General features: G+C 41.0%; 1 protein-coding gene across 3 annotated transcripts; it reads left to right on the plus strand.

The window, feature by feature from the left end:
• Window positions 1-32648: 32648 nt before the first annotated feature.
• On the plus strand, window positions 32649-106948 carry IGF1 (insulin like growth factor 1). 3 transcript variants are annotated; one of them, XM_070046472.1, is made up of 5 exons: window positions 32649-32826; window positions 37372-37528; window positions 86793-86974; window positions 88460-88511; window positions 101850-106948. In XM_070046472.1, exons 1-5 carry the CDS (start codon window positions 32764-32766, stop codon window positions 101873-101875), a joined length of 480 nt encoding a protein of 159 aa, XP_069902573.1. In that variant the 5' UTR covers window positions 32649-32763; the 3' UTR covers window positions 101876-106948. The 3 variants fall into 3 exon arrangements, with proteins under 3 accessions (XP_069902573.1, XP_030712098.1, XP_030712097.1); XM_030856238.3 differs by lacking the exon at window positions 88460-88511; XM_030856237.3 differs by lacking the exon at window positions 101850-106948 and having other exon boundaries at window positions 88460-88920.
• Window positions 106949-144179: the final 37231 nt, after the last annotated feature.

The raw sequence follows: 144179 nt of genomic DNA on the forward strand, positions 1-144179 counted from the left end.
CTCAAGCTTGGGCCTGTTTCATGCTCAATTGCACACCGTGACAGCTCAGGATACCAGGCGGCTGCAGGGAATTTGGGTTTTTTGTGGGTTTTTTTGCATTCTCTAAAACATGTATAATACTCAGAGCATCTCAGAAAACTAAACTCAACATACCAAAACATGATAGATATATTTTAAACTTTGTATTAAGTATTTAATGTTCATAAAAGGAAAGGAACAGTATAATGAACCCCCATATTACCCATCACTCAACTTCAACAATTACATGCATTTTCTCAGTCCTGTTTCCTCTCTGTCTTCCAGGGTTTCTCTTTGTTTTGTTTTACTAGATTGCTTCAAAGCAAATCCCAGTCATCATATTGTTCACCTGTAACTACTCCAGCATTTGTCCTTAACACCTGAGGACTTATTTTGTTGTGGTAAAATAAAAATAACTTAACACTGACTGTTTTAACCATTCTTAAGTGTATAGTTCAGTGGCTTTAAGTACATTCACATTGTTTTGCAACCATCACCACCATCCATTCTAGAACTCTTTTCACCGTCCTCAGTTGAAACTCTGTCACCCGTTAAACAATAACTCCTCAACTGCTCTTTCCCCAGCTTGTGGCAACCTCCATTCTACTTTCTGTCTCCAGGAATTTGACTATACTAGGTACCTAGAGTAAGCAGAGTCATACAATATTTGTCCTTTTATGTGTCTGACTTCTTTCACTTAGCAGAATGTCTTCAAAGTTCATCCATATTGCAGCATGGAATGACTGAGTACTTTCTCCTGCAGCAAAATCCGATACTATTTTCATCCTTAACAAAATTAATATGATATTAATATGGTAAGTTTCCTTTAATCTAACAGTGCCCTCTCACCCAAAACCTAGCACTTTTTTTGCCTTTTACATTTCATCGTCCTGAACTTAGCAAGGGAGACTGGGAAACGTTGTGTTTTTACTGGGCAGCTAAAAGACCTAGCACTTTTTTGTGCCATTCATTTGTCAGCTAAAGAAACCAGGTCATTTGTCCTGTAGAACTGCCCACATTCAATTTGGCTGGTTGTATACTTGTTCCCTGGGGAGTATTTAACATGCTCCTCCATTCCATTATGAAAGCAGGTAAGTAGAAGGAGAAGCTTAACCAGACCAGTGTCCAGTTTTTTAGCAAGATGGCTTCATGGGGAGTGTAACACACATCCCATTGTGCCATTCGTGAGGCCAGTAATGTCTGACTGTTCTTCTCTTGGTGATGTTAAGGTCGCTCAGCTGATGTCACCCAATCCTTCCATCCAACTGCTGCGTGATAGGATTTCAACACTGAATGAAGCCACTCTGAGTTTATGACCCCTATCCAGCTTTTCTCATTTGTTCGAAGGAAGAAACAGGACCAAGGAATTTAATGATTTGTTCAACATCATTTGTTTGTCAACCATTATTTATCAAGCTCCCACTCCTGGGACAACCCAAGTCTCTTTGCATGTAAAATTTCATCCCTCCTCCCCATGTTTCCACATGACTCAGTTTTTCAAGAACTGGGTAGCTATGAAAGTTGCCTAGAGCAGACCACAAGCCTCAGGAGGGCAGGGATCTTCTCTATTTATTCTCCACTGAACTCCCTGGACAGAGCACAGTTCCTGGCACAAAACAGGCAGCTGATAAATATTTGTTATATGAAAGAAAGAATGAGTGAATGAAATGAATGCTTAATTAGTGTAATCGAAAGATGCATGTACTTTTTGGGCACTTTTCCAAACATATGTTTCTCTATCTCCTTTCCATATATACCTCTTCATAAAAGAATGCCCAAATAGTTCTGTTTAGATTCTGTGCAGGATTCCATCCCAATATGGATCTTAGATATTTGTAAAGAGCAGTGATATTTTGCCAAGTGCCTCTTCTGGGATATCTCACAAGGAGCTGAGGAATGGCTTTGATTTCCCCAAAAAGCTTTGAAGTCTCTTACCTGGATGCTCTGTTGCCCCTCTGTAATTTCCAGACAGCAGCCAGGGTGAAATTTTTCAAGTGAAATTCTGATCATGCCATTCCACCACGAAAAACCCTCCAATGTTCTTCCATTGTGCTTAAAATACAGCCCAAACTCCTAGCAGGAACCCTCAAGTTCCTGCCCATCCCACCTCATGGCCATCTCTCCAGCCTCATCTCTTAGCTTCCCTCCTTCCACACTGGCCTCCTTTCATCCCACTGACCCCAGAACCTGCAGCCCAGTCCCGCCCAAGGCCCTTGCACCTGCTCCTTCTTCTGCCTGGCCTGCTCCTTCACAGCTCTTCATAAGGGTGGCATATCTTCACCCTTCAGCTCTCTGATCAACTGCCCTGGGACAACCCTATTTAAAAATGGGCCTCCTCTGGTTACACTCCATTCCAGCAACCTGGGTATTTGCTTCATATCACTGTCACCATCTATAGTTATCTCTTTTGTTTATGTGTTCCGCTCATTTATTATCCCTGTTCTCCATTAGAGTAGAAGCTCCATGAAGACAAATAATTTACTTATCTTATTCAACAACTAGCACAGTGCTTGGAACAGAAAGTGAGCTCAATAACTATTTCTTGGGTGAATGAATTAAGGTAAACCGTTAAAAGCTTTTGAATGCAGAATGCCTGAATCCTCGATCTGCCTGCCTGCTCCGCTACCCTGGTCATCACCCCAAGTCCCAGCTAAGCCTTCTGACACGCTACAGCTCAACTTGGCCCCAGACTCTAGGAAAGGTTGAAAGAGCCCTGATTTGCTTAGACCTCACATCAAATTCCTGTAATGTTAGGCCTGCCTCCGCCTTGGGCCTGAGGTCTAACCCCCAAGGTTATGGTTTATTCTTGGACCTAAATATTCATATTATTTCTCAGGTCATACATAGACTCTGCCTTGTTCTCCCTGCTTCTCGGTCTGCCTTATTCCTACCCGCTCTCCTGCCACCTTAGGAGTTAGGGTCCTGGTCCTCAACCCAGGCCCTATGCCGCGGCCATGCTGCTGCTGCTGAGCTCGGAGCAGGATTGCTTCTGGATCTATCGCCGTGTCTCCCATCAAAGCCTTTCCCATCCCTCTCCCCACGAACCTTGTCCAAAGCAGCCAACACCCAGATGACGGGTTGTGTTAAAGGTTGCTACAACAAGAGCAAAAGCAAAATGGGTCTGCCCCTCCTCCAATGGAAGCAGGGAAGGGTATCCCCAAGACCTTGAAAAAGAAGGGAAGGTGGGTCTGTTGCTCACATAAACACTTCAAATGGAAAGAAATGTCAGCATTTTAGATCTGAACTGTTAAGTTGAACCACATGAAATCGCCAGTTTGCTACCTACCAAACATAGAAGGTTTATGTCACTCAGCCCACACCTCCTGGCTTGCTTCTCCCATCCAGACATGGCACACAAAGCTATTGTCAGCTGTCCTGAACTAATCTGGAGTGAAGAAAATATGGGCCATAATGAAAGGGTGAAGTCTGGGACCAAACTCTACGGAAGAGAAAGCCTTCCCTGTCCCTTTGCTATTGCTTAGGACACTTGAAACCAAGGATAACAAGGAAATAATGGTCATTTGCTCGCTCCCTCAGCACAAATGCATTCTAGTCCTACTGTACACTTAGCTTTCTCATTGATAAAATGGGTCTAAAAAATATACCCACACCAGGGCTTCCCTGGTGGCGCAGTGGTTGAGAGTCCGCCTGCCGATGCAGGGGAAACGGGTTTGTGCCCCAGTCCGGGAAGATCCCACATGCTTCGGAGTGGCTGGGCCTGTGAGCCATGGCCGCTGAGCCTGTGCATCCGGAGCCTGTGCTCCGCAACAGGAGAGGCCACAACAGTGAGAGGCCCGCGTACCGCAAAAACAAACAAACAAACAAACAAAAAAAACACACACCATACTTTCAGGATGAAATAATTTGATCCACAGGGCAGGTGCACTCACTATGAGCAACTTCCCTTCAGTCCTGCTTTTCTCATAAATGCTTTATTTATTGTCACACTTGACTAGGACAAGTGTTTCCTCGGAGCAGCTATGGCCTCTGGTTTAAATTGGTTTGTTCAGGTTGGAGCAGACACATATTAAGTGGGATAAAAGTCTGGGGTAAGGTTCATAGACACCAGGTTAAGAATTCCTGATGTATGTTTAGATGCTTCAATACTCGGTGGATGACTCTGACCCCAAATGATCAATGTCTCTGTTTGCTTTCTTGTTCTATTTTCGGATGCTGTGTAAACACACCAGTATCAAAGAACAATGTCAGAGTTCTGCTGTCACACTGGACTTTGCCACTGCCCAAAGCCCTTGGCCAGTGTTATCACTGATCGTGACTAATTGCTGGCAAAGTTGCAAGGGGTCCCTCTCATATCCTGCCTGGGGAAGTGTAAATTGAGAAAACCTTTTGGAAGACAATTTGACAGTCCAATTAAAAACCCAGAAATGTATATAACTTGTATATTAGAAATTCATCATTAAGAATATCTGGTGAGAAAGTAACTCGTTAGATGTTTGTTTATAAAAACTTGAGGGGGGACCCTCAATATCCAATCATAGTTTTAATTAAATCAAGGATGACTAAGAATGCAATTGGGACATCAGAAATCTCATGATAAAGTGAGAAAGTGTAATCCATTGCTAAGTGAATAAAGCTGATTATAAAACAACTCAGTACAGGGTTTATCATCTTTTACCAAATACACCAGAAGTTTAACAGTGGTTACGTCTATATGGAAGGATTATTGGTGATTTTTGTCATTCTCTGTGCTTTTCTATATTTTCCAAATTTCCTGCAATCTATGTAAAGTACTTACAATACTTTCAAAATTAGAGGGTTGTGGGAGGGATGCATCTTTTTGTTTCTAAGCAGTTAATTCAAAAAAAAAAAAAAAACTCTTTAAATAGCACTTTACCACAGGGGTACAGAGCAGAGGGCAGGGACTTCTGAGAATGATGGAGACACAAATGGCCATTGTTATATCGTGGTTATGAAAAATTTAAGAACCAGCCTTGTTGCGGTTTCCATGTTCTGTATTAGTACATGCATAAAGGATGTTGCAGTGAGTTTTCCAGGCTACATGGAAAAACTTGCCTTGACCAGTTGCATTCAACTCAGTGAAGAGTACAATGGAATATCAGGGCAGAAAGCAATCTTAGAAATCAATTTGTTTTACTTCATTTCCTAGATGAGGCATCCAAGCTCAGAGGAGCCCAGTGACTTGTTTAGGCTGCAGAGCTAGTCATGTCCTTATATATGGCCCTGTGTAGCAAGCAGATTGGGGTTCATATGATGAATGGGGGAAGATTATCACAGATTAGAAAGACTCTCCACAAAAGTATCCATTCGGAATAAGGTGGGGTATGTAAGACAGTAACAAGACAAGATGAAAACTGTGCTCGCCAGCATTCCACTCACACAGTGTTTGTTTCAAGGAATGTTATGAAAAGCTTACTTGGACTAGAAACTGAGGCCTTGGGGCCATGAAATGGTTGGTGCCAAGGCTTCAGGAAGGGAGGCAGAACCCCTCTGCACAAGAAGAGAGAATTGTATTTGTTCCTTAGAAAGGGAAGGATGGGGAAAGAGGAAAGAGACGAGAAATGTTGGTCATGAAATGGTGAGTAGATGGTTTTCTGTGAGGTCCGTGACACAGCTGAGGTCTGTATCCAAGTTGGGGCAACAAGTAGGCTGACTTGTCCCAACTCATCCTAGTTTGCTTGAGACTTTCTCAGTTTTAGCAGTGATGGTCCATTGTTCCAGGAACCCCTCAGTCTTGGGCAAACCAGGGTAGTTAATCACCTTAGGGCAACATGTGCAATTATGGGAGTTGGAGACCTCATCTGACTTCAGGTTACAAAATACATTTTTACAAATCCAAGAGACTGTCGAATTTTGTAAAACATTGTCAAGTTTTGTAACAGGGTAAATGAGCAAAATGGGAAAGAAAACATCTCTTCCCACACCCAAAGAATCTATAATTTTTCAAAAGCCACTTGCTAGGCTGTAACAGCGCTTTAAATTATTTATGAATGTGAGAACCTTCATTAGAAAGCTTCTCTCTTGCCTGAAGACCAAGGATTAAATTCCTGCCCTGCCAATTGTGCAACTCACCAAACCTCTGTGATATATGTAGAAATCACATCTCTTGTAAATAAAACCCAACTTCCATATGTAAAAATGGAGATATGTTTGTTGTAATACTTCAAAGTACTGAAGTTTAAATGAGCACTTCTTTTCCATTTTTTGGACCCTCTGCAAATGCGCTAATATTGAAGACAGAAGAAAGGTGAAGGTAAAGGCTCAACATCATAGTTTTGGGCTAGAAGCTGTCCCTAGCCCCATGGAAGCTGCCAAGTTCTCCCCCAAGTTTTCTCTTTTCCTGACCAGACTAAGACAAGTGTTTTATTTTTAGCAGGTACCTATATATTTAACTACTTCCTCAGGTAATTCTATGTATAGCCAGGGTCAAGAACCTTGAGTATAGAATATGTGTGGCGCAACGAGTCCCCGACTGGGTGGTTCTGAGGCAAGTGGAATGCAGCCTGCACTTTGGAAAATGTTGCTGTTATGGTTAAGAGCACAGGTCTAAAGCCAGGAAGACCTGCGCTGGGATTCCAGCTCTGCCCCTATGTAATCATACAGATTCCTTAACCTGAGTTCTCACTGCCTTGGGCATAAATTGGGAACGAAAATAGACCCTTCCCGTCAGATGAGAGGAGAGAATGTAAAATGTTTAGAAGCACGGAACGTGGTATACAGTGAATAGTAAAAGATGGTCATTCCTTCTAATTAGTCACTTAATCCTCTGTGAGCCTCGGCATCCGCACCCATAGAATGGAGTGCACCCGAGATCACCTCTAAGGTGCCTCTCAGTTCCAGCTCTCTATGATTGAGTACGATGTGAAGCAGGCACTGGCAAACTTCTTCTCTAATGGAACAAAGAGCGAATATTTTAGTCTTTACAGGCCATATGGTCTCTGTTGCATTAGACTCTCCGTTTATAATGTGAAAGCAGCCATAGTTACTACCTAAATGGATGAGTGTGGCTGTGGTCCAATAAAACTTTATCAACAAAAACAGACGGTGGGCCAGATCAACCTTGGGCTGTAGTTTGCAGCATCCTGATGTAAGAGATAAAAGGAGCAGGTAAGCTCCCTGCACTCTGTGCTAGTCAGAACTGTAGTATTGTGTCTTCTCCAGGCACTACACTTTTAGAAAATACTAAGGCTCAGAGCAGTTACAGAATATGCCTTAGGTAGGTTAGATTTTTCAAACTGGCCACAACAGTGTCTCCCATTATACTCGCCCTTTGTACAATGAGACTTTGACACTCTTCTCATCAAGAGGTGGGGCCCACATCTCCTAACTTTAACTCTGGGCAAAAGTTGGACTATGGCACAGTGACGCTATGTGATTTTTGAGAAAAAAAAGTAATAAAATGATACAGCTTCCACCTGCTTCTCTTGGGACACTTGTCTTTGTAACCTAGACACTATGTTGTGAGGAAGCCCAAGTCACCCTGTGGAGAGGCCCATGTGGAGAGAAACTGGCAGTCAGCACTGAATTGCAAGCTGTGTGAATAAGCCATCCTGGAAGTGAATCATCAATACTAGATGAGCCACCCCAACTGGGAAGAGTAGAGATGAAACGTTCCTGCTGAGCGCTGACCAGGCTGAAGATTCATGAATCAAATAAATGATCGGTTTTACTTTAAGACACAAGTTTGTGATGGTATGTTATGGATCAATAGATCAAGAAAGTTTGGTACGGAGAATGGAAAAAAAATGTGTGCATGTGTATGTATATATGTACACACATATATACATACACACACACATATATAAGTACATACATATATACGTATATATAAAGTCAGTGCCATATGTGTACATGGCACTGACTTTAGGATTGGACAGTGGGCAGAAACCTAGAGGGTCTTGAAGGGAGTGTTAGTGAACGCCTAAAGAGTCTCAGGAGGCATCAGAAAGAAAAGTGAATAAAATGTTGTACTGAAGCTGGAGGAAAGAGTTTCCATGTTAAGTAGTGGCAGAAAATCTGACAAGTCAGTCACCTGGGTTAGCATGGCCCGTAGGAAATGTACCTAGTGAATCTGATGATTCAGCTAAGGAGATTTCCAAAAAGACTATTGGAAGAGTCCCCTTGCTTCTTCTGACTACCTATGATAAAATGTGAGAGGAGAGAGACAAGCCAAAGAATAAACTGTTGCGTACAAGTGAGCCAGAGTTGGCAGAGTTTGAAAAATAAAACCATTTCTCACTCCTGGCCTTTCTAAGATTTTTAAATCTATAAATGGTTTCAAGGCAAAGATAGTTGAATAAAGGGTGTGACTATAAATCCCTTTGTCTTCAGAAATATTTAAGGTGGTACCTCAGAGACACTTTCAGATAAAAGAACTACCAAGGATATGAGCTGCATCTCACAGATCCTCCCATTAAATGATAGGGCTTCCAAGAATCTTAAGGGCAATGTACTTCAGAAGACTTACAGGGGGCCAAAGATTAAGAGTCTGTCTAACATAGGTTTGTAGGTATAACTTTTGTCTAATGGGTAAACATCAATACGATTCATGGAAAACCCACAATATATTTATGATAATTTTTTCTGGCGGAAGCACTGCTGATTTGGGCTAAAGGGGACAGCAACTATACAAACTTAAAAGAGACCTTTGGACTGGGATATGGACTAAGAAAATTACTCAACTACAAACATGGGCTACAGTTTATGGAAGATAAAGGATAATTTGGAAGATAGAACCAAGAGTCAGATGGTAGAACCAAGTGCTGTGGAGAACCATTCCAGGGAGTGTGAACCATAATCAAGGAACTAAGAATATGTGTCTGGCCGGATTCCAGAATTATTGTGGCCCCAAACAGTTTTGTGTTTCTTGTTTTTCTCTCTCTTTGAATAGAAATGTCTATGAGGTTATTCAATGCCTGTCTCAAATTATATATTGGGTATGAGGCGAGCAAATAACTTGCTTTGGTCATAGATCTTCAGAATGGTACTCAAATGGCTATACCCAAATGCCATAATGGGATAAAACTAGGATTCTGGGAAAGGAGTAAGAGTATATTTTGCATAAAGGATGAATATGAATCATTGTGCCCAAAGCGTAGATTATGCAAGACTGTATTTTCTAAAAATAGCCATAAGGATAGCTCCAATCTCACATGGTTTTTTTTTTTTTACAATGTAGCACTGACATCCTCTATCAAAATGTGATGACCTGTGACTTCTGAGGCTAGGTCATAAAGGTGATACAGATTCTGCCTAGTTATCTTGAAATGCTTATCCTTGGAATCCAGGCACCATGCTGTAAGGAAGTCCAAGCTCACTGGCGGAGAGGTCATTGCTGAAATTGCCGGTCATGTAAGTGAGCCATCTTGGAAGTGGATCTTCCAACCTTAGATGAGCCATCCCAGCCAACGCCATATAGAGCAGAAATGAGCTGTCCTCACTGAACCTTACTCACATTGCAGATTTGTGCTATAAAAAAATGACTGTTGCTTTTGAAGCCATTAAATTTGGGGTTGTTTGTCACATAGCAACAGATAACTGGAACACTTAGCAAATGGTGGAGCTCACATTTGAACACAAATATGGATTTGCAGTTGGTACAGAGTGCTGCACTGCCCAGATCCCCCTTCAGGACTAATAGGCATATTCACTCTAATGCTGGGAGTGTTTCCCACCAACAGCTCTCAGCTCTCAGGCTTCTACAGTAATTGGCCTTGGCTGAAAATAGCCATCTTCCCCAAGGTCACGACTCCATCCAGGGGCAGCCTGCATCCAACATCTGGTTGGTACAAGGATATAAAACCTCAGCCTCCTCACCCCAACTTGGGTCAACTCCAAAAACCCACCCCAGCTTCAGAACTCTCTACAGGGTCATCTAAGGCCCTGTTGCTGCTGCACCACAGCCCAACTTCTCTCTTTTCCCCATCCGCTTCTTTCACTTCCTCCACAGATGCTGATCCCAAGAGACCTCCCCCAAAACTTCTTACACACAAATCTCCATTTCAGAATCTTCTTGGGGAACCCAACCTGCAACACTATTCTTAACTATCATTAAAATAGTAAGAGTAGAATGAGATGTCTACAGAGGTGGTAAGCTCGAAGCATTTAAGTATAGGCACTTGAAGGGAATAGGGTAGAAGAAATTAGTCTATGAAAACAACTTTTACTGAATGCCTACTGCATGGAAGAATAAATTTAAGGGACTGTCTTTATCTAGAAACGTTTACCATATAATAAAGGATATAGATAAGGAAATACGAAATTACAATACAGTGTAATAATTACTATAGTAGAGAAGAATTCTAACAGGGCCATGGGAACCCAAAGGGCTGGGAAAGGTGTCTTTGAGCTTGAAAATACAGAACAAGAGCAGCATATAAATATCCACAGGCACTGCCAAAAATACAAACAGATGAGAAACGGTAGGTGATATAGCTAGAAAAGCTGGCAAGACCTGGACCACGAGAGACTAAGTACCCTGGTTAGTGGAATGCATTTTACCTTATAGGAAACATGGAAGGCTTTCAAGAAATGCATCATCAAGGTTATATCCACATTCTAGAAAGATCACTATGGCCACATCTTGGTAGATGGTATTAAAAGTAGCAAGACTGGAGACATGGAGAACATTTAGGATTTGCTGTTGCAATGATCCTGATGAGAAATTATGATCTTTTCTATTATTATTCAATGGCACCAACTAAGAGAAATGGGAATTCTGTACCTCTCCCCCAACTGCCTGCCAAAGATTAAACCATCTAATCTGGGCAGTCTGTACTGATTACATTGAGCAATTAGATGATTAATCCTCTTCTCCCCGAGAAGCTGAGAAAGCAGAAGAAGCATCAGCAGTTCACCAGTTTCATAAGGGCAAATTAGTTCCTCTATCCCCCAGCACTCCAGAAAAAGCACCAGTTCCTCAAAATGAAGATCTATGTTAATTAGATATTTCTGTGACATGCCACTACCCAGCCAAATGTTGAGACATTCTGGGTGCCCCTACAGAGTGGCTTCCCTGCCCAAGAGTGTCATGACCACTTGAAAGACTTTCCCCAAGAATGACAACATTTCTGCTGGCAATGTATTATCAAGAACATCTAGTCTAGTTTGTGCCAGAACTTATTTGTTGTTTGTGTTTTTCTTAAAAAACATTCATCAGCCACCATATCTTTGGTTCACAGGAAAGCAGAGACCTGTGGAAAACGCAACAGAAAAAGAACCCTGGAGTAGGTCACTTTCCTGATTGTCTTGGAATGGAATCATCCCAACACTAGGGCATCTAAGAGCCCCAGCAAACTGCTGGAATCCTTTTAGATTCAATACCCTTGGGATTAGAAGGTGGGAATGGAGGTAGGAGAAGAAGTTTCTATTTTGTTTTATTAACTATATCTACACTCACATACAAACACAACTACAATTCACTTAAATTTTAATTTCTTAAAATACATTCTACATGAACATATTTAAAAATTAGACAGTACAACAGATTATGGCAGAAAACAATTGTATGTTTCCCTTTCACCTTGTCTGCCTTTTCTCTCATTCCCAGTTTCCATGCCAGAGGAATCACTGGTTCCAATTTCTTCTGTATCCTCCCAGTGATGCTCTATGCACATGTAACTATATATACTACATGGACGCACATCTCAAACTACTTGCCTCAAATCTTTGCCTCGGGGTGACTTCTAAGGAAACTCAGTTGAAAGGTACCCTCCACAAAAGTTGGGATAATTTGCACTTCCACCAACAATTCTGTTCTCTGTCCCCACCTCAATTCCATCTCTACCCCAACTCACCACCAGTTTTATTGTTTATTCATTCATTTACTCATCTGTTCATTCATTCAGTAGATACTTGTTGAGCATTTTCTATGTCAGGCCCGCCCCTAGATACAAGATAGAGCCCTGGAGAGCAGACATACCATCTCCATCACCTGCACACCTTCTCCTTTAAATTGACACCTAAACATCTTTTTTTTAAAATGTAGGTCCAATATTCTTCCACAATTGGAGCAAAAGCATTTAAAATGCATAATCTTGACAAAGCAACACATGAAATGAGAGCTTCCAACAAACTGTACCGGGCAACAGGAAGAGTGATGATCAAATCCTTTCCAGGCTTGCTAGGGGATGGGGTTGAAGAGAACAGGAGATGTCAGACCCTTGAATAAGGTCAAGGGGACCTAGGACAGAAGATATTTTTCAGAGATTTCATGTGTTGATCTAGACAAGGGTCTGGTCCAGGACAAAAAGAAGCTATGTACAGAGCAATTTTGTCATAAGGCTACAAATGTTCTGCTTTCATGATTTATGGACATGTTTTTGTTTTTCAGACTGCCTGTTTTCATAGTAAAGTGCTTTATTCCCAGAGCACAAATTAATGGAGGTATTATTGTTTATAAAAGAACAAGGAAAGTCACCCCTATCCTGGATGAATGCCACAGTCTGCCTTGTCTGCTCCTAAACCAGGGCTGCCAAGCTTTGCTGGGAATTCCCTCTATTCTATAATCATGGACTCCAACCACAGCTGGGCCCTTGATGCTCTGAATAAAACTTGCACTTATCCATGGTCAACTTTTTCACATTCTTCTCAGCAGCTCTTTCAAACTTTCTCCTTTCTCTTTAAACCCCCTGTTCTTCTACTTTTCCCCTTGCTCTAAGCACATTAACCTCTTTTCTAATTTAAGTGGAAAAGCAGGCAATCCAAACATGGGCTCCTGCCTCCACATCTGCTTCCATCCTCTTTTCTCAGTTATTGGCCTCTCCACCCGAGGACCTCAACTCTTTTCTCTGGTCCCCTCCAACTCATTACTCTAGGGCTTACCACCTGTATCTTCAGCTTCTCCAGGCTTCATTACAACCTTTTGTCTTCAGCAAATAAACATGACCAAATCTCTCCCATCTTTAAATAAAAAGCCTTCCCCTGTCACTCCCTCTAGCTGGCTCCTTCTCTCATTTCTTTGATAATTTAATGCCTTGAAAATATTATCTACCTCACTGCCTCCACTTCTCCCAATCATTTCTAATTCTCTGCATCTTCTTGTGCCCGCCATAACACAGACACAGACACTGTTCTCCTTTCCCCTCTTCAAATCTTGCCTTATTCAAAACCTCTATAGCAGTGTTTCTCAAAGCTGGTCCCTAGACCAGCCAAAAAAAAAAAAAAATTACCTGGGAACTTGTTAAAGACTTAAACTCTTGGGCCCCACCCAAACTTACTGAATTGAAACTCTGGGTTGGGGTTCAGCCATCCGTGCTTTAGCAAGCCCTCCAGGTGACTCTCGTGTACATGCTGAGGTTTGAGCTCAATACTGCTAACCTCTCCTCTTCCTTTTCAAAATTCTTTCTTTATTTGGTTTCTGTGAACTTGATATTGCTGGTTCTGCTTTTGCATTTTAAGCTGTTTCTTTTTAGTCTCCTTCTCCTGGTCATCCATAAATACGGTATTCTCAGTGCTCTATTCTCACACTATCTCTTCTGTCCATGTGATGTCATCTATTTACAACACTTCAGTTACAACCTGTATTCATCAGGACTTTTGGTTATAAATGGCAGAAAATGCAATTCAACTTAGGTGAAGGTGAACAAAATTAAACAAAAGATAGAATTTATTGGCTCAATGTTACATGCTTGTCTTGATCCAGGATCTTAAATAATGTCATCAGGATTTGGTCTCATTCTTTTTGTCTCTCAGCACTGCATTGAGACTGGAAACAAAACCTCTGAGCTGGTTTTGTTTCCAGTCCAGCTTCTTCTGTGAAGCCCCTTGAAGTTCCAAAAGTACATGCTCACAGTTCTAGGGCCATGGTGGTTTATGTGCCCATTCTAAACCAATCGTTGTCCCCAATAAAGTAGAATATGATGGTTTTCTTAAGCTTTAGGCACATCACCAGCCCTAAAGAGAGAAGTCAGGCCAACCTTAACCAAATTGACACTGATTTGTTTAACATACATTGAACACCTATTACTTGCCAAGTGCTGTTCTTGGTTCTGGGAATGCAACAGTGAACAACAGAGTCAAAGTGCCTAGGCTCATGGAGTTTATATTCCAGAGGCGGATATAGGCAGTAAGCAAATAAAACAAACCAATAAACAAAGATAAGCATAGGAAGATAAAAGACATGAAGAGTGATGAGGCTGCTGGGGCAGGACACGGGTAACTTCTCAGAGAATATCAGAATGTTGTTAACAGAAGGATTAACATATTCTAGGCAGACAAAAACAATAGATACAATACCTAGGTCTACATCTTTAACCGTTATATCCAATTACCTATTGACCCTGTCACTCAATAAGGAAATTGAAATGTTCCAAACTGAAATTAGCCTATTCCCTATTTTTAACCTCCTACTCAGTTTTATTTTAATTGATTTTTCTTTTTAAATAAATAATTTTTAAACTAATAGAGTTCAATATCTTCTCTCCACCCCCTTGTATTGGAGATAATAAACAGTAAAGGGTAGTAGGCTAGAAGCCACAAAAATAGGAGTAGAGAGAAGCTACAAAGACCATTTTTGAGAAGTCTGAGGTAGGAAGCTTGTGGAAAGACAGTTAAGGTAGAAAGATATGAGTGACCTTCTTAAGAAGTCCCCTCCAATACCCCAATGAAGCATCTGAGTAAAATTCTTAAATTTAAAATGACTTCATTTGTCTATTGTTTCTAGCTTCTACCCAGCGGTTCATGATATAAGCAAAGCTGGTTATCCAATTGCCCAAGCTCAGTTTCACTCCCCAAATCATGCCAATACTGCCTCCTAAATGTTTCTGGAGAGCATCCTCTGACCTACATGTCTGTGACCACTTCCTTAGCCCACAAGTCAATCATCTCTTTTCTGAATCTCTCATCCAAATTCTACCCAGTCTTCTTGCTTGTAGTCTTGTCCCATCCCCCAATATTCTCCACATTATTTCTGGAAGTGTCATGGATTTCCAAGCAGTTCTGGAGGTTGACTTTATGTTTGTGGTCAAAAATCTAAGTGAGCCCTCTCACCTGATTTTGTGTTTTCTTCAGCCACATTCAGCTGTCCAGGTGCAGGCATGGAGTTGACAGAGGTTCAGAGTTGGGGCTTTGTCTGACAAGTACGATGGGAGGATAGATGGATGAGGTATAGGAACACAAGAGGATGGATTATAGTGGTGAGTCATGGAAACTAAGTTGAGTAAAAAGGGAAGCAAAGGCATGAGGAGACAATAGATAGGAAAATATGGTAGAATCAAAGGACTGGAGATCCCAATGGGGCAAAGAATGGTTAGAGTAAAAGTACGAAAATAAGTGAGCTGGAAAGATAGAAGATGGTTTGCAGGGAGTGGGGTATGTGGAATGAAGATTTTGGAGATAATTCTTTTTTTTCTTCCCTGAGAAGATGTTTATCTAGCATATTCTGAAATCAGTGGAAAATGAACTGAACTTGGTTTAAGGTTTAACCACACTTAGGCACTGGGCTTTTCGTGTGATAATATTTAATAACCTAAGTAAGGGGCAAAAACCACAAATGACTGCCAAACCAGGACTTGAATCCTGGATCCTCAGATTGAAAGTCTACTGTTCTATGGACGGAGCTATCCAGGCTAGAAGACATTCAGTTAACAATGACTAAGGTATGAACATGGGGAGTGATAGCTGGAGTGGAGGAACAGATGACCGGATGTAAGGAAGTCAAGGAGTTCAGAGGTCACGTTGTCAAATAGCCTGTCCATATGGACGCTGACCTCAAGAATGGTGCAAGAAAAATGGTGGAAAGAAAGTCAATAATATAGACAATAAATCTTCAGCAAATGAAAGGGAATGATCAGGAAGACAATGGGTAACAGCAAGGAGGTGGGAAAGAAGGTGGCATATTCTGACAGCTTGTACTTCAAAGGAGCTGGAAGTGCAGTAGCTTAGGGAAGAGAGAGCAAAAATAATAAAGTAGTCACAGGGACACCCATCCATCAACTCCAGACCCGGTTGTGCGTGAAATGCAAGAAGAAAAAGGAAAAAAGTCACAAGAGAAGGCTGGGAAAAATCACTGTCCTGGAGAGGCAGATGAGTTTCTGTTAGAGCAAAAAGGGGAAGCAAAGAAGATGAAGAAATGGGAGATTTTGCTGATGACATGTCATGAGTTCCAGAGGACACAGCAGAAAAGTTTGCAGAAGGGGTACAGAGAGTAAGTCACATTGAGGGATGGGCAGAGCAGTACAGAGAGTCCCCATGGTGACATGTGACCTGTAAAGAGGGATCAAAAGCATAAAGAAGTTAGTCCATGTGGTCTTTTAGAAGAAAGTTAGGGACTTCCCTGGTGGCGCACTGATTAAGAATCCGCCTGCCAATGCAGGGGACACGGGTTCGAGCCCTGGTCCAGGAAGATCCCACATGCCTCGGAGCAACTAAGCCCGTGCACCACAGCTACTGAGCCTGCGATCTAGAGCCCTCGAGCCACAACTACTGAGCCCGCGTGCCGCAACTACTGAAGCCCACGCGCCTAGAGCCCATGCTCTGCAACGAGAAGCCACTGCAGTGAGAAGCACGTGCAACGCAACAAAGAGTAGCCTCCGCTCACCGCAACTAAAGAAAAGCCCGTGCGCAGCAAGGAAGACCCAAGGCAGCCAAAAATAAATAGATAAATTTTTTTTTTTAAAAGAAGAAAGTTAGTAACCAGCTCTGACTGTAGCCTCCTTTCTAAGACTTGTCTCTGAAGCAGTTTTCAGGGATGACTTAGGAAGTGTTGGAAAGCAACATGTCCTTGAGAAAAAGTATGAGAACCTCCATTAGTCTTATATGGAACCCCAAAGCAATTCCTATTAAGCTCTGGGTAAACCGGAACCTTTCCAGGGGCTGTTTGTGTCTTTAAGGGAAGATGTTGTCCAGTCTAGCAGATGGAGGACAGGGATTTTGAGCCCCTACACTTTGCCTCCTCTGACCCACCTCTATGTACGCTCCCCACTTCACCTCAGCTAATCGTCTAGAGAGTTCATATGGCAGAACAAAGATTATAGCTGCACCTTTCCCATCATTAATCACTAAAATCAGATAAATACTAATATTTGATGTCATGTCTCTCGAAATCACAGCAGGTAAATATGACAGGAAGATCAATGTGACCACTTGTAGTTTGAATAGAATGTTAAAATCAGAAATTCTTCTGGGTTGAACCTTTAAATTTTGGTTTCCACTATGGACTGATGACAGGGGTGATAAATTTCATAGTAGGTGAAACTTCCTAAGGGCTTTGCAATCATTCATGTGAGTTGAATTATTTCTCAAGGCTTAAATAAATTTAGGACTACCTAAAATCAGTTTGAAAGAGGTCACGTTAATTTTGACCCAAATTTTCTACTAAGGAGAGGCCATCAGACAGTTCTGTATGCAGATAACACACGACAGGTTCCAAATTGAAGAACTTTATAGGCCAGACGTTTATACTAAATATATACAAACATCCTTGTACTAATAACGTCTACTCTATTAGCACTTTTTGTGTGCTCAATCTGTGAGGTAGGTATTAATATCTCAATTTTATAGGTAAGTAGTTTCCTAGAGAATGAATAATTTGTCCAAGGTCACACACAGTCAGTGATGCTGTTGGGATTTCCATCCCAGTCTGTCACATCCTAGGATTGTAGATAGGGACATTCAGGGAGAATGAGTAACTTGCCCAAGGTCATAGAACTATTTGGTGATACTCCTGGGATTTAAACCCAGGTTTTGTCTCAATTTCTGTGACACTTACTTTGGGGGACAGTTATTTACTCTTTCTCACATGATGCTTCTATTTCCCCATCTGGACCATCTTGAAGCTTGGCCTATCCATCCAAAAATCTGTTTCTAAACTTCCTTTCTTTTAGTGTCGTCCCTCTTTTCTGAGGCACACAAATCTAGAAGAAATGCTTTTCCCAAGCAGGTGCCCATCTATGTGTCCAAGAAGCCATTCTGTTTACCACGTGCCTTTTCTACAAAGTGCCACATTAGAGAACATATGTAGCAAAAATACACATTTTTTCCTTCTTGTTCTCTTGCCCAGTTGGGATCACTGTACCCATTATTCTGTATACTATCCCTCATCAGATCTCCCATTCTCCATTTCAATGAGATATCAAATGAATAGGCAGTTGGACCTGAGATGGCCTCTAGGGTCCCCTCCAATTCTAAAGTTCCATGAGTCTATCAATACTGTACTTCTGATTCTTGTCTTGAAACATGGTCCATTAAGCACTAGTAGCAGATATGTATTTTTGTTGGCACTCCCCTATCCCCCCCAGCAAAAATATGCACAGTGATTATTTTAAATGTTGGATTTGCATTTCTGTAGCTTCTTCTGTGATGTCAAGTAACAAGGTTTGATCGTGAAGAGGGAAGATGGTCATGGTTTTCTGTATTTGCCATCCAAAATTCCAGTACCCAGTAGTAAGAGGAAAAGGTGACCCTGATTGCCTTTATCTTTGATGCTGGGGATAGATATGTATTTATCAGATAGTTCACGTTCATCTAGATGTCTACAGATCAACTGTTTTAGAAACTGTCTTGGCAATTTACCAGTTGACCTTTGTCTATTGCTGTTTCTGACTTTCCATGATTTTTCTCAAGTAGCTCTCCACCTACATCTAACAATTTTGGTGCAGTTCTACAAGATAACTTATTCCCTGCCAATAGGCTAAAATTATCATAGTTATAATTCAGTTTTGTGGGTAGCAGTACCTAATTCACAAATGATTTGTGTTCTCAATGTGCATCCACTCCAAGAAATCAGAGCTGCATGAAGAATTGAGGCTCAGGGGCATTAATCCACCTGCTAGACTATTGGCTGTGACGTCTCACAGTACACAAGTGCTTGCTTTTATCCCAAGTCTCTTTTTACTGTACCTAATTTTAAGTGGTGCCTTCTTTTTTTCCGAAAGAAAACATTTTATTTGTATCCAGTTGGAACCAGACCCTTAGGAATCCTCAGTACTAATAAACTGTGATTTTCCTTGCTCTCCATAACAATACTTTTTATTTATTTATACAGCAGGTTCTTATTACTAATCTATTTTATACATATTAGTGTATATATGTCAATCCCAATCTCCCCCTTCGTCCCACCACCCCGTAACAATAATTAAAAAAAAAATAAGTTAAGTGGGGAAAAGTTCAACAAAATAATGCTTGTGGTAAAAGGAGGGAGAGAAACGAGGTGGCAGCTACATGGGGAAGTAGAATCAAAATGGGAGAAGGGCCAGAATATTTATGTGCTGATGAGAACGATGCAGGAGAGAGAGAGCTGAGAATACAGGAGGGGGGGAAGAATTTCTGGAGTGAGGTCCTTGATAGGAGAGAGGGGACACAAGTGGCGGTTGGCCTCAACTAGGAGCATGGACCTTTATGTCTACTAATAGGAAAGAAAACAGTATGTGACAAAAAAAATGAGTGAGTAGGTGAGTATTATGGGGAGAGCTTGCAGAAAGTCTCTTACGGTTGTTTCTATCTCTGATGAAACAAGAAGTAAGGTCTTCAACTAAGAGTGAGGATGGTGGTAAAGGTGGTAGAGAATTGGGGCAAGAAGAGAAGATCTGAAAGAGTTATCTACAAAAGGAGGTGAGTGAACAGACAAGGGAAATGGAGTATGATTGTCAGGCAAGGTCAAGGGCCCATTCTCCGCTCTCTGCCCACCATAGCAATACACATGTAACAATAATCATATAATTTGGAAATTGATCATGTGCTTAATTTAACACTTCATAACTATATCATATTTGACTTTGTGTGTGTGTGTTTAGTCTCTAAAGCAAGACAGCAAATTTCTCAAGGTCATAGATCATGTCTTGCATTTCTCTGTGTCCTTATAGCGACTCCCAAGGGAGCTGGACACATAGCAGAGGTTCCGTGAATACTCACTGCATTCAGTTAGAACCGGATCTGCTACCTGTCTAGAATCAGAAACTGCCGTGGTATAGCAGAGCTTACAAGCCTGATGCCAGCACAGAAAGTGAATGTGCTTCAGGACTGTTGATTTGGAGCTCCTTGACCTTTTTAACTTGGAGATTTGGGCTTGGGGTGGGGGAGGGGTGGGGGGAGGGCGGGCGGGGCGGGGGGCAGGTCATAGGCTAGGAGGGCACCGACTGAGATACAAATATCCACACTGGAGAGTCGTCTGCTCTGTGTAGACTTAAGACCACAGAGGTCACTTTGGAAGACTTGCTTGTGTTGATCATAATGTTGCCAGGCAGGCATGGTGAAAGCTTATCCAGCCCAAGGCAACTATAGTAAAATCTTTATCTGTAGCATTTAGATGAGTTAACTGAGATTTATTCTTAATCCATTTGCTTCCTCATTTTTCAAGAACATGTGGATATTTGTTTCCTACCTCTGTGCTTTCAATTTATGGAAACTACAATTTTAATGTGGAGAAGATTTGATTCGGCTTATAACGCTAAGCTTGTTCTGCCAGCTAAGAGGTTTGAAGCAACTTGAGATTTTAGTTTTTATTATTGCTTCTTTAAACCATGATGGCTATATCAGGTAATTTTTACATGCTCATTTTTTTTTTAAAGAATGACCTCTAGATTCTTATATTTCTAGTCTTATTTCAACATTAAATGTACTACCATCTCTCAAGTCAACCTACATTAAAAAAAGTTACTTAGGGCTCATGTTATTTGGTTAAAGCCCACAGTTAGTAGCCACAACACTCTTACCCTTTGTGTTTCTAGGAGGCCTTTTTTCAAAGTGGGTCAAGGCCACAATTAATTAATGCAGGTACTGGGTAGAAGAACACAGGTAGAAGAACGTAGGTTGTATTTCTAGTTCTTAGCATGTTGCCTATTATGCTCAGCAGCTATTTTATGAATGAAGGAATAAATATATGAATAAAAATCTACATATGTACATCAGTGCCTACAAGAGGAGAAGGCATGAACAAAGTGATATGCGAGTTGACGAGGATGACACATCATTTCTAGCTGGTGCAGGAATGGAGGGGTGAAGAGAGAGCAGGAGGGCTGAGGAAGGGCAGGTGGAAAACGTGCTGAAATTTTCAACCCAAAGAGCTGGGGTTGAGGTGGGGGGCGAAGATACTTCATCAGGAACTAAAGGGTCAAACGGGGCAAAGCATGTCGACAGTGTGGTAAGTAGTCCCAATTTGGCCAGAGGGGCCAATTAAGTTATGTGACGAGGTACATTTGTTTGAAAAGATCAGTTCAAGCTGAATTATAAAGGGCTTGGGAATTGTACTGGTTCCACAATAACTTCAACCAAAAAGTTGGTGTGATTCAGTACACTACCGTCCAGGATAAAGAACACTGTGAAGCAGAAAGCTACAGTCTAAAGGTCTAAACACTTTTTAAGAGGGTCAGTAGAGGTTGCTTGGAACTAATTCCTTTTGGAGGAGATACTGAAATGTAAGCAACTCGACGAATAAAAGCATCTTTTTCTGATTGTGCAGGACATTGAATGGTCTGATTTTACAAAGGTCAGTTACTCAGTGATCCATTCGAGCTGATATACAGCTGCATTTACGTTCTGTGCCCTAGACCTTTCCGGCAAAGGTTGTTTGACAGTAGAAATGAGCATAGCGCTGTGAGGCTTCAACAACGAAAGAAAGACCTCAGATGGAAAGGTCCTATAGTATTGCCTCGGCTTGCTCTTTTTCTTTTTCTCTTTCTTTCTTTCCACTCGTTTTCACATGTTTGTTTTGTTTTGCACACATACACTTACCTAACTGGAACTGTAGGATTTAGCATTATAATTCCAAGTGTTTCAGATTTCAAGTGTGTCTCTGTCTCAATTACTAAAATCAGGCTTCCTGGGCAAGGAGAAAGCCTCCACTCTGCTCCCAGCGAATGATTGGGACATAATGAACATCTGGAATGTATACTCGGCTTCTTTACATGATTACTGATAGACCCAATCCCATCGCATTCTTCCAGGACTATAAAAACGTGTTAACATGGTTACATCACACACTTCAGCTGGTTTGTATAAGGCATGATTTTGCCACATGATATTTACTTAAGAAAGTAAATAATAGTCCCATTCAAAGTGATGCTGTAGCTCAGGGCACCCGTGTCAGCCCAGCCCTGGCATTTCCTGCCCATTTTCTGGACTTAACCAAATTGCTTGACACTGAGCTGTGTAAACTTACTTTCCAGTCAGCAGAGTTTAGTAGTTCCAAGAGAATGATGTTTTTTGTAGTTCGGGGTGACCCCAGCTTTAGTGTGGGTACTTGGACTGCCCCAACTGATGAGTTGCGTCTTTTCGTCATGTGTTTCGGAAATGGTTTCCCTCCACAAAGAAAGTCCCTCTTGTGTAGGATAACACAGCCCTGGGCTTGGCATGCTCAGGACATGGTTGCTGTGAAATTTTTCAAAAGGGCTCAATGAAGATCCTGTGGAATTGTTATTTATAAACCGTAAAAATGCAGATTTATCACCACTGATGCTAACTGCTGATGATTGCTATTGTCTGGTTATTCCTGACTGCACTTATTGTCTGTTCTCGGTTCTTCTCTCCCACTGCAAAGATTCCTTTCATTCCCCAGGGTTTCGGGGTTTACGTTTTGTCTGTTTTGTGTCTGGGTCCTGCGAGTTGGCTGGGTTTGGATCACAAGAGTCCCCTGTCCCATTGAGGCTGTCCATAGGGGCAACACCTGGCTAATTGTCTGTAGTTTGAAAACCTTTGCTTTATCTGCAAAATCCACAAAAGTTACTGGGTCAGAAGAGTCCAGATATTGGAAGACTTGACCTAGATAGCCCCTTGGGAAAAACAGATGTCCTTACTTAGCCGTCCCAAACTGTCTCCAAACTTCGCAAATGCTACTGGGTGTCTCTTGCTCTCCAAAGCAGAGAAGCTAGCCAGTCCAGGATGTGGGATTGCTACCTTGATGGGAACTCAAGCTAGGGAGGAGCCTGCCAGTTGGATTGACAGTGCTCTAGCCCCAGCAAGATCCAAATTTTAAATCACTGTTTTCCTTGTGAAGAATCAGGGATGTAAAGCCAGAGAGCAGTTGATTAAAAGGAAATAGTTCAGCTAAGATTCAATAACCAGGGAAAGAAGGGGGTACACACACACACACACACACACATACACACAAAGAATAACTGGGAGCAAAAGGCTAAAATACAAGTCAGTGAGAATACAATCTGGTCAAACCATCCTATCTTGAATTGCAGGAAAGTCAGTAAGACTTTAGGAACTGTCCCTAATCCATCATAAGCTCCATTTGGGACTTGCCAGACAGGAAAAGCAATAGCTTTCTGAGAACCCCCAAGTTGCACCAATTCTAAGGCAGGTTGAGAGGGATTTGCTATGTCATCTATTCCACAACAATCTGTAGATTCTTCCCTAATCTAAGGAAGTATAGACACTAAAGACTGAGTTTGCACTAGCCTCTAGGACGCTAAGAAGTACAGCATAAACTGTCATTGAGTGGGAAATGTTAAGGCCTTTATGCCTCAACAGAACAGTTTATTTATTTATTTTTAAAATTTTTTATTGGAATATAGTTGACTTAAAATGTTGTGTTAGTTTCTGCTGTACAGCAAAGTGAATCAGCTATACATATACATATATCCACTCTTTTTAAAATCCTTCTCCCATATAGGTCATTACAGAGTACTGAGAAGAGTTCCCTGTGCTATACAGTAGGTCATTATTAGTTAACTATTTTATATATAGTAGTGTGTATATGTCAGTCCCAATCTCCCAATTTACCCTTCCCTTCCCCCCGGTAACCATAAGTTTGTTTTCTACACCTATGACTCTATTTCTGTTTTGTAAATAAGTTAATTTGTACCATTTTTTTCGATTCCACATATAAGCGATATCATATGATATTGGTCTTTCTCTGTCTGACTTGCTTCACTCAGTATGACAATCTCTAGGTCCATCCATGTTGCTGCAAATGACATTATTTCATTCTTTTTTATGGCTGAGTAGTATTCCATCATATATATGTGCCACATCTTCTTTATCCATTTATCTGTCAGTGGACACTTAGGTTGCTTCCATGTCTCGGCTATTGTAAATAGTGCTGCAATGAACATTGGGGTGCATGTATCTTTTTGAATTATGGTTTTCTCTGGATACATGCCCAGGAGTGGAATTGCAGGATCATATGGTGGTGCTATTTTTAGTTTTTTAAGGAACCTCCATACCGTTCTCCATAATGGATTCAGTTGACAAATGTTTGCCAGTGTGAGTTGCTTTACTTCAGTTGCCCACAGGGAAAGCTCCAGGAAGACTACACCCTAGAAAGTCTATCCTCTGTTCTTACTGTAATTAGAAGAGTATAAGTGGCTTTCAGTATGAGGCAGGCCTTGCCTGAGCTCCTGGCTTGTACATCTTGTTTCTGGAGAGTAATTGTCTCTGCCGCTTTGGTTGCTTGTTTTGTTTTATTAGAAGCAACATGATATAGAGAAAAATCTGCAGGGACTTGGTTTCCTCTCTGTGTATTCTGAGGCAGTAGCTAAGGCTAGAAGTGGTGGGAATGAGGACCAGTAAACATAATCTCTCATTGTTAGTTTCCCCTAAAATGCTCCAAACATGGCTGTAACCAGACTCCAGCCTAAGTGTTCATCTCTGAACTTTTCAGACTGGCTATTTTGGAAAAGGCTATTACAATTATTCTAAACTCATGTTTAGAATTAATTATTCCTTTACTGAGTACCAGTAAAAGTCCAACATTGTACTGGGGGGAATGTAGGGGTAGTAAGAGATCATCCGTCTACCAAAGATGCGTAAACCACGTAGTGGCGTGTGTTAGACCAACCTGAACTTGAATCCTGGCTCTGTCATTTACTAGCCATCGGACGTCATTTAACTTTTCCTGGCTCGATTTTCTCTTCATTCATCTAACAAATATTTTTGAGAATCTGGTATGTTCCTAAAACAGCACCAGGCACTTTGAAACAAAAGTGGAAGTAAAGTATCTATTTCATTAAGGTATGTGAGAATTAAGTGAGATAATTAAAATAATATGAAATAAAGAATTGAATATAATATATACTCAATAATGTTCGTGGTTATTATCATTATTAATTAACAAATATTTATTGAGAACCTATTAAAAACCAATCACTAGGCGGGGGCCAGGGATGGACAGGTGAACAGTAATAGGCTATGAAGAAGCCATGACGGGCATTAGCAAGAGAGAAGACTGCTGAGGAACGGAGGGTTTTGAGTGACAGGAGAGGACTTAGATGTGACCAAGGAACTCTCGGGAGGTGTAACATGAACATGGCGTTTGAAGAAGAGGATTCCAGCAACCAGAGTTGGCTAGATTGCCATGAGGGAAAACTGGTTAGAAGCCCATCCAATAACCCAGGAATTCATCAATCCAATCTAGAACAACACTGAGCAAATTGAGAGGAAGAGACTGAACTTCAAAGGCATGATAAAGGAAGGAGGGGATAATGAGGGTGAGGTGTGATGAGTGAGTGCATAGAAATGTCACGTGAACAAGCCTAGACTGAGACAGGAAGCATACAGCCTCAAGCTGTGAAGAATAAAGTGACATATAGGTATAAGCTACATTTTCAGTCAATACTGAGTACAGAGAACACTATTCAATGATGTTTTCAACAACTGTTAACTATAAAAGTAATACCTGCTGAAAGTAAATAATAATAATATCTAGAAAGTGCAGAAAAGTATTGAGAAGAAAGTTAAAATCACTTGTCATCCTGCTACCCAGAGGGTCACAGGACCCCCATTAATCCAGGCATAGAGTCAGTCTCTGGGGACAGAAGCATATGGGACATCTCTCTCTCCATTTTGCCAAAGGGCAGGACATCACCCTACCCCAAACACTACCTTATGCCTGAAACTTCTTCCCATTGATCAAAACTGCAATTTTTAAAATAAGGGAATGAACACACTTTTTATCTGGAGAAATTAAGCACAGATGTTTACATGTCTGATTGTGTGCATACATTTGAGTGGTATGAGTGTGGCTGTGTGTGTGTGTCATATGCACACTTGTTCTCCTTAGTGGAAGGAAAAAAAATGAAGCACTGTTTACCCTCTTGTCACCAATGAACAGAATTTTCATAAAATATTAATGATATTGTCAAGGCAAGTGTGCTGTGGCTTCCATTTGGCAACGACCAAGGAACATAAGTTCAGGAGCCAAAGTTTAACGTATGAGAGGAAAACAGAATTGGGAAATGTAATCCATTAACTTGAGTTTCCTTTCGTGAGGGAGGACCAGTGAGTGCACCTTTTGAGAACCACTAGTGTGGTTATATGTGTCAACCTGGCTACGCCACAGTACCCAGATATGTGGTCAAACTTTCTAGATGTTTCTGAGAAGGTATTTTTTAGGTGAGATTAACATTTAAATCAGTAGACTTTGAGTAAAGCAGATCTCCCTCCATAAAGAAGGTGGGCCTCATCCAGTCAGTCGAGTCACTTAACAGGAAAAGACTGGTCTCCCTGGAAGAAGAGGGAATTCTGCCAGCATAGCGTCTTTGGACTCAAATTGCAGTTCTTTCCTGAGTCTCCAGCCTACCGGCCTACTCCTCAGATTTTGGACTTGCTAAACCTCCACAATTACATGAGCCAACTCCTTAAAGCATATTGATCAAGAGAGGGATTAACATATACCCACTACTATATATAAAACAGATCATCAACAAGGACCTACTGCATAGCACAGGGAACTCTACTCAGTATTCTGCAGTAACCTATATGGGAAAAGAATCTGAAAAAGAATGGATATATGTATATGTATAACTGAATCCCTTTGCTGTACACCTGAAACTAACACAACAGTGTAAATCAACTATGCTCCGATATAAATTTAAAAAATTTATTTAATTTTTAAATAGAAATTAAATTTAAAAAAAAGAGAGAGAGGAGACAGATAGGCAATAGATCCTGTTTGTTCCATTGTTCTGGAGAACTCTGACTAATACAACTGAGTTTAAATAGTTATTCTGAGCTCTGAAAGAAGCTGAGGCCTTTACCAAGGTGTTGTAAAAAGGAGCAGAGTGTGTGTTTCCACGGCACACCTTCATTCCACCCTCAAGGGACTATGTTGGGCATAGGATGAGGTACAGTCTCCAAGGATATATGCTTCCCAAACGGATCATTACCAAGGGTTCCCCTAGATTCTGTTTCTCCTCCTCAGTTGATTACTCAAACTTCTGTTTATGCAGGGAACCCTCACAGGAAGCAATCTGAAATGTTTCTTAGCAGCCACCTTCAAGTAAAGAATCGAGGCTGGAGGCTATGTGCCCTGCTCTCAAAGAGCACAATAGAACTGCCTCAGTTGACCCACAGGAAGCATGGGATGTTCTGATGAACCAGTTTTTCCAGAAAGTTCAGGGCTCACCAGAAATAAGATCTTTTTGCTTCAACCCTTATTGTGGAAAATCTTTATCAAGCGTAATCATTTCGTTTTTCCATTAAAATTTACTTAACGAAGTATAAACACTACAATTAAATCTTTCAAAATGGAATCTCTGGCAAGATCATTGCGTGATCAATCTCCACCTCCGTTCTTCTTACCCAGCACTACTCAGATTGGCCTAGGTTATAATGTAACCCAGGTCTGCTGTTGCACATTTACCTTGAGGCACTATGCCATTCCCAGAATTAATCACTGATTCAGTTACATACAAATCTTTGTTTACAAGAGAATCGTGAGGGAATTAGACTGTTCTCCGGTCTTACAGCTCTGTGAAGGCTACTGATGGGGAAAGGAGAGACTAAAGGGCCTCCACAGTGCAGGAGTCTGAGAGCATGGCTGCAGCATTATCTCCCACATCACAACACTGGGAACCTCTTCATTCCCATAGAATTTTGTCCATGCTGTTCCCTCTGCCTGGTTAGCCTTTACTGGCTTTAAAGAGAATTAAAAATGGAATCCCTTCCACTCCTACATGATTCTTTAATGCCATGTCTTTGACCATCAGTGTTAAAGCCCAAATTTTGAACACTGATGTGGAAGAAACAGTGTAGAACGGACAGGGGGACTGAATTTGAGCTTGGTTTGCAAGCACCTCAATTTGTTACATTAAAACAAGTCACTTTTCTATCCACCACTCCCTCACCCCTCATTTTTCTTATTTATAAAATGAAGAAGCTGGTCATTTCACTCTCAGAGAGTTTATTATCTTTTTTATGTGAAATAGTTTACCTTTATCGTCATTTATTTTCCAGACTTTGATTCAACCAACAAAATGTTTGGAGCCCATATCAAGGTAAGCCCTGGGAGTAGAGCCGTGGAGACGCCATCCCTGCTCTCGTAAAGTTTATCATCTTCCTTTCTCCCCTTAGTACTCTTCCCTTTTTTAAAACTAGAGTGAATTAAATACCTAGCTTATTTGTTTCAAAAGATAAGTGCAATTTAAAGTATATTTGAATCCCGAGCTTTGCAGAACTCCCCACACCTCCCAAATTCCACACATCAACGGTGAAGATTGCGGTGGCAGTTTCCCCGACGGCCACTAGAGGGCGCGCACATTTTTCGATTCCGAAAGAAAGCGTTCTTTGGGTACTTGCCCCTGACATTCGGAATTGGTGTCTCTTTCCTCACTTTCTTTTCAACTTGGGGCAATTGTGGTGAGCCCTTAGGCTCTCTCACTCCACCACGCCATCCTCGCCCCATGCAGTGACTCCTCATCTGCCATTACGAAGAATTCTTTTGCTACCCAAACCACAAAAGTTTTGCTTCTGACTGTTCTCAGCATTTGCCCTTTTGACATTTTAGAAGAAATAAGATCCGAGTTTGATGTTGAAAAGAAAGCATTGATTTCTTTAGTGGGAGGATTTCTTCTCCCTATTACTGTTTTCCCTAGCTGTGGGGAAAAAGCGCCTCTAAGGATTTAAAGCAGCTCCTTTGAGCTAAAGTTCTTTCTGAGGACTAACAGAGCTGCTTCTGAGCAGATCTTTTGGAGCTGACATTGGTCCCCTTGTTAAGCAGCCTGTTGTATTTTTGAGGCCCAGCCTTTTCCTCTGAGTTTTACATTCTGAATTGACCAGACCTTGATCTCAGACATTGGAGAATACACTCCCAGACCAACCCTCCTCACAAACCGTGAGCCAGGAGACAGGCCCAGTAGTTTACCCCAAGTTCTTTGTCTGGTGGGTGGCCCCAAAGCCTTAAACCTCACCCGTTATTTGGTTCCAAAGTCCTCTTACCCCCAGATATCCATCCTAAGCTTTTCGTAGGAGTCAGCACTGACATTAATGAAATAAATTGTAAGTCTGCCCCACTGCACATGGATATGAGATGAGCTTTTGAATGAGCAACTCTGCAGTTGACATGGGGAGGACTGGGAATGTGGCTCGAGCAAAAAGAGTGGGGGGGGGGGGGGCTTACCTGGTGGCGCAGTGGTTGAGAGTCCGCCTGCCGATGCAGGGGACACGGGTTCGTGCCCCGGTCCGGGAAGATCCCACATGCCGCGGAGCGGCTGGGCCCGTGAGCCATGGCCGCTGAGCCTGCGCGTCCGGAGCCTGTGCTCCGCAACGGGAGAGGCCACAACAGTGAGAGGCCCGCGTACTGCAAAAAAAAAAGAAAAAAGTGGGGGACAGGGTCTTGCCCACCCCTTTCTGTGAATCTCAATCAGCCTGCTCTTTAAGGAGATGAACGACTTTTTTTTTTTTTAAGAAAGGTGTCAGAAGTCTTCTGAGACTGCAGCTTTATGCAAATACGCTACTCAAGAAGAAGGCTTTAGGGGAGAGTTATTTATATCCCTCAGGCATTACACATGCAAGAGGTGAAACTGTGAATCTCTGCATTTCCAGGAGTGGTTGTTCTCATGATGAGCACATCCTTGCTACTTTGGTGGCACACAACTCCCATATCTACCTGTCAGGTTGTTCCAGGCAGGAGACTACATAATCATTCAGTCATTTTAGAATGACCCTGTATGTTTCTCTCCAATGGGGCTTCTTGACCTGAACTTTTCCTAGGGATTAGATTTACTACCACCTTGGACCCTCTAGTAATAGGTGCATCCAACTCTTTTTCTTCTAAACAGGTGCAGGATTCAGTCATTAAAAAGTCATTGTGTGGCACATTTATTGCCCTTTGGCTTTCATGTTGACTCCTGGAATTAGCCAAGAAAACGGCCATTTCCCTAGGAATTATTGCTCTGTTGCTGGCTCACCCTACCCAGAAATCTAGACCATTCTCCATATTGAAGTATACAGTAATCACTTCAGGAAATTGCTTTCCCTGTTGGAAACTGAGAGCTCACATCGGAATGTTTCCACAGCACAGCTGATGATAATTACGACTCACTGAAATTTCAGTTTTCTTTGATTGTGACATAAAAACTGGGACATAAATTAAAACCCAATTATCCTTTAAGGGTAATTGGGGTTATAAAACCAAGAGACTGTGAATCAGTGTGTCGATAGTGCAGGAGCCCACTGTCGGACGGAACGGTACATTCTGTCTCCCGAAGCAGCCTTTTACATGAAATGGTTGGGGATAAGGTGATCTGTTCACACGGCATGCCAAAAGAGCCCATCAAACTGGGGTACAGCCTTGGAGAGGGCAGTGAGCTCCTAGGACATCTTGGAACGATTAAAACAAGGGAAAACTGCAATGGGAAAGTCACGGCCTTTACCTGTGAAGGTGCCCAGCGGTGGACCCAGGCACCCAGCACCAAGACTCAGCGGGTACCTGACTCTGCACACGTGGAAATGGCAGGTCTTTCTACATGTGAGACAATCTACGTTATCAAAGTCCATGAGAGGAAGTTGGACTTTTTTTTTTTTTTCCACGAAGGATGTGATCTGCCAAAGCTGTGGGGGAAAAAAAACAGATCTTCGGTAAATCAGGTCCTAAGTTAAATGTGTGAAGGGGGGATAATTAAAGGAAGTCTTGGATTATTTTAGAAGTACAGGAATTGCCCACACACCTACAGGTGCCTCCCCGGCCACCTCTTGATGATGCATATTTGTAGACTCTTCAGGTCAAATCGCATCCACTGAAACTTCCCAACTTTGCACCCCAGAGCCTCTCATGACACACCCCTCCTCCCCCATCCTGGATTCTCAACAGGGTTTCACTTCCCTGTCTTTCCAGAGAAAGTGTGCACTTTTCGTATTTTTAAAAGAGCACATACCCTCCATATGACAGCAGTTTTCCTCTCTGTCTCTGCCACTTAGCTGAAAGCCCCTGTGGGGCCTTGACCGTGACGCATGTAGCTGGGCACACAGTAGGCACTCACTAACTGATGCTGAATATACTGCACCATTAAAATGGCATCACTCCGAACGTCTAACTTGTCTTTCTCGAAGGTAAACACTGCCACAAGTTATGAATCACAGAGAAGCCTTGAGCAAACTCAACCCCCTTTCAAAACCAATTGGGTTTTCCTTCGAGGGCACTCACCTCTGCAAACAACTTCCTGGCCACAGGACAACATAAAGACCCAGACAAGGGTTTCCAGCAGACCTCTGTTTTGAGTCGATGCGTCAATATCGCTGGGTCTCCTGAGAATCACAAGAGAGAGAGGCAAGGTCCAGACTATTTCCACCGTCCCTGGGGAACCATGCCCCGACAGACCTCTAGGGAAAGTGGGATGTCTGACCTGGGCTTTTGCAACCTTATTTCATAATCTACTTTCTTATCTCCTACTTCGCAAAACCGAAGAGAAATTGGTGCAAACTATATCGACAAAAGATCAGAACTTGATTCTCAATGGCAAAGGCAAGTATACATTATAAATAGCAAAACAGCTGGCTTGGACCATGTTGCCGGCCACTCATCCAGTTGAGAGATTTGAATGACATCATAACCCTTGAGAGGGTATTGCTAGCCAGCTGGTGTTATTTAGAATACACAAAAACTGGAGAAATAAAATGCACTCACGTGCGCACGCGCGCACACACACACACACACACACACTCAGGTTCAAGTTATGCAGAAAAATATGAACGACAGGAAAATCATTTTCCCCTCAGGTGCCCTTCCCCTGGGGTGAGGCTGGGGGTGATAAGCAGCAGAGTAGAGGAAGGAAGAAAAAGATTTTGTTTTATTATTTCAGTTGGCTTTACAGCTCAGCAAAATCTTTGCCCTGTCGTGGGCAGAAAGCATTAGACAGTGTCCTAAAGGGAGCCAACTGCAAAGCTGCCCGCCCCTTTCCAGGTTCTAGGAAATGAGATCATTCCCCTCACTTGGCAACTAGGACGAGGGGTCATCCCAGCGCTGTCTTCCAATCTAGTTTACCCCAGTCATTTGAGGGTTAAAATTGTAGGGTATGTTTGAGATGGTCTTTTTTTCATTTCTTTTTTTTTTTTTTTTAATTTTGCGTTGGCTCTGGAATATAAAATTGCTTGCCCATCCTCCAAGTGTATTCCTTTCATACTGGTAAGGTGTATTAGCAGATGTGTGTGTCTTCCTGCCCAGTAGAAAGTTAATCAGAGGACAGCACTGGTATTTTAATGTCTGCTCACCCTGTCACTAACACGCATTCTTTTAAGGGAAAAAATGCTTCTGTGCTCTAGTTTTAAAATGCAAAGGTATGATGTTATTTGTCACCATGCCCAAAAAAGTCCTTACTCGATAACTTTGCCAGAAGAGGGAGAGAGAGAGAAGGCAAGCGTTCCCCCAGCTGTTTCCTGTCTACAGTGTCTGTGTTTTGTAGATAAATGTGAGGATTTTCTCTAAATCCCTCTTCTGTTTGCTAAATCTCACTGTCACTGCTAAATTCAGAGCAGATAGAGCCTGCGCAATGGAATAAAGTCCTCAAAATTGAAATGTGACATTGCTCTCAACATCTCCCATCTCCCTGGATTTCTTTCTGCCTCATTATTCCTGCTAACCAATTCATTTCCAGACTTTGCACTTCAGAAGCAATGGGAAAAATCAGCAGTCTTCCAACCCAATTATTTAAGTGCTGCTTTTGTGATTTCTTGAAGGTAAATATTTCTTACTCTTTGAAGTCATTGGGGAATTTTCTTTAAACTGTGTACTGTTTGCTTCTGCTTAGAGATGTTCTTCACTTTAGAATTTTCATTGTTTCGGCACTGGGAGTTATTTATAAATTGCTGAATATGCAATTCTGTGGGATCTGAAAAAATAGCTCCGGGAGATAAATGCCTTTGCACAGATATCTGTATGAGTAAAAACTATTGCTAGGTACTTATGCTAAATCCTCCACTTCTGCAGGGCTTGAGTGGTGTCATTATAGAAGATTCCTTTAAATCCTGTCTATGGTTAAGGGCTATAGAGCATGGATATGAACTTTTGGATTTTTTTTTGCAGGTGCAGATGTTTTATTTTTAAGACCATGTTCGTGTGTATGTAGGACTGTGTGTGTATGTATCTGTGTGTGTGTAACTTGTCAGGACTTTTATTACAAGGCATGCCACATATAAAGAGTTACATTTTAAATGATATTAAAGCTTTAAATGTGATCTTTGGAGCGAAGGTCCCGGAACTCTCTGCACTTACGCCCAGAGAGTCAAAGTTAGAGTGAAGTTTACTTTGCTCTTCTGAAAAAGAACTCCTTAAGAACTCTTGCTGACCTTGCACATTCGTATAATTTAAACAAATGCATACTGTATATGGAAAGCGGAAACTTTCTAGCAACTGCTATTCCAAGTTTTTTCTTTTGAAGAGGATTCTCAGGGGCGAAGTTTGGACTTGGGGTTTTGTGTTGTAAAACTCTGATTTTATACTCGGTGTTGTAAAGTCTCTTTAGGTAAATTTGGCTGGCGTTGTCAATGCACTGACTTCTCGTTTCCAATCACTGGCCCTAGTTCAAGTTTCCATTCTCAGCAAAATTATATCTCTCAAGACTTGTGTTTTTCCAATTTGCAAGCACTTTTAAGCCGCTGTCACTGGCTCCCCGATGCAATTGCCTGAGGGCTCAATTCATAAAACGTCCCTACCACTTAGTACGGTAATCATTTGCTGCTTTCAAATACTCCACCACTAGGACTTTTCTTAGTCAAGTAAGTGGCTTAGGAGTTAAGGATACATCCTTGTCAGGCACCTGATTCTGCTGCACTTGAGATGCCAAGATGCATGCCGGCTACCTTGCTTTTAAAAGAAATGAAGTCAGTATACACATATGCTATGTGGTCTGATAGCTGGGGGCTTTGTCTCCCTGCTTAGATGATCTTAAAAGAGGCTGTGGAGTGTTATCTCTGCATTAACTACAAGTTTGGAAAACTCCAAATGAACTTTCCATGTTGTGTATGCTGAACTGTTCAGAAGTAGAGCTAGCCGTAAGTTGTTGCTTTTTCCTGTACTTGGAGCAGGAAGTGGTTTGAGGGAGCTACGTGGTCTTTCAAACGTAATTCAATGAGTAAAGGTGTCTGCCAGGCAGAACGAGCAAGCTGATCGTACTCTGAGTCTCAAGATATTTCCAAGTGTTTGAATCAGAAGGAAGAGGGCACAGGAGAGGACTGAAGCTTGGGTCACTGTCCGGGGCGGCTACTATAGGCACACAGTGGAAATTGGTGGCTTGATTTGGAGGAAAAGATTGACTTGAATCCCAGCCGTGCAATTTGTTCATTGTCGGAATGGACAAAAGGCAGTTTACCCAGGCTCATAGCATACCTGCCTGGGTGTCCAAATGTAACTAGATGCTTTCACAAACCCCACCCACAAAGCAGCACATGCTTTTAAGTCCTCAGTTTATTCACATCAGTCTCATAATACCCACCCTGACCTGCTGTAAAAGATCTGGAACAAACAAAAATGGTTACACCTACAGTGAGTATTTTCTTATGACTATTGCCCTCAAATTTTGCGGGGCATTTTTATCGTAGCCCAAACATCTGGAATCAATTGATATTCCATTTATTTAAGATAAAAAGAAAGGTCTTTTAAATTTTGGATTTGTGAATGATTTTTGGGAAAGAGTGCTCTGCAAGTTTTTTCTCTTTTCTCTTCTCTTTCTCCTTCTTCCTTCCTTTCTCTCTCTCAGATCTTTCCTTTCTCTCTCTTCATTTCTTTTGTGTTTGGAAAAATAAAAGGCCCAGGAAATGATGAACACATGGGGCCACTTGTTTCGAACTTTTAACTCCTAAGCCAGTTCCTTATTGTTTTCTTTCCGGGGAACATAATGTGATAAATTCTCTGGTTCTCTGTGGCTGTACTGGACTGTTCCCTGAACTAAAGGCGAATGCACTAGAGGTTCTATCTTGTCCTAGAACTGTAAGTGCTGGTATTTATCTTAGAACATAACTCAGCAAAAAAAAAAAAAAAAAAAAAAAAAAAAAAAAAAAAAAAGAAAAAGAAAAAGAAAGAAAGAAAGAAAAAGAAAGGAAAAATCTGTAAAAAATAAATCTTAAATTCTTAAATGCTAGAGATTTTTATGTATTGCTGGGTTTAAATGTGTCATATGAAATAAATAACTACTAAAATATAATTTTGACCTCTAATGAAGTTCTCAATTCACTAAGGCTATAAGCTGAGTACCTTTTCCCCTGGATTTCACGAGAACTGAAGAACTTGAAGGCATCTACAGCTGCAGGTGCTTGGCCTTAAGCATCACTATTAAATCAACAGAGAAGGAGGGATGGAGAAATAGGATTGGCAAAATAACATACATTCTAGAACTGACCCATTGCCAGAGTGTGGGGTATGTTCAGTAAGATCAGTTATGAATTTTCTCTTTTGAAAAGGGCAAGGAAGTCCAGTGGGGTTAGACTGGCTGAGATTTCCACTGGAAATATTGAAAGGGAAAACTCCCACCAATTATTATTTTATACATAAGAAAGATAAGGATAGGATGACTTGTTTCTAGCCGTCTCCGTGGCTTTGGCTACATGGGGGTGGAGGGTTTCCATGAACAGGTCCTATGGAGAAAATGGAAGAAATGTTCCATCAAGCTTTCACCTCCTCTTCTATTTTATGTCCATTATTTATGAGGATTTGCAAATAGAGGAGGCTTTTCATCTTCCACAGTTTTACAAGCATTAACTAAATATTTACATTGTGTTAACAAGAGTCAGGGGTTTAGGGGTTTTTTTTCTCAATTGCTGAGCTGAAAGTCTGGCCACAAAAATGGAAATCTTAATTACAATGATGGAGCAAACTTTGCCACTGATGTAGACAGCCATTAAGTTAAGAGTCCATGGAGGGCAAGGAAGGTGGTTGGAAAATAAATGACTGAGTCTGTTTCTCCAAAAGTGATGGAGTTAAATGGACCTGCCATGACTGGGAGGTTCAGAAAAGCCTCTTTTCATAATGATAGCTTCCAGCTTAACTACATGACCTTTTGATAGGGTCCCTCGCTTAACATCCTGTCACTGACTCCGCTGATGCTGCTGAGAGCGAATGCATCTGAGGGGGTGAAGCTACTCACCTTGGGAGGCTTCCTAGAAGAAACCATATCTTGGTGCCACAAGTAGCAATATGGAAAAACTTAATGCTCACCTTCGCATTGTTTCTACTGCTGAGAGTGAGGATGGAGACCTGAGCCACAGGAATCCTGCTTCTGGCGGGGCTGCCATTTGGATGTCTATCATTTGCTAAGTCAAGCCAACCAGGGGTTCCTGCTATAAGATGGTTACAGTGACACATAAGTCCCTCCAAGAGATGAATTCCTGTGACTTAAAAAAAAAAAAAGGCTTTTGCAGGTTTTGAGCCCAGTGCCCTGTTCATGGAGGGCACAGTCCACATGTGTGTTGATCTGATATTAAGCTTACACGAGGGGCTTTAGAATAAAGAAGGCGTGGGGTCTACTTAGCATAAGCCAATTTCCTTCCTAAATTTCCTCACATTTTTCCCGTTCCTGATTTTATACTTCTACTTGTAGTTATTAACTGCTGATCTTCCCCAGGTAAGAAATCCCAGTCTCTCTTTCTCTGCCTGTGTTTCTCTCTGTCTCTGTCTCTCTCTCAAGTGAAAAAAAAAAAAAAAACTGTGATGATATATAGTATTTTCACAAGTTCTTTTTCAGCTGCAGTAAATTCTCTTTAATCAGTAGCTGGGGAATGATGTTCTGGTTAATTTAATATTCTGGTCGATAATGAATGCACATGCTATCTGTGGATGGCCAATCTTGAGAGAACTTAAATGAATAAAACATATTTGGCCCCAGATCTGGACTGAGCACAATTTAACCTTTGATGATTCCAAAGGTTTACCAGGATCTCTGAGCGGTGTGGGATCCCACTGCAATAATAGCATCTTTCACGTTCACATAGTAAATGTTTCTAGATATTTTATCTCACTGAATTGTAATAGGAACCCATAGAGAAGGGGTTCAGGAAGGACTTCCCCAAGGTTCCTCAGTAGCAAGAGGATTAAACTCAGGTTGCTTGATGCCAAGACCCGCTCAGCCCTCACTGCCCTGCGGTCACTCACACACCTTGTTGCCCTTCGGAGCGGGTAGTTTTGATGAATGACAGGAATGGAGAGCTGAGGGTAAAGGCGCCCCTGCCTCACCCCCGTCTCCTGGCAAGGACCCAGGAGGAAGCATGACCCTCCTTCTGCTTCTTCGGCAGGTGAAGATGCACATCACGTCCTCCTCGCATCTCTTCTACGTGGCCGTGTTCTTGCTTACCTTCACCAGCTCTGCCACGGCTGGACCCGAGACCCTCTGTGGGGCTGAGCTGGTGGACGCCCTTCAGTTCGTGTGCGGAGACAGGGGCTTTTATTTCAGTAAGTAGCCTCCTTCTCACTGCTCTGTGGATTTACAACCGCAGGGAGTATGTGAAGAACTGAATGACTGCCCACGGCTGGCAGCCGTCCTCAGCCTCCGAGATTCCTCACCTTAAAGCGAGCCTAGTGTTTCAGTGGGGCTGTGGCACGTTTTGCAGATTTCAGATGGAATTTTCCTCCTTAGCAGTTTGTCTTTTAACGACTTCCCACTGAGCTTTCCTGCAACTATGCTGCTCTACCCTCACTCTTCCATTCCTTCCAGTGGAAAGGTGTGACAAAATGGCCCTGGAGGATTAAGGTTTCAGTTTTTGAGATCTGTGAGTGCACGTAGCCACATATGTGAACGTGTAGGGCTGTTTTAAGCGCTAGGTTATTTGGAGGAAACTAGGAAGGTGGACTTGGGCAAAGAATGGAGGGGCCCTTCCCAGATGTCTCCATGCCATATGAAATCACCAGGAACACACAGAAGGTGAACCTTGCTGAAAGGCACGTTTGCAAATACACAGGCTCTCACTCAATACAAACTGAAATGTTGAATTAATTCGCCCTCCATTCAAACTGACCTTGAGTCTCTGTTATTGCCTTCCTTTGACATCGCTCTTCTCTGGGGCTCTCCAGTGATGTCTCCATCTGGAAAAGGGTTTCTGACAAGTGCAAGGTCACTTATCCCATAAGTAGGTCTCAGGTGATTAAACAGTCAATAAAAAGTAGACAGCCAAGTCCACGCTTGCAAATAAATAATAAACACCAACAAGAGTCTGTGCTACCTGAGGGAACAGATTATTTAAAGAACCTACCTCAGAGGCATCTGTCTCATTGTATACTACAGGACACTGATGGGAAGCCAGATGCTCCTTCTGTGTAATTCTTTGGAAGTTTAGAGAGTTTCAGGAAACTGACTCTCAGGTCCTCAGGACCATGAATCATTCTTAGAGGTTCATATCGCTTAAGTGTAGACAGCTTACCTCAGTTACCCACCAGGCTTTGAATAGCTCCTGTGATGACTCACAAACTTCAAGTCTCTCTCATCTTCTTCCCAGGAAGGGGTGTGTGTGTGTGTGTGTGTGTGTGTGTGTGTGTGTGTGTGTGTGTGTGTGAGACTGGAAGGAGGGGTCTGTGTGTAGCAGTCCGGGATGAGTACGGAGCATGGGAAGGAAGAGGCTGATAGGCGTGTTGATGGTCTGTACTCATTGTAGATTTGGTGACAAATAGCTTTTCAACAACTAGTGACAGAAAGTGAGAAGTGCTTTCTACTCTTTGAATGGGCAAATTCCCACTCTCTGTTTCCAGCCAATGCTTTGAGTGAATTCATTTATTTTTCTGGCAATAAAGCGATTCTATCCCATTCTCTGTTGCTATGCAGATGAAAGCCTTCATTGGGTGAGTGCTTTTCAAATAGCAGGCTTGTTTTACCTTCAGAATATCTTGAGGAAGGCAAATGTGTCACATCAACGTCACCCAACGATGGGCTGTCATTATTCTTTACTTTTCTACTACTGATCCCCATTTTAAAAGATGGATAAGTGTTTCTCACTTATTATGCCCAAGAGGATTTTTTTGTCTTGATAATCCATTTGTGCCATTTCCTTTTACCCAGTTCACTAAGTGATTGCCAAGCCCCCAAGTGTCTTGTGTTATGTGCCAGGTTGAATTGTGATGTTCAGTGTGACATGCTCCAGGATTTCCATGCACAGTGCATGGAAACTGGATCTTTTATGACTGTGATGCTTGCATTAAATGATTGAAAATGAGAATGGAAAGAAATAACTTGGTCCCAAGTAACCATATGATACTTATATATGTTCACACAGATAGTTAAGAGTATTGGACAACTGTGATGGAAACTGATTTCAACGCACTGAAAGGCGTTCTGTTACTCCAAGGATCAAAGTTTAGCAAATGTGTTTTAATTCCATTTTAGTAACTTGAAAGGGGAAGGTTCTACACGGCAACTCTTAATGTTTAGAGTATGACTTTGGATAGAAAGTGGTTTTATAAATTGTGTTTTATTATTATTGAGAGTCTAGGTTTCATAAGTTCTGCCTTATAGAACTCCATGACTTAATGTAAATTATTTGTCTGACATAAACCCTCATGCACCAAAGTATTCTTATTAACTTTCTAGTCAACCGGACTAGCCTTTTTGCCCAAGAGAAGTTAACCCCTTTAAATTCTTTAATTCAAAACATTGCTGGAGCATCTGCTATGTGTAAGACACAGTACAAGCATGAATGAGATACCTAGAAATGAATGAGAGATTAACTTTGCCTTCAAGGAACTCACAGTCTAGTTGGGAGATTAAAAAAAATAAGTATCAATATTAGCAAGCGTCATAGAGAAAACTCATCATGGAAGAATAGATTATAGTCCTTTCTGCTTTTCCTGAATCCTTTTTCCCAGTTTTTGAAATCACCTAACCCGGATCTGCCCTCTCAATGGGCTCCTTGATACCAAAGGCCATATTTATTTACCATTGAATCCCAGTATCGAGCTCAATGCCTGGCTGATATAGCTGCAGCTCTAATTTGATTGCTGGACTGGCAGGACTGAACTGAACGGAATCCAGCTGAATGGGATGGCATGACTTGTTTGGGACCTTAGTCTTCAGAATCATCAAGAATGAGGTTCGTCAGGCACTTTGGACAATTCTCACCTCATATTTACCCACCTATCTGATAAAACTTTATCTTTTCTCAACTGAATACAGTGTATACTAACAATGACTTAGAGGCGGCATTTTGGTCCTCCCCAAGCTACGCTGATGGTCTGTTTTGTGTCTGAGCCAATTATTCTTACAGGCATTAACTGTTGTCAACAAATTTTATTGAGTTTCCTTTTTGTCCCCTGAGATTTACTGTGTGTGGAGAAGTCAGCTCTAAGCATTTACAGCCTTTGAAATACTTTTTAGAGGAAAGCAGTCTTCCCTACCTCTGTCCTCTGCCAATCGACTCTTATTATATTTTTTACCCTTGTTTTCAAAGTTTTATTGCGGCTGTGTGTTTCGTTTTAAGACACTTCAAATCCATTTTGAATGTATGGATTTTTTTCATAGTGGAAGGGGGTTTCTGATCTTAGTTTGAAACACAAACATCTAAAAGAAAATTGCCTCCATATCTATCTTTTTTATTGGGCTGGAACATTTAACAAGGAGAGTTTTTAACCCTATTAGAGACAGAACTGTTCTGAATAATATTTTTTTTGTAATGCTTAATTTGCATAGATTGACCCAGTGTTGTAAATGAGTTCCTATTTCTCTACAAGCCCAAGTTCCACTAGAGCACAGCGGAAGCCACCTTCCGGATTATTTGTTTTGTGAACATCTTCCCAGCATAAGTGAAATAGTTCCTCTATAATAATGCAGCTTCCCCAGACATTTTATGCAATGATGTTTGCAAAGAAGAGCTAACTACTGATTCTTCCCTATGTATCATAGCAAGAGAGCATATCAACCAGTTTCATACTTTCATAGTCTTGGGAGAAAAATGGTGGCATAATGGAGCTGGCGCACTGGGAAAGAGCTAGCTATTATCTTACCAGATTGATGGAACCCTCATAGAGAGCAGCTTGTTATAACCTCGCTGTGCATGGAACAAAGCAAGAGGAAAAGAGCTTCAAGTGAAATAGGAGAAGCTAAGCTTGCCATAGATATAATTTTTGACAGTCACGGTGATTAACCATTTTAACATGTGCTTTAGAGGCTTGTGGAATTTCTCTCCTTGAAGATACTTTAAAAAATGACGGACAACCAACCACCTTGGATGGTTTCAATTAAGAGCAACCAAAAGAAAGCGAGTTTCTGGGGTCCTTTTTAGTTTTAAGAGTCTATAAACAGTCCCTTAAATAAACTGTATATGCTTTACCTCGGCGGTCTGGGAAAAAGGAGAAGTAAATCAATTAGAAAGGAAAGTTGGATGCCCTTTTGGCTATTCCAGATTTATAGCTTTTGTAAAACATACCTCTAATGCATAGTTATTAAGAACAGGTCTGAGTAAATGAATGGCATTCTTCATGTGTTAGAACATACTGTTTTATGAAGAGTTTAAGTAAAACTTTGCAATGAATTTCATTGTTATTGATTGCAACAACCTTCCTAGATCGAAGTTATTATTATTAACTCAAGCTTCTTTCATTTGAAATATAGTGCTCAGAAAACTACTCCCAGACCTGTCATTCATTAGCTGTATGACTTTGGCAGGCATTTAAACTTCCTGAGCCAAAATGTCCTTGTCTATAAAACAAGGGGATTTTGTTAAAGTAAATGACCTCTTCTAACTTTAACAGACTCATAGTCTAGGTTGTAATTAACAAGGATTTGGTGCTATTCAAGAAAGGAGAACCTTGGATTTAAACAGTGACCGAAGAACATTTAGACTCCTTTATCTTCTCCACATAGTTTCTTTTCCTCCCCAAAGATAGGAGATCCCACCTACTTAAAGAAAGAGGAGCCAGCTTCTTTGTTTTATTTTGTTGTAAGCTGGGTTCCAACCTCCCGGGGATGAAATAGAAGCTCAGACATGACCAAATACACGCAAGTCATCTGGCCAAAGGAGCACACACCTCATGAAAACAGATTGCCATTTTTCCTTACTAGGAAAGACGAGCTGACAGTTTTCATCTTTACATTTTCTCACTCTCCTGGACGTGAGGATGGTAAGTAGGTCATTTTTTAGCTGCCCTTTATTAAATTAGAGGGGGCAGATTAGAATCTATAGGCTTCTAAATCTTGAGGAGAAGCCTTTTCCAAGCCTATTGAGACTGCCTTTCCATTAAAGGAGAGTGCACCACTGGGGACACCCAAAGACACACTCACCCACCATTAGCATTGCTGTCAGTGGGGCTGGATTTGAGCTGCACCATGTGCATTCCTTGGCTTGGCACCCCTTAGACAGCCAGCCGTGCACTTGTATGACAGCTGGTCAAGCTTTTCGCTTTGAAACTAACTGGAACATGTGGGATTTGACCTTGGCCCTGGCCTCATTAGCACCACTAAGCTAATAGGCCACAGATATTCTTAAAGAAAAACAATGAGTTTTTTTATTGACCCTAAGTGCTTTGCTACTATTTAAAAATGCCCAAGGGGACCAGTCTGGGCAACCAAGGGACTGCTACGAAAGTGATGATTTCTGTGCAAATTCAGAAAATAATTTGCATTTTCCTGACATTGTAATGCTCTTTGAGACCATGTTCTCCCTGATGGATAATTACAAGAAGCAGGAGAGGGAAGGATTCAAGACCAAGCATGGTCTCTGTTGCAAAGAATCCAGGGTTTGAATCCCAGCTCTGAAACTTACTTGGTGGGTGGCACTGAGCAAGTAACTTAACCTCTTTTTTCCTCAATTTGCTCATCTATAAAACGGGGCCTACCTCATGAAACTGGTTAATATATTAGAACATATTAAATTAGAATTCTGCCTGGCACATAGTAACCATCATAAACACATTAGCAATTATATTTATTTACTCTCTTCTGGGATCATTTGCAGAGTCTATTGCAAAGGTAGAGGTATCTGGGCAGCCCAATTCATTATAAACTCATTTCTCTCTACAGGGGCAGCTGATAAAACCTGTTGCTAGTAGTAGCAGTTACATAGTAGTTTCAGTAACACAAAGGATGCCTTATGTTTGACTAGTATATTCACTTTTTCAAAATCCAGCTGTATCAGCTCTCTCCCTTTGTCTTTACTCCAGTCTTAGACGGCAAGAATTATTGCTTAATCGGACAAATGAGAAATGTGAGACACTGAGATTTTGTGACTTACCTCGTTGGATGGATCCAGAACCAAAGTCAAGGTCTCTTGTCTCCAAGAAGCATGTTCATCTGGCCATTCACATTGTTTAAAGGTCCAAAGTGTTATAGCACAGGGAGATGCTTCCCCAAATCCCAGGCTTCTCTAAGAGATCAAGAGCAAGAACCCCTCAGTTCAGGGTGAATTCTGAACACTTCTTTGAAAGGAGGCTTGAGGGAGACATCCATGTAATGACGCTACATTTTACCTTCTAGAAAAACTTAGAAAATACTAATAGAATTTCCTCAGGGTGCACAAGAAAAGCTTCTTTGAGTAGAGGCTGCTGCTGTTCAAGACCCTTCACAGACTGGGCTGCCCTCAGACAGAACACTGCAGCTCACCTGTGAGGAGGAGGTTATGCCTGTGGTCTGTGGGACCCTCTCCTCTGGCCAACTTCAAGTTTTCTTCTTTCTCTGCCAGTAAACCTCAAGTGCTTTAATTCTAGCATCTATGAGTTCTGCTGGTTTTTCTCAAAGACCTACTGAAGAAAGGCTGTTTATTGGACCAAGGATCGTTCTCCAGGTGCTATAAGAGAGGTGGTAAAGGAGAGGTGGTCACAAGGCACCAGAGGCCTGAGAGTGAGCCAGGCAGGAAGAGTCTTCCCCAACTTGGCCATGAAAGGAGCTGTGGGAGCAGCCAGGGGTTTGGATGGGAGGCTCCCATCTGTGCAGGTGCCCCTCAACCAGTTGCTTGAAGACCAATGGTATCAGAAGTTCTCAGATCTTCAGTGGTTGGCAGGGGCATATCTCCATTTTGGATCCAAAAGATAGTGTTGGTGTTCTCCAAACCCTCTGGGCCTCCATATACCTAGTCCAGACATAACGCACCATGCCAGCATTCCTCAGGACCTCTGTAAAGAGCCGACCTCATCCCTCTAGCAGACTTTCTTCTGATTTCACAGCCCATACCAAAGAATTAGACACACTGCAAACAGGCACGAGATCTCTCCCAAGGAGATTTCTCATTGTTCTCAATAATGGGCTACAAAGCCTTTCCTCTTCTATGCAGCCAGAGTCTTTGACAACCAGAGTAGCAAAAAAATTGTTTCTGCACTGAGCTGTTGCCCTGGCAGAGCTCCATCCTACACCTCTCCATGAAACATCAGCAAAAGCTCTTACATCACAAAGAATTACTTTTGGTTGCCTGGAAAGTTCAAATCCCCAGGCCTTATTAGCTGTTAGACTAAGGAGATGACAGCAGAGCATTTCACTTGTCTTTATCTATATGCGAGATCATGTTTAAAACATAGCAAAGAGCTGTTATTTGACATGCGATTCCTTAACTGCAGCAAGTCGTATGCCTATTTAATGCATTGTTTAGTCTCACATTGGCTAAAGCCACTTAAAGAAGCACTTGGCAAACTCTGGCTCTTCATTCTTGGCATAGCTGCCCCTCTTACTTTTTCACTGAACCTTAAATACCAAGAAAAACCGTTCGCTTACTTTACATCTGGCATGTTGCTCTATGCAATTGGCCAGAACTTTTGCACGTGGCCCTCTGCATTTGTCCTAAGGTAATTAATGGCTTTGCAATATTTGATCAGCAACAGCATGGACACAAAGAGAAGTTGTGCAACCAGCAGAGACCACACGGTCTTTTAAATGAAAACCTTTTGCATTAAATGATCAGGCATTCTGTGGGGATAAGGGTTTCCATGCCCCCCCCCCAAACAGCAACAATAACAACAACAACAACAAAAATGGGCAAGCTGAAGCCCCTGGGAAGACACCCAAGAAGCTGATTCTTGATTAAGTATACATCTCTCTAATAAAACTACCTAATTGTTGAAAGGAAGTAAAATTGAAGATTGTTGTAAGCTTGGAAGCCCTGGAAAAATAACCTAGTCAAACATCAAGAGCGAAACTGAGAGAGAAGGGACATGTCCAAGGCCATGCTTCTAATTAGTGGCAGAAGTAGGAGATACTCTTGATTCTGTTTCCTGATTCCATGTGGTGCTCCACCTTGAGCTTCAATGGACCGTGCCTATGTCTAAGTTACCTGGTAAATTGAAATGATCAGGAGAGGCCTCCAGTCATGCTCATCCAAATGAACGTAGATCTTGGTGGTGCTCTCATTCCGATAAAGTCACCTGAGACTGAAGCTGACACCGTTGTTCCCCTGCTGTAGAAATTTGTACAAACTAAGGGGATTCCCTGCCCGCTTCCCATACAATGCGCTAGGCCTTTCCATATGCTTTGGGCATTGCAAGTCCACTTCAGGTCATGATTTAGACTATTATTGTATGTTATGTTATTCTGACTCTTTGGTCATTCTCTCCAATGTCAACTTGGGTAGAACTGCTTTGGAATGACTTAGCAAAGCTGTGCTCCTGGAAAATCTGAAACAGCCTGACGAGTCGTTGGATCAGCTTTTTTACTGGAGATTTCTCTGACAGCCCTAAGCCAAAAGAAATTTACACCTGATTTTTTTGCAGATGTCCAAGCAAATACTCTGTGAATCTCCTCAGATTTTCCTCTTTCACCTGTGGTCTTTTTGAGGTAGTAGAGAGGCTGTTGGAAGTCGCTTTTAAACTTTGAGAATCTATTAGTCATGGAGTCAATTCTGTGAGTATTTCTGGGAAGATGGTCCTACCTCTGTGCCATTTACCTTGATGAAATGGGTCTTTCGTCAGAGGCGAGTGATGAAGGAAGTCTGTACTGAGCCAACGCACATGCAATCAGCTCCTGATTATCTGTGAAACTGGGGAAAGGAACACCAAGGGTGAGAATTCTGGGTTCCGCTGATTTGGGGACACTGTACATTTCAGCCTCCTCATTCCTCCTTCCTCCCTGCCCCCAGCACCAGTCCTTTTGTGAGACCAAGTGGCATGTTTTAAAATTCTACTTTATTCTTCTATTCACGCCTCATGTCCCCCAGCAGTGCCATTGGCATTGGGACTTCTCAACCTCAGCACTATTGACATTTTAGGCCAGATAATTTTTTGGTGGGGGAGAAGGACTGTCCTGTGTATTGTAAAATATTTGGCTTCTACCTTCTAGAGGCCAGTAGTCCCCTCCTCCCAGTGTGACAATCAAAAACATCTCCAGACATTGCCAAATTCCCCTGGGGAGTGGGGTGCAAAATCACGCTTCATTGAGAACTACTGGACTCCAGAAGAAAAGCAGCTAGAGAGATGGGAAAGCCATGAGTGAAGGTGACACACAAACTAATTATCAGTCACTGGTTAATGGGGTCTATGGTCCATTGCCCAGAGTAAAGCAATGAGAAGAGTTACTAGGGTTTTGAAGCCTTCTCTATGAAAAGAAAAAGCTCTTCCTCTAGGCCATCAAAAAAGGTGTTTGTGGGCCCTCCCTTTCATCTGATAGCTGTGGAACTCATTTATTTTAGTAACAGCAGTAAGGGAAGGCAGACATGATGTAGAGCAAAGCTGTGTGCTTAGAAGTTGGATTGTGACCACCTGGAACAAATGAAAAACAAAAACAAAAAAAAGCTGGTTCTCTCTGACCTCAGTATTTGCGGCTGTTCCCTTCTTGGTCATATAATAAATCAGCTCTCAATTCAGAGTGAAAAAGCCTGGTCAGAGGAAAGGGCCACAGTTTTTCTTTTCCCTTCTTGTGTCTTTCCTATCTGAGTATCATCACAGTCATTTTATTGTCTATAAACAGTCCCACCAGAAAGTAGAAAGAGAAGATCAATGAAGTTATTAGCTTGGAAATCGGAGGTTCCACATTTGGGCCTCGCCCAGCTCCCTCAACAGCTCTATGACCTTGGAGAAGCCACTTAATTTCCTTGGGTCTTACATTCCTCATCCGTAAAGTAGGAATACAAGTATTACACCTCAAGGGTTTGTTAAGGCTCAACTATAGAGGGGCTTGGAAACTGAAAGGGCAACCAAATGTGGCTATTAGTGGACTGAATTGAATACTCACCCTGCCTTGCCCCTCTAATCACCATCCACAAATAGTTCAGTGGTTTGACTTCAACTTTTAGTGACATTGAACCATTAGTTCAATGGTTCTGCAATAATTTTAATCTAGAAAAGCTACTTTGGCAGTGTATCTTCTGAACCTTATTAACTAAAAATAAAAGAATGCTGGTATCTTCTATTCACCTATCACTTTGCATTTAGACCACCCAAGAGTCTATTAATGGATCTTCAGAATGCTTACTCAGTATTACTGTTTATGTCCTCATTGGAGGAAGCAGAAAATAGATGGGACCTATCACTTTACCACAATGAGCTTGCTTAAAGAGTTAGTTTCCACACAGTGGTGAGATAGTCACTGAGGTTATCACACATAAGCAAAAGATTTCCATTCTCCCAAGTCAGCTATTGGTGATTTTTGCTTACCCTCAAAAAAGCAGTGTTCAGCAGAGGGAATGTACTCGCTAATCAGAAAAGTCTCTTTGTACTCTCAGGTTGCCCATCTAAACTGCTTCCTTAATCACAGCCTGACTTAGGGGAATTGAATTTTTTTGTTTGAGCATGGCCTTAATGAAATCAAAATTGTGAGTTTCATCACCATATGCACCCATGACCATGTGGTTCTTCTATCCCACAGGCTTCACATCCAACGGCTCCCAGAGATACATTTGACATAGAAACCACAATCAAATACCAGTTACTGCCACCATGAATTTTCATCCTCTCTCTTTTGAGCTCTTTCAGAAAAACAGAGACTAAGTTTTAAAAGTTGTTTTCTGTCCTCCACAGCATCCAGTGTTGGGCACTTAATAAAACTTCTTGACTTGATGTTAAAAAAGGCATTCCAAAAGCTATCTCCTTCTACTGGTCCCCAGGATATCCCATGACTATCCATTTGCTACTGCTACCGTTGTGGATCTGAGATTGAAGGTATAGAAGAAAAATGTCTATTTGAGGTGTCATCCCTTGGGACTCCTTCACTGTGGCCCCAGTGAAAACTTATCCTAGATCAACAATAAGCTAATTCTAGTCAACAGGGAGTCTTCAAGAGCTATTACACGAGCCCACACAATAGATTTCACCTATGAAAATGGTTTTGAGAACAGAACCTCCACTCAATTCCTCTCTTATTTCATCTGAGGCACTCACACTAAAAGGAAAAGTGGTAGGCAAGGGAAGGTACATAACAAATGGTACATCCCTGGTAAATAAGCCCCAAGGTAGGTATAACAACCAGAGCACCAGCCCTCAGAGAACACAGGTAGTTTCTATTTGCCAAAGTAAAATTGAAGAATTGGAGAGCTAGAAAGAACCATATAGAGCAATATGGTCCAGTGTTCTCCCTTCCCAGATGAGGGAAGCGTAGTCCAGAGAAAAACATGATGTGCGTGAGGTCACAAAGCATGCTGGTGGGAAAGCCAGGACCGTAATTCAGTCACCTCACCCTCTGTCTAGGGCTCTTTGCATAGCAGGACATTTTAAACTTAACCTTGATAAACTCATAGGAAGGTAGCATAGCAACCACAGTCCATAAACTCAAAGTGAACAGCTATGTCATATTCTTCTGGTGTCATGCATCGGAACAGTCTTTGAAAATTTAAGCCCTTAACCGTTCATAAGAACTTTTTTTCCATTCCAATTTTTATCACCCATTCGATAATTTCATCAAGTCTCTTTATCCCAAATCTGACCAACCTGACGGCAGGACTGTAGATCTTCATAGACTCTAGTAGTTTGATGGTTTGGAGATTTAAAACAAAGAAGGAAAGGACTAATTCCTTTTAGAGGCCATTTTAATTTAAAGTCATGTCAGCTGGTTGACCGCTTGATGCGTTTTGTATTGCTTGTTAACTCAAGAAGCTACCCAAAACAAAAGATATTGTCGATGCATTATTTCTGTCTCTAAACATTCCTGACTGACTAGTCTTCCATGAAGGCCTTCCATGAAGAAGCTTAAATTTTCCTACGTATTTTGAGTTTTATGTTTCTTTCCATTAAAGTTTCCAGCCGTTCATAGACATATTTAGTTTGGCAGAAGGTAGTGGTGACTCATAGAATGAAGAAATTTGAAAGCAAAGCTACTGAAAATGGATCTAATTTCTTTTTGGGGTAATTTGGGAGCGAGCGATTGATAATTTGTCTAATTTTTCCTGGTTTCATCAGCTGCCATACTGCCAAATATTTGTTCCATATGGATGCTTTGTTATTCCTGAAACATGTAACAAATTTCAGCTGCAACTATATCAAATTTGGTCAAAGGGTAAGACTATTGTTGGCTCATTTTCTCATTGTTTTTGGCTGGACACCCTCAATCAATGGCTATTGAGTGAAAAAGCAGGATCATATTGAAACCATTTTCAGCATGTTCCTTCCTATGGATCCAACCATTTCACTCTGAGTTTGTCAAGCACAGCAAATGTTCCTTATTAAAGGGATGATTATGTTTTCGGCATAGACGCCACTGCCAGCTAATTGCATTCACCTTATAATTCCACTCAATTTGGTATAGAGGAGATGTTTTTGGCTCTCCAAAGATTCCCTCTTCTCTGATCCTTGCCTCTCACTATGGAACAGATATTCAGGGATAGATTCTGAGAAGATCAATGACATACACCTACGGTAGGCACTGTTTCAGGTTTACTTTAAGATAGACAGCCTGTGGGCCCTGAGACATAAGAATCATAAGACTTGTAAAAGGTATTAATGCCACAAATCTGGCTGGCATTTCTGTAGATTACTAAGTGCTTTGCATGCAATTATGGAGCGCTCCCTTACCAGAGAAATCAGACGAGGATTCAGTAACATTGCACAAAACCACCATCATATGTAAGTTATAGACACTGAAGGACTTACTTCTGGCTGGTTCTGAAGTAGACACTGATCATTTAGCTTCAAGGTCATTCAGTGGGTAATTGGTTTCAATCAATAAAAATGATTTCAATGCTCCCCCATAAAAAAAATTAGCAATAATAAAGAACAGAGAGGGGCTTCCCTGGTGGCGCAGTGGTTGAGAGTCCACCTGCCGATGCAGGGGATGCAGGTTCGTGCCCCGGTCCGGGAAGATCCCACAAGCCGCGGAGCGGCTGGCCCCGTGAGCCATGGCCGCTGAGCCTGCGCGTCTGGAGCCTGTGCTCCACAACGGGAGAGGCCACAACAGTGAGAGGCCTGCGTACCGCAAAAAAAAAAAAAAAAAGAACAGAGAAGTCTATCTCTTAGAAGAAGCCAGATTTTACTGAAGGCCAGGAAAGTGTTTTGTGGCAAGAAATAATCTCTTATTAATAATGGGAAAATTGGATTTGATTAACAAACGTTACAAGGGACACCCATCAATGTCACATAGTAAAAATCCAGGTTAGTGTAGATGGATCTAGAGCCCTGCTACTCAAAGCCAGCTGAGAGCTTGTTAGAAATGCAGAATCAGGGGCCCTACTCTCAACTAATTAAAACAAAACCTGCATTTTAACAGATACCCAGGAGATTTGCATGCACATGAGGGTTTGAGGAGCCCTGGTCTAGGGAATCGCAGGAGATAGCAGGTACCTGCTGATCGGTGTCTCTCATCTGTTAACAGAGAGAACGCAAAACAGTCAGAGCTGAACTTTCACTAAAGATTTGAAAAATGGTGTTGGGGCCAAACCTGCTTGTGGTCATTAACAATATATATGCTGATTCGACAGTATCAAATCCTGATTCTCTCAAGTTGGTGGAGTTTTTCCTCAGAGGAAGTATAGAACTGCTCCAAGCATAACCCCATGGCCTGACCTTCTGTGAACTGGAAATTGGAACTCCTAATTGCTGTGGCTGCAGTTTCCAAACCCATCACTGGGGCCAGGAACTGAGATCCAGGCCTTAAGATCTTGCCAGTTTCTTTTTCAATAGTTACATTTTTCAAGAACAGCCAAGCAAGAGTCCTTAAAAAAATTATTTCTAATTGCATTGAGTGGAGAAATGCGCATTTTACTCATATCAAATTGCTTCCTTTGTCATCCTCAGCCAGGTTCTAGTATTATTTCTTATAACTCTGAGTTGATTAGTTCCATTAGGACTCCTATTGGGATTTAAGAGAAATGGTTTTAAACTAAGAAAAAGTGGGTTTCTGTCACCTACTGGAACGTAAAGGGTAAACTTTAAATCTGCTTTTCAGAGACATCTGGTTCCCCAGTTGATAGCCTTCACTAGAGCCCATTCTAGAACTGGGTGATTTCCCCAGGCTGAACCCATTAAAGAAGGTCTGGTCATTTGAAAGACATGGCTTCCTCAGAAAGACATTATCCTATAGCAGGGTAGGTAGAAGTGAGAGAAGGCCAGTTTGTAACTTCTCTTCTTTGAATGACACTAGAAAAAAAGGGGGGATTTGAACTGGGGAGTTAGGGAATCTCAGATTTACTCAGAGCTCTTCCACTAAATAACTTGGTAAACTGGGTGATTAGTCTCATGAGTCTCCAAACCTGTTTCCATTGGAACAATGACATTAAGATGAACTAAGATGTTCCACTTCCAAAATGGGATTATTGGGGTCTGTTTTCACAATTTTCCAGGGGCGGGGGAGGGGAATAAGCCATAGATAGAGTTTTCATATTTTTTTCACATACATTTTTCTTAAACTTTAAGTACTTGCCACCTCTTAATTGTATTCAACTCAAAGATAAGGTAGTATTGGACTTAGCTCACAATATATATTGAATTTGTTTAGACTTAATCCACTGCATTTTAATACAATACCCCTGACTCTTTGGCACTCTACCCATTGACAGAATGTTGACAAGATAATTTCTAAGACCTTTCCAGAACTAACATTTATTGTTGTTTCATGGAAATCTCTAAAACCCTTTAAGAAATCTAACTGGATGTGGAGCTTAATGTATGTTTCTTTTCTTTATTAGCATTTTTCTTTCATTACTTTTGTTCAGTGCTTTAGTAAAATATACGGAAGTAAAATTATAGCACCAACTAACCAATTTAATTGTAACATTATCGGCTAGTCATGTGCTCTGTGCTAAGCAATACCCAAGGGAGGATGTAGCCACGCCTTTAAAGAGGTTTCATAATAGCAATTAAGGACCCATTAAATATCAATCAGACAACCCCAAGCTTGACTCAGACAGGAATAATTCTCCTCCATTTTATTCCAGTCCACACCATGCATTGAGTGCCTTCTGGTGAGCAGGGCACTAATGATGAAAGGAATGAGTAAAGCACAGCCCCTACCCTCATGGAGTTAATACTCTAGAGCAGATGTCACAAAATGGTGCCAGGCCCTACCCCCACCCCACCTGAAGCTAGCCAGCAAACATGTTTTGTTTGACCCACTCAAAGAGTTTTTTTAATTTTGAAGTTTTAAAAATCAAGAGGTTTTTAAATCAAGACAAAGATTAACAGCTTCTCTTGAAAAATTGGGTGATCTAACATTGCTGGCTGGCATTCCTGAATAGCAGCTATTGGCTAAAGCCTTTTATGTGCCCCTCCAGCTCACCACAGTGACTTACAGGCTTTCTTTATTCATTTATGTACCCATATGGCCTCAGCATACATTGATCTATGCCACTCATGTCCCAGATATGCAAGATCTCTTTGGATATTAATCATATACCCTCCTCTCTTATTCAGTTCAACACTCATTTATTGCCTTTGTACTATCACCCAGGCACTAGGCCAGCCACTGCCAATGCACACGAGAAAGACACAAATCTTATCTTTAAGGAACTCCACGGCTCTCCTCAAACATAGCAAGAGTACAGTTCAGGTAGAATTTAAAAGGCAACCAAGTCCTCCTGGTAAAGGAAAAGCCCAAATCTGAAAAACTGAACTGAATTCAATAATTTAGAGATTATCAAAGAGATATTTCTTCAAGAGCAAGTGAAGTTTTTGGTCAGTGACCTTGTAAAGCAGGAAAGGCCAGGTTCCCAGCCAGAGCAATGGACAAGTTATGCAATCACTCTGAGTGTTTAGGACAGTGGAGACCATCAAACCCAACTCTTCAGACAAAGCGAGTTGTAGCATTGTAGTTTGTTTTGCACCAAGATCCAGAACAGCTGTTACCAATTCGCTGGAAGATTACACATGTGTCCCTCCTTCCATTCCCATCATTATTTAGGTCCTCATCACTCACCAAAACTATTGCAACAGCTTCCTCAATGATGGCTCTGTGTCCAATATTGCTTGACACCAGCCATCCCACCCATGAGATTAATCTTCCTAAAGCACAGTCCTAATCACTTTATCCCTCTTCTAAACAATTTCCAGTGACCATCCGTGGCTAAGTAAATTGAATCCAAACTCCCCAATTTGACAGTAAAGCATTTTATACAAGGCCTCTATCTAACTTTCCAATTGTATTTTTGTTTGTAATGTTTTGTTTCTAATGTCTAACTAATGTTTCCCTACAGCAGTGCTCACTAGATTGGCACATGCTTTCCCGAAATCCTCACCACTCCCTATTACCTTACTCTGGCCCACTTTACTCCTTTATATGACTTGCTTGGCTCCGATAGGCATCCGAGTTTTCATATGCCCCCTACATATTCTAATATCTGACCTAGATGTCTTACTACTACATGCTTTATTTTCCAGGGCCTTTCCTTCTGTTCTTCTCTCAAATGTCACCTCCTCTGTAAAATCTTCTACCAGATGTTAACTGTCTCTCCTCTGAGTAGCAATAATATTCCTCTAACCACACTTACCATCTAACCTATATTGTGTTTTTTTATTCAGCGTTCTTGCTTTATACCATCTGGCTGACTAGAAGCTCCTTAGAGGTGAGGGCTGTAAGGTCCCACACACTCCCTTGCACACAGACGGTACAGTCTGTTTGTATGAAATTAATTAAGTTATCCATTTTCCTTTGGCCTTCAGGCCTAGATTAGTTGTGTGTACCCATAAGAAGGCAGTAACTCATCTGAAATGCAGACATGGCTGAGTCAGAAGGCTCCCGTGGACTTTCAGGCATTTTCAAGTAGGGAGTGAGAAATGCTGGATCTAAAGGAAACTACTGAGGGAATTTAGGTAAACAGAACATGATCCTTTTGGTTGGAAGCTGGCTGTGATCTTCAGATTAAATCATTATCGCACATCTCACAAGAAGCATCAGCAAACCCTTTAGTCAGAATTACAGGAGTCAATCCATTCCTGGGGGGCCCAGCTGAAATATTGAATTGAGCCAGCACCAGGTAGAGCACAAGTACCCCAGAAAAAAATGAAACAGAAGGAGCTCTGCACACTGCTTTCAGAAATGTCTATTTCTAAAGTTACCGCATGCCCAGAAAGGAGCTCTCATTCCTGCTTGCCCTGGCGGAAGAGCTGTCAACAAGTTACAAGGTTATGGAACCAAGACTCAGTGACTTCAGAAATGGATCCAACTTATTAGATTTTGATCGAAATAACCAGTTGTAAACTATGGACTAAAAAGGAGAAAGCCACTCTTCTTAAATGGACTTTAATTCAGCAATGTCTTATGGACAACTGTGCACCCGGGATAGTGCTAGAAATCAAGAGCTAGAAATAGTGCTAGAAATCAAGAGAAAACTGAAATAAGAAAGCCAGTGGAGACAGCTAATATTAATGGGCACTTACCACATTCTCAAAGTGTGACATCAAACCTGTCTTAAGGTTGCCTTCAACCTGGTTAAGAATGCAACCCTTACCCATGTGTAGGAATTGTCATCAAAGCAATCTGACAGCAATCAAATAGATAATAATATATAAATATGGCATTCTTTTTTTCTCTTCCTCTGGGACATGGCAGATCTCAATACATGTCTACAAATGAAGACCAGGGATTTTCATTTTCCTCTCCCTATCTATTATCTTGTGAGGTTTTCCACTGATGTTTAGAAGTAAGGTGGAATTTGTCACCTTCATGTACCTTCTGTCTGCCTGGGTCCTTGACTAGGTAGAGGTATGGATGGGTTCTGTTGCCAGAGAGAGGCCAGAAATACTGTATAAACAAGGTACTTTGACTTTGAGTTGATGGAAAGCTCATGAAAGAATCCTTCCTTTTGTGAAGTTGCCAGGCCAATCTTTCCAACTGAAGTTCATTGACAATCCAATGACAATTCCAGTTCAAGTTCAATGTAAATCCTACCTGGAGTTACATGGTTCCCCTCCCATCTGATCCTCTGTATCTCCCAGTCCAGACAGGATCTGACGCAAAGAACATGGGCATCATTGTTTTCTTTTCTTTCAGCACAAGAAATCCTCAAAACAGAGATTTTTCTGAATTAAATGGAAATCCAACTATGAGTGCCTGGGTATATTTGAAAAATATTTATTTTGTTACCAAAGAGTTGTTAGGTATCTGAAGGAGCTCTGAATATGAGGTGAGGAGACCTAACACCCTGAGGAGACTTGGCTTTGTTGATTATAAGCTGGGTACCTTTGGGCAGTTCTCTCGCTTGTAAAATGTGTACAATCAGCCCTGCCCTGCTTCCCAAAAGGATTTTTTGTAAGTATCAGGTGAGATAATACCCAGGGAGTCATCACAAAATTCTCAGGGAATCAAGGCCAGCTACAGACTTCTAGAGATAATTTGAATGAGGCATTGTTTGAATTGAGGGAGTGCTAGGGCGGGGTACATTCTGAACTTGCAAGGGGGTTAGCCAAGATGGTACTCAATTCCTGCGTCTTCCTTGAGATCTTCCTCCACAGCCATTCCTTTCTGGGTCGTGTATGCTTTCTGTGGACTGGAATTACAAGGGCGAAGGCAGAAGTAGCTGTATTATTGGTCAGTGCTTCCCATAATCCACCGTCCCGTGAGTAAGGATAAGAGGTTAATTAAATACATCTCTTGGGCAACAGAAATGATCAAGGCTGTCCCTGGAACACAGTTGCTTCAAAAAGTAGGCTTTTGTTTCAGGGAAAATCTCCCACAGAGAAACATGGAACACGAAAGAGAACTATAAATAGGACTATCATTTATGTCAATTATAAATAGATTTGTTCCCTTTTGATTAGAAGATTAATGCTACCTGAAAGCCAGTAGTTGAACAGAAACGAGGGAAAAACTCCTGACAAAATATTATGACATGCTAACAGTTAAATCTGATATCTCTTCCTCCCTGTGGTATTTTCTCTGATTTTCCCTAAATGAAGACTCTCTTCTCATTTGAGTTTAGCATTTAGTTGTTAGTCTTTGAAGTACATTTGCTCATACTTACCAGCTCCTCAAGATCTCTCCTTACGCTCCAGATTAGAACACACACACACACACACACACACACACAGCTTTTTAAAATGGAAAAATTGAATATCGGTGTTAGGAATTCAAAAAGGGGAAAACTTTCCCCTCAGATGCTCCCAAGATGGTCACCATGACCTATTACAAAAGTTCTCCTTTTCATGAAGGTGATTCTTTACCAAATTACTATGTACATGTATATCCTTAGCAATTAACATATTAGCAGTGAACGTAATGACCAAAGGGATAAAGTAAAAGGTCAGTAAATGAAGGGCCACATCCCACAGGCTGCAGTTACTGAGCACGTGGTAAGATATGCAGCCTTTTCCCTTTCATTCTGGAGGGAACATTATCCGGGGGATCCCAGCTCTGTAGGCCTGGTTAGCCAACTCCTTGTCCTCTACTCGTGTTCATGACTCATCTCTTCCCAGGGCCAGGGAGAGAAATGGCAGCTTCCCATCCAAGCTGTCTGCTAGGTTCATCCTGGGACGAGGGTTTGTGGATGGAGCAGCAGGGTGCCTCAGTTCTGTACCAGGCGCGATGGAATGCAATAGAATGCGTGTCTCACGCCTGCTAGGATGAGGTGATGGAAAATCTCACCTGAGTCCACCCACCTTGCTTCATGCAAGGTCTTGATTCCAGCCACCCCAGACTCAGCATTAAGGAAGAGGCTGTAGGTAGAGGTAATTGCGAGGAAAGGGCAGATGCAATCAGTAGGGACCGGTCTGAGAAATTCCTCCCCTACGTTAAATGCCCAATTCTGGTTTCATTGTGGGATATTTTAAAATGAACTTAGCTTGTCAACTGGAAATTCACTGCCTGACCCAAGATTCAGGTGGAGATTTCTGGAAAAACACTAATCAGGGATTTTGAAAGTTTGGTTCCCAACACGTAAAGAAATATATTGAATATTTTTAAAGATATACAATTCTTAGAACCGTTGGACAGGTTTCTGCGTGTGACCGCCCTCTTCCAAGTGGCGTTGCTCAACAGCCCAGCTCCCATCAGAAGGCTGACATCATGCTGTTGTGCAACTCCCAGCCATCGCAATGTGACTTTGCTCACGGCGCTTGCTGTGCATTCACTACTGAGAAGCCAAGCGGCTTTAGGTTTTAAGTCAGAAGTTCTGAGTAAGATCATTCCCGTGAAACCTGAGCCCTCGGTTCTTCTAAAAAGTCAAAATACATTTGGATCTGCGAATCAAGAATGTCAGAGCCAATCATTTCTTCTTTAATCAAAACTCAGGAATGGCACGGTGGGTGGCTGGGGCCATGTTCTCCCTTCCTCTCGTTCCCTTCCCCCACCCCCTCAGCCAAGATGCTTCAGGCTCGAGAGAACTAAATAGGAGAGAAGCTCTCAGTCCTGAACCTCTCTGCTGAGCACTGCATCGTACTGGACTCTGACACAGTGGGATGTGGAAACATGAGCCTGAACATCAATTTGTTCCCAGACTGATAGGTAAACAGAAAACAGAAGGGGCCTCTTTCCATGTATCCTTGCATTCCCAATCAAATATTTGGGGTTCTGTCCAACAGCCCAATTCTATAGCTAATGTTGACCTCTGACTCCGTTGACCCCTTGATGGGGACTCTTTTCACCAGTTGGATTATTTCTTGGATTCAACCTATGGAACAATTTTCAAAGTTGAGGAGGTGAGACTCTTTTCTATTCTAAAATAGGCTGGCCCAGAATGTTCTTGGGCGCCTCATGAAGAGCTCTGAGTCCTGGCTTATTCACAAAGGTGGCAATGGCCTTCAGATTGGCTTAAGTGAAACCCTTGCACATGCAGGTGGCCAGCTTTATCTTGTTCCTTCTGTGAGACTGTCACCTTTCAGGGAAACCTAGGAATAGTAGAAGAATGAACCGTCCTTCCCCCTGGTGCGTGCATTTCCTCTAGGGAGAAGGGAGGGAAAACCCTGACATTCCCTAGACCCCATGACTCACTCCAGAGGGTCAGTAGTAGCCTTGGTTAATGGCAAGTTTCAGAAAGGGAGCTTCCAAAAATTGGCCACAATGCCTGTAAAGTGTAATGAGGCTACTCTCATTTGTCTGGAAGTCATATCTAGTGTTTAACATAGACCTTGAATAGATGGGATTTTGATAGATGGAGAAATTCTAGGAAGAGAAACCAACTCAGTGGAAAAGTACATAGAGAGCAGAATGTAGAGTATGTTTGCAGGAGCAGACACCATCCAGCCAGTTGTTGGGTGTCACAGGCTAGTGGAGAGTCATGCAAGATAAGCCCAAAAAGATAGGTTAGAGCAACATTTATATTGAAGAGTGATAAGAGCTAGCACTTTCTGAGTTCTAATTACATGCACGGTCCTGTTCTGAGCGCCGATATGTTTTAACTATTTTAATCCTCACAACAAACCTGTGAAGTGAGTTCTGTCATTATCCTCACTTTACAAGTGAGGCCACTGAGGCACAGAGAAGTACATAACGTGCCTAAGGGCACATAGCTTTTGAGTAGGACAAAACCAAGGTTCTCACCCAGGCAGCCATTTCCAGTGCCCATGGTCCCTGGCTGTCCTGACAGCCTCCTGCCCACAGCATGCCTTTATTCTTTGCTTTTTTTTTTCTCATTCCCTCTTCCCTAGCTGTGGAAGTACTGTCTAACCTCTGAGGACAAGTTCATATGTTCCTTCCTTAGTGAGACCTCTTCTAGCTTTGTCAGCAAGAATTTATCTTTCCCTATTCCTGGCTCCTCTATTTTACCTACAGTAACTTTTCCAAACTTACCTATGTTAGAGTTCAGTATGTGTTCATTTGCAAACTTCTTCAGGCCAGAATTGACATCGTATTCCCTTTTATATCCTCAGAACCTGGGACAGTGCTTTGCATGTATCAAGTGCTCAATTCACATTGCCTGAATTGAACTGAATACCAGAGTCCACTGGTTGAGGCACAGAATGTCCCCTAATCATCCCACCACACCTCTTTAAGACCATCTTTCCAAATTCAAAACAAACGAAAACAAAACAACAACAACAAAAAAAAAAAACCCAAAGAAATCTTAGAACACAGAGGGAACTCTCCCACTCCTGAAAACCTACAACCCATTAAAAAACCATTTGGAAAAGCACAACATGGAAAATCTCAGGCCACAGGCCAAGAACACCATTCCAGGTTCAGTCCTGCTTGGCTGCAAAAGAAAAGGCTAATGGTAACAGGGCTTCTAAAGGCAAAAACGCAGCCACATGTGGATGAAGTCTCTCACCAAGGGCTGGGGGTTCCAGGATTTCTGAGAAGGCTCCTTCTATCCTAATAAAGTTCTGAGCTTCTCGACCTCCCAATCCCAACTCCCTGCAGGAGACTCAAAAACACCCAATTTAATTAAAACCTCTTTTTCTTTTCACATTGAAGTCAAGTTTTCACAGGGTGCAACGTGTTGCTAACCCAGCAATTCCCAGACTAGACTGTTCAGCAAGGCAGGTGCTGTTTTCTTTCTAGGGCCCATGTCCTTAAATTGCTTTGCTGCTTAGATATCTCTGAGGGCCAAATTGCTCTGGCAGATTCCAGCCCAAGCTCTTCCTCCTTCACCCAACTCTTTTCTGGCCTGCAAGATTTCTTTCTCCCATAGGCAAGATTAGCCAATAGGAAGAGAATTCTTACCTCTTTTTTTTTTTAAAGTATATTTTTAATGTTTGTCTTTAGTTACCTTGAAACTCAGATAGTCAATAACAACAGTAAGCACAGCACTCTGCCTTCTGGAAGGATGTCAAACAAGCATGTGGAATGGTCTACAATTTTCTAATTGGCAAGACCGTTACACAGATTGAGCGTTATATTTCTGCAAATTCGAGTGCTAAAATAAAATGTGATCAGTCTGTGCGTATATATTTCCTGAGTACCTATTCCACACCAGGCTCTGTAGCAGGTTCTGGGAATACAGTGTTGAACCAAAGTGACAGGGCTTCTGCCTTACGTGCTTACGTTTTGCCAGAAAGCTACAGACAGCTAGTGCTAAGAGAGAACGAGGCTTGGTGAGACCCTTGTGCCCTGGACTTGTCTGGGAAGAGACTATACAGTACATTCTCCAAGTTTTCTTTCCTTCCCAACTGTGGGAATATCTTTCTAAGCAATCTCCCATCTTCCTTCCCCCTTTTCTTCTTCTTATTTCTCTCTACAGCATGCATTGTTGCATAGCCACTGTTATAGTCACTGGTTTTAGATTCCTTCTGGTGAGGAAGTCTCACTATTAGGTTCAGTGTGAGCTCTTAATCTTTCCTCTTAACCCAGCCAACCAAGGGAGGCAACTTGAATTGTGTGACTTGTTGGTCTCCATCTGGAGTCAGACTCATTGGTACTCTCTGTTTTCCTACACATATTGAGAAATTCCAGGTACACTGGAGTCTCTTGTCCTGGGAAGGCCCACAATTCCTGAGGTGTTAAAAAAAAAGACACCATAAAATATCTATGGGCCTAGGAAGCTGGTGCTTCCTAGAAATTTATTACTCACTCTGTAAACAAACAAAATAGAAAATGGTAAAAAAAAAAAAAAAAAAAAAAAAAAGGCAGTTCTCCAATTACTTGCTTGAGAAATACACAAGTGCTCTGTAGAAGGGAAAGCAATGGTTCCTCTGATCCTTGAAGATCAAATCCATAAGGAAGTCACAACTTCGTTGATGAACTCAATACACTATCTAGGAGCCAACTGGTCTACCTGGAAGTGTTCTGGGAATATACAAGCTAGACTATGTGTGGGGAACCATTGATCAAACTCCAGATATGAAACTGTGACTTGATATGGCATTAGAATATATATTTTGACATTAGCTTATTTTCTTGCCAGTAACATCTCTGATTTTCCAAAATCCTTTTCCTTGCTTTCCTCTGACGTTAGCAGATTAACTTTCTATAACAAGATCATCTGAAGCCTCTCTTATGGCTAAACCGCTGTGATTTTGTATCCCTAGATCCCAAATCCTGCAATTAACAGGGGTTTAGGAGAAATGACCCAAGACCCTTCTCCTGAAAATCTACCCAATTTATTATTGGAGTCTTATTCGCATTGGAAAGAATGAATCAAAATTAGATCCACAGATAGAAGAATGTAGTATTGACAAACAGCATGTAGATCTTGAGAAAATGAAATTTAAAATAGCAAGAGAATTTAAGGGCACCAAATGAGTTTAAAAGAAAGCAAATGTGTCCTTTATCTGTATTTGCCAACACAGAGTAATAGCCATAGTCTCCAAATTAGATGGTGCATACCCTTGGTCTTCAAATGAAGGGTGAAAATAAATTGAGAAGTCCAAAAACCTCAGTATTTTATCAGGTCTAATTTAGTCCTAGAGCTATCAGGAGTCCATTTGTCTCCAAATGGAGCATTGCCTGGTGGCTGTGTTTCCGTTCATGGCAGAAAGCTGCTGGGGCCATCAGAGCAAGGGAAACTTCACAAAGAAAGTCAGAAAGCAGGGCCAAAAGGCAAATAAGGTTCCTGTCACAGCCAAAATGGTTCACTTAGCTCTTTGTGCTCCTCTCTTACTCTTTGTAATGGAGCAATTTCTATGAGAGTTGTGTAAAAACAAGGAGATCTTTAGCTTTGAGCAGCAAATGAGAGAACTGGGCAAGGAAAGCATGAAATTTAGTGAGGGAAAGAAAGAGTGATAGGAGAATAGTGCTTCCTGGAAAATAGTGCTTCCTCTTTAAAGAATCTACTATGTGAAAATCCATGCCTGTAAAACAGTTATACTCTGGATGGATTTTCTCAGTTCTGAAGAGTCCATCATTTTACCAAAATGCTTTTTAAGTCTTCATCTCATGACCTCACATTCAACGTGGTTGAACATTTTCTTTTGGACACCTCTCTAGCTACTCAGCTGGAAGAGATGAAAAGGAGAATCCATGAGGCAGGTTCCCTTGGAGGTCTCTGTGCCTACCCATGTTTGTGCTTTGCTCTGCCAAGTACATATAATATGACAAGTCTTAGAAACCCTAGGTAGTCCAGAGGGGAGAGTTTCTGTTAAGAATGGAGGCAGAAGAACCATGGACTTACAGGGTTGGAAAAGACCTTCAAACTCCTAAAATCTCTCTGCTGAGAAGGCAATCCCTTCTTCAATGTCCTGACAGAAGGCCTCTGCTGAAATCCCCCCAAACGATAAGGACATCAGTGGTAGAACAACTCCACTGCCTCCCCTATTCTGCAAGCAGAAGACCATAGCAATGGGGTATTATACGAGCCCATGAGATAGTCATCTCTTTCATGAGTGGAGGTCACCCCTTGGTAACTCAGCAGGGTTCCTTCCCTGAACTTTCATTGTATCTGTACCTGCTAAGGCACTTGACCTCACTCTGCTTTATATTATGGTTATTTATGGGTTATCTCATCTCCCTGCTGGGTCATAAACTCCTTGAAGGCCAGAGCTTTGCCTTACCCAACCATTTTCACATACTCCACAACACTTAGGACAGTGCCTTAAATATGGCAGGTAATCAATAGTTTTGTTTGCTTTTTAACGTGATTTGTTTTTAAACTGAATTTCAGCTTTGCTCTGCAGAAGACTACTCAGATTAGAAATTATTTTTTCACCACAGATTTAAATTTCCTTATATTTGATCTATAGAAAGTATGCCTGCCACACAGTAGCCAGTAAATATGTTCGTTGCATGAATTTATGAGTGAATCCATCAATGAACAACTGCTTGCAGAGGGTGCTCTCCCTTTTTCCCTGTGAGGTTGAGGCCGTATTGGGAGAATGTTTTACTGTCTGAACATAACTCTCCTGTTTCAGTCTAGTATTGCTGATACAATGGTGTCATCATCACTGCTTATCCAATATTGATGTAACCTGAACTTTTGCTCTGTGTAATCATGGCTCTGGGTGAATTTCCTAGAAGAGAACAGCCCCTGAACTAAACTGTTAAGTAGACAAAACACAAATTGGGCCTCTTCCATATTGTCAAGAGCGAGGAAGGCGCTAACTCTGCTCTGCCCCTTCCATCGCAGCCCCTCAACTCCCACAGTAGCACCTACCAAGGCCTTGCACAAAATAATAGGCCCCTTAAGTTTCCCTGCTTTATGCCTCGTCCTGCTCCATTCATGCACCCTGGGTGTTATGTTACTTCCTTCCCAGAAGCTCCGTATAAGTATACCCTAATCCAATGGAACAAAGCTATAATGGGGACATTCAAGGCCCCAGTAACCATTCACTGAACGTCAGTGAACTTTGTTCATTCAAGAAGTGGTTGTCATTAAGAGAGTCTGCAAGTAACAGAGTTCTAGGTTTACATTGGCTTAAATAACATAGAAGTTTATTTCTCTCTCATGTAGACATCCCAAGATACATAGATCAGGGCTGCTGAACATCAGTTCTGTTCCACAGAGTCCTCAGGGATCCAGGCTTCTTCTAGCTTTCTACCTCATCATCCTTATATTTTGGCCCTCATCTGTATGGCCCAAGATAGCTGCTGGAGCATCGAGGAACAACATTCCAGTCAGCAAGAAGATTTTTAAAAAGTAAAGGAAGTATGCGGGTTGTCTTTTAAGGAAGGATCCTAGAAGCTGTCATGTTATGCTTGCACTTGTATTCCATTGTCTAGAATTTCAGCAAAGGGTCACACGTAGTTGTAAGGGAGGCTGAGAAATATGGTCAGCTGAAAATCAGTGTTTCTGTTATTACGGAAAGAGGGAAAATGGATATTGAACAATGAGTAGGAATCCCTGCCAGAAGGACCATCCCAGAATGTAAGTCATATCACTTAGGTGCTCACCTATGCACTATAAAATCAAAGGTTGATCTAGTGTCAGCCACATCCAGATGCCAATCCTGGCAGCATTACTTGATGAGCCGTGTGATGCTATCAAAAACAGGTATAGTGCCTCCCTCTTTGGTTCCTATAAGATGATGTGAGATGACCAGCAGTGCCTAACATAGTGCCTGGCACATAGTAGATGCTCAGCTAACATTTATTATTATTTTTATCATTCTGCCTACATATGAGGCTGGCTCTGCTCCTGATTGTAGACAAACTTGGGCATAAAAACATTAACAAAATTCCCAGTAGCCATGTTTCTTGAGCAATTTCATATGCTATTCCACTAACCAGTTGCATTAGAGCAAATGAATGGCTGCCCAAAAGAATGTCTTTATCCTCAGTTGCCCCTTCCTTTCTGTCTTTGTTGGATGATGTCAAACAAAGACAAAAGCAATTAACAAACTTCTCAGCAGCTTAAGAGATGACAATTAGAATCAGCAGAACTTGAAAAGGAAGCCCAGGGCTTCCCTGGTGGTGCAGTGGTTGAGAGTCCACCTGCCGATGCAGGGGACACGGGTTCGTGCCCCGGTCCGGGAGGATCCCACATGCCTCGGAGCGGCTGGGCCCGTGAGCCATGGCCACTGAGCCTGCGCGTCCGGAGCCTGTGCTCCGCAACGGGAGAGGCCACAACAGTGAGAGGCCTGCGTACCGCAAAAAAAAAAAAAGGAAGCCCAAAATAATGGAGGGGCGAGTAAATTTTTCAGAATGCAAAGATCATTCATTTTCACATCGCTTTATTTATCAGGCCAAGCAAAGTAGTGTGAGAAGTCACTCTGGAAAAGGGTAAAGAAAACTAGATCTCTTTTGGCACTGTCTACCATGCCCTATCAAGTAAATCGATTAAGAGGTATACTGGGCTTTATTTTCTATTGTTTCATACTCACTTCCTCTTTGAAGATGCTCTAAGATGCACTCAGCTCTTCCCATTGGCTTCTGTCTAGGCAGGGAGTTTCTACTCAAGTTGAGAATTACTGTGGTAGAATGATTTAGTGCTTGGGCAGACCTGAGTCTGAATCCTGGCTTGCCCACTTAATAGGTGAGCGATCTTGAGACAAATTAATTAAGCTTTCTAATGCTCAATATTTTTAATGGTAAGACAGGGATAATAGTGTCCATCTCATTGAATTGTCTTAAGAATTAAATGATAAAGTGTATATGTAAACCAGATGTCCCCAAGTCTTCCAACCCACTTGGGTCACAGTTTTATCCAATATCTATATAAAATGTCTTGTGACCCCCTTTCCACATTCCATGGGAAATCCATGTACTTTCCAAAAGCTCTGAAGATTTGGGGTGCCATGCTTCTCCCAAGTTAGTTCACTCCGTAGTCTGTTTTCCAACTATTTCCCACACCCACTTGTCACTCTTGACTCCTGAAACTGCTCTCCTCTGTCACCTGCCTCCTTGGCTCTAGCTCACCTGAGAGATAAATAAGGGTAGGAAAATGCTGGAAGCAGAATAGTCATGAGTGCCTGGAATTTTGCAGGAGCAGCAGGAACGGGCAGGAATAGGGAGACCTGGCAGCTATGATAAAGGAAGACTTGATACAAAACGCTGCCTGCCTGGATAAAGGGAAAGAGGAGGAGAAAGGAGTCAAAGACGATTGTAAGATTTCGAGTCTAGATAAGCAAGAAGATGATGGCGCAGACATGGGCAAGACCAGAAGAGTATTTGACTTTAGTTGACTTTAGTTAATAGCATTGTTTAATTAACTAATGACTTTAGTTAACTGACTGTGGTTTTAGAGACACTGAATAATAATGGAGGATTCAGAAGATAACCCCCATGGCTCATGAATGGTGGTGGTCCAAAGCTCTGGGAGAGGGCAGTCCAGAGCAATAGGTTTGGAAGTCTCTTCGTACAGATGACCGCTGAAGTACAACACCCTCCCAAGCTCCGACATTAAAACTTGAAGTTATATTTTAAAACAAAAAGAAAGGAAAGAAAATTGCCATTTTGGAGTCTCAAATAAACTGCACAGCAACCAATTACACCCCAAATAATCTCATTCCTTTAGCCCAGCAACTGAGTTTCTATTCACTATTATTTTTGTAACAAAAATTTAAAATCACAGAATCATAACACACTGCGGTTGTAATAAGCCTTAAAATGTTCCTGGTCCAAATGCCTCACTGACACAGGGGAAACTGACCTACTAGAGAGTACAGGTGACCTGTACATACTTAGGTTGCATGATGCTCCCAGGTACCCAGAACCTGCCAGAGGAATTTCTGCTCTTCCTTGCACATCTTTTCACCTACAGTTTAGCTCCTGAAGCTATGGTCTTAGACATTCTATCTGCATTTGAGACGTTCCTTCCAACTAAAGTACAGACACAGGTAGCGAGGAGACACTGCGGAATGAGGAGCCAGAGGCGTAGATTTTAGTCCCAAGCAGAAAGAACTGGCTGCACGCCCTGAAGACAGTCATTGAATCTCTCAGGGTCTCAGTTTCCTCATTTAAGCAGCAAGGGATTGATCTGGATTAGCTCTGAAATGCCTTGCAGCTCTGAGGTTCCTTGATTCTTGGAGGTATCGACTGTCTCCAAGTGGATGCACATCTTCCAATCCCACACAAGATGGAGAGCAGGCCCATCCCAGTATTTGGGGAGGTCCATCAGGACAAGAGCTGGCCTCTCTCTGTGGGGGCTGGAGAAGGGAAGCAGCTGAAGCAACACTATCAGCTTCCTTCCTATTCAGGAGAGAACAATCGAGCTCCTCCCAGGGGAAGCCTTTCGGATTTTGACAGTGTGGGGTCTGTCTTGTGACGGGAACGGAGGATTAGTGGAGAATGGGGTGCTTAGCAGCCGGGATTCTGAACACAGCATCAAAGATGGAAGGAAAGCCAAGAGGTCCTTAGGTCCAGTCCCCTGCCTCTATCTAAGCCTTCCAAGGCACATGGTTGTCATCCTACATTTAAAGATCTCCAGGGCAGCTTCCCACAGTGCCCTGGGTCAGCATGTTTCCCCCTTACAATCAAGAAATTCTTCCTGATGCTTAAGTGGAAACACTTTCAATGTAGCACAAGTCTGTTTACCCTCGTGTAGTCCTCAGTGGAGATGAGAATGAATACTCTGTGTAATGATAACACTTATTATACCTGGCGGCGAAGATTAAGTCGCCTCTTCGTCTTTTCTTTTCTGGGCTAAATCTTCACTCTATTTTCCACCCAGTTCATCATTTTTTTAGTCCTATCTGGATCCATTCCAGCTTCTCCAAATGAGTCTTAAAATAGGAGGATGAAATCTGAGTTCCCAGTCTAATTAAAACCTCAGCAATGCCAAGTTTTGTGGAAAGATTACTCTCCAGGCTTTCATTTCATAATTCTCGACATACGGCCGCATCATATTACAATTTTGTTGTAGCCCTTTCTCACTCACTTAGGGCCCACAGCTATCTTGCTATAATACTTGTCTCTGCCAGTTGGAGCCCATTTCTGTCCATTTTAAACATCTTCCTGTTTTTAATGACCACCCCCTTCTAAACTGTTAAAGGTCACTTTCAATTCTAATCCTACCTCCTAATGCTTGAAGATCTTTTCCTGCCTTGGTGCAATCTGAAAAACCTTCCAGTCTATTACCTCAGTCCCTGAGAAAGGAATCTCAATTTATATCAATCCTATAAGAGTCTGAATACCACTCATTTCTCCCAATACCCACAAGCATGGTTTGAGCATGAAAAACAATGCAGACCACCCCTCTCCATTCATTTATTCAACAGGCATCTTTCTGAGCACTAATGACAGGCACTGGGGATACAACAGTGAACAAATCACAATTTCTCTATCCATTAAGTAGCACGTCCATACGATGTAGACCACAAAAGGTATTCATTAAGCTCTTACTCTTTGCAGACCTGCGGTTGGTGTTGGGGCTAGAGCAGTGAACAGGATCTCATGGATCTCACGTTCCAATGGGGTGGGGAGGAGGGAGACAAGGTACAAGTCAGCCAATAAATAAGCGGAACCGAGTCTATCTTGATAAATGTTTTCAAAGAAACAATGGAATGATAGATATCAGGGCAGTGGCTATCTTAGATGTGGAGAAAGCTCCCCAACGAGGGGTCTCTGAAGACCTTACAGCTTAGCAGGGGTCTATTCTATTCTGAACCAATCGCCTTTAGCAAACCAACCTTCTTTATAGTCTATTCTCCCAGACCTAGACTTCACTTTTACTGAGATGTTGACGGCTGACAATGCACTGTTCCTTAGTAAATTATGGACATTTCCAAAGGACTCTTTCATGTACTTTAATCAAAAGAAGTGATAAACGGAAGGAATTTCAGGATACGGTTGCCTTAGTTCCTTAGGAAGTTAATAGACATTCCTGGGTAACAGGAGTCCAGTGGCCCATTAAATCTGGGGAGACTGGACTTCAGTACCATCAGATAGATTTCTTCACTACAGAACTTCTTACAAACTTGAATAGGCCGGTGAAATTTTAGACTCTCTAAAATGGGATAACATGTACAGCTGTTTCCTAAGTTTTTTGCATGGAACCTCTTGAGAAACACTCTTTGGTGAACACTGGGCTGAGGAGGTATCTTGGATCCTTTGGTGTCTTTTGACATTGGATGTGGCATTTGGGATATGATGTACAGGCCAGCTGGATGTTTGTGAAATGTAAGATAGGAACAAAACTGGCTTCTCTGCAAGCCTGGGCCTGGACTTCTCTGCTTTCCTCAGATCGTGGAACATTTTGGGAATCTTTTGAGTGTCTGATCCACAAACACACATAATTACACACCACACAGAGGATTCACAGGCTTCTTATCAAAACTCATCTATGGGCTACAGGATTTCTAAGGACCTGTTCAGTGCTAAAGTTCTACTAAGTTTCTGCCCTCAGGTTATGTTGATCTCTTGGTCCGTGTTTTTTATTAACTTATGGGTTTCTTGGGACCAGACCAAGTGTTTTACATCTTCTCAAGCTCCTTCAGCCTCGGTGAAGTGCTCAGTACACAAAGGATGCTAATAAGTAACAGCCAGGGAGGGTGGGGAGACCCCTCAACACAGAAGTACCAGCCAACCCTGGGGATACCCAATTGGCTTCCCAATTAGTGAATGAGGTCATTTTCCCTCTGATGTTTTCCAGAAATAGATCTGTGAAGAAGGCGTGCACTGAAATGACCTAGTGAGGCAACGGGAAGGAAGTGACTAGAAAGGGAATCATTAAAAATCCAACTTCTTCTTTAAAGGGAAATGGAAACGGGGACCTGGAGGACGGTTATAATTGCCAAGCCAGCAGTGGCCCCTGCTTTCCTCCCCCTGCTCCCAATATGGATTTCCTGCCTGCGGGGCACCATTTGATTTAAAGCTATGGGAGCCTCACAGACATTCTCATGAGAAGGGCTCGGCAAAGAAATAGAACAGCGTTTGCCCTCTTCCTGCCACTTCTGCATGGGAGCAGTTGGATTAATTAACCCTGTTTCCTCAGCAGGATTGATCCCGACACTTGCTCAAGAAACTTTGATGCTTATGTGTAGCCTGACTGACAAATAACAAATCATGATTTTCCTGTTTGCAAAATTGAATGTCCTCTAGTTTATATAACCACCTGGTTCTATAAGCGATCCTCAGTGGCATATTTCCCTCTCACTCTCCTTTGCCACGAGTTTTGAATGCTCTGTGAAAAGGTGTTTTGATGATGTGGTCCTGAGGGTTTGCCCAAAACCCACCCCACCTGTTTGGCTTCTCTGCATTAGCCTGGGAGGTTATAAAGGGTGAGGGCATAGAAAAGATAGATTTGGGTCCTTGGGAAGTCGGTCTTCTAGAACTAAGTTTTACAACTGAGCAGATTGGCTTGAATACCCACCTGACAATTTTGAAAGCCTAAAAATAAATTGAACCTGGCACTTAGAAAAGGCAGCTTTCAATATCAGAGGACATCCCTGTGTTTCTAGTTTTCCATTTGGCCGGGGAATTTATTAAGGCTCTAATTTCCCTCCCTGTGACCTGGCTTCTTGTATTCAGGTGCTAGCTGCAAGTCAGAACGACACAGACTGTGCAAATAAAAAAGGCAGGGAAGGAAAAAAGGTCAACATGTGTTTTTCGTTTCAGTGTAGTTTCTTACTTTGGAGGATTATGATTTTTTTTTCCTTTTTGCAATAAAACTGGTTCTGCTACTAGACTGACATACAGTTACCTTTATTAGGCAATTATCAAAAGAGATAGGAAGTCTTTCTGGAGTTTTTCAAGTGTAAGGGGTCCTTCCCAGGATGCCTGTCCTCACTGGCCCTTTCCTCCTGGCCAGTACTCCACCACTTAGCCATATATTATATCCAAATGTTGGATGTCTATATCACACAGAGGCCAGAGACATGGGCATCATCTGAGAACTTGGAATTGCAAATTATCAGGCACCATCTCAGACTTACTAATACAGAAACTGAGGGCGGGACCCAATGATGTTTTAACCAGCCCTCTGGGTAGCACTGATACAGGCTCAGGTTTGAGAAGCACTGATGCTTATCATTGTGTAACCACCCACTGCATGACGTGTGAGTCACCTTGGGCCCCGGCTGCCTCAGGAGCTCCCACAGGTTTGTGAACCTGAAGTTTGTCTTTCCATGGGGGTTAGGAGGCAGGTATGTGGGTGGAGAAGTTTTACCATTTGAAATCAAAGGAACTTCCAGATTTGTGAGTCACTTAAGCTCTCAGTTTTCTCATCTATAAAATGAGGGTAATTCCATCTGTCTCGCAGGGTTGTCGAAATGGCTGAAGGACAGAATGTGTGTGAAAGTGATGAGGAAATGGCCAGGTGCTGTCTGCAGTGAGCTCTGGAGTTAGCTCTATGGATCAATAACACCAACATGCATTGTGAACTGCAGTCTCCTGGCTGGGGAAGGGACTGCATGTCTTCTGTCCTCATCTGTATTCTGAACCCTGAGTCCAAGTACATAGTGGCCATTCACTGACTCTTTGCTGAAATCTTGGAACTAAGTATTCACTCGTGCTGTTGTCACAAGTACCCTGTGAGGTGGATACTATTCACACCCCCACTTTTGGATGAGACCCGAGAGGTTAAGCAACTTACCCACAGGCACAAAATTAGAAATGGAGCCAGCGTCTGAACTCAGGCAAATTGGCTCCGGAGCCTTTGTTTTCACTAGTTCGCTGTACAGCCTCACAATTAATTCATTAATGGTGATGCTGAGGACGGTGATATGAGGTGACATTTCATGAATGCTTGTTCTATGTCACTCACTGTCCCAATCTCTCTATGTGCCTTAACTCACCACAACCCCACAGAGGGAACTGTTAGGTAACCACTGCTAGCATCGTTCAGCTTTAACAAGAAAGGAAACAGAGACACAGACATGGACCCTGATTTGGGGTTTCTTCTTTCCAATGTAAAACTTTCTTCATACTGTGCCTCTCTGTGTACTGTTGGTGCACTTGACATCAATCCACTAATCAGTGATCATTTATAAACTGCCTGATAAGTGCCCAGTGCTGTGCTTCTAGACACAGAAATATGAGACACCATTTCCACCCTTAAAATGCTTCAAATCAAGGTGGGGAAATGGACTGGTCCTCATAAAACAGAAAAAAAAAAAAAGCCTAATATATAGATTAAGTGTTAGTTTGTGATGCACAAAATAATCATTTTGCACCTTCAGAGAGGCTAGTGGGAATGAAATCCTCAGACAAGAATTCTCACAGGAGCCTGAAGGAAGAAACTCCCTTGCTGGACTCAAGACTCCAATCGCTCTGGGCAATAGTCATTGAAACGTTGATTTCAGCATCGCCACACTATGGTTTCCTATAAGGTTGTCATAGGAACCAGGGGCATGGAGGGCATGGTGACCTGTTATCCGATTTTTGTCTGTTTTGTTCACACCTCGTCCTCAGTACTGAGAGCAGTATCTAGAATATAGTAGGTGCTCAATGAACATTTGTGATTGAATGATTATAAGCAGGGAAGGAATAACGTGGTCAAAGAGGGGCAGATGTGGCCAAATTTGGGGTTAGATGGGGAGGTAGGTTGTCAGGGATATTACTCCCTGAAAGAAGGCTGAGAGACCCCAGGCTGGGCAAGAGGCAGGTATTCCAGGGAGGTCCTGAGTCCAGAAGGAGCACGAAAGCAGAGCCTCTGCTATTTAGAACACAAACTCCCCATCTCCCTACAGGAGGTGTGATGCTGTTGGCAGCTATGCTCCTGGGGATCCCCTCTCCCCACCCTGGAGAAGAAAACTTGTAGGTACTTGGTGATTTTGAAAATTGAGAACTAGGGTCTCTTGTCATCAATTTCATTTTTCCTGGTTTTTCTTCTACTTAGTAAACTTTTGGACACCAAGCCCAATTCTTGGTTACATCCCATGTTTCCTTCAGAGGAAACTGCACTAGTAATTGAAAACAGAAATTGGTTCTTTTCTCTAATTCATGGGATGCAGGTAAGATTCCTGTTTGTGCTCTACCTTGGCTCTCGCTTTTCTAATCCTGGGAGAAAATCTAGATATAATTCTCTGCTTTGGTCCTTATGAAAAATTGTAGACTTTCACCAAAATAGGATTGTCTGATAATATTATTTGACTCAGTAATTCCATTCCTGGGAATTTATTCTTACAAATGATCTAGAAGTAGAAAGTTAATGTGCACAAAGACACTTATTGGTGCATTAGTTAAAATAATGATAAAGCTGGAACTAGACTAAGCGTCTAGTAACAGGAAAATAGTTTAAAAAATAAATGGTGGCAAATCTACTCAATAAAAGATTCTTCAGCTTTAAAATTATAATTATAAAGATTATGGAGCAATATGGAAAATGCTCCCAATATAATGTTAAGTGAAAAAACACAAAAATACTACCTGAAATTCAGGCTGTGACTGTACCTGTGTCAAAATGATGATGCATCTGGGTGAGAACTAGAAAAAAATATAGAAAAATGATGATATTATAATGTGTTGGGGTAGCGAGATTATGGGTAAAATTTCATTTTTCAATTTCTGCTGAAGTTGTCATAATTTTGTGCAATTCAAAGGGATTGGAAACGAGATGGTCTGGCTGCACTACAGAGCTGACTGCCCCTTTTGAAAGTGGAAAGAATCACAGTGTACTGGGTGAGATGTGAACATCCAACACCAGCCATGCCTTAAGCTGCAGGACTGCCCAGACTTTTCTCTCGAGGGCAAAAGCCATGCATGACATTCCTTTTGGCAGTCTCTGGAATACCTAGGCTACAACTGTGTCTACTGCACGTGCTCAAAACCTGGGGTTGTCTGGCTGACTTAGGTAACCTCCCCCATAGCCTTCATGGATTTTAGCATTATGTGACTTTAAGAATCCCAGTAGTGGTATCAACTTCAGAATTTTTCCTCACCTGAGAATTCTCCCACTTTCAAGGTGTCCCCAGTTGAAGTGAACTCTCTTGGCAACCTACTAGCTATATGATTTGGGTCAAGTTACTTAACCTTGCTAAACTTCAGTTTCCTCGTATGTAAAATGGGTATAGTAATAATGCCTACTCCATGCAGTTGCTGTAAATGAGATGACATGAAAAGTAACATTTACCATACTAGCTTAATAGAAAGCACTCAACAAAGGGAAGCTATCGGTAATACATTACTGCAAAGGCACGTATTTGTTCTAAATGTCAAAGAAATTAGTTTAAACATAAAATGAACTGGAGAATGAAATGCCCCTTTTCAATCTCCAGAGAAACTTGCGTTTAATGGAAAAGCTTCAAACCTCATTTGATTACACCTTTAGGTCTTATTATAGTTCCTTCTTTCTCACTAGCTAATCAATATCCTCTAGGTTTGAGTCTTCTCAAACGTTCTTGAGGCATGAAGGTGTCGTCTGCACTACTGTGTTTAAATCAACGTAAGGGAGCTTAACTAAGCATCAAACCAGGTAGTACAGTCTGCATAGTAACTCTGACACTTGAAGAAATGCATCATTTCAGGCCAGATAGAAGGCTCGGAGAAAGAGCCCCAGTTGGTGATGCCACAGATGACTAACCCGGACAGGGGAGATGAGAAGGTTGGAGAGCCAAGAGCCACAGCCAAGGATGAGAGAAGAATCTGGTTTGAAAGGAGAGTGTTAAGACATCAACAGCCTGGAAGGGGAAGTCCAGGGTGATTTGTGGCCTGTTGAGTACCAGGAAAAAAGATGTGGCCAAAGAAGGCCCAGATGTTCTGAAGAATGCAAGGAATTTATGACGGGTCATAGTCTGACTGCAGGAAATGCCTGCTGAGGGCAGATCTCGGTGGACCGTGGGAGCACTGGTTCGATGAGAAGATACGGAAAGACTACGATGTCGCGAGTACCTTTACCAGAGTACCGTCCTGAACCGGAAGCAAAGGAGGAGGAAGAGGACAAGAAGTTGCTTGAGGAGAAAAATAAATAAATTAGCAAGTCGTTAGACGTAGATTAAAATATTTCTAAACCAACAGCCCCCTTCTCCCTGTCACTCTTCTTTGTAAAAGTCATTGTCAGTGACTTGAACTGACAGCTCAGAAATGAGAATGTTTGTAGCTCTCTCCACATTCTCTTATCAGAACCCTTACTACGGGTTAAAAAGCTTCACTTCTCCTCCTATCCCTATTATACAGAAGCTGCTGCAAGACCTTGACAGTCATTTCCTCTCATCAACCTAAAGGTTTATACATGCAGTTTTCATATAAATATGCATCTAATTGACATAGTGGGGATTATGGAGACCATACCCATTAAGAGATCAATGGATTTTATATTCTCCTTTCTCGCAGGTGTGACAGGCTAGGTGTGGGGTTACAAGGAAGCAGGTACTTGCTGGAAGGCTGGAAAGAGAGAATGGAGGCTTCCCTGTTCAACAACTGCATCAGAAGAGAGCATTTAGCCCCTGAACCTGGGCCCTGACTTCCTACTAGAGTTAGGACAGAGCTAATTATGCCTAAGTATTAACATCAGCAGTGCCGTCATGCAGGCTTCCCAAACCCAGATCTGAGCCAAAGAGAGCAAACAGAAGGTAAGTGTTGAGGGAAATAAAATATCCCACAAGCAGTTATCCTGGCCCAGTGTCCCTGCACGAAGGAGCCTCCGCAGCTATAGGACACATCAGGCCTCACGTTGCTTGCTTCTAATGAGGTCAACTAATTCTGCAACCACGGACAGGTTTCGTGATAAATTGGAAAACGACTTCTGGGGCAACTGTCTCCAGTTCTCAGAAAGAAAATTCACAGAAGTGAGTGACTGGCTAAAAGGCCAAGAAACCATTGCCTCAGAGTGGGGTCCCAGAGCAGAGCAATGTGGTCATTCACAGTGTGTTTGAGTATGTGACAAAAAATAAAAATAAAGAAGAGTTTGATTTCTCCAGCCAACATCACAAGCTGAAAATATTTTCCTTTAGTAAAATAAATAAAGGAATCAGAGATTTTTCTTGATTGATAATAATATTTGCTAAAAGCATTTAATGAGGTTTGGAGATGTAGACATGATATCAGTCCCAGATGAAATAAAGATGAGAACAGGATTTAGCTTGGAGACGAGCTGCAACCCAGCCACACCTCTCTCTCCTTATTCATACTTCACTTGCTCAATTCAGAAAAATAATATTTGGGGGTGGCTAAAACTAACAGGCTCGGTGATTTTTCCAGATTACTAAGAGACTTCTTAGCTGACCTTGAATTTGCTCTCAGGTCCAAAGCTTTATGAAATTCTAAAATTTAATAATTTGAGGAAAGCCCTAAAGTCTCTTGGTCATGTTTAAGCAATTAAATATTAAGGGAGAAAATATTAAGGGAGAAAATTATGTAGCAAAATTCTATAGAGAAAAAAGAGATAAAGGATGGTTAGACAAGTCCAGATTTTAGCTGAAAGTTCCTGAGACAATATAATCTCTGTCTAAATGAACCATTTAGCCTCAGTCGGCTTAATATTTTGAGGAACCATACTACCACTTGCTTGAGAACTCCTTGTACAGATTTAAAAATTTTCATAACCTTAACATTAGTTTATCTTACCAAAAAAAGGTGTAGCATTTGAAAAAAACATGTATATAATGGTCTTCTAATTTTGTCCTCTGGGCAGATGTTGGTTCCCAATGGTAGAGATGATGACCTGTCTGGAAGCCCATTCACATTATCAGAGATGGGTAACATGTAATTGTAGATGGAATTTTCTGGGGAAACTATGTACCAGTCCCCCAGGAAGAAGCTGACTATCACACAGAGGATTCAGATACCATTGACCGACACTTAGGAAGCTAGTGAAATAAAATGTTGCCCACATTGAATACTAGGAAATTCAGCATTCTGGTCAACAATGTTAACAACCCTCCTGGGACTGGTCACTTATCTTTTGAAGATGTGGCTTTGCAAAGAGTAATGTTAAAAGACCATGCCCCCAGAATGGCCATCATCAAAAAATTTACAAACAATAAATGCTGGAGAGGGTGTGGAGAAAAGGGAACCCTCATACACTGTTGGTGGGAATGTAAATTGATACAGCCACTATGGAGAACAGTATGGAGGTTCCTTACAAAACTAAAAATAGAACTACCACATGACCCAGCAATCCCACTACTGGGCATACACCCTGAGAAAACCATAATTCAAAAAGAGTCATGTACCACAATGTTCATTGCAGCACTATTTACAATAGCCAGGAGATGGAAACAACCTAAGTGTCCATCGAAAGATGAATGGATAAAGATGTGGCACATATATACAATGGAATATTACTCAGCTGTAAAAAGAAATGAAACTGAGTTATTTTTAGCGAGGTGGATGGACCTAGAGTCTGTCATACAGAGTGAAGTAAGTCGGAAATAGAAAAACAAATACCGTATGCTAACACATATATATGGAATCTAAGAAAAAAAAAAAGGTTCTGATGAATCTAGGGGCAGGACAGGAATAAAGACGCAGACGTAGAGAATGGACTTGAGGACATGGGGAGGGGGAAGGGTAAGCTGGGATGAAGTGAGAGAGTGGCATGGACTTATATATACTACCAAATGTAAAACAGATAGCTAGTGGGAAGCAGCTGCATAGCACAGGGAGACCAGCTCGGTGCTTTGTGACCACCTAGAGGGGTGGGATAGGGAAGGTGGGAGGGAGATGCAAGAAGGAGGAGATATGGGGATATATGTATATGTATAGCCGATTCACTTTGCTTTAAAGCAGAAACTAACACATCATTGTAAAGTAATTATACTCCAATAAAGATGTTAAAAAAAAAAAGTCACCAGAGGGGCTCAATAGTAAATTTGAACTGGAAGAAGAGGGAATCGGCAAACTTAAAGATAAATTGATAGTGATTATGCAATCCAAATAACACAAAGAAGGATGGAGAAGAAATGAACAGAGCTTCAGAGATGTATGGGGCATCCAATAAAAACGTTAAAAAAAAAAAAAAAAAAAAAAGACCATGCCCAGGAGTTTCTAGAAAGACCCTTCTCATCCTCATTCTCACTTCCGGGTGCCCACACAAATGAGGCCACTTCCTCATTCCTCAAAGCCTTTAGGATCTGTTTGCAAAATGAAGTTGATTCTTTCTAGTATTTCAACAGCTCCAGCAAATGACTCTCTTATCTTTCTTATCCTCCTAATTCACACCTGTATCCTGCCTTGATCTGGCTTCTGCAGTCCTCACGAATGGTCTTGTCCCCTGCCTGTACTCAAACCCACCTCCATACTGGTCATTTTCCCTATTTTCCTCCATCAAACCCAATGCTGATCCCTGCTTTTCTTAAATTCAATCTGATGTATCAATCTTGTTTTCATATAAAATTAAATCTGACAAAGAGGAAAGACCTGGCTCTCTCATCAAACTTCTCTTCACTGTATTTTTCCTTATTATTGGGGAAAAACACTGATGTGCCCTATATGCATTGTTGATTAGAAAGTGGGTCCCCTAGCCATTTAGATAATGCTTAGAGTCGCGTTGTTAGAAGGAGTGCTTGATGTTATCCAGTACTTTGTCTATGTGAGAAAACTGAATCTCAGAGAGTTTGGGTGACTTGTGAGTTTGCACAAAGGATCTGGGCTGGAATCCAATGTTGTTTTCAGTATACCATATTGCCTTCTTTTTTACTTCCTCTCTGCATATGGCACTGTGCTAGGTGCTATAGAAACACTCCCCAGGACCTTTCAATTCAGGAACAACGCTGTTGACACACCAGCATGAAAGGTACCTCACACACAACCCAACTGGCACTGACGTGCACACTCTGCAGTTATTTATACCATGTAGCGCTCTAACCCCCTCCTCCCTCCCTCCCTCCTCTCCTGTGTTCAACCTGTCGCTGACTCTGGCTGTTGCTTCTCTGCACTAATGCCAAGGGCTGTCTCTGCTGCTGTGGAGGCTGCCCTCCAACGCCTCACTCCCTGATGCAGGCCCGGATGCCTCTCCTTATGGGGCCTACACCTCCCGACACTCTCCCTTCAGACATGCCAGACGGCCCTGGCAGCTGTCACCCCTTCACCTGGATCCTGACCGTGTCACACCCACCCCTGGGAAAACCTCCAGATGCACCCTGAGCAAAACACAGAGGCCTGAGTGAGGAGACTGACGGGGAGCAGGGCCCCTGAGAACGCAGGGCAGGTGCCAAGTTGCAAAGAAAAGAGAAATGATAGACTTTAGAGTGAAACTAAAAATAAAGAGAATGTGTTTTAATACCCCTTTGGCTGATTCATCTTTCTGTGGCACCAGAAAGAGGGGCGTTACCCCCTATTCATGAATGCCTTATGCTTTGCCTACAAGGCCTCTCTTCCCACATCTGAAAGAGTAAACTGACAGTAACAGTGTAAGTATAGGAGATAATGCTGGTGGCATGGCTACAATCTCCACATTGGAGCCGGACTCATCTTACAATTTCCGTCACAGCCTTTCTCAAAAAAATGAGATAACTCAGGTCCATATGTGCGATTCCTCAACATCCCTTCTTATTCTCTCTTGTTTTGTCTGTCTTCATCTCATTCAGGCGTGGGTCCAAGATGGAGTAGTGATTAGTGGGCCTGGTGACATTGTATACTTGGTGGCTGTTTATTTCCAAAGCATGGTTGGCAGGAAAGGGAGCCTTCGATTTCAGTCATTCCAGAGAAGGAACTAAACTCTAATTCTTAGCCTACCATGAACTCTGCATAATATGAGCTTGTGCCCTAAAGTGCATCAGTGAACAAAAAGAATGTCAATGGCTGTCAATAACAGGAGACAAGCAGATATAGAGGAAGAAGCGAAAAGAAAGAGGAGAGAAATACGTATGCTGTGGAAAGTGATTGGGGAACCACCCTGACCATGTATTTTGCCCACATCCCTCCCATGCCTTGCAGCATTGTTTTGAAATAAGTGAATAGATACTAATGCTGAAAAGCCAATTATTTTAGCCAGTGGATTATTTGGGAGAAATCAAAGGTAACAAGAGTTCAAGATAAGCCCATATCACTTGTGTGACTTAATTGGAGGATCTGTTCTCATAGAGTTCCTATTCCAGATTAAAAATATTTAGGACAGTCTATACAACATAAAGTTTGGATATTCTTTCAAAGGAACACATATTCATTATTTTCATAGAGAACAGTCCTCCTTTATCTAGAAAGGCCATCTTTTCAACCAAACTTTGGAAAGGATGCATTTTTAAGAGGAAGAGAAGAAAAGGAGGAGACCTGCCCAGCTAGCCTTGCTGGCCAGCTAACTCCATAACAATTATAAGAGCTAACGTTTATGTAGAGTTTATTGCATACCAGACATTGTGCAAAACACTTTATATGCATTCTCACTTAACCTTCACAACAGTCTTGGGAGATGCTCTTATGTCCATTTTACATAACAGGATCTGAGTCTTAGAAGAGTTGGTGCCTTGCCCAAGGTGAATAGTGAATAAGTGGCAGAATCCAGACCTGTCTGACTCCAAAACGTGTGCTTTTAGCCACTCCACACATTGCCTCCTTCACTGGTATGACAGATGTCACAGGCAGATCATACTCAAACCCTGCAGTATGTTCTAACTAATCGAAACTGTATAACTGGAAAATGGTAGCTAACTTATATAGCAGGCTCAACTGAAATAATTCAAACATAAAAATGACCTCCTGGCATTTGATTATCTTTTACCTTAGACGTTGATAAACCAAGCCATTCCCTCAGGACAACATTTCTGTCCAGCAAAGCATTTCTCTTGCCAAAGTATAATTTTGTTGGCTACATCTATCTCCTCCAAGGCCTGGAATCAAACCTAAACTAGTAAATTGTGCTGACCTGGCAAGACGCTCGCCCTCCAGGGCATTGTATCAGGCTAAAGTAATACATCACGTTGCTTCCCACTCTGTCGGCCCATTTCTCCAAAGAGCCCTAAAACGGTAATGTTTCTCCTCTGAATCTCTAGTTTTCTTGCTCATAAGCCTTGCACTTTAGCTCCCTGGCCTTTGGGACAGAGGCAGACCGAATAGCGCTAGTTTCACACCTGCCCTTGAGTCGGGGCTTCCAAAAAAAAAATGGCATATTTGAAGAAAGGGGCAGCCCCACAGAGCACTGCTTCATTCCTTTTAGGCCCAGAGATACACAAACATTGACTTGATTGGGTAACAGGAAGACTTTGGTCTTTGGGTGATGGGGATTTAGAAGCTGAGAAAGAGTTGCCGAGTGATGGGGGTGGCGGCAGGTCAAACAGAGCCGCGATTCCTAGAAAAGATGACCTCGTTCAACTGAGAAGTAGTGGGACCAGCAGACACTGGAAATTAAAAATTAACACAGGCTGAAGTGAAACTGATGACTGAATTTGATAGGTTTTCAAGAAAAGTTTATGACATGCCGTTCATAGAAGAGAGGACATTTTCTGTGTTCACTTCTATAAATGCCAAAGGCCAGTCCTACTTGGAAAGATCTTCTGCAGAAAAGCAGAAATGTGCAGAGTCCACTAGCAACATATAAGGCAGGCAATAGGTATATATTTTCGAAAAAGTTCTTCACAAACAATCCTATTTTTAAAATGTTTGGACAATAGTTTTGATACTGACAGTCAAGCACTTCATTCCCCGATATGTGTTCGAGTATGTGTGTGTACATACTCTCGTTATTCTAAATGCATAGTGATGTGGATGGTCTTACAGTAGTGAAGGCATCTTTCCATATCTTTACTAAGCACATGAACACATATATCTCAATATTTGTTTTAATGCAAGTTGATTTCCATAGAAATTTTTAAAGGTAAAATATCGATTCATCAAAAGGCTTTAAGTTAATGCAAATCCTATGAATTCAGGAAATATCAACCATTCAATGTATTACATTTGGGGTCTAGGTAATGGTCCTATCACAATTTTCCTTATATTAGGAATTCATGATAGGAGTCCAGTTTTCCACATAAAGCCATAAATAGGGAAAGTGAGAAGTGATTCTCACTAAAATGGACACAAATTTAAGATTACTCACATTCTACTCAACTTTCCTACTAGTATCCCATGCAAAATTACGTCAACTGAATGCATTTTTATTAGATAAGGTGGTCCATGGAGCACTGCTGCCTAAGAAACTAACCATTCTGAGTTATTCTAAATTGTCAACAGGTCTGGAAGTTATGGACAGATAGCTGGTGTAGGAAACCTAACTGGCTTCTACAGATATTAACTATGGTATTTGATTGTGTGATCAATCTTAAGTTAATCAAAGTTAAATGCAACTTCGTTTTTTATTAGTTAATAATCCATTTGCGTTTTCTACCAGACACATAATTGTGTATTTTCTAGAAATAGCCCTGGAAATACAACTAGAACTGTCTTACTTCTTTTTCCCTGCTTTCAAAACACGATCAACTTTAGAACCTCCCCCGTTAGCAATTTCTAGAGAACTTTTAGCCCTTGGAACACAAAGAGTAACAAGTGTATATCTTCAGAACTGGATATTTCCCTATTTGGAAAATGTTTTGCATTTTTTATTATTTAAATACTGATTCTTCAAATCAATGTCTCCTGTTTCCAACAATAGAGTTAAAATAATTAAAGGGAAGCTTTCTCAATAAGCAAGAGGGGAAGTTTCAAAGGAGATTAAAGTTGAGTACAATGTCCCCACTGTATCCCCAGAAATCTATAAAGAAACACAAGCTTATGTGGCACCAATAAAGGTAGTACATATTTACCAATGATGAATGACCAGAGCTCTTTGCTCTAGAAGTGATGACCCCAGTTAAATCTCATTATTATGCCTTTTCCTTCAGAGATGGAGGGAAGCAAGTTGCTTGCATCCATGACAAAATGTGAGACTCAGCTAATTGGCATGGTTTTAATGATGCCAAAAGTCTGCCCCAAACCCTTATAACTAGCAAGTTTGCCCTGAAGATTATTGAATTACTCCACTGACCATGCGTTATTTAAAGGGAAGTGCTATTATTATAGAAGCCAGCTGTTTAATCATTGGAATTCTGTCTGTTGGCCAACTTTCAAGATACAGCCGTACAACTTTCAAGATACCGTGATGACACTTTATGTCTGCTCATAGAGGACTCAAGGCCTAGGTTAGGTGGTAGCCAACTTGTCTGCTAAGCAATCTTTGGTTTGCATGCTCTGGAGCAAACCTACTGAAAAATAAATACACAAACATATAAATTTCCAATGTCAAGACTTTGTCAGCAAGGAAAATTCTGTGAAATTATACCCATGCCTAACAGTTCACCCTAACAGTTGAGTGAGTATATGGACACTTCATAATTGGTATGACAGAACTCTGGGACTATACCTAGTTGTAGAAAGGACTATCCCAGTCACCTGTCTTTTGTCATAGAATTGAGTACAGAAAAATGTTTTGAGCGTCTTGGGGAACTCAAGTGATAAACAGAAAACAAATTTTAACCTTCTAAGTTAGAAAATATTTGGTTTTCTTTCTTGAAGACAGTGTAAAAGTGGTTTCCAACCATAGTGAATATTTGGTTGGCCTAGGTGAGTTTTCTTCTTCATTTCTCTACTTATTGCAGATTATTTGGAATAGAAAGGACCATAGCAGTCAGACACTGTGTTCAATACAGGAATATGCTCTTAGGATCTCTGACAGGTGTTCATATAGCCTTTACTTAACTGCTTCCAGCAATGGGAAGTTCATTACATTTAAAAGAAGTCAGTCCCATCTTTAACACTCTTAAGTTTAAATTGTTAGAAATTTTTGCTTATATTAGTCCAACATTTGTTTCTTTTTCACCTACCAACTCCGATTCTGCCCACTGGAGCATAATTACCTAGTGCTTAATGAGGAGTTTTTAAAGGCAAGGATGGAACAGTTCACTCCATCTCATTTAAAAATTACTCATAATGACAATAGCTACAATTCTGAGGTCATTAAAAATCCCTATTTTTCTCAAAATTGATACTGTAGCAAATTATTTTACTGTTTTCCTGGTAAACCACATTGCATCATGCTCCTAGTTTTAGCCCATAGCAAGAAATATCTTTATTTTGGTTCTTGAAAAATAAGAAATATGAGGCATTTGAAGATAAAGGGAAAAACTTTGACCTTCAACTCTGGCCTCTCAATTGTTGAGAAATGATTTTTTTGTTGTTAAATATCTTTATGTAGAACCAGAAGTCAAGTCTATAAGACACTTCAAAGGGTCAATTAAACTTTAAAAGGCAAGGTAAATACTTGTTATGTTCATATATTTTCAATGAAGTACAATTAGTCCATTGTAGACATCAGGAATAGACAAAGAAAAACATCTTTCTAGGATTGTGGTGGCTAGAAATAACCGGTAGTTACATTTTTGACAAAATCCAAGTCTGTAATATTTTGACAACATTAAAAAAAACAGATATAGACATAAGGTAAACTTTCTTTTTAGAGCATTATGGAAGAGTCCTAAATTTCTCTGTTCCTAAAGTCATTGATCTATGGACTAAAAAAAGCACAGCTATTTTATAGACTGAACCATGGCAAACTCTGAGCTCATCTAAGAGGTGACAAAGCAGATGCCTGGTGTGTGCTATTATTGTTTGCTGTGCTGATGATTACTTTCTATCTCTCAAGAGGAAATAGTCCTGTGGTGAGTTTCATGGCTGTTGACAGTCACCAAGAAGGGAATATGTATACATACAATGTTTGATGCTGTTCTGAGATGAAGGTTAGTGTCCTTCTCCAGTGGCAAGCAAGAAGCTCCAGAACCTATGGAGTCTCAGAAGGAAGATAACTTTAGAGATGCTTGAAACAGAGGTGCTAAATAGGTCCCGGAATCACAGAGCCTATCCCTCTCCATCTTCAACCCATAAGGATGAAATTAGTTGTTTCTAAGTTAGCCGAGTGTGAAGGTTTCTGGAACTACTCCTGCCACATTACCTCCAAACATCAAATTACTATTCCAAATTCAACAAATGAATCGCAATCATGTCCCATCAAGAAATGCATCGTTTTGGCAAAGAGCAATCATTACCTGCGGTGGATGACAGGGACACTTACCTCAAAGTAGGCTGAGTCACCTTCCCCTCTCTCCCCACCCCAAGAGAAAACCAAAGTGTATCAGCCACTCTCCACTGGCTGACCCCTTCAGCCTCTTGAAATAGCCACTTAGCAAAAAGTATGCAGAAGTCCTTTGTGGATTACAAAGAGCCATGTAAGCCTATTTGTGTCTTTATTCTAATTTATAGTTCCAGGAAAAGATTATAAAAACAAAAAAAAACCAAAAAATATTGTTTACATTGCCCAAGGGACCAGATAAGTCCTGGCTTGCCAGGGCCCAGCTGGCGAGCAGAAGCAGAGAGTCTTCTGCACTGGTTGATCCTCCAATGGCAAGTGAAAGCACCGTTGAGGCTCCAACTGAGACCAGCTGCCCGGTCCCTTCCAAATCCCTCAACCATGAGGAACCCACAGGGTTCGCCCTGAACGAAAGCAGCACACCCCACCCAAAGAGACCACAATTGAACCCTTGCTAAGTTTCTACCCCTAGCTGCCCGAAGAAGGACAATAAACCTGCCTTACAGGGAGGAAGCATCCCCAGGTTCCTGTGCCAAGCATCAGGAAAACATTTGGATTCTTAGAGGATGCCATGAACAGCTGGCCCCTCGAGCCGCAAGGCAGCCAAACTAGTTTGGTAGCAGGCCATGACCATGGGTCTGATCTCCCCCAACTAGAGAGTTCAAAATATACATGGAGATTTTGACTTTCAAAACTCCATCCTAAAGTACAGTATCATTATTATGTGACCGTAAGACTTTTTATTTAACATATAATGCTGTCTTCTGTGTCAGGAATTTAAATTGAACATATGTCACATTGATTAATTGGATCCTTCTGACTCAATAGTTCACAAATTTTCTTCCATGAAGCTTGGACATCAGTGGAGAAGACTCAGGCCCTCCACCTCCCAAGGGAGGTAAGGGAGACAGAGAAAGCCAAGATCCAGTCCCCTGCCCTTGCCCAAGCCACAGCAGTTTCACTTTTGTCTGTTTTATATATGGGTATATAAGCAAGATTTGGTGTAACGAAAGTTCTACTATGACAAAAAGTTTACAAAGAATTCAAGTACGTTTTAAGTTCCATGTAAACTTGTTTTGCCTCCTTTTTACTTCTAGAGCCAAGAAAAGTGTGTCCAAATCAAAACAAAACAAAATAGAATCAAACTAAAACCTACTTGCCAAGTAAAGAGGCCTAATTGATTTGCAAATATCAAAAGAAATTTGATTCCTGGTGTTCCCTCTGGGCAATCAGAATGAAAAATAGACATTTAGTTCATTCTGTCTCAGTCTAGTGGTTATTCTATAAGAAAACAGAAATGATGGTTCTGGCCTCTCTAGGGTGATAGGAGAAGGGCGCTATCACATTGGTATTGTCATCAGTTCCAAGTTCCAAAGCTTCTGGATGCAGTCAATAGAGAGCCTGTCTCTTCACAGACCCTATATGATCCTGGAAAGCGATGTTCTGAGGAAACAAACCAACATTTATTTAGGACCTGCTAGGTGTCAGGTGATATGCTAAGTACTTTTCATACAGTATGTCATATAATCCTCAAGCAATCAGTACAAGGAAAATCTTATTAACCCCACTTTACAAATGGGTAAACTGAGGCCCAGGAATGACTTAAATGACTTGTCCAGAGTCACACAACAGGTCTCCCAGGCTCTATGAGGCACTTGGGCTTTGCCAGGAGTAGACCCGAGTTTGAATCCTGGCTCCACCACTGCATGAATGACCCTGAGTGAGTCATTCCCAACTCTGAGTTTCGGTTTCCAAGTCTCGGTTTCTGCATCAGTTAAGTGAGGAGAACTTTCCAGACTTAAAACCCCTTTAATTCTCAGTCTGATGTTATAACAGAAGCAGTTAAGCCAAAGAGCAAACATCTGAGCCATCCTGCAAACAAAAACCATGCAGATTTGCTAACAAGATTAAGAAAACATAAAACATGCTCTTTTAATTAATATTCCTAGCAGCCTCCCAATTAAGTCAACATATAAGGAAAGGTGAGGATTGGGTATAGACAAGATCCTTGACTACAGGTGGCTAAGAACTTGAGGAGAATTAACACAAATAAATGCACGATGAGTGAGGTATTGCCGAGTGTGGCACCAACTCCAGGAGACATACTGGAGTCCAGAAAGATCTAGGGGGTCAGGAATTGTTGGAGGAGCTTCAAGAAGAGGTTGACTCACAAAAGTGTGGGTTGATGAGGTGTGGGGAGAGGAGAGTCTTCAGGGGCTGGGTGGAACTGTGGAGATAGCATATTATCCCACTCTAAAGCCAGGCCTCTCTGCGTTTGATTGGAACAGACAAGCCCACGGGGTATGGCTCGAGCAGTCGGAGGGCGCCTCAGACAGGAATCGTGGATGAATGCTGCTTCCGGAGCTGTGATCTGAGGAGGCTGGAGATGTACTGCGCGCCTCTCAAGCCTGCCAAGTCAGCCCGCTCTGTCCGTGCCCAGCGCCACACCGACATGCCCAAGGCTCAGAAGGTAAGCCAACCTGAGGGGGGATGGCCACCCCTGCAAGATCTGTATCCTATCCATGTGGGTGAGCCAAACAGTAACTAGGTCCCGTAGTCTCCTGGCTCACAGGTCAAAAAAGCTCCATTCTCAACTGAGAGGTCCATCCCTTACATTATTCCACATTGTAAACTCTCCCTTCCACTGCTCTGGACCATCTGATCATCAGAAGACAGTGGAGAAGAGTGATTAAACTTGGGCTTTGGTATCAGACAAAACTGACATCCTAGGTTCGCCAATCACCAGTGGAGAGCCCTTGGCGAAATAATGTAACCTCTCAAGCCCTAGTTTCATCAGTAAAGTTGGGATAACGGTACTATCTACCTCATCAGGTCGTTAATGTGCATGCAATGCTTTTCACATGCCTGCACAAAGTAACTGTTGGACAAGTGTTAACTTCTGTCATAACTGCATGAATAAAGTATGTGACCTTTCAAGTCCTGGTATTTTGCAAAGGTGCAAAGAAAAAAAAAACACTCTAAAATGGGAACTAATAGAAATTCACATCCAGTGGCAAACATAAAAGAAAATAAAAACAAAATAGAAAGAACATAAAAACAAATAGAAACTTCTGTTTGGCTCTAAGAACACCAAAAAATTTCTAATGATCAAAATCTGCAGGTGTCTCTTACTAAGAGCTAGACTTTAAACAAGCCTTAGAGGTACTATCTATGCCATCAAAAGTACATAAATCATCTGATGCACATTGATAACTTAATACATTTTTGTTGAATGAGTGAATGAACAAGTGAACAAATGAATATACGTGACTACATTTTAGTGATTTAAGTAGAAAGAATGAGAACTAAAGAGAAGGTGAAGAAAATGAGGAAGGATGAATAAGGAAAGTAAAAAGCTCTCAGGTCTCCTTGGGGACTCTGTTGACAAAAAAAGAAAACAACTTGAGGTTTTAATCTTTGGAGTCAAAACTTTGGTATCAGACAGAAGGCACAAGATGAGAGACCTGGAAGTACATAATAACACCTTTGCTGCTTCCTGGTCCTAATTTGCAGCTGAGGCTGGAACAGGGGGCTTAGCAGAGATGCGACCCCAGGGAGCCACCTTGAGTGATGCAAAGGGACTAGGCACAACCTGGTTCACAGAGAACACAGTAGCCAGAGGATGAGTCAGGAACAAGTGCCACAGAAATAACGTTTAGGTGAATGTGGCTGGAAGGTGTGCTTGAGGGGATGAAGGCAGGTTAATTCTTTCTCTTTCCAGGTGACACAGTGCCTCTCAGTTTCTAGTTGGGGAGGGGGTGGGTGGTGTCAGAGATGAGTCTCAAAGTTCTGGAATATCAGGTCTAGTGACTGAGGTCCAGACACCTCTCCAGCACCAATGATGTCTTCTGCATCTATGGAGCCCAGGCATTCTGGGCTGACTCAAAGGCTCTGTCTCCCGGGACACCAAGGGGACCACCTGTTCTCAATGCAATTATTTTTGTGATGTTTACAGTATCAGCCCCCATCCACCAACAAGAAAAAGAAGTCTCAGAGGAGAAGGAAAGGTGGGCCAAAGAAACATCCAGGAGGGGAACAGAAGGAGGGGACGGAAGCAAGTCAGCAAGCAGATGAAAGGAAAGAAGAAAGAGCAGAGGAGGGAGACTGGAGCTAGAAACTGAACACAGGCAAGAAAGGAAAACGGAGGAGAGAAGGACTAAGACAGAGGCAAGGAGGATGAGAGAAAAGCAGACAGCGAGAAGCAAGTGGGAGATGCTATAGAGGAAATGAAGAAAAGTAGGCCCGCTGGAGCTAGAGAGCTCATGTGACAGAAGGAGGAGAAACGGAGAAATGTGGAGAAACTAATAAATGTGGAGAAATGGAAAAGGAAAATGTCATGTCCAAGAAAGTGCAAAGAAAGACAGTGGCAAGAATGAAAAAACAAAAATTATGAAAGAGGCAAATAAAACAATTCCCCTCCCCACCAAAAAAACAAGTAAAATAATTAAAATAAAAATCAAGGCTTTTATATGCATTTTAAAATTTTGTGTGAATTTTACAAGAATTTCCATGTCAATATATATCCAGAGTTAAATATTAGCCCCAAATTCTCAGCAAGAGTGAATTGTGTCATAAAAGTTCCCAGATTTCCTTTCCTACAGTGTCATTGGAGGCTGCATTTCTTAGTCAAGCTCGGGCCAAAGGGCACCCAGTATTTGCCTAAAGGCCCATGAGGCCTGAGAGCTTACCTATGAGAGGAGGTCACTGAACTTTTCTGTGTGCACTTTGGAATCAGACATAAAAGATGTATTAGTGTGATAGGGCTGCCATAATAAAGTGCCACAGACATTTTCACACATTTCTGGAGGCTGGAAGTCCAATATCAAGGTGTTGTCAGGGTCAGTTCCTCCAGGGACCTGGGAGGGAAGGATCTGTTTCTAGTCTCTTTCCTTGGTTTGGAATTGGCCTTCTTTTCTCTGTGTTTGCACATCATCTTCCCTCTATACAAATCTCTGTACCCAGATTTCCTCTTCTCATAAGGACACCAGTTATATTGGAGTAGGACCCATCATAATGACCTTATTTTCACTTAAATATCTGTGTAAAGACCCTATCTCCAAATACAATCACATTCTGAGGTACTGGGGGTTAGGACTTCAACATATGAATTTGGTGGGGGACACAATTCAGCCCCAAACCAAAGACTTCTGATGTTTGACTACTGCCTTGTGATTCCATCACCTATAAAATTCTCTCCCTCCCCCCACCCTCTCTCTCATGCATGCACACACACACACACACACACACACACACACACACACAAATCTAGATTTTTAGACTTGAAGTCCTATGAGTTTCTGCTCCATGGAAATACTAGGGCCATGTTATGTTAGAGCTGCAAAAATCATGTGCTTCAATCCCTTCATTTTGAAGATAAGGATACTGAGATCCAGAAATGGGTAAAGACAGGCTTGGGTTCTAAGCCACCCTCCTCTGGCCAACAGAGAACAGCATACAATCAACAGGGACTAAGAAAGAATTCCAAAAGGAAAAGATAGGGTGGAAATGGCCACATGAAGCCCGCTACTAATTTAATATTTTCCATCAGAAGGAAGGGGATGAAAGAGAGTAAGAGCAGTAGATTTTCCTGAGGGTAAAGAAAAGTCAAGTAGAATCACAGAATTTGAGTCTTAGAGATTTTCTCCTTCAGCTTCCTTGATTTAAACAGTAGGGTTAGGGTCTTCATAGATAATAAAGCAAAAAGCCTCAAGATCATGCAAATTGTGAATTATAAGAGGTGAGAGAGGGTACAAGAGAGAAGTGCTCAGCCAAGCAAATGATGACACTTGGAGTAAGAGGATGACAACCAAGAAGTGAAGCATTTCATCGAAGTAGCCTACTTTGAAGATGTCATGGTATAAAGGAACATTCATTCTACCTGTCCTTCATGCCCCAGCCATGCTTTCTACTTCAGGATCATCCTTCCTCCATGGGTCACTGAAAACCCAGGATATATAATATATGGAGATGCCCAAGGCTCAAGCCAGGAAGGAGGAAAAGGTCTGATCACAAGCATGTCAAAGCGCCACATGGGAGCCAAGACACTGCTGTTATGGTTGCAAAGTAGGTCCTGGCTTATTAGAACAGACAAAAGCCAGGCTGCTGCCTGAGCCCATCTGGCCAGCCACCTTATTCAGGAGATGCCCAGTTCTCCTTCTGATACATACATGCTTTGGAACCAGCCTCAGGCATAAGCCAATACCTACTGTTTCTACCACCTGAGAGTAACCCCACAAACAGCGATGGCTTTTCAAGGGACCACAGTTTGGTAGAAGAATTAACAGTTCATGTCCTATGGAAAGATTTCTTAGAAGATTATCCCTTCCCTTTTTCCTTGATGACTGAATCAATGTCAGTTATAACACAGGGCTTTGGATAAACTATAGTTATACCCAATGATGAACTTCATTCAAGAAAATGTAAGGCAAAGACTTTAAAAGAAAAAAAAGGAATAGAACTTTCTAGTTAAAGAATGCTTAACTACCAGACTATTAGTTAAAACCCACTTCTTTTTACAATGGGTTTTATCAACTCTAAAGCAGTCACATTGAATGCCTACATGTGATTTCTCAATAATATGAATTAAGTAAACAGGAAGAATCTATTGTTGTCTTTCCATCTTACCCCTTCTAGAATCAGTACTAAGCTCCTAGTGATACATGGCATATAATGATGGATGAAAGGATGGATGGACATGTGAGTGATATAGGGAGGGGAATAGTATTAGAGACATAGACCATAAAAGTAAGTAGCACTGCTGAGATGAAATAATTCTTTTTGTCCTTGCATAAGACAGTGAGGCAAGTGCAGCGTAAAAAAGGGAAGGCAGAGGAATTGTGCTTGCACAAGTCTTGCATATTTGGAATTTCCTACTCTAGCCAAAATTGAAATCATTCAAGAACCTACTGCTAAAGGTGGCAACTGGTTGAGTACTTTATAGTGAATGTTACGTTCCTATTCGTCCCCTCAATGCTTTCTTGAAGTGAGCAGAGTATTAATCACCATTTAAAAGCCCACTGTTTCAAATGTTTCTTTTAGGGCAAATTGATGATTGTGTGTAAAACTATCAGGAATATGTAAGGAATCATGATCCTTAAATTATTGAAAATATTTTTATTTAGTACCTATGATGTGCAAACCTCTGTACAAGGCAGGAAGGAGAATTATAAAGATTGGAGAGACAATAAAACATAGTGGTTAAGAGTACAGAATCTAGAACCAGACTGCCTGGGTTCAAATTCTGGCTATTTCACTTAATAGCTGGATGGCCTTGGGAGAATCATGTAATTTACCTGTGCCTCAGTTTCCTCGTCTGCCAAATGGGAGTAATCATTGAATCTACCTCATAGAGTTGTGAGGATTTATTGAGATTGTGTGTGTGTGTGCATACAAATATATATTATAGTGTTTAAAATGGTGCCTGGCACATAGTAAGCACTATTAAATTTTTAGTTGATATTATGTTACTTAGTTCTTAAAATTAGAGCCATCTGAAAAAGAAATAGGTCTCCTCAAGTAGGAGCGAGGCTCCTATTAACAAAAACTTCAAGCTCAAGCTTACCAACACTTTCTAGTGACATGGTAGTGTGTTTCGAGCATATGATAGGAAAAGAGAACTCGATGACCTAAGAATCCTTCCAACCCAGAGAACCCCAGTTCTGTGAATTATTCCAGCTTCGGTGGAAGCTCGGCTGTCCCACGTGAAGAACTGTTAACTTTTATTTTGAGGTCATAGAATGAACTTTCAGAAAACCACTATTTTTCTCAACCAGCTAAAATCAAATGTAATATGTGTTTTCATTTCATGGTGCCTGAGGAAAATTTAATTGTAGCATGAACTCCAGCTCTTACTAGTTTAAAGTAAAATTGCCAAAATAAATAAAAATGTGGGATATTTCCGGGCTCACACAGCTTCCGGGACATTTCAGTTTCTAGGGCTGCCGATCCGGTGCCTCTCACAAACATTTGATCTTCTTTCAAACATCTCTTGAAAACAAACAAAACCTCATATAGCTTGTAATGTGCGTGCTCTTAGGATGTAAGGGTGGAAAAGAAATGAGCTCCCGAAGAGCCCCTCCCCTACTCTCTCCTCCATCTCCTGTCTCCCTCCCACGATCACCAACAGGAAACAATGTTTTCTTAAGTAAACTTTGCAATTTCTCAAGTCCACTTGCATCCATGGGGGAGGATGAGGTCTATTGTCTTTGCTTGCCTATGTGAAGGGAATAGGGCTTTTGGCAATATTTACTAGAAAACAAGGAGCTGACTTTTAATCCAAGGGCAAAGTTGATAGTCTGGAGTTAAAGTGGAAGCCTTTGGTAGCAAGGAAAAGGTAAATCATTTTAGAGGAAGCAGAATGCCGTTTATGAGGTTTGAAATATCCACTATAGAATTCCTCAGTGATTAAAAGCCCAGCTACTGAATCCTTGGAAAATCAGTGACAATATGTATTGACCTAGGCAAGATAAGTTCACTTTTAAAGAAGGAACAGGCAAGGTTAGCAAAGGTTCTTCAGTGGCCACTAAACTTCCAGACCTGCAAGGTCAAAATCAGCTTCTCCATCCTCAGAGGCCTAACTGAAATCTGAGTACCTTTCCCTGATACCCATCTATTTGGGACTCCTTCTTTAATGGGACTCCTTTAACAGCCTTAGTGCTACCTCATTTTTATCTAGCAACCAAAAGAGATGGTTTAGAAATATATACTCACATTTAAACTCAAGTAGAGAGAAATGGAAATTGAGAACAGCATGGAAATTATGAGAGATGTGGGACAACGGGTCTATGAGTCCATGTCTGGTACTTCTAGAGAGAAGAAACTTCTCACCGCACTAGGAACTCAATCATAGCTCAATGGGCCATTGCTAGATAAGTAACAAGAGCTAGAAAACATTTTCCAAAATTTCCATCTATATTTTATTCACTAATGTGGTTACAGTTTTAAGACCCATTGGTCAGAAAACTAACTCTTTTGAAAAAGTAGAGGTTTGATAGAAATAAGAATGCTAAAAGTCCATCCAACTAATTTTAATTCTAAATACCCTTGTGGTAATTTACAATCTGTAGTTAACTACAGCAAATACTTTTGAAGGGAAGGAGATTATTTTCTCTTTTTTGCTTTTTCTCTGTGCGTGTGTGTGTGTGTGTGTGTGCGTGCGTGCGTGCACACTGGGATTCACATGCCAAAATTCTTACAAAATTCTGTGTAAAATATATAAACATTCACGTGGAGCTTTCTGTCTGGACAGCTCCAAGAGGTCATGTAATCAAAGACCAACCAGCTCCGCCATCCATGAAAATATGATGCACTATTTTCACAGCTGTAGGTAACAATTATGGAAAGACAAAAATTCTAAATGATTACAAGTAAGACCATGGCAGGTTGAGGGTTTGGTAAAGATTCCTAATCAGTTGACGATTGTAGACTTGGGAACATGTGATATTTATGTCATGGTATGAGTGTGGCAAGCTTGAATCATTCATGAGGCACTGGAGGACTAGAAAAAATGAAAAGTATAAAGGAATCAATAAATATATAGCATTATTTTGTCAGTATTGGTTGACCAAGGCCACGATTGGATGGCTCCGGTTTGTCTCTGTCAATAATGATATTTGTTTCCTTCTTCAAAAAACGCTTGTATGGAAGTAAAAGTACTTTTGGCACAATGCAATGATTCTGATTTTTTTAAAACTGTATACACGCATGAATTATTCTTGCACCATTTTCTGTCTTGGAAAAGCACTGGCTGGCACCATGCATGTTTACTCTTATATGCTGAAGGCTCCCATCAACCTCAAACAGATGCAAATCACTTTAACTTGTCATTGTGTTATTTTGTTCATCCTAAAAGTTCAGAAGAGCCTTCCAAACTTGCAAAATTTCTCTCAATTCAGTGAGGAGGAAAATTCAGAACACAGTATTTGAATGTTCTGCCCAGATTTGTCACACACACAAAGAATGAGTGGAAGAGGGCAACACCCTTTCCTACTAATCCTCTGAACTCATCACTATTGCGTTGAAATGACACTAAAAGGTAACAACCCTGAGCCTTGCATCTCCCCAGAATATTATAATATAAATTACCACATACATGAGTTTAAGTACTCCAGCATATGTTGTATGTCAGATGAAACAATGCCATTTTGGAGGCTTAAGAGAAAAAGAATAATCAAATCCAGTTTTTAGGTAAAAATGTGCTGAATCTTTAGTACATATCAGTGAAATTGCTAGAATCTGGTGTTCCACTTTTTTAAATACCACAACATTTGAACCTTTCAGCAATTCCAAAATCAACTCCCCCTGGGAAAGATACTGTGCTTAAAGTTTTTTTTCTTAATTTAAAAATGTAAAACAAACACAAACAGCTAACTAAACAGGCTGCCCATATAATCAACAGTCTAAGCAGCCCTGAAGTATTTTACAACATCCTTCAAGACTATTAAAGGCAACATAAATAACTATTGCCAGCAAGGGAAAATACCCTTCAGCTTTTTTTTTCCCTTTCCTTTTTTTTTTTTTTTTTTTTTTTTGGCTGCATTGGGTCTTTGTTGCTGCGGGCGGGCTTTCTCTAGTTGTGGTGAGCGGGAGCTACTCTTTGTTGCAGTGCGTGGGCGTCTCACTGCGGTGGCTTCTCTTGTTGCGGAGCAAGGGCACTAGGTGTGTGGGCTTCCGTAGTTGTGGCACGCGGGCTCAGTAGTTGTGGTTCGTGGGCTCTAGAGTGCAGGCTCAGTAGTTGTGGCACACGGGCTTAGTTTCTCTGTGGCATGTGGGATCTTCCCGGACCAGGGCTCAAACCCACGTCCCCTGCATTGGGACAGATTCTTAACCACTGCGCCACCAGGGAAGTCCCTCCCTTTTGTTTCTTCTTTTTTTTTTTTTTCTTTTTCAGGCTTTTAAACCATTTTGGTAGCTATTTCTTTCTTTTTTTTTTTTGAGTAAGTTATACGCTTGGAATTGCATTTATTATTATTATTTTTTAAACATCTTTATTGGAGTATAATTGCTTTACAATGGTGTGTTAGTTTCTGCTGGTAGTGATTTCTTACATCACAGATAGAAATACTTGAAACAGAGTCAGGTGGTGTCCCTTGAAAAATAAGAAAGTTGCCAAGACAGGATAATCTGTGAATAATTATGGGATAAATACACTCCCTAAACCTGGGGATTCCTAGGGATGTACCAGTCACTAGAAAAAAGAGCTATACATCTGCTATCCCAGCACTCAAGGGAGCCCTGGGCACCCAGTAAATAACTACTCTTTCACCAGCCAGAGAAAGGGCAGCACCCAAGCATGGGGCGTGCTTTGACAACAGTAACTATTTTTTAAAAGGCAATAATAATAGCTGTTATTTATTAGGCATATGCTCTGTGGTAAGCACTATCACGAATCACCTCATTCAATCTTCAGTGTTAGCCTGTGAGGTAAATGCTGTAATTACCCGCATTGCACAGATTAGAAAACTTGGGCTAAGGGCAGCTAAATGTCTTGCCAAGATCTTGCCCTAACAAGTGGTCAGACCAGAATCCAAACTCAAGACAGACTCTAGCGTTTTAATCATGCATTGTGCTCTCTCTTCTGCATTTCTTCACTGATATATTACTGTACTGCAACCCGCCAGTTGTAAGTTCTGAGACCGGAGTGGGCTCTGTGCACAGCAGGAAGTAGGAAGCCATGCAAGGCTTGCTATGACCTGAACTCTATCCCACCACTCCTGCAGGAGATTTAAATCAATTTAACAAGCATTTCCTGGTTTGCCACTTTGCTCAAAGCAACATGCATCCAGGGAGGAGACAGAGGTGCAGGAACAATGCTACCTGCCCTCAAGGAGCTTACTTGTTAGTGGGGAAGTGAACACTTACATAATTTATGCCACAGCACATCAATGCTCTAACAAAGGTAGACCCAGAGTGTATTCTGACAGCACAGAAGCCAGAACAGACTTGTGTTGCCATCAAGTTCACAAAATAGATCTAAACCAAGGGCCCTTGAAACAGTAGGCTCTCTTGCATACAACTCTGGTAAATGTGTAAGGGTGATCACATGCAATCATAACATTATGAGGTGGGTGCTCTTACCCCACCCTTTCATTTTACAAAACAGGAAACAGAAGGAGAGAAGAATGTAGTGATTGTCAAAGGTCACACAATTCTGTGCTGGGAGCTGGGAGCTTAGGTATGTAAGTCCAGGACCTCCGAGAAACATAAATGAGACTAGGTTAAAGGAGCAAGGATTTCATTAGGGGAAATGCCCGTGTGAAAAGCAATAGGAGAGGATCAGGGAAGCCTGAACAAGCCATCAGAATGCAATGCAAGTCTGACCCCAGTGAAGCAGAGGAAGAGAGACAGTTGGGTGGAAGCATCCTAGACTGCTGAACAGTCTAAGCAAAGTTCAGCAAAGCCACTGAGGAGCCCTGGAGCCAAAGCTGGCCAATAAAAGAATCTTGTGTTTCCCAGAAATTGGGTCTGCCTTGGTTTCCCCACCATACTCTTCTTGAGCTATGGGAGGGGCATGCCAGGCCCATCCACTATGGCCAGAGGAGACAATCATATTGGAAAAAATGTGCATTCCCACTATAACCGCATAAAAGATAGGATGAGGTCTTTCCAGAAAAAATAAGTAAATAAGAGGCTGAGCAGACCAACACTGTGCCCAGACTATACATCTCTCACTTTGTTAAAGAGGCAGTTACTCCACCAGGAGCATACATCTCTTGAAAAGTGCACTTTGTCCTTTGGTTTTAAAAGTCACATCCCAAAGCACTGAGTTGATTGCATGACACTCACTCTGCTTGGCTCCCAGAGATGAAAGACTGACCTCACTCTCCTGGAATTTGAACTTGTAATCCCCCAAAATAACAAGACATCAAAGTTGATGTTGAGACATCTAAATCATCCTCTACAATTCCACGTGTCTCCAGACCAAGCCAGAAAAATAGCTAGAGCACATCCTTTTCAACAGGTAAAGAGCTGACATCTGGGCCATCTCTTCAATCATACACTGCTCTTTCTTTTTTCCATTTTGCCCTGTTAAGGAGAAGGTCAATGCTCAGTTAGAACTTTATGCTGTGCAGTAGGCTGCTAACATTCCATGATGGATGGTATTTGCCTAGCCTTTTTTATACGGTGCCAGTCTTTTCTTAGACTTTATGTCATACAATACCTAACTTGTTTGCAGTGGGTGGAGATGGAAACAGAGTCTACTGAAAACATCACTGCTCCCTCCCTAAAATGTAAAGGGCCTATTATTATCCTTCTTTTAGATTCTGTCTCTTGGGCAAAATCTCATAAAGATAGGCAGGGAGAAAATAAGGGCTTATAACATCTGCAGGGTTAGCTTTTGTTAAATGAATGCTGTGCTACTAGACCTCTATCACTAACCATAAAAACAGGAGTCAGCTCACATGTGATAAGGGAGGGCATCCACTTCCCTAGAGTCTTGCCTTACCCTCCAAACCAGCATCTACCACCATTTGGGATCATGGGCAGCTCATGACATTATCAGTTATCGGAATTGGATTTTGAGGCACTAGATATTGTCTTACCTCTTAGAGAGGCAGTATGGCAGAGTGGCTAACTGGTGAGCTCCAGAATCAGAAGGGACTGATACAAATTCCAACCGTGGTCACATCTTCACTGTAAGAAACTAGGAAAGTTGTTTAGCTTTTATAAGCTTCATATTCCATAAAGGTAAAATGGGCAAGGCACTAGTACCCATCTCCAAGAGAACTATGAGAATTAAATAAGAGAATGTATACAATTAGAACCTTATAACACAGTGTCCAGAACATACAAATGTTCAAGTGATAGAATTGTTATCCTTTTATTAAAATAATAAATTATTTTACTATTAGATCTAGGTCTATTGATTTGTTCCTATGGGACCTCAAGCAAGTCATTAAATCTTAGGGAACCTCAGATTGTGAATGAGACAGATGCAAACAACATCATCTCACAAGGTTGTTGGGAGGGTTCACTGACTACTGTGTAAACTGTAAAGTGTGTGCAAATTTTAATCAAGATTACTAGTATTGTCATTGTCATTAGCTCTCAGCAATCTTAATCCAAAAGTTTGCGGATAGCTTTCCTTTGGAAAAAACCAAGAGCTAGGATGTGCTAAGAGATAAGGAGGAATATGAATGACCCCTTCAGGGCATTTTCCAGCTTCCTAAATACCTGTGTACGGTACACACTGTGTAATAAAGTATATCACAAATTAACCCCTATCAAACCTATTTCCTCGTGAGTTGGTTAACCCTTCCTTCAGAGGGTATATTTCCTCAACCAACCCCAGTGAGCTAAAGGACCAGCATTTTTTTTGTAAATAATCTTACCTTCCCTGGTGTCAATAGGAAACAGTATTTACTCACTACTGTTTTCCTTTCAAAAATCTGTCTAGTTACATACTAGAAACAGTTTCAGCTGGTTTGTTTGTCTTGGACAAGCTGTTGAAGTGAAACGTTTTTGCTTGGCTGAATGTGGGACAGTTTCCTAACCCCTTCAAGAAGTGCGTTGAAGGTGGGCGCCAGCCCCGACGGCTGCTTCTGACATGCCTCCACTTGCCACCCATTGTCAGGTGGCCCGCGTCATTAAATTAAGACAATGAGCAAAGCAACAGATGCAACTGAGACTAAATCCCTGAGTGCCTTTGTTTTGTCACTGTCATTGTCTGCAACAAAGAAGTCACATGTGAGAGCCCGGGAAGAGAGCCAATGCAAACCAGACGACATCCCAGCTGGTTTTGAATGGCCTCCACCGTACGCCTGTGTGCATGGGAACCATGCTGCCTGGAGCAGTGTCAGCTTTAACAAGTGAGTGAGTTTCTGCCCAAGACTTTGCTGCGATGCCGAAACAGACCCAGAAGAAATAGGCCAGAAGATCCCTCCACTCAGACTTTGCACTTTACACTTCTGCTTTGAGGGAAAAAGAATCTCTCTGTTGGGGAGAAGAATAAGATCTATATGGTTGGCCAAGCTAACCCCAATCCTTTTTGCTACAGCCCTCATGAATTTGAAGAGGGAAGCACAGAAGATACCTGAATTTTTTCTTCTGGAAATCTGAGATTAATTTGGCTTGAGAGGAAGACTGGAGATTAAATACCTCATGTGCTTTCTTTTTACTTGTTACCATCTCATTCTGGAGCATTTTCCTAGTTGGGGCTTTATCCAGATTCTTAAAAATCTCCTTTTTCTAAGCTGGCATGCCTCTTAAACAGAAAAAGAGGTAAAACCCAAGTTAGGGTATTTTTAGACCTGTTGGTAAATTTGGTTACTAGTTTGGTAGACTGATAGTGTCCTTAATAATAGCGATTGTGGGGTTTTGATGAGCCATATAAAATCAGCAGGGTCTACTGAGAACTGAACAGGAATGTTTCAAGGAGTTTGGGACAACAGTGTCTCTACTCTGTAGCCCCATATGTCTTTCTTCCATTTTCTGGAGAACTCCTTTAAGGAAGCAGATTAAAAGGTAAGATTAGGAAGGAATACAAACTTTACTGTTAGCTTAACAGCGGAGCAACAAATGCGTAGAAGTTGTACGATATTTGGGGGGAAAGTGGCAGGATGTTAAATGACAGCATTTCAAGCTATACAAGTGCCCAATTTCTCCCCACAGCATTTCAAGCTATCCTATACAAGTGCCCAATTTCTCCCCACAAAGTTTTTTTCAGTGGCCACTGAGCTAGATATTTTACTAAACATCTTTACACAATGATCTTCCTTCTATTCAGTAGGTACAAGATATTTTGACCGTCAACTCACAAAGTGCTAACTTGCTTTTATAAAGGTCTTGGTGATAACTCTAATGTTCCAGGTAGAGCTGAAAAACATGTGTAAGAAAAATTATCAAATCCCTACGGGTCTTCGTCAACAGGTACAACTTCCAGGGACTGGTAGTTGATACTGCCCCACCTTCTTACCCTCTCCAGTTCTCGGGGCTAAGTGATCTCCAAGGTCCCTTACACTGATCTCTAAACTTCTAACAACGATTGGGTGATTGATCATTTCCTTAGCCAGAAGGAAGAATTTGGAGATTCCAGTCACCATGGTGAGAATTCTTGGTTTTGGTCTGGATGGAAAATGTTCCCAGGAAAAAGGACACTGAATCCTTGAACCTCGCTCTGTACCAATAATTATCTACTACATCCTTCTCTAAGGGCCTCCTGACTAGAAGTGAAATCAAGACAAGCAGCACCTGATGTTTATGCATGCAAATGTTATTTCCTCCCAGATTTTATGTTACATCTTATTTGTCTAAATTAATGTTGCTATTTAAGTATATTCAAGGATAAAATAATAATTACAGAAAAAGTATAATGACTTGATTCTTCACATTATCAGAGGTCCATTATATTCATTCATTCATTCAATTCATTCTATAGCTATTTATGGAGCACCTGAAATGTTCTGGGCACTGCTCTAGACATGGGGCTGTAACAGTGAACAGAGACAACTCCCTACTGTCATAGGGCTTCTAAGCAAAACTCAATATTCCTTGGATAACAGAATTGCTTGTTGATAGGTGAATGGTAGCACCAAAGCAAGGAATCCAGAATTTTTAATCCAAGAATGGTTACTTTCCAATAAAGATGAAATAATAATAATAAGAGTAAATAACAATTGGTAATACTTACATAGTGCTTACCATGTGCCAGGCCTATTATAAGTGTTTTTATGTTCTAATTCTTTAATCCTTAATCCTACAATGTAGAAACTATTATTATCCTAGTTTATGGATGAAATTGAGACACAAGAGATTGTCACTTGCACAAGTTCACATAGCTAGAAAATGGAAGAGCTGGATTTGAGCACAGCTTAGAATGTCTGTGACTTTATAGATTCTAAATCAACTACAAAAATTCCCAATCTTCTAAAGCTCTGCCTCTCTCCAAAGGAGATAAAGAAAAAATGAAAAAGAAATAGCTCCTTTTTACAAAAACTAAAACAGAACAAAATGCAATAAAACAACAGAGGATGGTCCCAAAATGTGATTTTTTTTCTCACTAGGAAAAGATGTTCCAGTCCAGAAGACAGAATTTTAAAGGCTCTCCTTCCTGTCAAGGAATCTGTGATAGTAGCTGATGAATAAAAACACATTTTTGTGTAATTATAAAGCAATCTGTGGTTCCCATGCCATCAAGGATAAAGAGAAGCCTGAGTGAGGTTTGGCTAAACTAAAAACTACAGGCCCATCTACCTATATGTCTTTCTCAGAAAAACTTGGCCCAAGCTGTCTGTTAAATTGAGTGGTGAGGCATAGATATGAAAGGTTGAGACCCAATGTTAGAAATAGATAGGTAGGATACAAAAAACTTCATCAAAGTAATGTCACTTTTTCTCCCTTATTTGTAGGAAGTACATTTGAAGAACACAAGTAGAGGGAGTGCAGGAAGCAAGAACTACAGAATGTAGGAAGACCTTCCTGAAGAGTGAAGAATGACATGCCACTGGCAGGATCCTTTGCTCTGCACGAATTACCTGTTAAACACCAGAAGACCTACCAAAAAAATAAGTTTGATAACATTTCAAAAGATGGGCATTCCCCCCAATGAAATACGCAAGTAAACATTCCAACAATGTCTTTAGGAGTGATTGTTAAAAGCTTTGCACCTTGCAAAATGGTCCTGGAGTTGGTAGATTGCTGTTGATCCTTTATCAATAATGTTCTATAGAGAAAATATATATAGAGATCTTAGTCCCTGCCTCTCAAGAGCCACAAATGCATGGGTGTTATATAGATCCAGTTGCACTACATTTGTCTCTGAATCTTGGCTGCTAGAGACATTCATTCAGCAGCCTTATCTAAGTGGTTTATTAATTTTTTTATTTGCACTTCTTTCTACGCAACACAGGCTGTTTGTTTTACAGTGTCTGGTAATCTTGTTCGTCTATCCCCCTCCCCCCTTCATCACCTTTTTATTTGCCAAATTTGGCCTCCTCAATAGCAGCAGCAAGCAGTCAAATAGAACACCAATTTTTAACCCACGAGATTCCATCTGTGGCATTTGTACCAAACATAAGTTGGATGCATTTATTTTAGACACAAAGCTTTATTATTTCCACATCTTGCTAAAAAAAATTGCAAGTAGTTGCAACTTTGAGGCCAATCATTTTAGGCATATGTTTTAAGCATAGAAAGTCTCAAACTCTGAATGGTTCCTTCAAATGATGAGTGAGTGTGCGACCTAATCAGTACTTCTCTCTTTTTATTTTTTCCATATAAAGCACTATGTAAATTTAGCATGTCAATAATACAGGATGTATCAAACAGTATGTAAAACTCTGTTTTTTTAGTACAATGGTGCTATTTTGTAGTTTGTTATATGAAAGAGTCTGGCCAAAACGGTAAAAGGTGAAAGCAAATTAAAAGAGGAAGCCTGGAGCCAAAGGTGACACAGAGGGGAAGGGTACTCAAAATTTAACCATTTGGGAAAGAAAAGTTCCCCAATTACGCCTTCCAGAAGAAATAAGACACAAAGTCCACTGATGCAAATTTGATTGGCGAGTCCAGAGAGGAGTAGAAGAAGCAGAAGGCTAGGAATTTTAACAGTCCTGGTTTCTTATTCTCGCTGAAGAAACAAACATCTGCCGACTCTGTCACGGACTCACCACTCTGTGACCTTGGGCAAGTCACTTCACCTCTCTGTGCCTCAGTTTCCTCATCTGCAAAATGGGGGCAATATGTCATCTACCTACCTCACAGGGGTGGTATGAGGATTAAAAAGATAAAGCTCCAGATTTTTATCCTGAGTTGCTATGAGGGCGTCAAGATCAGAGCCCTTGAGTTGCTGGGATGCAAGGAATTCTATGAACAACTCATTCACAGCATAGCTAGAAAATTGATAAGCTGAATGCTCCTGACATGCCAGTTCTTGTCAGTGAAGCTATCCAACTAACTATCCAACTAACTAGTTGTTAAAAGCTAACAGCTCAATCTCTTTTAAAACACTTTTCAAAATAACCTAGAAATATTTGATCTGCAATTTGATTTTGAATTCTGCATTTGGATTTATGAATACAAAGTGAAAAGAGAGGAAAAGAAAAAAGGAGAAAAACAAAGATTTCTATCAGCGAAAGGATGATTATTCCATTTGCTAGCACTTACTGACTCTGCCGGGAAGTTACTAATAACCTAATAATACTTCTTTTAATATTATAAATGATACTCTATTCATTTTGAAAAACAGTTCTTTCCACTTTTCAAGTAATCTAAAAAGAGTCCCAAGATTTCAAATATTGAAATAATAACTAATAAAATGTCACAAATTTACTTTCTTTAATGAATTTTGTTCTTATCCTTGGAGATACTGATATATACATATATTTTTGGTTAAAGTATGCTTGACTAGAATTGCTAGTTGAAAGACAAACATTTCCTTCACAGCTAGAAATTTTCCCTCATGTCTGCTTAGAAGAGTGGCCTCTAGTCCTCTGTGGATGTGTCTTATCCATTCAACTGAAAACTGGTATCAAGAAAATCCAATGATGAGGACAGGTCCATGCTGACCTAGAAAATATTTCCTGTCTACATATCAAGATTTTCTTATTAAAACAATGAATCATCCATCATTCAGATCTTTTTATCTGCCTTAGAACTTTTTGGTGAAAAGCAACCAGGCTTGATTATTCCATGCAAACTATATCCCTTTTATTCTTGGAGAGTGTACATGCAAAACAAAAATAACATCTTTAGTCTTCATCCCACTGGTTCACCTCAAGGTTCAGAGGCCAGAAAAAAACAAGATTTCCTGGATCTCCGAACATATGCAAAAAGAAAGCCTATTTAATGGACACCTCTGGTCAGCCAACTAGTATTTTAACCTTAGTCCACAGTGTTATTTGAATTTAGCACCCCTGGCATGCAGAGCTATGTTCTGATCACTGTGGACAGATGTAAAAGAAACCATAGGTAATTTTGCCCTTCATCTGTCTTCTAGACATATGGGTTCTATGGAATGAGATGCTAGACCCATTTTCCCAAAATGGCACTCTGATTTTTATTTCTTATTCCTAGTGTGTACCTTTTAAAATTACTATAAACAACGCTTTACATGCAACCTTCTGCAGACCTGTAAGTTTCCAGACATAGTTGAATACGGTAACTCTAAGAGTGTCTATGACTTATTTCATTCACTTAATAATTCCGTTCACAGCAAAAAATACCCCAGTGAGGAAAGCTTACATATGTGAAGTCATATTACCCTTCTTAACTTTTTCTAGTACATAGTCCTTTCCAACTGTATCATAAATTAGCTAATTAAAAATTAACTAATTATACTAACCCACTATCTTATTTTCAAATGATTTAAAACTAGAAGACAAATTGCTGTCAACTCCAGAAGTCAGCTGATCACTATATGCTACAGCAGAACGACCTGGTACTGACAGAAGGAAGCACATAAAATCTTACAACTCAAAACTCTATAAGCTTTGCTTTAGAATTTTGAGATGAGGCAATATCAAGACGTTTATGAAAGAGCTATAAATACTGGTAAGAATGAGCTTTTAATTTATGGGTTGATTTCCAGTTTAATTGACAACACTGAATACCTAGGTCAAATTTCCATTCCCACTTCCCCAAATAGTATAATTGTATTATTCGAACATTTTAAGATGAGGAAGCTCCACTGAAAAAGTTAAAGCATCTTTCCATCAGAATCCACTCTTCTAGAGATAAAGAAAAACTCTCCCAATACCCACCCTACACACACACACACACACACACACACACACACACACACAGACACGTGCACACACACACTCATCCTAAGAGTCCAATGGAATACTGAGAAGAAATCACTTCCTTGAAAAATCTTAAAAAAAAAAAAAAAAAAAAAAAAAAGCCTGGCCTCCCTTGAGAATCCTTCCCCTCCTCGGAATGTCAGTGTTTGTGTAGATGAAACCATCTCATGCACTATGACTTCAGGGTTTCTGTTATTAGTTTATGCACTTGGGAGAATGCTTAAAATGGAAGATGTAGCACATTTTGCTTTCCCATTTATTGTTTGGCCAGCTATGCCAATGTGGTGCTATTGTTTCTTTAAGAAAGTACTTGACTTAAAAAAAAAAAAGAAAAAAGAAAAAAAAAGAAAGCATAGACATATTTTTTTAAAGTATGAAAAAAACAATTCTTTAGATAGATGGCTTAAGAAAATAGCATTAGGTCTAGTCACCACCACCTTTCAACTTTATATCACTCACAAGTAGTGTACTGTTCACCAAATTGTGAGTTTGGGGGTGCAAGGGCAGAAGAAGGAAATTTTTTTAAGTTAGAAGGCTCCATTATTTTGTTGGCTCTCAAACTCAATAAAATTAGCAATATATTATCCAATATGAACACCTTGATTCAAAAGCATGGAGTATAAATGGGAAAGAAAAAAAAAAAAGACCTTATAGGCAAATGGCAGAACTGAAAAGATGATTAAGTTACTCATTGATTGTGTGTGTGCGCATGTGTGCGCGTGTGTGTGCATGTGTGTGCGCGCGCTCTCTGCTCTAAAACAGATATTCAGCAAGTGGAGAAAATAAAAACAAAAAGAAAAATGCATAGATTCACCTTCTAAAAATAGCTTCTGCCACATCCCCCTTGAGTAATTCTTTGGAGTTTACTGGTTTATAGAAGATATTCTCCCTTCACCTAAACATCTCAAAGAGCAGTAGCTCTCATAAAAAGCAATCACTGATCTCATTGGGAAGTGTTGGCAAGTATTTCCTTCTGAGATGGGGGTTATCTACTGATAAGGAAAGAGAAGAATTTATGAGAAACCGTTGAAAGAGATGGCTAACAATCTGTGAAGATTTTTTTGTTTTTGTTTTGTTTTGTTTTTTACTTTATACAGTCTTTATGAATATCTTAATGTTCAAAAATGACTTGTTCTTTTTCTTCTTTTTTTATATTGGAATGAGGGATGATAAGTTAAACCCACATAGACTCTTTAAAACTATAGGCTAGATAGAAATGTATGTTTGACTTGTTGAAGCTATAATCAGACTATTTAAAACGTTTTTGCTATTTTTAATCTTAAAAGATTGTACTAATTTATTAGAGACAGATCCTATGTGGTTCTCTTCATAAGAAAGAGCATTCCCACTCAAATCACCTGGGCTTTCCCATCAATGTTTTCAAAAGATAAATCTGATTTATGCATCATTATGGCATCATTTATTTTGAAATTTTAAAATAAACTAAGCGCGATTCTTTATGCCCCTCTCCTGCAATGCTCATAAAGTCCAGAATCTGAAGGGGCTAAAACAAGAGGAAAATTTTGTTGATTCTTTGTTTTTGGTTTGTTTGTTTGTTTTCAATGCTAGTGTTTAATCCTATAGTACATATTTGCTTATTGCTATGTTAATATTCTAAAAGACTTTCCTGTTAGGTATTAGAAACTGATACATAGATACCTTTTTTGTGTGATTTCTATTTAAAAAAAAAAAAGGAGATGAGAAGACTGTCTGAGCTTTAAGTGCGTATGGTACAGGATAAAGATACAAATTTAAATAACCAAATCCTATCTGGAACAATACTTTTTGTAGGAAACCTCTCACAGATGAGACAGAGGCCCAGGGAGTTTTTGAAACTGTCTTTTTTCCTCTTAGTCCTTGTTCATTTAGTATCTGCCTCAAAATTTTGTAGAGGGCTGACCAAGCTGAAACCCTAGAATGAAAGGGGCCTCTTTAAAGCATACATTTCACATGTTCCTTCTTAATTTATGATGCCACATTGATCTTAAACACGGTCACCATTTCTCCCCATTCTTCAGCTGTCATTGATAAGGTCTTTCAAGAAAAAACAACTTAAAAAGAGAACACAAAAGTTCAAATGTTACTGCCCAATTGAAATGTAAGTTAAGATAGAGATAGTTTCTCCCATTTAACCCCTGCTGAATCACCTGTCACCTTCCAAATGACCTTCACAATCCTTAGAATATTCCTTTTTTAATTGTCCAGCCCTACTGTATCTAAAAATTAAACATTACTCATTTTCTTTTGCCCAAAATGCACTGATGTAAAAGTAGGAAAAATGAAAAAAGAACTCGAAAATCCCTTCCAAACCACCCATTGGCCCCACTCACCTACCCATAGCAAGGTCACTACTGTTAATCCCTTAATCTGATTTTGTTTGGATATTTATCTTGTACCTGCTGCTAAACACACTGCAGGAGGGACTCTGAAACCTCAAGCCACCTACTCACATCTCTTATCTGTGTCTGTGTATTATTAAAATGTCTATTCAAATATCAAAAACTTTCAAACATCATGTAGCTTGTATTCAGTTTATACAAAGGTCCCAAATACTATGTCAGATCTCTTTTTTGCTGAGAGAGCTAATGAAGTGTGAAAACTGGGATTACATCATGTGTTTTGCTTCATTTGTTTTTATCACATTTAGGCCAAGTGTGATAAATAAACTTACAGACACTGAATTAATCTTCCCTGCTACTTTGAAACCAGAAAATAATCATTGGTCATTGATTTTATCTGTCTTAGTTCAAAAGCATATTTTTTATTAAATTAACTCTGATTGTATTTGAAATTATTATTCAATTCATTTATGGCAGAGGAATATCAATCCTAACGACTTCTAAAAATGTAACTAACTGAATCATTATCTGACATTTACTGTTTAATAAGCATATTTTGAAAATGTATGGCTAGAGCGTCATAATAAAATGATATATCTTTCTTTAGTAATTACATTAAAATTAATCATGTTTGATTAATTAGTTCTTTTGGACAATGTTGGTGTAATGTGTCATTCCTTAAGAATTCTATTGTCATGTAGCATTTTTATTAATTAAGGTCATTGCAACAAATAAACATGAAAACTTACCCAGAAAATAAAACTAATCATACACCAGAATGGAGATATCTTATAGAATTTACAGATTATATTTAAAAATAAATGTTTCAAAGAACTTGGAAAAACTATGTAAGAGATGTATGAATTGTACAGGAGATGCATTAACAATAAAGCAGGTTTAAGTAACCCATCCCCACTTACCATAACCCAACAGTGAGTTATAATCCATGACAAAGCGTTTGGGAAAAGGTTTTCTATCACGTAGGGTACATAATATACAAGTAGCATTTAATACACTCCCAATATCGAGAAATGGTATAAGAATGTGATCTCTCAACACTGAATTTCTGTTTCAATAAATCTTTCTAATTCTTTACTGAATAGATACTGTGAATATCAAACTCACAGTAGCATTTGTGGAAGCACAAAGTGGAAAGATTAGTGATTTCCCTCTTGTTATTTGAAAGCATCTCATTCTATTTCCCTTTTCTTAAACCGTCCATGAGTTATTTGGAAAGCTACCTAAATGTAAAAAAGGCTCATGAGATTTTGTACTTGATTTTAAGGAACTAATAATATTACTAAAGTTTCCTGTATCATTTTCCCACGTGGGGCTCACCATCACGCCCAACTTCACTCACTCAAAGTATCCATGGTTCTCCCTAGGCCCAACAAGAGGACTAATCTCCTCGTTCTGTTTGTGCTCTGCATCGGACCTCCCGGGGCCAAAAGCTTCTAACAGCAGGGCGTGCACGCCTGCGCATGCGCATGGCTAGCCTGGGGACAGCCTTTTCACTAAAGGTTTTGTGGACGTTGAAGTAAGAGGGCAGAAAGATCTCAATCATCACTTTCATCTTAGTAAGATTCCCTTCCTCTCTTCTGCATACTCTCCCAGGAATTACTTCCTATCCAACCCTTCATCCTCTCTCTTAGAAAGAACTGGCAAGAAAATTCTGCTACTTCCTCCATCACAGCTTTGCCCGTAGTGGGGATGGGGGCAGGCCCGCTCACCTTTTATCATTGTATATGGCCGAAAGTTGTTTTTCCCTAAACAGAAGAGCAATTCTGTCCCTAAGGAATTCTGTCTTCCTTTAAGATCATCTAGGCCACATTACAGCCTCTTTTTGAAAATGCTATTTTTCCTTCCTGTAAGATCGGTGTGAGTGATAATTACCACCACCCCAACAATGGTTAATATTTGCTGAGAACTTACCATGGGTCAGTCACTATATCAAATGGTTCACCTATGTTATCTCATTAGTCCTTATGAAAACCCTATGTGTCAGGCACTGCTATGAACCCTATTTTACAGATGAAGAAATGGAGGCTCAAAGACATTATTTAACGTACTGAAGGTCACAGCCAGGCAGGGTAGGCTTCAATCTGGGTTTGAAGACATCAAACCTGTGTTTTCACTACTTCACCATTCATGCCTCAATCCAGACACAAGGACAATTCCAGGTACCGACAGTCACCTTCTTGTTCAAATTTGGTTATACATGCTAGAAGCAGAAATATAGCTAACTTTGAGTGATAAAATATTTTTGAATATGGTATTATTAAGATAAATTAGAATTTCTGCTCAATAATCAATATATCTAACTGGGCTTTTAACCTTACCTACTGCCATTCCTCTACTGTTCACATCGCAATGTCATTTCGTGATAGTCCTTCGTATCACATATGTAATACCCAATGGTAAGTCAATCTCAGTGAGAAAGGGTATGTCTTAAGCCCTTATACAGTCCAGAAATAAACCATTTCTGCATAAGTAAAACTAGAAGTTGATCATAAAGAATCTTGCCAAGAGCTCTGGCAACACTACACCTATTGTTCTCCTGACAGTTTGTCAAAGTCACTGTGGTCTCAAGGAATGTGGTTGAAGCAAGGCTTCCACGGACAAAAATGTGGACTCACAGAGTCCATGTTCCTATATCCCTGTCCCTCAAAAAGCCCTTAGTTATCCCACTCTAGGGATTCCCAATGGGTACAGTTCTAACCCTAGATGGCATTTTGGAAACATGCAGGGACATTTGCAGTTGTCAATCACAATGACTGGGGGGGGGGGTGTTATAAGGTATTTATTGGGCAGAGGTTAGAGCTCCAGACACTTCATGTAGATGATAAACCTACTTATAATTACCTAAGCCTAGAATATAATTCCAATTTTGTTTATAAACTCAAAGTATTTTTGCATGATTTTTATATAAGCTGAATTTTCCAGGAATGCTACCACTGTCAGTCAGTGGTAGTACTGACTACCACTGTAGTCGGTATATATACCACAGTATAAAGGTGGTACTTTATTTCGTTTGGAACTTTACCAAGCATTGTCCACTGTTCTAGAAAAAACATCACTTATAGCAATGCTAATTGTACTATTTGAATCTCTCTACTTGCCACCTGTATCAGTAGCTGTCACATTCATAATTCTCCACATAGGGGTAAATTAGCTGACCACTTCCCTATGCTTTCCAATAGAGTTGGGCCTTAGCATTTCTATCTTGTAATGCATGTTATTTTACTATGAACTGTTTTCATTATACTTTATATTACAGTTCAGGCATCATTTTGATTTTTGTTGAAATTGTGTATTATCTATGAATTTCACTTTGGGATATTAAAGGGTATATCATAACATGTTTGCTATGAAAAGGGGAGCTTTGGGTCTGATAGGGATGAACACAACAATTATGATCCTGCCTGAGTAATAATGCCAGATGGATGGCAGAGCCTTTGCCCTCTTCCCAGTGAGGCATTTAAAGTGTAAAGCTGGGCCGAAAGCTTGTATCTTCCTCACCTGTTTATGGATAGAGATTAAACCTCTTTGGGATCCAATAAAGGATAATGGTTATGGTTAATACAACATCTGGTTTCTAAATGTTCTTTCCTTCACCCTGTGATGGGATAAGATGATTTTGAAAAGAATAAAGCAATCACTAAAATCAGAAACAGATGTAAATTGGATTTGAGACAATACCATCAGTACATCAAAAGTAAAATTTGACCTTGGATTTCAAGCAAGGTTGGAAATGTGGCCTAGAAGGGAGGTTTCTCATTTTAATGGTTACTACCAGGAAAGTTAAAGATTAAGTAACTGTCCCATAACTTCCTAACTATACTTTGTTTATTGAAATCAGTGGCTCCACCTTAGCCTCCAACCTACTCCAGGGGGAACAGTGGGAGTCTCTCCAAATGGAAATCTGGGGGGTTCATAGTCTCTATTCACGGCAACTTCTCTATATAAGTGCTGTGGTTGAATCCATCAGTCCACCCCACAAACAGGGAACTCTCTTCCCCAACCCCAAATGTCTAAAAGATGTGATAGAGAGACAGACAGATAGACAGAGATGGAGAAAGTGCTCCCCTAGAGAGAGAAGGAGACAGCAGTAATAGAGGCAGAAATGATACCTAGTATTGTACTCTCCACCTTATTTGGCCCAGATCTTCTAATTCAGCCACCATCCTAGAACCTAAAATATTCAAAGATAGGTTACTCCAAGACCAATATTCTCTCCCTATTTTTTCTGTCTCTCTCTTCTTCAAAGGGCTTTGGGAATGGAAACATTTCCATTCCCCTCCTATAGCCAAGTAAATTCTCTTAGTTAATATTGAAAAGTCTCTTCTGGTATCTCTAGTCCTCACTGCAGTAGTAAAAGATACAGTGAAATAATTAAATACATATTTATGCTAGAATGTACTGGATGTTTATCTGTTTGCTCTCATATCCATTTCCCAACATTCTACATTTTCCAGCCACCCCCCCCTATTTTTTTTCTGATTTCCAGGTAGGCTTGGCTGTAGGAGACACTAACAAAAATGGAGGGCAGGAAGAAAGTAGAAGCCAGGGTATTCCTGCCTTTTCTCTCTGCTTCAAGCAGCATCTTCAGCAGTAATTGCTGTTCCTGCCCCCCCACTTGAAGCGGCACCCTGTCCCCTCCGTGGACCTAGATCCATCCAGATGGTTCTTCTCAGATGGGAACACTACTTCCTCTCTGTGTCTCTCGAGATCTAGGGATGGTAGTGACTTCCTGATGATGTTAATCTCTGGGTTGACTCCCATCTCTTATTTGGCTACTCATCTTTTCCATCACCTGTGCTAAATCCCCTCTGTTTAAAATACCTAGAATAGTTTCTGCTGCCCTCTCTGGACCTTAACTAATACCCACAGGAATAACATAGTGGTAAGAAACGTGAGTGCTGAAATCAAGCAGATGTTGGTGTGTGTTGTGGCTCTGACACTTCTGGCTGTGTTCTTTAGACAAATTAAAACAACTTCTGGGGCTTCCTGGTGGTGCAGTGGTTGAGAGTATGCCTGCTGATGCAGGGGACGCGGGTTCGTGCCCCGGTCCGGGAAGATTCCACATGCCACGGAGCTGCTAGGCCCGTGAGCCATGGCCGCTGAGCCTGCGCGTCCGGAGCCTGTGCTCCGCAACGGGAGAGGCCACAACAGTGAGAGGCCCACGTACCGCAGAAAAAAAAAAACAAAAAAACTTCTGTGAGGCTCAGCTTCCTCTTTTGTAAAATGATATTAATGACAATAACAACAACCACCACAACAATAATATCTACCTCATATTGGTATTTGAGGATTAAACATTATCATGTAATGGTTCCTAAATTTCTAGATTTCTCAAAATTGTAAAATTTCTAAAAATAAAAGTAGAATTTTCAAGAAATTGAGATAGGGTGGCAAAATCTTTATTGGGCTAAAATAAGGACATTTTAAAAAACCTATCATAACATCATGTCATTAAAAGGGAATTCATTTTAATAACATGGCATGGATATAATCTCAGAATAAAGGGCAGTTTCTTAAATTTAATAAATTAAGCTTTATGAAAAACTCATCACATTGTCTTAATTTATCCCTTTCATCTTTTTAGTTTCTCTATGGCTAGATGAAAACACGGGCACAGTCCTGCACTGGTCTGCTTCTCAGCTCTTGTTTATGATACTTTTGTTGTCACTACTTCTATTGTTACTATTAGGAATGAGAGTACTCATTAAGGATCTAAGATATCCAAGGCAAAATTCTCTCCATTGGCTTTGTCACACTCTTTTCTACGTACACTCTTTTCTCTTTTCTACGTACACTCTGATTCATGGCCCCAACTTTTCTGAGCAAGTGACCACCTCTTCCCTTAATTTGACTCTGACTTAGCAAAATCAGGGAAAAAGTACTGTTTGAGCCTAAAAAATCCTTATACCACAAAAGCAAACGTAAAAGTTCAAGTCCAGCATTTTCTTGCTATGTCACTATAATCCTTCCTCTTTCTTCACCTCATCCCAGCCCAGCCAGCAGAGCTACAAATTTTCCATATAATGATTTCGAACTGTTTATATGATATTTTCAGGCCCTCCCTATATAGTACTGAAATAATTATTCTAATTAATTCATGGAAACAATGCAAATAAGTCAGTTGTTTGTCATTATGCACAACCTGAACACCAATAATTTTTCAACCAGTTTTACTGGCTTCCTCAGCACATAACTTCAGTTATTCCACCTTTTACTTTTAGTCATATTTGTTCCACACCATATTCTTCTAAGTCATCACTGTTATTCTTAGCAATTGCTATTAAATGATATTTGATGGTCTGGCCTCTTACTCCTCAGCCTTTTAAATTTTCCATAATGTCAAATAATAGAAGTATCCCTGATGAGGCAAACATGTCCCTGAAAGAAAAGTGAACCTATTTTCAAGTCCTTCTTAAGCTGTGAGGATTTATTTTTGATCTTTCAATGTGTGCATTACATTATTCCAAATTCTCTTTGGGGTTGCTCCTGCAGGACCCAGGGGTGTATCAGTCACTGGAAGAGCAATTTGAGAACCTCTAGGACTGATTTTTGAAAATGCAGTATCCACAGAAACACTCTTCAGACGCTATCCCAGCAAATGCTGGCAATTCTACGCTTGTGTAGAAGGTGGCTTCGGTGGGTTTGTCCAACTGCTGTTCTATGGAGACCATCACTCTTTTAAACACAGCACATTCTATGCTGTATCCTTGCATGACCATCACAAGAATTATGAACGTAGACTTGTATTTCCCAGAAAGAGTATGCCTCAAGCTAAAAGCAGCCGGATGAGATAAGGAAAATCAGTCAGTGAAAGATTTGCTTAGAGTCTTTGGGGCATGTTCATGCTCTCCAGGGTTTATGTGTACAGTATTAATAAGTCAATTCTAAAAGTCAAACAGATAATACTCCAAAACTTGTACGTAGACTCTTGCACCAAAGAACCACATACTCCTGGATCAGCACACTGCTTTTTACCTAAGAAGTAAATGAATGTGGGAAACAGTTGTGGGTCGCCATCAACAGGACAGTCCCATGTGCATTTGGTCAGAATATTCTCTCTGAAAATGTGATCTCTGTCTCATGAACTGAGGGAGGAAGGAAGACAAACTTCTTGAAGAAAAAACCCAGATAAACCCACTTGAAGCCATTCTTCCAGTAGTTTTAATGGATTGCACACAACCACTCACACTTTCTCGCCAGGCCCCCTTGGGACCAACACTACATAGTTTAGAGACAAGCAGACAGGATTAAGGGTGAAGTCTGTGAACCACGGAACACAATTTTCCTCTCCATGAAACTAACTGGCCCTTCTGGGGACCAAACCCATGACCCTGGGCTCATTAGCACTCTACTCCAACCATACCCAAAACAAATACAGGTTTGAAGCCAGAGGAGCTTCAAACCACACATAAGAATGTAATCAACAGAGCCACAGGGAAACACATAAAGTAAACACTTTCTATATAGGCAAAAAGAACAGAAGATTTGGAAAGAGCCTACATTCTCTGAATCCCTTAGTCATCTGAAGGCTTACTGGAAATTTCCACTTGGATATCTTCCATCATTTTGGCTTCAGCCATTTTCCTCTCTCAGCCCCCACCCCTGAAAGGAATTTACCATTTGGAACTTTCAGTTTATGGCACCATCACTCAGTCAACCAAGTTCAGAACCTTGGAGTTGTCCTTAGCAACACATTTGACAATCCAATGCATATTTAGTCCAAAAACAAAATTCATTGAGGACTTTACTCAGACATCTCTCATATCTCTCCTCCTGCCTATGCCCAAAAGCATCACCACAGTCCAAACCTCATCACCTTCTGGATATTATGATAACTGCCTACCAGTTTTCGCCTCTCCGATCCATTTTGTATACCATTCTTAAAATTCTGCTTTGCACATCTTCTCAAAAACTTCAGTGGCTACTGTTCCAACTTGATATCTTACATTTTCCCAGAATCTATTACAACTAAACTGTTCATATTCATCCCCACCTTTGCATAAGCCCTTTTTTTCTAGATGTCCAAAGACTAGCCACCATTTAAGACACAGACCATATTTCAATTCTGTTTTTCTAGGCTACTTCAAACCCTTTGAATCTTTCTCTTTTGAACTCCTGGACCCCACATTAGCAATACTAGGAATCTGATTCTCTAATAGTCTATCACTACTTTATTTTTTGCTCTATGTAACACTTTACAATCATATTGTAAATTCTCTGAAGGCAGAGACTTGGCTTTTATCCCATGGGTATTTTTGAGCCCTAATGTGTGAGCGATACTATTCTGGGAATATAATAATGAATGAAACAGACTTACATTGTAGTAAGAAGGAGATGGACAGTAGACAAATACATAAACAAGGTACCTGCAAATAGTAGAGAAAACAAAAGGGCAACATAAGAAAACATGAATTGAATCACTATTATTAATTCATCTCTTTTCTGAGGCCAGGCAGTCCAATGGGGAAGTCAAACCCTTATAAAATGAATTATTACCCCATTCTGCCTTGGGTTCGCTCTTCCTCTAGCATTCTCTCTCTTACAAATTCCATCCTGTCATCTGGCTTTCTCCTCCATGAAGATGATGCCAAACTGATCTCTCTCTTCTGAAATTCAGTCATTATAATCCACCACCTGACAATCACCTCCACCTAGAATTGCACTGTCCAATACAGCAGCCACTGGACAGCTGGTCGAAATTGGGATATGCTGTAGGTGGAAAATATGTACTGGATTTCAAAGACTTAGCATGAAGAAAAAGGATATAACATAATTGGTATTTTTATATCGACCACATGTTGGATGATAATATTTTGGCATTAAGTAAAATATATAATTAAAATTAGTTTCATCTGTTTCTCTTTTTTAAATGCGACTGCTAGAAAAATTTTAAATTACACATGGCTTACATTTGTGGCACTCATTATATTTCTATCAGACAGTGCTGACCCAGAAGTTTTGAGCACTTACTGTATACCAGGCATGATTCTACTTGATGCCCAACTTCTAGGATTGCTATTACTTCAATTCAAACTGAAGATGTCTTTTCTCCTCCCAAGGCTACTCTATATTTTGGCTTTCCTACCTTTGTCAATGATTCTGTTCCAACTTTCCAGAGTTACAAAATCAGACATCTTTATCTTTTTTTCAGTGTTCATCATTTGCCAAGTCTTGTAGAGTTTCCTCTGTAGCACGATCTCTATTTCCTCCCTCCCTTCTGTTCTCATACCACTGTCCTTGATATCTCTCAAAGAACAATTTAGTAAGATCTCTGCTTTCATATCTCCCCACTCCAGTCTAATCTGTATGCTACTGCTACATCAGTCTTCCTAATCCAACACAACAATACCAGAATCAAAGAATGGTACAATTGAAGGAACATTGGGTATCCTTGTGGAATCTTTTCAAAACAATGAAATGAATAGATAAGATTTATAGGGGGGGTGCTGCCTGTTTGCCACTGACTCTTAAGTATCTCACATATATAATCACATTTAATCATCCCAACAACCTTATGAGGAAGATATTATTAATATACTCATTTTGCAGATAGGAATCCCAAGGTCCAGGCATATTAAGTAACATGCCCCAAAGGCACAACACCAGTTGTCAGCTCACGTCTATCTGACCCCAGAGGCCTTACTCTTAACTTCTATGCTATATTATCAGAGTGAATGGGAAAAGTCTTCATAATCCTGTCCCCCAAGACTTGCTATTCTATCCAGATCAGTAAATGATATCATTATTCACCCAGGGGCTCAAGTAAAAAACCTGAGTCATTCTTGATGTCTTTCTCCACATTCCAATCAAATCCATCATCAAACCCCATTAACTCTCTATTAAAAATATATCACAAGTTTGCCTTCCCACTATCTGCATACATGTATCCTTATCATAAGCCCTGTCATTGCTCACTTAAAAATTCTAATTTGGTTCCTTACTGCTGTAGTGGATTGAATTGTGTCCCTTAAAAAGATATGTTTGATTCCTAACCCACCCACCCCCAGTAGCTATGAATGTTGGTACTCTATTTGGAAATAGTCTTTGCAGATGTGATTAGTTAAGGATCCACAATGAAATCACCCTGGATCTAGGGTGTGCCCTAAATCCAATGACTGACGTCTTTCTAAGAGAAAGGAGAGGCCAATTTGGACACAGAGACACGGATTAGAAAAGGCCATGTGAAGATGGAGCCAGAGACTGGGGTTACGGTGCCACAAACTAAGAAATGCCAGGAGCCACCAAGGCTAGAAGAAACAAGGAAAGATTCTTCCCTAGAACCATCAGAGGGAGCATGGCCCTGTCAGTACATTGATTTGGGACTTCTGGCCTCCAGAACTGTGAAAGAATAAAATTTCTGTTGTTTTAAACCACCTAATTTGTGGCAATTTGCTATTGCAGCCCTAATATACTGCCCTTTCATCTTCTTTAGTCTATTCTTAACATAGAGACCAAGAGTCGTTCATTTGACTGAAAATCAGATCAAGGCCCCCCCTGCTTGCAATCCTCCCTTCTGTAGTTTTTCATCACACTCAGAATACTATCCAAAGTCCTGCCCATGGCCTTCCATGTCGGATATGAACCTGTCTCTAGCTACTTGTAGACCTACTCCTGTCAAGTCCACTCACTCTGCTCCAGTCTCTCTGGACTCTCACTGTTCCTCAAAGGCAAAAGTATATTCCCACATCATTACCTCTGCACTTGTTGTTTTCTGTCTGGAAGGCTCTTCCACCAGCTCTTCTCATGGATTTCCCTTGCTTCATACAGGTTTCTGCTAAAAAGAAAGGCCATCCCCGGCCAACCTACCTAAAATAGCATACCCTGTCCTGGCCTTTTGATCCCCTTACCCTGCCTCAAAGCACTTCCCACTGAATCAATATTATACATGTACTTTTGTATTGGTTTCCTTACTGTCTATCAGCCTCACTGATGCATCCCCAGCACCTACCATGGTCTATGATACATAAAGGCTCTCTAAAGATTCATGTAATGCACGAATAAATGAATGAACACTTGAGTTGGAGCCTAAGGAAAATTTAGTATGATTGACTTATGGGCCAAGTATTTTAAGTCAGGGTAATAAAAATATAATCAATAGCAGCAGTAACCATTTCTTGAGGGATTTCTATGTGCCAGGCACTGCACGAAGGGTTTTAAATATCTTATCCCAATTAATCCTCAAAACAATTCTATTAGGTAATCATAATTAGCTACTGAGTAAACTGAGCTTAGAAAGGTTAAATAGCTTTATATATAATTCTTACAATTCAATATAAAAATACAAATAACCCAATAGAAAAATGGGCAAAGATATGAACAGAGAACTCGTGGAAATTAACATATGAATGGCTGATAGTCATTTGAAAAAAAGTGCTCAATTCCATTTATAATCAGAAAAATAAAAAATTAAGCATGAAACAGAATTTTTACTCATAATATTGGCAAAATTTTAAATTTGGTAATACCAAGTATTGACTACAGTGTGGGAAAACAGGTATTCTCATATCCTGCTTATGGATGTATACCCTGGTTCATTGGAGGGCAAGGGGGCAATAATAATTAAAATTTTAAATGCCTGTATCCTGTGATCCATCAACTTTGCTTCTGCCCTAGAAAAGTCCTCACACATATGTACATGAAAGAAAGAACAAGGATATTCATTGCAGTATTGTCTGTTAGAGCAGAAACCTGTAAATAACATCAGTGTCCACAGTAGGGGGAACAGTTTCATAACAGTGAATGTATTCATGGTAATGAACACTATGAAACAGTTAAAAATAATGGGGTAGATCTCTATGAACTATATGATCAGATTTATAATGTTAAATAAAAAAGCAAGATTTAGAATGATATGTGTAATAACATCATGTATGCAATAGCAAAACAATACATTTTCTATGGAAATGATTGATAGATGATAGATAGATAGACATATAGATAGACAGACAGATATCCGAGTTCATTTGAGCTGCTATAAGAAAATACCATAGACTGAGTGGCTTCCAAACAACAGAAATTTGTTTTTCATGGTTATGGAGGCTGGAAGTCTGAGATCAGAGTGCCAGCAAGGTCAGGTGAGGGATCTCTTCCAGGTTGCACACTTCTCATTGTGTCCTCACGTGGCAGAAGGGAGTAGGGAGTTCTGTGGAGTCCCTTTTATAAGAGCACTAATCCCACCAATGAGGGCTTCATGACCTAAGCACCTACTAAATTCCCCACCTCCTAATACCATCACATTGGGCATTAAGATTTCATCATATGAATTTGGGGCAGACACAAACATTTAGACCATAGCAATAGCTATAGGTAGATGATTGATAAATCGGTAGATAGATAGATAGATGATAGATAGGAAGAAGTGAGGGAAGAAGGGAGAGAGGGAAAAAGGAAGATAATTTAGAGCAGGGAAATGGATGATATCATGTAAGGGGAGAGTGTGGAAAGAAAAGAGTGGAGGGCCCAGGTCTAAACCTGAAAGAACTCCATTACTCAGAGTTTGGGTAAAAGAAGGGGATTCTGAGATGTTGCAATCACAAAGGCAAGAACACTGTGGTGCCACTGAGTCAGAATGACAGTGTTAAAAGGAGATGTTTTACTATATTGAAAGGTGTTAAAATGTTTAGTAAAATTACTTTTGCGGCATAGCATATATTAGTGGTTTTTCTTGAGTAGTTTTGGCGGATTAGAGAGAGCAAACACCACACTAAGGCTGAAGTAAAGAATGAATGAGAAGTGAGGAAATGAAGAAAAAGGTATAGAAAACTTTTGACCAAGAAAAGGTCAAAGACACAGGGGAATGTGGGCCCAAGAGTTATTTTTAATGAAAGATACTGGAGAAGGTATGTATGCTAATAGAAATGACCCAGTAAAAAGGTAAAGATTAAAAATGAAAAAGAGAAGGGGACTTCCCCGGTGGCTCAGTGGTTAAGAATCCCCTGCCAACGCAGGGGACATGGGTTCGAGCCCTGGTCCGGGAAGATCCCACATGCCACGGAGCAACTAAGCCTGTGTGCCACAACTACTGAGCCTGCGCTCTAGAGCCCACGGGCCACAACTACTGAGCCCACGTGCCACAACTACTGAAGCCGGCATACCTGAGCTCATGCTCCACAAGAGAAGCCACTGCAATGAGAAGCCTGCACACCGCAACGAAGAGTAGCCCCTGCTCGCTGCAACTAGAGAAAGCCTGCCTGCAGCAACAAAGACCCAATGCAGCCAAAAATAAATAAATAAATAAATAAATTTATAAAAAAGAAAATGAAAAAGAGAGAAAAGGGAAAACTTGAAGAACAAAGTCCCTGAGAAGATGAGAATATCCAGACTCCAACAGGAAAAAAAAATGGTTTTTGACTAGAGAAAGGGTACTTGCCCAATTGTAACAATGGAGGGAAAAAGAAAGATAGAAGTGCAGGTAGGTTTGTAAACTTGGTAGCAAAAAAGAAAGGAGGGTGTGCCTATTTGAGGATGTTTACATTCTCCATGAAGTAGGATTCAAGGTCATCATTAAAATTGAGGGCAGCATGGGATGCGGAGAGAGGGACAGGGTAGGTGGAAGTTTGAGAGGGTAATAAAAGGTATAAAATATATTCATTGTGGTTGGTAATTGGGGGATATCTATTTGTTCCAGTGGGTAGAAGTACATACAGTAGAGAAATGTATTAGCAGAGAATGTCTATTTGAGGTTGAGGGTTACAAATATATAGTGATGCCAGTATGACCGCTTGTCTCTGTGGCTATAGGTTGCGTGTACTAGAAAAAAAGGTCAAGGTCTTTGTTAAATACAGCATTAAATTTTACTTTCTTTCAACCACCAGTAAACTCCTTACAGTCAGTCAAAAAGTGTGCATTCTATCTGGTATTTTTTTAAGATCAAAGAATTATTTGGGGAATATTGTCTAGTGTTGGTTCATTAAAACAGTTCTGGGGACTTCCCTGGTGGCGCAGTGGTTCAGAATCTGCCTGCCAATGCAGGGGACATGGGTTCAAGCCCTGGTGTAGAAAGATTCCACATGCCACAGAGCAACTAAGCCCATGCGCCACAACTACTGAGCCTGCGCTCTAGAGCCCGTGAGTCACAACTACTGAGCCCGCAGACCACAACTACTGAAACCCACACGCCTAGAGCCCGTGCTCTGCAACAAGAGAAGCTGCCGCAATGAGAAGCCCGTGCAACGCAACAAAGAGTAGCCCCTGCTCGCCGCAACTAGAGAAAGTCTGCGCTCAACAACGAAGACCCAATGCAGCCAAAAAAAAAAAAAAAAAATTTTAATTAAAAAAAAAAAAACGGTTCTGGAAGCCTCCCCATCACTTAAATGAGCAGTATTCTTTTTGTTTTTATAAATGAACTGAGAACAATATATATAAACGTGTTATCTTTGACTCTGCTCTCTCCTTCATTCCTTTTGCCACCTGTAGCTGTCAAGCCCTCCCATTCGGCCTTCCAGGTCCATCCCTCTTCAATGTGTCCTCTTGTTCCATAACCACTGCTATCGCTCTAGTCTGCACAGTAGTGTGGCCAAAGCCAGCTACACATGAGAATTCTCAGAGCTCTACCTAAACTGGTTCAGAACTTCTGGAAATCATGACCCTAAAATCTCCATTTTTAACAAGTTCCTTATGAGGTACCTTTTCAGTCCACCTCAGCCCACATTTGGAACACAGTCTCCCATATGCAAGGTGTATTTTGGTGTTTCCTGACTTTGAAAAGAAGCACCCGCCACCACGTAACCACTCAGAAATAAATCTGAGGAAGTGAAATGGAATTTCCATTTCTGAACAAATAAATTATCCTCAGAGATGACTGCTTGAGTGTAAAGTACACAAGGCCATATTGTGTGTAAGAATTAATGTTTGTGGAAGGAATAAATGACTGGATAACAATTGAACCCAAGGTGGGGGTGAGGCGATGCTGCATTTTGTAGTAGTCTACAAGACTGGACAAGAACTTTGCACATTCTGTTTTGAAGAGCTGCCAGGGAGAAGAAATGCCAGGCCAAGGAAAAGTTGTGTAAGAGGAAAACTTAAAGAGGAGTATCGAAGCTTGGAAGGAGCCACATATGAAATAAAATGTCATTTATTCTTTTCTAATCACAACTCAGTTTAATGAGGAGATTTGGCAGGGAGGGGACCCTGGTTGGAAGAAAGATACTCTATTAACCAAAGAAGCCAGTAGAGGCTACACAGCCAAATAAACTGTACCGGCCTTCCTTAATTTACCAGCTGTTTCCTTTCTGTTGAATGGAAATAGAAAAATTAAACCTTCTAAACTCAATATGAAAATGATTCCTTCAGACTCTAGAGAGCATGATCAGGTTCTTACAAGAGAAACTATTTAGCAGTGACTTAATAATATGTCTCCAGAATACAAATTCAAGGGACCAGACATGGAATGTTCATCAGCCTTTCTAATGACATTCACAGAGTTATTTTTATGCTTAATCAAATGAGTCTCAGACAGCTTTTGAATATGGAAAGGATGATACACAAATGTTTGTGCCAATTTCTGGTTATGTACTTTGCTTAAAAATTGACTTGGACTAGCTAAAATTTTGGCTGAAGGCTTTTCTTGGTAAGAATGCAGTAAAATATGTGGGCATTTCATCCGAGTTGGGAAGGTATCACTTCACTGTGGGCCGCAGCGTTGTAAAAGGTCAGTTAGGTGACAAAATGACAAATTCTCTTTACACTACTTAACGAGATTTTATAGATTACACATTGAAGTAGGCAATTTCCATTACCATTTCCTGGATGGGAATTACATTGATATCTTCTATTAAAAGGATAAAAAATGACTTAAAATGTAAACATTAAAACATGTACTCTTTATTTGTTTTTGCCTTAGAAATACAAATTCATAATATAATATAATTTGGAACTAATATAGACATAAGAGAGCATCTAACTCAAAACATTTGTTTCAAAAATTAAGAGAAGCTGTCAGATTTAGTTCAAAATTAGAGCACCTAAGAGTTGATTGTATTTATGATAGTACTGCCAACTTAGAACTTAGTACGACCTAGAACCCTGCTTCTATATTCCACATGTGTACTAGAAATAAAATCAGGGCTCCCTAGGGCTTCCCTGGTGTCGCAGTGGTTGAGAATCTGCCTGCTAATGCAGGGGACATGGGTTCGGGCCCTGGTCTGGGAGGATCCCACATGCTGCGGAGCAACTAGGCCCGTGAGCCACAACTACTGAGCCTGTGCGTCTGGAACCTGTGCTCCGCAACAAGAGAGGCCGCGATAGTGAGAGGCCCGTGCACCGTGATGAAGAGTGGCCTCCGCTTGCCACAACTAGAGAAAGCCCTCGCACAGAAACAAAGACCCAACACAGCAAAAATAAATTAATTAATTAATAAACTCATACCCCCCAACATCTTCTTTAAAAAAAACAAACAAACCAAGGCTCCCCAAATAATTCCCCATGAATGGATGGTGGTCATTTCCCTCAAAATCCTTGTCTTTGTGGCTTTCCCACAATATGTTGGTTTCTAGGAACTACCTGATGGAATAAAGCAAAAAAGGGGAAGGGAGACCCCAGCAAAATCTTACCAAAACTACTAATCCATGCAAAGAGAAAAAAATCATTTTTTCCTTGGCTAAAGTAATTTGGTTTGGCTTTCCACATGACCCAAATTCACCAGATAATTACCGGTTCTCTGTTTCTCTTCGTGCCGTTTTGGTCTGGTCTTTGAATCCTGAGTGTACCCACAGTCTAAGGGATTAACTGAAAATTTCCCCTGACATTATTAAACCCATATACCATGCATTTTATGGCCTGTTGCAGGACCCCAGATTGCCAGCACTAGGAAATGCACTCAGGAGATTGGCCCTGGCCCCCAGATCAGTTGAAGGGAAAGGGGTTATTGAAAGAGAACAGCTGGGGTGGCAAACTACAGGAGGACGGGGATATGTCTGTTTGATATGTCATTTTATCCTCAGTACCTTGCATAGTGCCTGATGGGCATATAGAAGGGGCTTAATAAATATTTCTTGGAAAGCATATTGAAGTGAATGAATAGAAAACTCAAGTGAACAACCCCAGAAAGCTGAGAGAGTGAAGATGTAAGTTCTCTCTTGGTTATTGTAAAAAACTATCAGAGCTTCTCAGCTCTATAACACACACACACGCTAAGCTAAACATGGACAGTAAGAGCAACCATAAGTGACAATTATTGAACTCTACTATGTATCGGGCATTGTTCTAACCAAGTCTTCCATGTGTGTTAATTCATTTACTCACTGAAAACCTATGTGGCAGATACTGTGATTATGCCTCTGGCAGATGAGGAAGCCAAGAGTTTCATAAACTTCTTCAGTTTCCCAGCTAATCGAGGGATAGAACCAGGATATAAAGCAGGCAGCCCGACTCAAGAGACTACAATCCTAATAACTATGCTCTATTAATTCCTCAAAATTGAAATTAAACCTAAGTAACAAAAATGGTTCGGTATGAGTGCTAGGGGCTTTCCCTCTACTTTTCCATCCATCTTCTGGGGACTGTGTCTGTGTTTCATGGCATTTACTAGTGTCCTTGGCCATTAAAAAGAGAAATATCCAAATAGGTAGCTCCTATGGAGTTTAGCAAAATCTTGGGACATTGTGGGGTATCACTTCTGATGACAATCCATGGATAACATGCAGGCAGCTGTTTACAGAAGGTCCTCAAAAGAAAAGGCTGAAAGAAACAGCCAACATGGCCCTCCTCTAAATAGCAGTGCATAGTCTGCAGGGCACCCCATCCCTCTATGCTCATCAGCTCCCTTTCACCCGGTCCCCTCAGGCCTGGCCTGCTCATCCCAACCCTCAGCCTCCCACTTCACCTCTCCCTCTTCTAATGAGATGACCACCACCTGCTAGCCCAGAAAGGGGGCTCAGTAACCTGGTTCTTTCCCTATTCTCTTTTTTTTTTAATTTATTAATTTTATTTATTTATTTTTGGCTGCATTGGGTCTTCGTTGCTGCATGCAGGCTTTCTCTAGTTGCCATGAGCGGGGGCTACTCTTTGTTGTGGTGCAGGGGCTTCTCATTGCGGTGGCTTCTCTTGTTGCGGAGCACCGGCTCTAGGCGCGTGGGCTTCAGTAGTTGTGGCTCACGGGCTCTAGAGCACAGGCTCAGTAGTTGTGGCTCACAGGCTTAGTTGCTCTGCGGCATATGGGATCTTCTCGGACCAGGGCTCGAACTCGTGTCCCCTGCATTGGCAGGCGGATTCTTAACCACTTAGCCACCAGGGAAGCCCTCCCTATTCTCTTTGTCACCTAATTTTATGTCATAGATTCTGTAGCCTGCTTCCTTAAGAACCTTCCTTTTGGATTCTCAAGGGCTCTCTCCTCTCTCAAAACCTGGCTCTTCAAATCAAAAGTTCTGGCATTGGAATCCATGCTTCTATTGTGGGCTGCAAGAACCTATTTTATTGGTTCCTTCCTTTTTGCTTTCCTGAGCTAACAATCCTAACTCTCCTCAAATCAATACAGATGCCTCTGGCTGAACAGGGAAGAAATACTGAAACATAAAGAGAGATTTTATTTCAAAAACAAAACCAAAAACCTTTCTTTCAAGCCAGTCAACTAAGTTTAAGAAATCACCAAAGCTTGGGACTTCCCTGGTGGCGCAGTGGTTAAGAATCTGATTGCCCATGCCGGGGACATGGGTTCAAGCCCTGGTCCAGAAAGGTCCCACATGCCATGGAGCAACTAAGCCTGTGTGCCACAACTACTGAGCCTGCGCTCTAGAGCCCGCGAGCCACAACTACTGAACCCGCGCGCCTAGAGCCTGTGCTCTGCAACAAGAGAAGCCACTGCAATGAGAAGCCCGCGTACCACAACGAAGAATGGCTCCCACTCGCTGCAACTAGAGAGAGCCTGTGCGCAGAACGAAGATCCAATGGAGCAAAAAATAAATAAATTTATTTTTTAAAAAAAAGAAATCACCAAAGCTTAAGAGCTCACCTCATTGAAGTGTTGTATTTCATTTCATTTTGTTCTTTTGTTTTGTTTTGTCTCCTCCCCAAACCTGCAGAAGCAATTCTTGGACATGGCTCCTTTTGCTCCAGAGTGGAAAAGAGCTCTGGGCCTTAGCTTTTGTCCTGAGTCTGTCATTAATTTACTGCAAAACTTGGGCTGGCCACTTCTCTGCACTCGGTGACTGTCTCAGTTGCACCAACTACGTAACAATCATTTCACCCACTGTTTATGAGGCAATTATTGTGGACAAGACCTCTCTGGGAAGGTGTCCATGCATTGCCTCTTTTGACTTCACAAGAATCCTGGGAGCAAGGAAGGTATTTTTATCCCCATGTCACAGACAAGGCAGCTGAGGCTTATCATCCAGTATAGTGATAAATCCAGGATTCAAACCCAGGTTTTCGGGACTCTGAAACCCTTTTCACTCTACAACTATAGCATTTTATTTTATTTTATTTTATTAACATCTTTATTGGAGTATAATTGCTCTACAGTGGTGTGTTAGTTTCTGCTTTATAACAAAGTAAATCAGCCATACATAGACATATATCCCCATATCTCCTCCCTCTTGCGTCTCTCTCCCACCCTCCTTATCCCACCCCTCTAGGTGGTCACAAAGCACCAAGCTGATCTCCCTGTGCTATGTGGCTGCTTCCCACTAGCGATCTATTTTACATTTGGTAGTGTATATATGGCCATGCCACTCTCTCACTTTGTCCTAGCTTACCCTTCCCCCTCTCCATGTCCTCAAGTCCATTCTCTACATCTGCGTCTTTATTCCTGTTCTGCCCCTAGGTTCTTCAGAACCTTTTTGGTTTTTTTTTTAGAATCCACACATATGTGTTAGCATACGGTATTTGTTTTTCTCTTTCTGACTTACTTCACTCTGTATGACAGACTCTGAGTCCATCCACCTCAATACAAATAACTCAATTTCGTTTCTTTTTACGGCTGAGTAATATTCCATTGTATGTATGTGCAGATCTTCTTCACCCATTCATCTGTCGATGGACACTTAGGTTGCTTCCATGCCCTGGCTATTGTTAATAGAGCTGCAATGAACATTGTGGTACATGACTCTTTTTGAATTATGGTTTTCTCAGGGTATATGCCCAATAGTGGGATTGCTGGGTCGTATGGTAGTTCTAGTTTTAGTTTAGATTAGGGGTGTTTGTGTGTGTGTGTGTGTGTGTGTGTGTGTGTGTGTGTGTGTGTGTGTGTTACTACAGAGCTGCTAAGTCTATCGCAGAGGAAATGTTAATGGGAAAATACAAAGTCTGAAATACATTTATGCATAATACTGGAAAGGGAATACCAATAGTTGGTCACCCGAGTCAAGTGGCAGAGCCATGGGGATATCCTGGTCCAAGAAGATACAGGCATCAAATGTGAATGAACAAGCAAATTCCCTTTGGTTGAGCAGTCTATGTTGATTATGTTGTTGGGACAGTTTCTCACCCTGCTAAGGCAAGACCAGAGTTACAAAATTTTAAAAAAGGGCAAGGCAAAGACCACAAGCATTCTGGCAAAATTCTGGTTTGCCGTGGCCTCTCATGCTGACTTATTTCTGCTGAAATGATAAGGATCCCCGGCAGGCTCTCTGGGCAGGAAACTCCAGTGCTTAGGGAGGGAGCCTAATTGGGAAAAGGACAATGAACCATATGCAGACTCTTATATCCCTGACACAGCAAAACACTGTCTTTGCTCTGGATGGCAAAGTTGTTTTCCCACTGTGTGCGTGGGAGAGAGATGACGCATTCTGTGACAGTAACTGTGAACAGGTTGGGGGGAAAAACAAGGGTCACTTCCAAGAGGTCTGTTAAAACTTTCTCTTTTCAAAGTCTGAGGAAATAATAATGTGGCTGCCCAAGTGAAAATCTATCTGTTGCTATGCATTCAGTGTACACCTTATCCACTCAAAACTCTCAATTAAAATCGCAGCTGTTATTTGTGTGTTGGGTTCAGACATTTTCCCATGGCCATGGCAAAGGAACAAAGGAAAATACCCGTGTTGGTCGTTACACCTGCAACTGGGAAGAATGGGATTGATGTCAGCTGCATTCATATTGTATCTGGAATAATAATAATGCCTTTCATTTGCAGAAAGCTTTACAGTTCATGAAGCCTTCATGTGCATTTCATGCATTCATAAAATTAAACATGGTGACTCCCTTATAGAAAACAATACAAAAAGATACTTTTTTTGAAAAATCACCCTCTGCAACATGTAGATGACCAAATGTTTGAGTGTCTAAATATATTTTTTACATAGTCATAGCACCCCAAGATTTCCCACTCAACAAATTTATTCTCCATTGTAACAACAGTAACACACACACACATACACGCAAAGCATATTTCCTGTTCTTAACTGAGTGTATATCTTTTTTGCTTAATGATTTATAGGAGTCCCTTATACATTCTTGATATGAGTTCTTTGTCACATATAAGATTGTTACTCTCTTCCAATTGCTTATTGAGTCTGTGATTAGCACACTATTGGTTGAACTTTACAGTTAGAAAAATTGCTTTAGTCCAACTTCTTCATCCACAGATAAGGAAAACTGTCCCAGAGTGACGTTTTCACATAGCTACTTAGTGGTAAAAAATAAGATTAGAACCCAAGTCTTCTCACCTTTTCTCCTGGGCTATAGCTAATATTCTACATTGGTGAATTCCTTTTTTAAAAAAATTTTATTTATTTTTTTATACAGCAGGTTCTTATTAGTTATCCATTTTATACATATTAGTGTATACATGTCAATCCCAATCTCCCAATTGATCCCACCCTCCCACCCCTGCCACTTTCCCCCCTTGGTGTCCAAATATTTGTTCTCTACATCTGTGTCTCTATTTCTGACCTGCAAACCAGTTCATCTGTACCATTTTTCTAGGTTCCACATATATGCGCTAATATACGATATTTGTTTCTCTCTTTCTGACTTACTTCACTCTGTGTGAGAGTCTCTAGATCCAACCATGTCTCTACAAATAACCCAATTTCGTTCCGTTTTATGGCTGAGTAATATTCCATTGTATACATGTACCACATCTTCTTTATCCATTCATCTGTCGATGGGCATTTAGGTTGCTTCCATGACCTGGATATTGTAAATAGTGCTGCAATGAATATTGGGGTGCATGTATATTTTGAATTATGCTTTTCTATGGGTATATGCCCAGTAGTGGGATTGCTGGGTCATATGGTAATTCTATTTTTAGTTTTTTAGGGAACCTCCATACTGTTCTCCATAGTGGCTGTACCAATTTACACCCCCACCAACAGTGCAAGAGCGTTCCCTTTTCTCCACACCCTCTCCAGCATTTGTTGTTTGTAGATTTTCTGATGATGCCCATTCTAACTGGTGTGAGGTGATACCTCATTGTAGTTTTGATTCGCATTTCTCTAATAATTAGTGATGTTGAGCAGCTTTTCATGGGCTTCTTGGCCATCTGTATGTCTTCTTTGGAGAAAAGTCTATTTAGGTCTTCTGCACATTTTTGGATTCGGTTGTTTGTTTTTTTAATATTGAGCTGCATGAGCTGTTTATATATTTTGGAGATTAATCTTTTGTCCGTTGTTTCGTTTGCAAATATTTTCTCCCATACTGAGGATTGTCTTTTCGTCTTGTTTGTAGTTTCCTCTGCTGTGCAAAAGCTTTTAAGCTTCATTAGGTCCCATTTGTTTATTTTTGTTTTAATTTTCATTACTCTAGCAGGTGGATCAAAAAAGATCTTGCTGTGATTTATGTCAAAGAGTGTTCTTCCTATGTTTTCCTGTAAGAGTTTTATAGTGTCCGGTCTTGCATTTAGGTCTCTAATCCATTTTGAGTTTACTTTTGTGTATGGTGTTAGGGAGTGTTCTAATTTCATTCTTTTACATGTAGCTGCCCAGTTTTCCCAGCACCATTACTGAAGAGACTGTCTTTTCTCCATTGTATATCCTTGCCTCCTTTGTCACAGATTAGTTGACTATAGGTGCGTGGCTTTATCTCTGGCCTTTCTATCCTATTCCATTGATCTATATTTCTGTTTTTGTGCCAGTACCATACTGTCTTGGTTACTGTAGCTTTGTAGTATAGTCTCAAGTCAGGGAGTTTGATTCCTCCAGCTCCGTTTTTTCCCCTCAAGACTACTTTGGCTATTCAGGGTCTTTTGTGTCTCCATACAAATTTTAAGATTTTTTGTTCTAGTTCTGTAAAAAATGTCATTGGTAATTTGATAGAGATTGCATTGAATCTGTAGATTGCTTTGGGTAGTACAGTCATTTATACAATATTGATTCTTCCAATCCAAGAACATGGTATATCTCTCCATCTGTTTGTATCATCTTTAATTTCTTTCATCAGTGTCTTATAGTTTTCTGCATACAGGTGTTTTGTCTCTCTAGGTAAGCTTATTCCTAGGTTTTTTATTCCTTTTGTTGCAGTGGTAAATGGGCGTGTTTCCTTAATTTCTCTTTCAGATTTTTCATCATTAGTGTGTAGGAATGCAAGAGATTTCTGTGCATTAATTTTGTAACCTGCAACTTTACCAAATTCATTGATTAGTTCTAGTAGTTTTCTGGTGGCATCTTTAGGATTCTCTATGTATAGTATCATGTTATTTGCAAACAGTGACAGTTTTATTTCTTCTTTTCCAGTTTGTATTCCTCTTATTTCTTTTTCTTCTCTGATTGCTGTGGCTAGGACTTCCAAAACCATGTTGAATTATAGTGGTGAGAGTGGACATCTTTGTCTTGTTCCTGATCTTAGAGGAGATGCTTTCAGTTTTTCACCATTGACAATGATGTTTGCTGTGGGTTTGTCATATATGGCCTTTATTATGTTGAGGTAGGTTCCCTCTATGCCCACTTTCTGGAGAGTTTTTATCATAAATAGGTGTTGAATTTTGTCAAAAGCTTTTTCTGCATCTATTGAGATGATCATATGGGATTTTCTCTTCAGTCTAATATGGTATATCACCTTGATTGATTTGCATATATCGAAGAATCCTTGCATCCCTGGGATAAATCCCACTTGATCATGGTGTATGATCCTTTAATGTGCTGTTGGATTCTGTTTGCTAATATTTTGTTGAGGATTTTTGCATCTATATTCATCAGTGATATTGGTAATTTTCTTTTTTTATAGTATCTTTGTCTGGTTTTGGTATCAGGGTGATGGTGGCCTCATAGAATGAGTTTGGAAGTGTTCCTTCCTCTGCAATTTTTTGGAAGAGTTTGAGAAGGATGGGTGTTAGCTCTTCTCTAAATGTTTGATAGAATTTACCTGTGAAGCCATCTGGTCCTGGACTTTTGTTTGTTGGAAGATTTTTAATCACAGTTTCCATTTCATTACTTGTGATTAGTCTGTTCATATTTTCTATTTCTTCCTGGTTCAGTCTTGGATGGTTATACCTTTCTAAGAATTTGTCCATTTCTTCTAGGTTGTCCATTTTATTGGCATAGAGTTGCTTGTAGTAGTCTCTTAGGATGCTTTGTGTTTCTGCAGTGTCTGTTGTAACTTCTCCTTTTTCATTTCTAATTTTATTGATTTGAGTCCTCTCCCTCTTTTTCTTGATGAGTCTGGCTAATGGTTTATCACTTTTGTTTATCTTCTCAAAGACCAGCTTTTAATTTATTAATCTTTGCTATTGATTTTTTTGTTTCTATTTCATTTATTTCTGATCTGATCTTTATGATTTCTTTACTTCTAGTAACTTTGGGTTTTGTTTGTTCTTTCTCTAGTTCCTTTAGGTGTAAGGTTAGATTGTTTATTTGAGATTTTTCTTGTTTCTTGAGGTAGCCTTGTATTGCTATAAACTTCCCTCTTAGAACTGCTTTTGCTGCATCCCATAGGTTTTGGATCATCGTGTTTTCATTGTAATTTGTCTCTAGATAGTTTTTGATTTCCTCTTTCATTTCATCAGTGATCTCTTGGTTATTTAGTAACGTATTGTTTAGCCTCCATTTGTTTGTGTTTTTTATGGTTTTTTCCCTGTAATTCATTTCTAATCTCATAGTGCTGTGGTCAGAAAAGATGCTTGATATAATTTGTTTTCTTAAATTTCCTGAGGCTTGATTTGTGACCCAAGATGTGATCTATCCTGGAGAATGTCCATGCGCACATGAGAAGAAAGTGTAATCTGCTGTTTTTGGATGGGATATCCTATAAATATCAATTAAATCTATCTGGTCTATTGTGTCATTTAAAGCTTGTGTTTCCGTATTAATTTTCTGTCTGGATGATCTGTCCATTGGTGTAAGTGAGGTGTTAAAGTCCCCCACTATTATTGTGTTACTGTAGATTTCCTCTTTTATAGCTGTTAGCAGTTGCCTTATGTATTGAGGTGCTCCTATGTTGGGTGCATATATATTTATAATTGTTATATCTTCTTCTTGGATTGATTCCTTGATCATTATGTAGTGTCCTTCCTTTTTTTCTTGTAACATTCTTTATTTTAAAGTCTGTTTTATCTGATATGAGTATTGTTACTCCAGCTTCCTTTTGATTTCCATTTGCATGGAATATCTTTTTCCATCCCCTCACTTTCAGTCTGGATGTGTCCCTAGGTCTGAAGTGGGTCTCTTGTAGACAGCATATAGATGGGTCTTGTTTTCGTATCCATTCAGTGAGCCTGTGTCTTTTGCTTGGAGCATTTAATCCATTCATGTTTAAGGTAATTATTGATATGTGTGTTCCTATTACCATTTTCTTAATTGTTATGGGTTTGTTTTTGTAGGTCCTTTTCTTCTCTTGTGTTTCCCACTTAGAGAAGACCCTTTAGTACTTGTTGTAGAGCTGGTTTGGTGATGCTGAATTCTCTTAGCTTTTGCTTGTCAGTAAAGCTTTTGATTTCTCCATCGAATCTGAATGAGATCCTTGCAGGGTAGAGTAATCTTGGTTTTGGTTCTTCCTTCCATCACTTTAAATATATCATGCTACTCCCTTCTGGCTTGTAGAGTTTCTGCTGAGAAATCAGCTGTTAACCTTATGGGAGTTCCCTTGCATATTATTTGTTGTTTTTCCCTTGTTGCTTTCAATAAATTTTCTTTGCCTTTAATTTTTGTCAGTTTGATTACTATGTGTCATGGCATGTTTCTCCTTGGGTTTCTCCTGCCTGGGACTCTTTTTGCTTCCTGGACTCAGGTGGCTATTTCCTTTCCTGTGTTAGGGAAGTTTTCGATTATAACCTCTTCAAATATTTTTTCAGGTCCTTTCTCTCTGTCTTCTCCTTCTGGGACCCCTATAATGCGAACCTTGCTGCATTTAATGTTGTCCTAGAGGTCTCTTACACTGTCTTCATTCCTTTTCATTCTTTTTTCTTTATTCTGCTGTGTGGCAGTGAATTCCACCATTCTGTCTTCCAGATCACTTATCCGTTCTTCTGCCTCAGTTATTCTGCTATTGATTCCTTCTAGTGTATTTTTCATTTCAGTTATTGTGTTGTTCATCTCTGTTTGTTTGTTCTTTAATTCTTCTAGGTGTTTGTTCTTTAATTCCTCTAGGTCTTTGTTAAACATTTCTTGCATCTTCTCAATCTTTGCCTCCATTCTTTTTCTGAGGTCCTGAATCATCTTCACTGTCATTATTCTGAATTCTTTTTCTGGAAGGTTGCCTATCTCCACTTCACTTAGTTGTTTTTTCTGGGGTTTTATCTTGTTCTGTCATCTGGTGCATAGCCCTCTGCCTTTTCATCTTGTCTATCTCTATGTGAATGTGGTTTTTGTTCCACAGGCTGCAGGATTGTAGTTCTTCTTGCTTCTGCCGTCTGCCCTCTGGTGGATCAGGCTATCTAAGAGGCTTGTGCAAGTTTCCTGATGGGAGGGACTGGTGGTGGGTAGAGCTGGCTGTTGCTCTGGTGGGCAGAGCTCAGTAAAACTTTAATCTGCTTGTCTGCTGATGGGTGGGGCTGGGTTCCCTCCCTGTTGGTTGTTTGGCCTGAGGCAACCCAACACTGGAGTCTACCTGGCTCTTTGGTGGGGCTAATGGCGGACTCTGGGATGGCTCACACCAAGGAATACTTCCCAGAACTTCTGCTGCCAGTGTTTTTGTCCTCATGGTAAGCCACAGCCACCCCCACCTCTGCAGAAGGCCCTCCAGCACTAGCAGGTAGGTCTGGTTCAGTCTTCTATGGGGTCACTGCTCCTTCCCCTGGGTCCCAATTACACACTACTTGTGTGTGCCCTCCAAGAGTGGAGTCTCCATTTCCCCCAGTCCTGTCGAAGTCCTGCAATCAAATCCCACTAGCCTTCAAAGTCTGATTCTCTAGGAATTCCTCCTCCTGTTTCCGGACCCCCCAGGTTGGGAAGCCTGACGTGGAGCTCAGAACCTTCACTCCAGTGGGTGGACTTCTGTGGTATAAGTGTTCTCCAGTCTGTGAGTCACCCACCCAGCAGTTATGGGATTTGATTTTACTGTGATTGTGCCCCTCCTACCGTCTCATTGTGGCTTCTCCTTTGTCTTTGGATGTGGGGTATCTTTTTTGGTGAGTTCCAGTGTCTTCCTGTCGATGATTGTTCAGCAGTTAGCTGTGATTCCGGTGCTCTCGCAAGAGGGAGTGAGCACACGTTCTTCTATTCCTCCATCTTGATCCTGGTGAATTCTTAAGTTGTTGTAGTCATACAGTGTGATATACTCATATAATTCACATATAGTAATTAAAAATAAAAACCATCTACTGACATATGAAACAACATGGATAAATCTCAGATATAATGTTAAGTGAAAAAGTCAGACATAATAAGCTATATACTGTGTGATTCCATTCACATCTAGCTCAAAACTAGGCAAAACCAACCTATGGTGGTAGAAATTAAATCTCTATTCCTTGGGAGAGGATAGTGACTGGAAGAGGCCGTGAGGGACCTTCTCTGGGTGTCGAAATGTTCTATGTCTTGATGTGGGAGGTAATTGCATGGATGGCTACAAATGAAAAAAATCATTAAACTGTACATTTAAGATATGTGCATTTTCAGGGAGATCAGCTCAGTGCTTTGTGACCACTTAGAGTGGTGGATAGGGAGGGTGGGAGGGAGGTGCAACAGGGAGGGGATATGGGGACATATGTATATGTATAGCTGATTCATTTTGTTGTACAGCAGAAATTAATGCAACATTGTAAAGCAATTATACTCCAATAAAGATGTTAAAATAAAAGGATATGTGCATTTTGCTGTGTGTAAGTTATACATTAGTAGAAAACAAAGAAGAAAACCAAAGCAGAGACTTAACTATATCTCATTAACTTGATGGATATTGAGCAAAAGAGAATAATTCTGGCCCTCAAATGATTTTTAATCTGAATTATTCTTCTTGGCTGACTTTCACTATTACACAAACCAGAAAGCTGCCAAATCTCTACTTCTTTGAATAGTCTGGCTCTGCCTTGAACAAGCTGTGGGTTGGGCTAACTGACCTTCAGAGTCACTCCTAGGTCCAGATTTCTGGGATTTTTGGAAAAAGAGATGCCAAAATATATCTCTGAGTGGAAAGGAACATCAGAGCTGTCTGGTTCTTGTCTGTAATTTTTTAGGAGAAAAGAATGAGCTTAGAAAATGGAAATGACTTGCCTAAGGTTTCCCTGATAGTAATTCAGCACATCTCTGCTGACTTCATCTCAACTCAGGTCAACAAACATCCGTTGAGTGCCTGCTATGTGCCAGGCACTGAGTCAGACACCACATTGGGCTCTGAGGTTCCATAAAGCCACAGCTAAAGGTGGCATTGTGTTGCTTTGTGAGGGAAGCAGTGAGCTCATTTCCCACAACCTAGCGTGAGAGCACCAGCAGAAAAATTTAGAAGACTTCAAAAGGAAGCAAGACAAAGGTCAAAGCGCCAAAGTAATGTAACCATATAATGTCCTTTCCTGCACTCAATCACAGAACTATCAAAGTCTCTCCTTGTCCCAGAGTAGTGGTTCTGGGACTCTAAATCATCATAATGGTAAGCTATAATTCTGGAGTCTATTATATGAAAATTCTGGTCATATGGCTTAACATCCTGTGAACCTGAACTTCCCTATTTTATAAACTTTTACTTCCTTTCTGGTGAAGCTTGTACCTTTAAGCAAAGTTCTATTCTCCTTCAGTTGATTTAGCAAACATGAGGAAGTAATTGCTCTAGCCTTCTTACAAAGTGGCTGTAGGAACCCAACATGATGAATGTGAAATTCACCACTCAAAGCATGCAAAACACAAGAATTCACCATTGTGACAACAGCTTAGTAAAGTAGACACAGGCTCAGAGAGTAAGCCAGGGACATGGGTCTGTCGTAATTGTACCACTGACTAGCTATGTGATCTTTGCCTCTCTGGGCAATCACTCCACCTCTCTGAGCCTCTGTTTCTTCATTTACAAATGGAAGGGATTGGACCAAAGAACTGAACACATTTTTCTCAGCTCTGAGAAAAAGAGCTGTGACTCATGGGCTCATGAAAAAACTTCGGAGTTTTGTGGGTTTTGCTGGTTGTCCCTAAGAGGACTGTTGGTAGTGAAGAGGCAGAGGGTTAAACAAGAGGGGAAAGGGTGAAGAAAATACAAGAGGGAAATGAGAGGAAACTGAGAGGACTATAAGAGGGAGAGACTTTCATTGAGGATCTCATGACCATTTGCTACAAAGGGCCTTCAGGTGGCTCTTGCACTGGACTTCTGACCTCCTTTCCTTTTTCTTCACACTGGTACTCACAAAATTTCTGATTCTATTTTGATCAAATTGGCCCACTAAGTCCCCAAACCTCAGCCTGGGGTGATGACTGGCTGTTTTCCTAGACTTTCTCCCTCCCCTCCCACCTCTCCCTCTTCTATCCCATTGTGATCCATTCCAAAACTTCTCTGCACTCCAAAGTCACCATAACCCATACAACACTTTTCTTTCCATTCATGAAACTTAGGGACTTGGTTGAGGTTTATACCTCTAACCTCTGAGCCTAATGGAAACTATGTGAATGTGTAACCTCTACTACCAATCTCCCTGCACTCTTGCAGTCTTGCCTCCTTGAACTTGGCATGGCTCAGAATTCACCTGGGGTACAGATGGGGATTTTTCAATCACGGGCACAGAATAGGGGCTCAATGCATCTCTGAAGAAAGTAACAGGGGTTCTGAGGACTCGCAGCCCTGCCCAGACCATTCCTACCTTCCCCGCCCACCCATTCCCCTGTGCTGGAAGCAGTTGTTAATTTCTCTGAATGAAGAAGAGCAACCTTTAAAAAAGAAAAAAAAAGGGCTTCCCTGGTGGTGCAGTGGTTAAGAAACCTCCTGCCAATGCAGGGGACATGGGTTCGAGCCCTGGTCCGGGAAGATCCCATGTGCCGCGGAGCAACTAAGCCCGTGTGCCACAACTGCTGAGCCTGCACTCTAGAGTCCGTGAGCCACAACTACTGAAGCCCACGTACCACAGCAACTGAAGCCCGGGTGCCTAGAGCCTGTGCTCCACAGCAGGAGAGGCCACTGCAATGAGAAGCCTGTGCACCGCAATGAAGAGTAGCTCCTGCTCACCGCAACTAGAGAAAAGCCCGTGTGCAGCAACGAAGACCCAAAGCAGCCAAAATAAATTAATTAACTAATTTAAAAAAAAAAGTAACAGGAATACTCAGTGCCCAAGTATCAGGAAAGAACAATTCTCCTGAGGGCACAGCTGAGACACTTTATGGGGACAAGTTCCCAGGAGAGTATCCCTTCCCAAACACAAAAGATGTACAAACCAGATTGGGTCTTGTTTCCTAAAAACACTATTTCATAAGAGCTAAACAGAAGTATGAGTTTGTAGGAGCCACCTCTCCCAATCTCTCTCCACCTCCTACAAAATCAAAACCAAACTCCCCAAACTGGCATGGAAAGCCCTTCATGAATTTCTTACATCTTCTTCATAATTTGTAGCCATGCTCCATGTGTCTGCTTCACCTTCTGATGCTCTGTTTCTGTGGTTCTCAAGTTGGGTGAAGTAGTTCTCCACATTAGAATCACCAGGGAACTTTAAAAATTCAGATGCCCAGGCCACCCTCCAGACCCATTAAATGAGAATCTCTGAGGGAGAGGCTGAGGCTGAGGCATCAGTATTTTCTTAAAGCCCCCTTGGTGATTATAGTGTACTGATGTGGAGAATCACTGCTTTAATTGGTTTAAGAATCATCGGGGGGGGGGATGTCAAGAATAAAGATTGCTTAGGCCCCCACCCCTGAGATTCTAAATCAGTTAAGTACAAGGTGGGGGGCCTTGAAATGTGCATTTTCAATAGGCTCCTAGGGGAATTACAGTGCAGATATCTGAGAACCACACTTGGAAAAAACATTGCTCTTGGTCCATCAGACTCCCCGTCCAAGTTGTCTGAGTCCAGTGAGCACTCTCACTCTCCTTGGCTTTGAATAGGCTTTGCTCTCTGCCTGGAATGCCCTCCCCTCCCCCTGACCTCTGAGAGAACTTTCAGTCACCTTCCAAATGTAAACTCTTCTCTGTGACTTTTCCTGACCCTTCCCAGGAGGAATTAATTACTCCCCTGTATAAGTTTCCATAGCACTTGGTACATGCTTCTGCTAAAGCATTTATCACACGATATTATGGCTGTTTCCTTATGTGTCTGTCACACCATTTAAACTACGAGTATTTTCCTTTTTTCATCTCGCCAGGACCTAGCACAGTGCCTGGGACATAACTCAAGTCAGTAAATGTTTATTGAATTAATGAAGTTGTTTGTGGAGTTGGTCATCATATTAGATATCCATCCATCTATGTGTGGCAAGACTACAGATGCTGGGATAGGGCACAGGAAGAAAGATGCTAGTGCCAGAGAGGAGAGCCAGCCATAACAAGGCCAAGAAATGCCAGGTTGCAAGGTTGCAAATGCAAGGTTGGAGAAATGCCAGCCCTGGGACCAGGGCTAGGGCATGACTCCTCCAGAACAGAGGGCATACAGACAGGTTCAGGTTTGCTTCCTAACATCAGGAGGGACAAGAAAAATACTTAGGATGGTAATTGCAAGTTAGAAGTAGATATGAAGCAGAAGTCCAAGCTCATGCATATGGTTGGTGACCCTAAGAATGATTGGGGTACCTAGCATTTATATTAAAAGAACACAAACATCTGAGCCAGAGTCCAGACCTACAATAAAAATCTCCATGAGACGTGTGGAGAACCTGAACATTTAACAAGAGCCCCAAGAGAGCCTCATGATCCCTCAGGTTTATGAAACACCTGGCTAAGAAACTTCAGGAAGTGCTGAGAATGGGTAGAAAAAGTTTTTAATGCAAAGGAAAGGCAGCATCCCCAGGCACATAATGACTTGCCGTGGTGGCATTAAGTCCATATATTACGGGGAGCAAGGGAAGTTTGAAGTTTAAAAAACAGGGGCCAAGGATCATCGTTGGGTCCCAGGAGGCCAGAGACCTTTAGAGAACCTTAATGTGGGCTGCACCAGCTGACAGGCAGCTCTTCTTATCTATCCTACCTCCCTGAAGCCCTGGAGTTGGGCAAGTCTGAGTACAAGGTGAGGGACGTTATGAAGAGAGGAACCAGAATCTGGAAAAGGCTGTAGAAATGAAGCCAGCAAAGTAGGCAGAAAAATAAATCAGAACACAAGCAAAGTACAGCCCTATCTCTCCCAAACTACAATAATGTAAAATTATTATTCCAGCCATGTTTCAAGCTCAGAGAAAGAGTTGGGATGAGGGTTGTCATTACCAGAGTTAGCCAAACTACAGTCTCAGGGCACAGTCTCCCAGACTGCCCTTACTTCTGACACTAGCTGCTAGTTTGGGGGATTCCCAAAACCACCCCAGGTTTGATCATTCACTAGTAAGATTCATAGAACTCACTGAAAGCTATTATCTATACAGTCATGCTTTATTATAGGGAAGGGATTAGAACCAACAAAAGAAAAATTCACAAAGGGCAGAGTTTAGGAGGCTTCCAAAGGCAAAGCTTCTGTTGTTCTCAGGACACATTACCCTCCCAGCATCCATGTGTGACAATACAAACAGAGAATTGCCAACTTGGGAAACTCGGCCTCCGTGTCCAGAGTTTTTATTGGAACTTCATTACATAGACATGATTGATTGATTGATTGATTGATTGCCCACATTATTGAACTCAGTCTCTAGTGGCACTTCCCCTTCCCCAGAGGTTGGGCTAGATGCCTGAAGGGGAGAGGGTGCCTGCTCTTGGCCATATTTGAAATGGAGTTGATGTTGCAGAATCAAAAGTGGATTTTCTGTGAAGCTGTAAGGCCCTCATCCACATTGCATAGTCATGGGATCAATCAAAGAACAGATTAGAACTAGTATAGCTTTACTAAAGGTTTGGAATAGAGGTAAAGATATTCACATATATACACATAATGACTCACCTAAATTTCAGTGAAACCCTTAGTTAGACATCAGTCAAAAATCCCAGCCAGGAATATGAAAATGTCCTTGAAGGTAAAATTAACTACCTACAATCAGCAGTCTCTTCAACAGTGCCACCCTTTGCAGATTCTTGAACCCTCTGACTCTCATTGTTTCACCAGCAAACTAATGCTTTAAACCTATGGTTTTTGTGTTGTATCTGGCCTTCCTGGGTGTACTCAGAACATTACTAGAAGAGGAGTAAATTTATCAACAAACTCTAAAAAAAAATCTATCAATCAATTTCTTTTTGTTGAAAACTATGCTTACTATGTGCCCAACACTATCCCAGATGTTAAGCTACTATTTTGGGGAATACTATAGAAACATGAGATACAATCAAGGATCACAGAAGTTAAAAGCCGGTTGAGTAAGGTAAGTCAAAATACTGAAATAGGCAGAGGTTTTTATATAGAATGTAATGGGGCATGTGAAACTCTCCAATACTGATGATCACTGACAGGAGAGATATGTTGATGACTGGAATGTGTGGGCTAATAACTATGTGGAGGCAGAAAAGAGCTGGAAACTCCACTGGAATAGAATGTTTAACAGTATATTATTAAGGGCTTAAATGTCAGGTAGAAACTCTGTATGTGAAATGAGCTCAAAGGGAAAACCAGTGAGACCTGGAAGAGCAGCAGGAGTTTCTGGACAAATCTTGAAGTAGCAGATGCTTTGGACAGAACAAGTGGAAAAAGAAACCCACTTTCACTGCCTTGATGGACAGTAAAAAGCTAACTCAATACTACATCTATTTCACTACAGCCAGCCATCTGAGTAGCAGCGTGTACTTTCTGATAATGAAAGTATCTAGCAAGAGCTTCAGAATATCTTGCAAAACTTATACACAGAAGCAAATGGCACATTAGTCAGGATGCCGGGCCATAACAAAGATATAAAGCCCTTTCCCACCATCTTTATGAAGCAGCTGCTGAATAATCAAGATATACCACTTGGAGAAGAAAAGGTTTTTTAAATATAGAAGTCAGTAGTTTGCTAGAAAAGGAAACGAGGGTACTCAGAGGGAGATTTGGGGGTAGTTACTGAAGAATAGGTATCAACATAAAAGCATTCTCAGGAATAAGCGATTGGCACAATTCTGAACAGCTAAAGAATTTGGAAGATAGCAAAAGTCCCCTAGCAATTTCAAAAACTCTCTAAAACATCTTCTATTTTATGCCTTATTATGCTGTCTGAACTTTGAGAGGTTCAAATATCTCATCTGATTTCTAAGGCTTTCCATTTCCTGTTAATAAATCTTATCTTTGTCATTACATGAATAATTAAAACACTTATTCAACAAATATTTGAGGACTTCCACTACTCTAGGTTCTATGGGTACAATAATAAACAAAAAAAGTCTCTGTCCTCATGGAGATTATATTCCATTGGAGAGGGACAGACGATAAACACATATATGTCTAATATTTACTATGCAATATAGTTACTAGTTCTATAATGGGAGCTAAAGCATGTTTAAGGCAAGGGAAAGAGAGAATGGGGAGCAGGGTAGTACTGTCTATATAAGGTAGACAGGGAAAGTTCACTGGTAAGGGTGTTTGAGCAGAGGTCCAAATGAAGTGAGGGGTTAAGCCATGTGGATATCTAGGGGAAAAGCATTCCAGGTTAGGGAAACAGCTAATACAAATCCTGGAGGCTGGAATGAGCTTCACCTATAGGCTTTAACATGATGGGCAATGGGATGAGTGGAATGAAATGAAGTGGGAGAGGTAGGTAGCAGCCAACTCACGTAGGCTTTTGTAAATCAGAACAAACTTTGGATTTCATTCTGGTTGCAAAAGACAACCTTTGGAGGGTTTCCTTTATATTCTTGCAAGTGCAGATATTTCCTGCTCTTTTCATGTCTACTCTCAAACCATGACTTCCCTGGTAAGAAGGCCACAGTGAATATTTATTATTTCCACTCTCCACTACTCATCCTATGTTCCCTTTACTTTCTCTTCAGATGGCCAGTCTTCCTACTGTGGAGTGACCCAAAACTTTACTCCAGAGGGATCTGAGCTTTCAGGGGTTCCCGGTTATAAAGAATGGCTATAGCCTTCCCTGAATTTATGACTGGGCAGGGAAGACCTAGGAGGTTCCTCTGGATTTTATTCATATTCTTCTCTGACTACACTATGTAACAGAACCTTTGATAACCAGGATCAACTATAGCCTATATTTTCCCTACTTGGTGTTAAAAGGAGCCTGGAGTGTCAGGGTAACAGTCTCTGTTGTTTCCTCTGGTGGAAGCATTTCTTCTCCAAGTACAATACTAAAGCTCCTATACAAGCATTACCCAAAGTCATAGGTATAATATGAAACGTAATTGTGAGAAGTGGCATTCCCATTTCTCACCTTGGTCCCTGGATCCACGTTTTCTGCAAGGGCCTGCACCATATATCAAACACAGGTAGACACAAGTCTCACCTCTAAGATGGCACTCCAACCTTTCAAGATGCTGAGTTTCAGTTGGCACCATAACTGATTCTTACTTCAGTCATTTCACTGTTTTTTAAAGCTAGCTGCTTCTAGGACACAGTTTACGATAAGACCATGAATTTCCATGCGCATCAGCACATTGTCTTCCTCTCCTAAAGTGTGAGCTTCTTGTTGAGAAGCAACATTGAGTGGGATACTGTGATAGTGAAAAAAGACATTCAGAATACCTACAGGTGATGGCTTTGGCAGAAGCACTGAGGGAAGAGAAGTAAATCTAAATCATGTCTATTTTAGTAAGGACATAATGCTTCTCCCTCCACAAAGGAAGGAATTAAATGCTATGAACCTGCCATCGTGTGAATGACTGGTCTCCTTGGAGTGCTATCAGTTGCGAAGGTCAGGGTTGGTCACTAGAGCTGGCAAGTTGGTGATGCTGAGAAAGCCTAGGTGAAGAGAAGTCCACATAATTGAGCTAGTATGTCAGTTCCTGCCACCATGGTCACTTAACTAGTGAGCCCACTGAGCACCATTGGCACAGCTGAGGTTAAACAGCTACTGGCATTCAAATGGCTGACTCTATTGATCACCTAAGTATTACAGGCCCCTTTTGTGAATATTTACATGGAACTCAGATATTGTGGACCCATTTTGAGAACATATCAGATTAGAGTGCACCTGGGCACACCAGAAGGTATGATTTTGTGGATCAGAAAACACTGTGCATGGTTCCAATTTCTATACCTATTATTTAGTTATAAGCATCAGAAACTAATTTTTAATGACTTATGGGAAAAAATGATATTGGGTAGCTC

The sequence above is a fragment of the Globicephala melas genome, chromosome 10 (genome assembly GCF_963455315.2).
Source record: "Globicephala melas chromosome 10, mGloMel1.2, whole genome shotgun sequence".
Taxonomy (NCBI): domain Eukaryota; kingdom Metazoa; phylum Chordata; class Mammalia; order Artiodactyla; family Delphinidae; genus Globicephala; species Globicephala melas.

Coding starts and splice junctions, on each gene's coding strand:
- IGF1 (XM_030856237.3), top strand. CDS start 32,764: ATGGGAAAAATCAGCAGTCTTCCAACCCAATTATTTAAGTGCTGCTTT. Junction 32,827..37,371: donor GCTTTTGTGATTTCTTGAAG/GTAAATATTTCT, acceptor CTTCTTCGGCAG/GTGAAGATGCACATCACGTC. Junction 37,529..86,792: donor AGACAGGGGCTTTTATTTCA/GTAAGTAGCCTC, acceptor TGATTGGAACAG/ACAAGCCCACGGGGTATGGC.